Source organism: Macaca fascicularis, chromosome 15 (genome assembly GCF_037993035.2).
Source record: "Macaca fascicularis isolate 582-1 chromosome 15, T2T-MFA8v1.1".
In the NCBI taxonomy this organism is placed as follows: domain Eukaryota; kingdom Metazoa; phylum Chordata; class Mammalia; order Primates; family Cercopithecidae; genus Macaca; species Macaca fascicularis.
Window position 1 is genome coordinate 100,496,811 of NC_088389.1, and position 121,013 is coordinate 100,617,823.

The following is a 121,013-nucleotide window of genomic DNA, read 5'->3' on the forward strand; positions in this document are numbered from 1 at the left end:
GCAAAAAAGTTACAAAATGGTGTATATATTGTTATTACATAACAATAAAAAGATCATTAATACAAATATTAACAGTGATGTTAGTATTCTTTGTGACCTTCCTTCCTTCTTACCTTCTTTCCTTCGCTCCCTATTTTCTATTTTCTACATGATACAAAGATAAGATGAAAAAATCTTGAGAAGAAAAGGAAATTGTGTTATGGAATGATATATGCAAATTTATGGAATTGGAATTGGGAGCTCTATTATGGATGATGGGATGAATATTAGCAACTGTGATTAATATCAAATAGGAAATTGTCAATGCGGAGAGAGAGAGAAGTAGACATTCATAGTTAGCAAATAGTTGTTTTAGCTAATGTTCCCTCTGAAAATATTTGTTTATTTAGGTCTCATATTTTTGAAAATGAACATCTTGACTGTGTCAAAGTCCCACTTAAGAGTCAAATGTGACTGTGGTCCTTGTGCAGTGCAAATGAAGGAGAACAACATCCAGAAGGTGATGTCTTGGGGCTAAGCTAAGCCTATGATGTCGCTTGCCCTCCTTAGTGCAAGAGAACCTAGAAATAAGTGGTCTTAAGAAGGCATTCATACAGCCAACAGACACATGAAAAAATGCTCATCATCACTGGCCATCAGAGAAATGCAAATCAAAACCACAATGAGATACCATCTCACACCAGTTAGAATGGCGATCATTAAAAAGTCAGGAAACAACAGGTGCTGGAGAGGATGTGGAGAAATAGGAACGCTTTTACACTGTTGGTGGGATTGTAAACTAGTTCAACCATTATGGAAAACAGTATGGCGATTCCTCAAGGATCTAGAACTAGATGTACCATATGACCCAGCCATCCCATTACTGGGTATATACCCAAAGGATTATAAATTATGCTGCTATAAAGACACATGCACACGTATGTTTATTGCAGCACTATTCACAATAGCAAAGACTTGGAATCAACCCAAATGTCCATCAGTGACAGATTGGATTAAGAAAATGTGGCACATATACACCATGGAATACTATGCAGCCATAAAAAGGATGAGTTTGTGTCCTTTGTAGGGACATGGATGCAGCTGGAAACCATCATTCTTAGCAAACTATCACAAGAACAGAAAACCAAACACCGCATGTTCTCACTCATAGGTGGGAACTGAACAATGAGATCACTTGGACTCAGGAAGGGGAACATCACACACCGGGGCCTATCATGGGGAGGGGGGAGGGGGGAGGGATTGCATTGGGAGTTATACCTGATGTAAATGACGAGTTGATGGGTGCAGCACACCAACATGGCACAAGTATACATATGTAACAAACCTGCACGTTATGCACATGTACCCTACAACTTAAAGTATAATAATAATAAATAAACTTAAAAAAAAAAAAAAAAAAAGAAGGCTCCCCTTAGGGCACAGTTGATTGTTTCAGAGTCTTTTCTTCCATTAATTCCTCTGCCTGTAGAAGACGAAAGCTTGCGTTTGAAATTAGATGTGAGCCATATGGCATGTTTCAGAGGCCTGTGAGAGGCATCACCTTGCTCTGTGCCTTCCTGCCTCCTTGCCTTTTCTAATGCTGTTGTCTCTGCCTAGAATGCCCTTTCTCCCCTAAATGATACCTGGCCCCAGGTTAAGAAATACTACCATAAGCAGCCATCTACTTATAAATTCTACCCATGGACAGAAGACAAAAGTCTCTATATTCATCCCCAAAATATATAATCCCTACCTACCCGAACTGAAAAGTGAAAAGTGTATGACCATAGTATTGACCAATGTCAGTTGTAAGCTCAAAATGGTGGAAACACTGGACACATACTCCTTGGGTAGATCAAACAGGTTTTATTTATCTAAAGGATATAAAAGGAAATCAACACAGTTGTGATGTACATTATAAAGATCAACAACATCATTCAGGACAGATGAAAGTTTATTCTTCTAAAATCCTCACTGCAGGGTGCATAGTTACAGGTGACAAATCTGAGTAAAAGCCATAATCAGTCATTCTGGGGACTAAACGATCTTTCTCTTTACATCTATACTTACACCCAACCCTGGATTAGTTCTCTAAGTAGGCTAGTCTGAGTATGTGCTAGGGACCACCTCATTGGAGCCAGGAGCACCCATTAAACTTAGCTTTATACCATGGAAGTAACTGAAGACCAACCAAATGAGAACAAGCAAAAGTTATTTAGAACAAGCTTGCTGTAGCAAAGGAGTCAGCCACCATCAGTTGCATTTTGGCAGAGAACTCAAAGGCAGGCATAGGACTGCAAAAAACAGAAGACTTCAAGCATGCTTGGATTGGAGGGTTTTGGCATGGGGAAGCTGTAGACACGCTGGGGACAAAAATTACAAAACTGTCAGCTAATTATCAAGTTGATGATGGCAAACCCCAAAATTGGGGCTCAGCCAGGAGGGTTCTTGGTTTCACTCAGCAAGGATTTGAAAAGTAAGCTGACAGTGAAATAAAGCAAATGTATTAGAGCCACAGTGAACAGGAAAATGACTACTTCATAGACAGAGCAGGGCTACCCTATAGGCAGAGTGGCTCAGAGTAGCACTCATGGATTGGTGGCTAGTTATACCCACTCTTAATTATGTGCTAAAAAGGGATGGGTTATTCACAAACTGTCTGGAAAAGAAGTGAGGAGTTCCCAGAACCATATAAGGTAACTTCTAGGTCATTGCCACAACCTCATTTATAAACTGTCATGGTGCTAGTGGGAGTGTCTTATGCAAACACATTATAATTCCGGGTATGGGACAGCTGTAGGCATGCTGGGGACAAAAATTAGGGAAACTCAGTTAATCAAGTTGATGCAGGTGAACCCCCAAATTGGGACTCAGCCCAGGAGGGTTCTCGGTTTCACTGAGGAAAGAATTCAAAAGTGAGCTGATAGTGAAAGAAGGCAAATTTATTAGAGCAACAGTGAGTGTACTCTAGCTGGTTTTGGCCAATTTCTTTGCTGCATCCTGTTTTAATCAGCAGGGTGGTGACCGGTGCTCAGAAAACAAGTTGATCTGCTTATCTCCCACCTCATTTCCCCCTCAGAGATGATATACTCCTCCTTAATCTTTAGGGTTTGTTGAAGGGTGGAGTCCGTCTTCTAAGACTGCTTCCTGCTAATTTTACGAGTGTAGGCCCGGCCTAGCATTGGAATTGTAAAAAAATCTCTAGAGGCTGAGTGCAGTGGCTCATGCCTGTAATCCCAGCACTTTGGGAGGCCAAGGCAGGCAGATCACTTAATGCCAGGAGTTTGAGACCAGCCTGGTCAACATGGCGAAACCCTGTCTCTACTACAAGTACAAAAATTAGCTGGGCATGGTGGCATGTGCCTGTAATCCCAGCTACTCAGGAGGCTGAGGCAGGACAATCTCTTGAACCTGGGAAGCAGAGGTTGCAGTGAGCCAACATTGCACCATTGCACTCCTGGTATTGCCTGGGCGATAGAGCGAGACTCCGTCTCAAAAAAAAAGACACCCAAAAAATCTCTAGATGCCTGAATTAAGGGACCCAAAGGCAGGATTCCTTATTTTTTCAGTTAGAAGATGGGATGGGTTGGAAGTCTTCTGTCAACATCACACTCACATGGAATTGTTGTAATCTAGAAGACACAAACTTTACAAAGAGGTTAAATAAGCCAGGGCCAAAGATTAGTAATAAGATAGCTAGTAAAAGGCCTAGGAAATGTTAAAAAAAAACCCACATCACACTTGGTAAGTATCCTTTGACAGAGTCCCAGATATTTTGAGTGGTGGGGTTATTAAAGTTATTAAAATTATGTAACTAGGTAGCCTGTTGGTATATCTTTTGAATTTGCAATTCAACTAACCCTGAATTGTTAACATAAGAACAGGTGTGGTTTATTACTGCACATACTCCTCCTTGCCATGCTATTTATCTATGTGTTTGTGAAACAACAGCTTTAAGTCTTCTAGGGGTTCATAAGTATAGGTCATGGTGTCCTCCTCTTGTGTCTCCAGAGATTCATAAGAAACAGGTTTAGTCCTGGACAGGTGTACCCAGCTAGTGACTACCTTAAGTTTCACAACAGTGGGGCCCTTCCATTTTAGTGGTAATTGATCCTCAGGGGATCCTTCTTTCCAAGTTTTTAGTAAGACTAAGTCCTCTGGTGGAAGAGGGATGCTATTCTTTTCCTTTGTGGAAAATAACAATAGTTTATTTCCGTAATCTTGAAGGGCCTTTTGAAACTGACCTAAGTTGATAATATGGGTGAGTATTCTATGTGTCTCCTCATCAAACAGCAGGTCTGAAGTTAAAAAGGGCCTCCCATGCATCGTTTCAAATGAGCTAAGCTTTAATGTTCCCTTCGGAACCATTCTTATGTGCAAGAGAACTATAGGTAGGGGAGAAACCCAGGCCTCCAAGGTCTCCTGATGGAGCTTTGTTAATGTCCTTTTTGAAACAGGGTTGGCTTTTTCTACTTTATCTGAGGATTGAGGCCTCCACGAGCAGTGAAGATGATAGGTAATGCCTAAGACTGAGGAAGCCTAAGGCTGGGTCACCCTTGCTGTGAATGAAGGTTTGTTATTACTTTGCAAACTTTTTGATAATCCAAACCTTGGAATGACTGAAGTAAGGAATTGCACACTTCCAGGGCTTTTTTTGTCCTTGTAGAGAACATTTCTATCTCCCTGATGAATGTGTCTACAAGTGCTAGCAAATGGCATCTGGGTGAAATCTATTTGCAAGTCTTCCCCAGGTTATATTTCTTGGTGCTAACATAGGTTTGAGCAGGGGTTGGGGCATGGGGTGGCTTTCTGGGCTGTTACGAGCACAGAGTTCACAGGCCCTGGTGATCCTTTTTGCAGCCTGGAATAGTCCCTTCCCCAGGAATATTTGGGAAACCAATTTAAATAGAGAATCCCATCCCAAATGTGAGGAGCTGTGGAAAAGCTTAATTATTTTCTGTTGCTCAGCCTCAGGGAGACTTTGTTGCCTTATAGCAACCACCCAGAGGAATGCTCTTATAAGCCTTGCTGTTCTGCCCATTTAATTCCCTCAGGTGTATAATATGATACCACTGACATGGGTGGAGTATCAGGTATTAGTACAGTGGCCAGTAGCACCAATCTTCCTTTAGCGGTGGCCTTGGCTGCTCTGTCTGCCAGGACGTTTCCCTTAACAATAGAGGTGTCTCCCTTTGGTGTCTTCTGCAATGAATAACTGCCATTGGTTTTGGGATCTGGACAGCACCTAAAAGTTCCGAGATCTCAGAATGATGTTTAATGGGGGACTGCTTAGCTGTTGGTTATCTCTTTCTTTCCATATGACAGTGTGAGCATGAAATACCAGGAACCCATATTTAGAATCAGTAAATATACTGACTCTTAAGTCTTTTCTCAGCCAGAGACTCCTAAATTAGATTAATTCCACTTTTTGAGCAGAAATCTACGGAGGTTAAGCTTTGGCCTCAGCAACTTCTTGTTGGCTGACTACAGCACATTCTGAGTTTCTCATTCCTTCGTGAATAAAGCTACTCTCATCTGTAAACCATGCAATGTGGGGGTTAGGCAGGGGTTCATCTGTGAGGTCAAGCCTGCTAGAGTAGGTCTGTGCTACAGTTCCTACACAGGAGTGAATGAGTTGGGGATCTGTTTCTTGAGACGTGAGGTCTGGCAACAGGGTAGCAGGGTTTAAAACTTGACATACATTAAGGGTAACATCTGGGGTGTCAAGCAGAGGGCCTGATATTTAAGTAACTGGCCCCCTGTTAGCCATTGATGTCCTTTTGCCTCTAAGACCCCCTGTACTTGATGGGGTTCATGACATCTAATTGTCCCAATGTAAACTTACTGGCTTCTTCTACCAATACAGTGGTGGTGGCCACAGCTCACCAGCATCCTGGCCACCCAGCCACCACCTGGTCTAGCTGATTAGGGAAGTAAGCCACTAGTCCAAGATCACTCCTGAGCTTTTGAGTTAGAACACCAAAAGCTGTCCCTTGTTTTTCAGCCATATAGAAACTGAAAGGTTTTTTTTCTAAGTTTGGGAGTCCCGAAGCACGGGCTATTCTTAGTTTTTTTAAGTTTAGAAATGCCTGTTGGCAGGTTCCATCCCAATTTCAAAACTCATGGTCATTTCTTTCAGAGCGTCATAGAGCAGTTTTTTACTACGAGCTCAAAACCAGGAATATAAACCTGGCAGAATCCAGCCATTCCCAAGAAGGTTTTTAATTCTTTCTTAGACTGAGGGGGCTGGAGTGCCAGGATGTCTTTTTATTCCTGAGCTAGGGTCCTTGTCCTAGGAGGAAACCCATACCCTAAGTATCTGACCCTTTGGAAAGAAATTTGGGCTTTGTTTGGGGGCTACCTGATACTCTTATTTTCCCAAGAAATTAAGGACTTGAAGTATATTTTAATCAGAGTTTTCTCTAGTAGTGCTGGAAATTAATAGGTCATCCACATATTGTAGGAGGGATCCGTTATAACTGTAGTTTCCTCAATTCTTTTGCCAATGCATTTCCAAAGAGAAGGGGACTGTCTCTAAAATCTTAGAGAAAGATAGTCCAGGTAAACCGAGATGTAGCATGAGCATCTGGATCAGTCCATTCAAAAGCAAAAATACACTAGGAGTCTGAGTGTAAAGGCATACAAAAGAAAGCATCCTTTAAGTCTAATACTGTGAATCAATCAGCACCTTCAGGGATTTGGGCCAATATTGTGTAAGTATTAGGAACTAGTGGATGGAGTGGGACTATAGCCTCATTAACTGCCCTCAGTTCCTAAACAAATCTGTATTCCCCATTTGGTTTATTTACAGGCAGAATGGGGTGTTACATGGGGAATTACAGGGTTGTAATTGTCCATACTTCAGAAACTTTGATATGAAGGACTGTATACCCTGTTGTGCTTCGGGTCTCAAAGGATATTGTTTTTTGTGGATAATCAACATTGGGTTTTAAAGTAGTCTTGACTGGGGGCATATTAATAGTTCTACCAGAGCTAATACCATATTAATAGCTCTATGTCCCAAACAGAGGGGTCTACTTGAGAAGTAATTTGCAAAGGAAGGGAGGTCTTTTCTTTATCTCTATTAAGTCAAGCACTTAGAGCTAGAACTAGTGCCCGTTTCCAGCCTGTTACATTTTTATGAGGCTTTCCAAACTGAACTTGGCCTATAATTGGGAAAGTGAATCTCTTCACAGTAAAGAAATAGGGCACTCAGGCATAAGTAAGAACTGAGGGGACTGGAGTGCCAGGATGTCTTTTTATTTCTGAACTAAGGCTCTTTTTCCTGTAGGGAAATGCAAGGTCCCCCATGGTGCAACCAAAGAGGTAGTGAATCTCTTAACTTTTGGCTGGCCATCAATTTTCACTATGGTACATGAGCAGTAAGACAGTGTCACTGAGAAATGGGTTAGAGCTGAGAAGGCTGCTTCTGTATCCAATAAGAACTCAGTATTCTTACCTGCCACATCAAGGGTTACCGGTTACCCAAGGCTCCTCTGTGGAGATGGTAAGGTATCCTGTGGGAGCTGAGGGGAACCTCAGGCCCTGTCAGCCTCCGTTACCTTGGCCATTATGGGTTTGGGTGGCCCAGGCTCCCTTTGGAGCCCGGGGTAGTCTCTTTTCCAGTGTTCCTCTTGATTACAGAAGGCACGCTGATTCTGGCCCAAGGGCCGGCAAGTTGAGGGCTCTCATCTGGGCATTCCAGATGCTGATCTCATTACACTTACTCAGGATGGGTAACCTTCAGGTGGCAAGGGGCTTGAGGCAGCCACAGACAATTGTGCTTTTTGGCTATTTCTTTTGGTTTTCTCTGCCTCTTTGGCCCTGTCTCTATTGTAAACTCCAAAGACCACCTTTAAGAGTTGGCTCATAGGGGTTTGAGGTCCCATTTTTGCCTTTTTCAGCTTCCTCCTAATGTCAGGAGCAAGTTGAATAATAAAATACATACCCAGGAGACTGTGCCCTTCTCGGGAGTCTGGGTCTGCATTTGTATACTTCCTGAGGGCCTCAATCAAACAGCGCTAAAACAGAGTGGGATTTTTGTCCTTCCCCTGAGTTACTTATCTAACCTTGTCATGATTGATTGGCTTAACCACATACTTTTCTATACCTTCAATTAAACATGTTACCATGTGATTTATCATTTGAGGTCTTGGGAACCCCTCTGGTAATACCACTGAGGGTCCAGATCTGGAACTGGATCTCCCCTCACACAGTAAATGGCATGGCCTTAGTTATGAGCAGCCACTCCATCTACATATTCACAGATAGTACGCAGAACCCTTTGTTTCTCCTCTACAGTACTGCAGGTGGACAATAATATTTGCAACTCACATCAAGTTAAGTCAAAAGACATGGTCAACTTAATAAACTCTTCTACAAACTTCCCTGGATTCTCTGAAAACTCACCAAATTTCTCTTTGCATAAAGTCAAATCAGACTTAGAAAAAGGCACATATACTTGTCCCCACATCTCCACCTCTCGAAATGGACACAGGCTTGGTTTTAGGGGCTGATATGGGGACCTACTCTTGGTGGTATTGCTTGGACTTACTTCCTTGGGCAACAGTGGTTACAGGCTGGGCTTAGTTGGATAAGGAAGAGAGGTATTTGGTAACCTTGGATGGGAGCCACCTCAGAATTGGGGAACTGAGGAGGCTCGGCATTGGGGAGGAGGCATGGGCCTTCCGAGAGGAGTCACTGGGAGGAGATTATCTGGGATATCCGGTGTGGCTTCTTTGTGACTGGAAGTGAGATGAGCCACACAAATCCTACAGTTGTCCCTTAAGTCAGGATCCTGGTAAGGGGCCATAAAAGCTGGTACATAAAGAACCTCTCCCTACTTTCCTTCCTTTTTACAGAATAAGTCCAGTTATAAAATAGTATCATTTTAGGTCAAATTTGTTGATCTCCCAATTTGTATTGAACCCAAACGGTGTTGCAATAGAAAGAGTTTCTTTCACTTTGTGCTGTCTAATTGGAATTTGTTCCAATTGCCTAAAAGGCATCCTAGCAGCGAGTCCCTTGGGACACTTGGCGTCGTCCCCATGTTTAGCAAGGATCTGTACTAGATGCAGAAGTTTTTCTAAGTCTAGCGAGAGGTCACTTATTTTCCCTTTCAGGGAAAGGGAATGTAGTTAGCCAGCTCCCTTTTCCTCAAGAAAGGTCAGTAGGGGAATTGCCACCAATTCTTGCAAAGGGGGCATAAATACAGTTAGCAAGACATGACAAAAGTGAATTTAAGATACGACTGGGCAGTGGAGTGGTGACTGCTTCTACCAGTAAGTGGAATATAACAAAAGAGGTGTTTTAACAAGGAAGATATAGAAGGAGAGGGTAATGGAATTCTCATAGTCTGAATTCCACAAAAAGCAAAGAAAGTGTTGACTGAAATGGGCAGTATGACAAAGGAGAACAATGCTAAAAGTGTGCCTACTGCCAAAAAACCAGGAGCAATGGCCAACGAGGGTCCTTTCCCCAAATGCCAAAACCCTGGGGCATGCAAGGGTTGGCCAACAGTGAACCACAAAGGCCCAAGACCTAACATAACTGGGGTCACAGAACAGTGTGACTGTGGTGTTCCATAATCAGTACAACGGGAGAACCTCTCAAAACAAACAATTGCCCCCATAGCCCCAGCAAAGACCACAAATACCACAATGAAATTGGTGTAAAAGTAAAATGGCTGGCTGTTAGAGATGCAAAAAAAAAAAGATCTGAGAGAAAGAGCAAAAAAAAAAAAAAAAAAAAAAAAAAAAAAAAAAAAAAAAAAAGCATGCCAGTCATGCTCCCTTCTGGGCCACCTAAATGACAGGGGACAACAAATTATCAAGGCAGAGGTCCTGTTTCCACTTCCTCATTCACCCAGAAAGGTCGATATCAACAGGGAACAAAAGAGAGACTCAGCCACCCGTGGAAGCCAGTTGGTGCCTATCAGTTTTAATTTGGGTTATGGGTGAAGATTTCCCTCAGATTCCCTCAGCCTGTTAGTCACCAGGAAAGATAATGGCTCTGAAAAGACCCTTTCGCTACTGCTGCACAGCTCTATAGCATTAAAGCCCTATAGACTTACAGCTCCCACCTGTACTGAGTCCCTTTGTCTCATTTGTCTTGTTTGTGTTTGTTCCTTCATCCCTTCATGGTCACTAGGCTGATGCCGGTGTAGCCCCAAATTGAGGCTTAGCCTGGGAAGGTTCTTGGCTTTTCTCAGGAAGGAATTCAAGAGTGAGCCAACAGGGAAAGAAAGCAAATTTATTAGAGAAACAGTGTACACCTCAATGGCTGCTCCATAGACAGAGAAGGGCTACTCTATAGGTACAGTGGACCAGACTAGCACTTGTGAATTCCTGGCTGACTACATTTATACCCACTCTTAATTGTATGTTATTTACAAACTTTCTGGAAAAGGGGCGACAAGTTCCAAGAACCATATAAGGCAACTTGTGGGTCATTACCATGGCATCATTTGTAAACTGTCAAGGCACTGGCGGGTCTTATGTAAATGTATTATAGTTCCTAGTCCTGGTTGGTTTGGGTCAGTTTCTTTGCTACATCTTGTTTTATCAGCAGGGTCATGACTGTGCTTAGAGGACAAGTCCTGCTGATCTCCTACATCAAAGTCCTGGCCTTTTGGGGTTGACTGTTCTGGGAAGCATTGTCTGACTTTCAAGACTGTCAGTGGAGATAGTAGTCTGACTTTCTACAGGTCTGACTTACAGCAGGCTGGCTTCCTGGGCTGGTTGAGTTCCTGGGCAGGTTGTTACAGGTTGTGGGTCTGTTTTTATGTGTGGTCTGGTCATCTTTCATTTGTATATTCAATCTGTCAATACAACACAAAAAAAATGATTATGAGAGACAATACAATACAGTACAGTAAACCTAGGCATGAACAGTCCTCATTTATCACCTTTGGTCTCTCCAGACTACTGGATTCTGGTCCAAGTACACATACTCTTAAATTTAACACTACAGAGCCAGAATAGGGTCAGTTTCCCTGTAGCCTCTGAGACTCATGGTAAGAAAGCCTTAGGTCAGCTATACAGCTTATCCTGCAGTTCAAAAAGGAACATGGGCAAGAAATGAAAGGCAAACAGAAGTGACAACTGTTTTTTCTCCCAAACCACCTTCATGGCCATCATGTTTAATCTAGAAACCTTAATGAAACTACTGTGTGAATCTTTGAAACTGTTTTTTATTACTCTCAGATTTAGGTGATTTAGGACTGTATCGCTCAAATAAAACTATTTGTGGAGCCATAGTGATGAGGTGCACAACTTGCTGAACGGCTTGATGAGATAATATATTCTGACAGTCAAATTGTCCTTGGACAGGATGCCACATGTAGGTGCTTAGAAACTTTCTGGGAATTGTGGAGGTACTGCTACATTCAATGTGTGCGAGTTTAGATTAGAAAAAAGCAAAAGGCATTTGAAGGTAAATGAACTAATAGTTCTGCTTTGGGTTTTGTTTGAACAGGAAGAGAGATTGATTGTCAACTACCAAACTTATTTTTGTACATATATTAAAAAATGTAGTACTTTGATGGCTATCAACAAAGAATAGTAAGTAAAAATAATGAAACTTTGGCAGTGTTTTCTTACTATTAATTTAGAAGTATTTCTCTTTGCATTATCAGAGACTATATTGCTTATTTTTTTCTCTGAGCTGTCTGAGATGTTGTACAAATCCCATGTTTCAAATAATTTCCAATGAGATTGAGAAAAACTAATTTCAACTCAGTCTAATAGAATGAGCATTTGTTGATGTCATACCTTGTTCTCAGCACTGCCATCTTACATAATGTCAAAAGGTAACATTTCATTCCTGATCTTAATATAGAGAAGTACAGATCAAAGAAAGTGAAAAGCTTCATAGGAACTACTAGAAAAATAAAAATAGAATGTGTGCTTTTAAGAGTAATGAAAATATAATAGCAATTAAAGGCTTGTCTATAAACTACAGAGAAATAAAAGTAAGAAAACATTGAAAAACAAGAAAAAGATGTCATTAGACAAAAAATAAATTATCACAACCAAAAGAAATGGTTTGAACATTTTTCTATAAGCAAAGATTAATTATACTCTCTCTATAAATGAAACCCATCCTAATAATCCTAGATGGCTTAGTATAAAAAGATAAGCCAAGATGCACTAGGAAAAATCACCAATAATCAAAATGTTGATGTTGCAACATTAATATCAAACAAGGATAATTCAAGGTCAAAATAATTAAAATAGCACGAAGGATATAATTTTATCTTGATGAAAATAATACAAATATTATCTTTTGGCAAAGAGTGCAAGACATAGGCTCATTCATGCTGTTAGAGTATATACACTAGTCAATTCTTTTTTTTTTTTTTTTTTTTTTTTTGAGACGGAGTCTGGCTCTGTCTCCCAGGCTGGAGTGCAGTGCCATGATCTCGTCTCACTGCAAGCTCCGCCTCCCGGGTTTACGCCATTCTCCTGCCTCAGCCTCCGAAGTAGCTGGGACCACAGGCGCCCGCCACCACGCCAGGCTAATTTTTTTGTATTTTTAGTAGTGACGGGGTTTCACCATGTTAGCCAGGATGGTCTCGATCTCCTGACCTCGTGATCCGCCCGCCTTGGCCTCCCAAAGTGCTGGTATTACAGGCGTGAGCCACCGCACCCGGCCAGCACTAGTCAATTCTTGACAGCCCTCCTCTTCTGCTATGTCAATCACAAGGGGGCCATCTGATAATATTTACCTCTTTTCCTAATCCATTTTCTGCTCATTAGGGACAGTTTCTGTACCTCAAGATGTTACTCATCATCTTCAAAAACAATTTTTAAACCAACCCTACTTTCTGAAATATCATTTTGGTTTTCTATTGCTGCATTAAAAATAACCACAAATGAAATGGCTTAAAACAACACACATTTATTAGGTCACAATTCTATAGGACAGAAGTCTGGAAAGGCTTCATTGGGTTCTCTGCTTAGGGTCTCACAAGGCCAAAATGCAGCTTTTAGTTGGACTGGGCTTTTATCTGGAAGCTCTGGGGAGGAATCCACTTCTACGCTCATTTCAGTTGCTGACAGAATTTAGTTCCTTACAGCTGTAGACCTGAGGTCTTTGTTTTCCTGCCAGCCTTCAGCTGAAGTTTACTCTTTGGTTCTAGAGGCCACTCTCCTGTCCTTCACATGACCCTCCCATCTTCAAAGCTAGAAATGGCACTTTGAACCCTTCTGTGTTTCAAACCTCTCTAACTTTCCCTTCTGCCACCAGACAGAGAAAACTCTGCTTTCAAAGAGCTCATATGATTAGATTAGAATCAGTAGGATAATTTCTCTTTTAGTTAGCTCAAAATCATCTCGGTAGTACTCTTAATTACATTTGCAAAACCCTCTTTGTCATGTACTGTGACATAATCACAGCGGTGATGTAGTATGCAACATATTCCTATCCCTTGGTTTAGGGCAGGAAATCTTAGGGGGAGTGGTGTGGCTTTTACATCATTCTTAGGCTTCTCTCTATTTACTGCCACATGACTCCCAAAGGAACACAATTACTCAGTAGCCTTTACAAATGTTTTTGAGTCTCTTTTAATTTTACCAAAATCTGAATTTTTGTTTTCTCAATTTTCTACGGCTTCAGAGGATTTCCATGATGAGAGAAAGAAACTACCAAAATATTGAAAATTCTGACCATTTTTGATAGTGTCTTATTGCTTGATAAAATTATTTTATTATTCCAAGATTTGTTTCTTTAGAGTTTCCATTCAGATTTATCTCACGTTCTGCATCTAATAATTCATACATCTGAACTGGGGGAAGGAGGGGAACGTACCTCTGTTGTTATTGTTTTGCTCATCCTAGTTTATTTCCCTCTAAGTTTAGCAACATTTTCTTGTGAGCTCACGTTTGTTGAATTTAATCTGGGGGACTCCTGAGGGTCTAGATTGGGGGTACATGGCTTCAGAGAGGATTTGTATCTTCATAGACCCCTTCAAAATAAACCAGGAAAATTTCCCTTGTCCCCCATGCAGGGCGCACGATGGGGGCGTGGCTCACCTCTTTGGTTCCCTGCTGCTCAGACCTCTAGGGGAGCATGCAGAGGGGCAGGCTGTGGGGCTTCGACCCCATGGCAGTGTCTAGGGGTGAATGTTTACAGCAGAAGCCCCAGTGCGTGTGTGTTACAGGGTGCTCTTTCAGTTTAGCCCTCCGTAGGTGGCTTCTGTTTATCAGCTCAATTAGACCCTCTGCCTTATTGCAAGGACAGAGGGCTTTCTGCATCCCAGGATTCTTGCCTTGGTGTACCGGAAGAATCAGATCACACATGGGTTTGGAGAATGAGTGCAAGGTTTTATTGAGTGGAAGTTTTCAGCAGATAGATGGGGAGCCAGAAGGCCAGTGGAGTGGGAAGATGGTTTTCCCCTAGAGTTGGGCTGCTCAGAAGTGGATGACCTGCCATCTGTCAGTGCCTGTTAGTGTGCTCCTCTGCTCCTCTGCTCCTCTTGACATCCAACCACTTCTGTGTTCTTCTGCTGGTGTGTTCCTCTCAATGTCCAGTCACTTGTGTCTCTGCCCGCTAGGGTCTTGTGGTTTTTATATGCACAGGATGTGGTATGGCGGACCAGGGCGGTCTTGGAAAATGCAGCATTTGGGCATGAAAACAGAAATGCGTGTCCTCACCTAGGTCCGTAGGCATAGGCCCAGGGGTGGAGCCCTCACCAAGGACGGTGCCCTTCTCCTCCCAGCCCTCCCTTGCCCCCGTCCCGTATCAAAATGTCCCTGGCTTCAAGCTGGAGGACTTCGTATAAGTTTTCCAAGCTTGCCAGAAGTCCAGAGCTTAGTCTCCGGGTGGTGGGTCTGATCCTAGTATTAGCCTTGGAGAATACATTTATTTTAAGTAAGTCTTATTTATTTTGAATTTGTTCATTTTTCTGTGCTCTGATTTCAGTTTGTCTGTCTTCCCTTACCTTCCATTACCCCATTCCTCTCTTTATTCCTTTCCTCCATCTTTTCTTCCTTCCTTCTTGCTTAGTCAATGCTAGTAAAAGTACAGAATCAAGTACATGGAAGGCAGTAGCCCCATACTTTTCAGAAACACAAAAGTGTTTCTGATAAACACTTTTGAAGGGGATCTTAGCCAAAGTGATGCACATCCAGAGGTGCCTGTCATCATAAAGACGAAGAGCAGGTAGGTTTGCTTACTTGATCTGGAAAAAAAGAGAAAGCATGTGAACTCTTCTTCACATATCTAAAAGGACCTCACGAGAGAGAAATAAGACTTATCTTTAGCCTTCCAAAAGTAGAATAAACAGGTGGATCTACCAAGAAGGTTCATTTTAGCTCAATAAAAGATGGAACTTGTATAAATTGACATAGGCTGCCTTTGTGAGTGGAATGTGTCCTCCCTACACTCATATGGATGCGGAATACGTATCCTCAACCATTATACTTTGGCTAAGATGCTGTATCAAATAACCTTTACTCTCCCAGTGCTCAGATTCTAGGCTAGTTTCCCATGACTCTCTCTATATTTAGATGAAAAAAATAAGACATTGAAGCCATCTAGAAAAAGTATTTATCCCACATTCTGACTATAGTAAAAGAAAACTTTGTGTCAATATTGAAGAAACCTTTCAAATTTGTGAATCAGAGTAATCGTTAATATATTTTACTTCCAAAATAGTCATCCTTGTAATATGTCAAGAAAAAAGGCAATTAATTTTATGCAAAATACTGTCTTCATGCATATCCACACTGGGAGAAAATATGATGCATTTTTAAATAATAATAAGGTTCAGTCAGGAGTAAGAATTTAGTTCATTTTAAACTAAATAGAACAGACACTGGTAAATGAGATGAGATGGCATGGCATGAGCTACATAATAAAACTTAAAATATATTTCAGGGTCATTTCCTTTAATATTAAAACAAATTCTTGATACAATTGGATAAGGCATTTGAATATTCTTGCAGAGGACATTGAGATCTCAGTAATATTTTTCCTTAGAATTTTGTATGAAAATGAAATCATACTTGTTTTAAAATCATAGCTTTGGAGAAAACAAAGCATACAATCTTCCACTGTGGTATAAAAATGTCGGATTGAAATGTTTTAGAAATTCAGCTACCCTTTACCATCTTTAAATTCTAGAGAGACAATAGAATCCTGAGAAAGAAAGAATTGAGTCCTCTAGTCCTGTGAGGGACAATGGACACACCACAGGGGGGTGAAATTATCCAGAGAAGAAAAATCAATCTAGACACAAACAGGATTAGAGCAAAGAATGGCAGATTGTAGGTCAGGTGTTCTTCAGGACAAAAAGGAAATCTGATACCAAGTAACAAGGCCAAAGGACAAGACTCAAGCTATTCGACCATATTTTTTGAAAGCCTTGGGAAAGTTTAATTCTATCATTTTAGAGGCAATTAACAAGGTAAGAACTTTAGAAACATTCTGCTAATTGACCAGCGACCAATGCCTTAGGTGGTAAGTAATCACATACGCACAAGAGAAAAAAGTCATAGAGGTAATGGCTATGAGGAAATAATCTTATGTACAGACTTCTACACAGATCATATATATTGTGTGTGTGTGTGTGTGTTTCTGTATTTAAGTGTGGTTTCTGTAGTAGAATGAGAAATTCCTTGAAGTCCAAAGATAAGAATGTGGGACTGGCTTACTAGATGCAGTTCAGTTTACTCACCTTAGAAATAGAAATGACAATGTACAGTGGAGCCTTGAACAATGTGGGGTTAGGGGTGCCAGCCCTCTGTGCAGTCAAAAATCCATGTATAGCTTTTGATTCCCCCAAAATTTAACTGCTAATAACCTACTGTTGACTGGAAGCCTCACCAATAACATAAACAGTCACTTAACCCATATATTGTATGTCATATGTATTAGTCTCACAACAAAGTAAGCTAGAGAAAAGAAAATGTTATCAAGAAAATTATAAGGAAGAGAAAATACATTTACTATTTATTGAGTGGAAATGCATTGTCATAAGTCTTCATCTTCCTTGTCTTCACTTGAGTAGGCTGAGGAAGAGGAGGAAGAGGAGGGGTTGATCTTGCTATCTCAGGGTCAGCAGAGGTAGAAGAAGTGGAGGAGGTGGAAGGGGAGAGTCTGGCACACTCAGTGTAACTTACTGAAAAGAAATCCACGTATAAGTGGATCTGTGCAATTCAAACCCATGTTGTTCAAGGGTCAACTGTGTATCTGTGATGGGTAATTTTATGTGTCATCCTGACTGGGCTAAGGGGTACTCAGATACTCGGTAAAACATTGTTTCTGAGTGTGTTTGTGAGGGTGTTTCTGGAAGAAATTATCATTTACTCAGTAGAGTGAGTAAATATCTGCCCTTGCCATTGCAGACCAGCATCACCCAATCCAATGAACACCCAAATAGAACCAAGAGGCAGAGGAAAAGCAAATTCTCTCTCTCTGTCTTCCTGTGCCCTCAGATATCTGAGCTCCTGGTTTTCAGGCCTGTGAATTCCAAGACTTACACTGGCAACTCCCCGGATCCTCTGGCCTTTGGACTCATGCTGGGAGTTGCACCATTGGCTCCACTGGTTCTCAGGCCTTCAGACTTGAATTGAATTTTCCCACTGGCTTTCGGGAACTCCAGCTGCCAACAGCAGATGGTGGGACTTCTCGGCCTCCATAATTGTGTGAGTCAACTCCCATTTTAATCTCCCTTTATATATCTATATATGTCCTATTGGTTCTGGAGAACCTAATACAATGCATAGTTTTTGTGAGGGTCAAGTAAGAGAATACGGTAAGCCTTCACTCAACATTGTCACCAGGTTCTTGAATACTGTGACTTTAAGTGAAAAGGAGCTGTGATGAAACCAACTTTACCAAAAGTGAATCAATACAAATGAGTTACATTCTTATGGCATATTTCAGGTCACAAAAACATCACCAAACTTCTTAATAAAGACCATAAACACTGTAATATTAAACATTAATATAAAAATGAGCTAGATAAACATTTAAAAAAGATTAATACAAACAAGCAAGCAAGTATGATAATTATTTACCCGATTATTCCAGTTCATAGCTGTAGAAGGCCAGAGCGTATTTCAGCAGCTCAAGGCCAAGGCTGGAACCCATCTGAACTCACCTACAATGAGGCTGTGTTGATATGCCGATGAACCTAATCTGCACAGCTTTCAGATGTGGGAGGAAACCAGAGTACCCGGATAAAACGCACGCTGACATGGCAAGAACATGCAGACTCCACACAGATATGGCCCCAGCTGGCAAGCAATTGTTTTTCTCATCAACATTATGATGAGATGGCATTGAATGAAATGAAAATGATGTTACTCAAGGACCTGCTATGTATGTGAAAGTATTCTATCAGGTGATACATGGATGGGATGTCTTATTGTTACTATCTGCAGCGGGTATCTATTATTTTTGCCTGTCAGGCACACTTTCCCTTACTTTGGAAGTAGCAACCTATTTTTCCCTGTAGTCCAATTCCATACTTTCAGTCCAGATTGTTAAGAAAGAGTGGGCATCATCCTTCAAAGAGAACCTCATGACACAGACCCAGCTGGGGAAAGTACCACATTACCTCTGGGCCTGACTCTAGTGACATTTTCAGAGTAGATCGCACGAGCCAAGTCAGGTCAACGAGTGACCAAGACTTCTGCTGGAGCTTGAAGGAAGAGGAGTGCTTTATGTTGTGGGGAGTTAGGGAATAATGTAAGTCAATGGCCATCTTGGAGAGGGCTTGGTTGAGAATAAGCTAACCCAAAAAGTAAAGCAGAACCAGGAAATAGAGAAACAGCATTCCAAAGACATTATTAAGCCCTGGGATTCAGATATGCTTAAACCAGACACACCCCTGGAATTCCCAGTTATGTAAGTCCAAAAATTCCTCTTTTTGACCTAATTAGTTTAACTTTCTCTCATTTGTCATCAAGAGTATACTAGCTCAATTCTGGGCATAGTGGTTTGAGCCTACAGTGCCGGCTACTGGAAAGGCTGAGGCAGGAGGATCACTTGAGCCCAGGAGTTCAGGTGCAGCCTCGGCAACATAACAAGACTCCATCTCTTAAAAAAACAAAGCTGAGTCACTACTATTATAGAAACTTTAACTGGAAATTATCTTTTTACTTGGAAACTCTCTGGACCTCATTTATATTAAAGCAATTAGATGACTACTTAAAATTCAACCCTAAAAGCAGGTAAAATTTCACTTCCTTTTGTTCTTTTTTCTTTTTCAGACAAGGTCAATAAATTTTCCAGCTTTTTCCCTGAACCTTCCATTACCCCCAGATTGGTGACTAGGTGTCCTCATCCTAGAACAGCCTCTGTTGCATGCAGCAAACCGGAACTGTCTGCTCACACCTGACCCTCTGGGGAAAGCCTCTCGGTCAGTTCCTTACCAGCTTGCTCACCACATGGCTGGTGGCAGGGCTTGTCAGGGATATGGGCAAATTTCCATCACTCTCAGAGTAGAAAAGATCCCCTGCCCCACCCCCTGATTTTCTCTGAGCTTTTTCCCTGAGAGATGAGGTTCCTTCAACCAAACTAAAGACCACAAAGAACAAAGAAAGCCACAACCATACTGAATTTAATTTCAAGTACCACTCCTTTCATAAGAACTCTTAACTGGTAGCTAAATTGTCTCATTCTTGCTGCTAATAAACAATGAAGGTTGGCCAATATGGTGAAACCTCATCTGTACTGAAAACACAAAAAAATTAGCCAGGCGTGGTGGCACGCACCTGTAATCCCAGCTACTAGGGAGGCTGAGGCAGAAGAATCGCTGAAACCTGGGAGGTGGAGGTTGCAGGGAGTTGAGATCGCACCATTGCACTCCAGCCTGGGCAACAAGAGCCAAATTCCATCTCAACAACAACAGCAACCAACAACAACAACAATAACAACAATGAAGGTTTCAAAAAGCAAAGCAGCACTGGGGAGAAACTGATGAGAATATTTTATGAAAATGGATATTCAGTCTTGGAATAATTAACGATTTCCCACTTATAGGATATTTTCAAAGTCCCTCAGCTACCTTTATGCTAGAGTATGTCATTACTAATCTTGGGCATTAAAATTTATCATAATAATTGTGAATAACTCTGTCAAGGTATTTCACTTATTGGCTGGATTAGATATTAAAATGAAGGAAATGCTGAATTATAGTATACACTGAATATTTAATAAATTAATCCCCCATGCTGGCAGTAGGAGTTCCAGAAATAATGCCTGTTGCATGTCAGCACTTAATCAATGCTAGTTAGTGATAATGGCTTAAGGACAAGTAGATACCGAATTGATTCACAGTCCAAATTAGAAGCACAGAGGAATCATACTCAAGGTTAAAATCATTCTAAAAAAGACTTTTGGTAGTTACAGTTACAGGAAAGGAAAGAAGATTGAAGTTTTGCTCAAGTTGATTCCTTTGAGAGTTGTGAGACATAAACTTATTCATATAAATTTTGGCTTTGGTTTCTAGGTCTGATTATTTTTCTTTCATTTGATTTGTACCTGGGTTCTCAGTGATAGATTCTGACTCCAAAATGCATACTACTTCTCAAAGTTGTAAGAAGAGAGGAAGGAAACAGAGAGACGGAGAGGAGGAGGAGAGAGAGAAATAAGGGAAGAAAGAAGAAAAGGAGTAAGACATGGAAAAGTAAGGGATAAAGGGGAAAGTGGGAAAAAGCAAAAGAAGAAGGGAGAGGAAGAGGGGAAAGAAAATAGGGATGTGGGGAGCTGGAGATGGGGAGGTCTGGTTCCTCACCATCCCCAGTTTCTCCCAATCCCCCTTTTCTAAGCAAGAACCTCTTATTCATTTTGACATAGCAGGTGGACTCCAACTTTTTGTAAAGAATACTCAAAAGGGAAACCATAGATGTATATGTAGGTGAGTAACAGGAATTCCCTATTCCTGGAGTAGTTAAAAAAAAAAAAATACTATACAATCCTTGATTAGGACATCACTGCTGAGTTTTAAGTTTCTGAGTGCTATACAATTTAAACAGGAGTTTTTAACATATTTAAACTGGATTTGACATAGAGATAGTACAAATCAGTTTTCTTAAGCAATGTTAAATTCTTGTCTCTCAGCATAATTGAAAGACATTTGATAGACAGAAGTAAATTTAATGGGGGCGGGAGGGAAACATGCTACTGGAGCTACTGGAGACTTTAGGAGATCCTGAGTAGGGGCTTTTCCAGGAATTGAGCACAGATCAAGACAGGAAGGGAAAGGAGATGGCAAAGAGGTTTGCCCCCATAGACGTTTACATCTGGTTGGTTTACATCTGTTTTAGGTTTGCTGTCCTGTTCAGTCCTTGGCAATCTCTTCAGGAATCTGATAAAGCTAATAAGGAAATTTATTAGCATAAGCTCACTTCGTGAGTTGACCTGCCTACACTTATCTTACAGAAAAGTCCCAGTTCCTCCCCCACCTGAGCTCTAATTTTCTCACCATAAGGATATTACAGCACAAAGGGATTAATACAAATAGAAGGCATTGCTTTAAGCTCTGTACTTCAGTGGTTTGCTAAAGTTTGAAGAAAACAGGGACAACTCAAGTATGTTGAGGATCAGTGATTTAACATTTATAAAGTATAAAACTTATTTATAGTCTTGAAGAGAAATAATATAGGAAATGCAAAGTTATCGTTATCAGTGGTACCATATCCAAATTTCTTGCCTACATATTTCTGATCCTGGCTATTAAATTTCATATTAAACTAGAATAAAAAAGATATTCATTAAAAAGAGCTAGTAAACAAAGGTTGAAAACAGTAAATATAGAAAACGCCGCACAAAAAGCCCCACCACATTTTAGGATATGCTTACAAATGATAAAGACAAAGTCAGGATGTAGTAATACTAGCAGCAGAAGTTTAAATTTAAGTGAGGACTGAGCATCTATTAGGCACTGTGCTACCTGCTTTTAATGTATTTATTATATTATATAGTTCTATTAAGAAACCTCTGCGATAAGTGCTGTTCTATTCCTGTTTTATTGCTAAAGAATCAAGAAACCAAAATTCTACAGTATGTATTGGTGTATACAAAGAAAATGAAATGCCCGTAAACTCGAGGATATCACATAATTAATATCCTAAATCCTAGGACAAGGAAGTTGAAAAGTATTCAGTAGACACAGAAGACAATGAAGTTTATAAATTTGATACAAACAGAAAAGTGAGTATAACAAAAAACATAGTCACACACTCAAATAGGTGGTCAGCTTGGGTTAAGGAACTCTGAAATAACAAGCTATGTTTGTTTTGCATGTTTTCTTAACTTATTGCTTCTTGGTGTGCTGAAAAGCTTTTAAATCTCTGCGGCACTCATGCACTGTGGAAAGAGCTTGGCCTTGGGCAGCTTCCATCTTTGAGTGAAATTGTCTGCAGAGATCTGACATATTGGTTGCACATATGTTATGTTACCGCCACTCTAAACGTAAGTAAAATGAACACATGAACAGATGACAGCAATGATGATAATATTTTTGGAGCAACATCAATATGCTGTGCTTTGATTGGACAGAATTGAGCTTGACGGGGATCATATTTCCCCTTTTAAAGTTAACTTATATTTTTCTTTTCATTCTGCATAGAAGAAATGGGCTAAAATAGCAGTCAGCCCTCTCCTAGCACTTGGCTGGTGATGGTGGACTGTTTATTTGGTTTTAAGAAATATGTTTTAACTGTAGCTGTCAGTAAAATAGAGACCATAGCATACCACAGGCACCCACATTATGCACCACACACCACGGAAAACCACTTAGTAGCTATATGTAATCAAATTTGTGCCATCTGATACAGAAGAGTGCCTCATTATTTATGGAAGCACTATAACACATCTTTTATAAACCAAAGACTCTATTTGTAGTGTGAATGGTCTCTTACTCTGTTTTAAAGTTTGATTCTTTGTGTACATGTGGTCTTCTTCAAGTAAGACACTTTTGGAAAGTAAATCTAAGGTAATCAAACATAATGAACATTTATTCATTCATTCAACACTGAAGATATCTGTATTAAGGACTATGCTGGGTAAGTGATTGCAAGGATGAAGCCCTTTAATGCCCCTCAAGTACTCGACTAAGGCCAGGGAGGATAGAAGAATTCTGATGTGTTACATATTCTTTTCTTGGAAAGTCAAAAATGAAATAAAATGTCTTTTCTTCTGTAACACAGCTATCCAATAATTTCGAAAGGCAATCTTTTTGAAATCTCCTTCCCACATATAACACACAGCACAAAAATGTGATGAATTTCTGTTGTCACAAAATATCAAAAATTTCAATGAGGAGAACTTGACAAGTCCTGGGGATCTGAATGCCCAGAGTCCTAAACTGTACCTAGAGTCTTGCAGCATCATAACCTGAAGGAACTTGCGATTCTTGTGCCCACTCCACTCTACGGTCCCATTCCCTCTTTCGTTTTTCAGAGGAAGAAACTAGTGTTCAGAAAGGTCGAGAGAGGATCTGAAACTGGAGCTAGACTTTTTGATCCTCAAACTTTTTAGGTGATTTGCTGCATGAGTCTGCTCCTCCTCTTTCGCAGGTGAGAAAGCTGTATAGAATGACATAATTTGGGTTTCAGGGGATGCTCTCTTGTTCTCTTTTAGTCAAACTTATTATAAATAACTTGTAAGCAGAAGATGTGGTGGCAATGGATGATGGACGGTAGAAAGAACTTCTGTAAAGCCTGGGCGCGGTGACTCAGCCTGTAATCCCAGCAGTTTGAAAGACCGAGGCGGGCGGATCACTTGAGGTCAGAACTCGAGACCAGCATGGCCAACATGGTGAAAACCTGTCTCTACTAAAAATACAAAAAATTAGCCGGCCTGGTGGCGGGCCCCTGTAATCCCAGCTACAGGAGGCTGAGGCAGGAGAATCGCTTGAACCTGGGAGGCGGAGGTTGCAGTGAGCCGAGATCGCGCCACTGCACTCCAGCCTACCTGGGTGACAGAGTGAGACTCTGTCTCAAAAAAAAAAAAAAAAAGAACTTCTCTAAAAACAGCCCAAACAGACCCACTCGGGGCTCAGGGAATTTGCTCTTCCCTTGGTACTTAACTGACCCACCACTCCCCCATAACTGCGCCCAGCCACTCTTAAGATTTGGCGGGTGGACAGGCGAAACGGCAGATCCCAGGATGCAGTTCCGCCTTTTATCACCTATGTAGCCCGGTCGCTACCCTCGCTGCATTCTGGGAAACGTAGTTTCTTATCAGTAACGACAATGTCTAGGAAACGTTTGGCCGCCAGGTTGGATCCGCCCCTCCATTGGCCCCGCCCCAGGTTGCTTAGGAGATAAGAGACGCCAAATCTTGGTACTTCCGGTCTAGTAGGGCAGGACAGGTGCATAGAGAACTCCTCAGAGGTCTATACCTCGAGGGCTGCCATGGAAAGCCTTGACAGATTCTGTCAGGACTGGTGCGACAGCAAGCAACACTGGTTGGAGATCGGACCCCTGGACTTGGTGGAGCGCAAGGGCTCCCTGACCCTTCGCTCCCATCACAAGAAATATTCGAAGCCGGTGTTGGTGTATTCCTGGTGAGCGAGGTTCCCCTCCCAAGATCCCGGGTATTGGGGGAAGGAAAGAGAGGGGAAAGGCTAGAACAGGAAAGGAAAGGAGAGTCAGAGAGAGGGGACAGGAGTGGAGAAGAGAGAGGAAACAGAAAAAAGAATGAGAAAAATGGGGGAGAAAGGTAGAGAAAGAAGGAAATGAGAAGAAAGGTGAGGAAAAGGTGAGTGGGAAGGCGGAAAAGAGAGAGAAAAAAAGTGAAAGAAGTATTTTCAAAGGAGAGATGGGGAGAGTGGGAGAGAGGGTTGGAGCAGGCAGGAGGAAATAGAAAAGCCTTCCAGGGGCAGCTCCCAGCCACACACACACTGGACCATGCAGCAGCCAAATCCCCGGCCACCTGAGGTTTTAGCTCATTCGCACAGAGCGGGTGTTTATAAATAGGGGGTGAAAAGCGGGTGCTATCAGAGGCCTGGAAAGCACATTTCTGAAACAGGCACTTACTCATAAAAGGAATTCGAGGCTAGGGGCACAGCAGGAGGGAGATGCCTGTTTAGAGGACCAGCCTCGAGGGCTGCCATTTTCTGGGGGTAGGGCATACATTGAGTGATTTGAACGAGGCCCTTCATATTTTCTAGGCTACATACAAGGACTTTTCTGGCCAGAGACTGCAAACTGGCATCTCACACTGGTTAAGACCAAAAGACATTGCTTCGCATAATCTCTGTTTACTTTTTTATTTTTTTCATTTTAATTAGTTGGCCACATTTAAAACTAGGAGATTCACAATAAATCCAGGGTTATATATTTGAAAATTTAAAAGTCCTGGCCAGGGAGGATTTTATTTCTCTGGGAAACTATGAATGCACCAGAGCTGAGCACTGGCTACGCCTTAAGATGGGTGTTGTTCTGTCTTTAGGAACTTCCCTCATGTAAGTTCTTGCTTGGCCCCAAGAAGCATTTGGTTTACTTCTTGTGCTTTAGACCTTGACCTGGAAATTCACTTTCTCTTAAAGAGAAACTGGAAGAATAGTGGAAACTTTTAGGACTTTTCAAATTCTTTCCCTCAAATTAACTCCCTGCTTTCCAACAAGTTTACTTTTCTGCTTTTACTTCTCAACCCTGAAACTGTCTCTCTTCCTCCTTTGAACTTAGTGTGAGAGGTTATACAGATTTGGAATCCAAAGCTACACTGGGAAACAGAAAATCCTCTTTTAGCCTCATATGGGGCTTACCTCATAGCTCTCAAGCAAAACACTTAGCTCTTCTGTGATTCTGTTACCCCACAGAGATTTGAGTCATAATATAAATCACCACTAGAAGTTACTGTTAAAGAGAAAGACCTTTTGCAAAGGGACAGTGCTTCTGCTCTCTGCTGCACTACTATTACTTTGAAAATTCCATTTTGAAAGTTACAGATATCAATAGCAAAACCACAGAAGAACATAAATGAGAAGAAGGTGAGGAACCTGGTGAGGAGAAAAGGGTAGTGGAACACTGTAAGTCATTCCAGCCGCTGCTGAAAATATAGAGGGATATCATGCATTGGTTTTGGAAGGAAGGCTGGGGAACAGGAAGACTTAAATTCAACCCAACATAACATTTGTGTGTCATGCACTTTGCTGCATGTTGGGGACATAGAGATAGAGAAACGGATTCGATTAGATAATTGTTGTAAAGCATTTAGCATCATTCCTGGAAAATCATAAGTTGTCGATAATGTAGGGTAGCTGTATGAGTCCGTTTTCACACTGCTATAAAGAAAAACCTGAGACTGGGTGATTTATAAAGGAAAGAAGTTTAATTGACTTACAGTTCATCAGGTCTTGGGAAGCCTCAGGAAACTTACAGCCACAGTGGAAGGCAAAGGGAAAGCAAGCACCTTCTTCACAAGGCAGCAGGAGAGAGAAGGGTGAAGGAGGAACTTCCAAACACTGATAAAACCATCAAATCTTGTGAGAACTCACTCACTATCATGAGAACAGCATGGGGAAAATTTTCTCATGATCCAATCACCTCCCTCTCTTGACACATTGGGACTACAGGTCCCTCCCAATGTGGGGATTACAAATCAAGATGAGATTTGAGTGGGGACACAAGAGTCAAACCATATCAGTAGCTAACACTATTGATTTAGCATAGCATAATGGTTAAAACTTGGGCTCTAGGTTTGAAAACTAACTCTCTTGCTGTGTGTTGTGGCAAGTGACTTGACTGCTCTGGGCCTGTTTCTGCAACTGTAAAATGGGGATGACAGGGTTATTGTAACATTAAATGAGGTATGATATGTGAAACACGTTTTAACACATGGCCTGCCACATATTAAGCACAGTAGAAGTTAGTTTTATGTATTACGACATGGCCATTGACCTAAAGGAGCTCCAGACAGCAGTAAAGGAGAATAATATCAATAAATTCATTATCATCTGATTTTTGCAAAAAAGATGATTATAAGAAACAAAGGTAATGGTGCAGTGGGGAGGGTGGTTCCTGAGCAAGGTTTTCAACTAAGGATAGGGGACAAAAAAGAATAGGCAAGTGCAGTGGAATAGTAAAGAACAGCCCCTCAGGAAACAGAATTCTTTTTCAATAATGAACAAATACAGTTGATCCTTATTATTTCTGAATTCTGTGTTTGTAAATTCACCTACGTACTACAGTTTATTTGTAAGTCAAAATTAATACTTGATGCACTTTTGTGGTCATTTGTAGACATTCTCAGAGCAGCAAAAAAGACCAAAAACAATTGAGTTGCCCAACGTGCATGTTCCTACCTGAGGTCAAAGCAATGCTCTGCCTTTTTGTTTCAGCTCTCATACTGTAAACAAGTATCCTTTCCATGTTCTATTTAATGCGACTTTTTTTTTTTTTTTTTTTTTTTTTTTTTTTTTTTTTTTTGCATTTTGTGCTTTTTGTTAGCTATATGGTAAAACGGCCCCAAGCATCATGCTAAGCACAGGAAGACTGTAACACCCCTTACAGAGGAAATGCATGTATTAGAAAGCTTCATTCAGATTTAAATTATAGTGCAGTTCGTGTATACATATGTAACAAACCTGCATGTTGTGCACATGTACCCTAGAACTTAAAGTATAATAAAAAAAGAAACACAATAATTATACTTAATAGTAAAACATAAATGGCAAAATAATTATAATTTCTGAAGTTTCCTGTTGAGTATCTGTGATAGCTTTTATAATTATCCCTATTGAGATTTTAAGTTTTATAACTGTTACATTAGATTTTTAATGAAAACCTGTTTTATTTAACTCTGAGTTGTGACAATACATTTTATAGTCTATCTCCAAAAAAACATTATAGTGCAGTTGGCAGTGATTTCAATGTGAATGAATCAACAATACACGTTACGTAAGGTGTTTTTAAACTGAAACACGTATAATACAAGGTTATGTCTTGATTGACTGACAAAAATATTGTGACCAGAGGCTCACAGGAACCTAACCTTGTATTTCTGTATTTGCTAATTGAGTGTTCGAGGCAACTTTATAGAATATAAAGATAGCAAGAATTAACTGTGAAATGTGAGAAGCACTAGCATTTTCTGTGCTGACTGTATTGCTGGCATACTTGTTCTTCCACATCTAGCCAGTCACCAAGGTCTGTCCTACAAAGCTGAAAAAAATTCAGGTTGTGTAAAATTCTAAATTGAATGATGTCATTGACTTATTTTTATGCATTTTGGTCATAATTGTTAGCTTTCTATTGATTTGTTTTATGATTAAATTTTTATTAAATTTTAATAGCTTTTATTAGTGATTTCTTATTTAACTGATGAACACTTAATATCTATAAACACACCATTTGCATGGCTTCTCAACAGAGTATTCAATCAGTTAAGTGACTGTACACATATGTACAAAACAAAATCTGTATCTGGGAGAAATTCTGACTTTCCTCTGATTAAACAGTTCAAACATTTAGATTTTTTCCCTGTGTTTCTCTTTATCTGGCATGTGATACAGAGCTATTTGACCTCATTACTCATATTAAAAACAGTTGTGTATAATAGACGTGATAAAGTACTATATCCAGAATCCTTGTTAGGGGATACCTTTCATCTGTTACTGGGATGAAACATTACCAAAGAGCCACCTCTGCCTTGCAACTGAAGTGCTTGATAGAGTCATATCACCCTCATCACACCTTGATGCTTCTGAGTGAGAGATGCCTTTTCTAGGAATTATTTTACCCCACTAATTCCTGTAGCATTTATGGAGCCATATCATCAGGTGATTCCATTAGAACTGAACTAAGGGGAAATATTTTCTGTTAGGATATCTTCCCACTCATTGGAATGATGAAATACTAAGAATCACAACAATTTAGAATTACCCTTAACAAATTCTCTCATGTGAGGCTAATTCTTATATTCATTCATTCATATTTATCTTTTCCTTGGCCAAATTGACATCTGGGAACAAGTGATAATAATTTAAAGCAAAACAAATGCATTGGGATCTCCATGGAGACAGTTCTTGCTCTGGTCTCCATGGTGACATTTAGTTTTAAGGACTCAGGTTAATTTTATGTATTTGTGATTTTAATTACTTTTCTTCCCTGCCTAAGCCCCAAATTAAAGAGCCTGGGAGTTTCACTTCCTGTCCCCTATAGGAAGAAACCCGAAAGATAAACAGAAAAAAAGGGAAGAGAAATATGGTGATAATTGTGGGGTAGGGAATTTTGTAGTTTTAAATACTTTTACACAAAATCATTTGGGCTGGGGCAATAAATTAGAATTAAAGGGTGGAATCTTTCCATGAAGCTCTTCAGACTTTCCCCTACCCTACTGCACTGTTTGAACAGGAAGTTTATAGGTATTTAAGGTACTTCACGTTCACAGGGGCACCCAATTCCAAGACACCTGGATATCATGAGTGCACTTAAATAGAAAAGAGAGTGTCTGAATTTTCTAATTTGCTGTGTCATTCTTCTTGTATTTAATGAATGATTTTCTCAGGTACTAACCTGGAAGCATTTAGAGTTCCTCCTGTCACTGGAGACCAAGCTTGTGCTACACAGAGCTTTGCTAGCCAGCAATCCCATCTTTCTACATTTCCAAAACACATTCGAGAACTATGATAAAAAGCAAAGAAAAAAAATAAATAAGGCCCCTTGGTAACCACATGCTGCAGCCTGTCCTTTTGCTGAAATCCACAAGGGCTTCTTTTCTATCAAGCCTTCATTTTTCTGCCTTTAACATAGACTCAGGCCCTCAATCAGAAGCTTATTAACTCTTAATTTGTACACATTTTTAAGTTTGGTTCTGTGGTTTCCATGCAAACAACACAAAATTTGACGGGGGAGAGAAGAGGCTTTAAAGGGGCTTTTTTGGATCTATAGTTAGAAGGCGGAAAGAAGGGCAAGCCTCAGGACAAGGGATAAGAATGCAGTAGGTGCTCAATTAATGTTTCTCAAATAAATGAGCAAATGAGCAGGCAGAAAGAATAAAGACAGAAACCCAAAATGTACTGCACGCTGAGGCCCTATATTTATATTTTAATGAGGCTTTGAGGTAAAAGACCACAGTGTAGTACAAAATCCTCACTCAAACCAGGGCTGATTTTCACAGCCATGCTCTTGATGCAATAACATAACATGGAAGTATGTTTGGACACCTCTGTAGAAATGACCTTAGAAGGGTATAACATATACTTCTGTTAAAATAGTAAAGAATTTTTAAATGGGAGCTAAGTTTGGGCTGTTCCTCGTTGCAGTGTGTGTCATACCATCAAGAACTGATAGGTACTAATGAGGTTTTGAGTTAATGTGGGGACGAATGATATTTACACTTTAAAGAGATACTTTTATTTCTCAACTTATACTTTAAAAAATTCCAAATTATAATATCATGCAGGCATTTAAGATGATGTAACAGTAGGCTAAGAACATGGAAATATATTCACTCTAGCGGGTAGCAGAATTAGAAATATGCACACAACTCAGATGTATATATAAAATTTATTTTCTAAAACCAATCCTCAAACTTTTCAACTGTTGGTTACTAGAGAAAAATTCAAACATGCCAATTAAAGCTTATCTGTGTCTCTTTTAGTTTAACAGCTTGTTTTAGGTTAAAATAGTCTCGTTCAGAACAGTGCCCACTCCTTGAGTCCTTCCTCCTCCACCTTCTCCTTCCCCCAACACCATCTGTATGTGTACAAGGGGCTGAGGTTATGTGACGTTTGGGTGGGGGTGGAGGAGTGAGGCCTCCGGATCTATTGTAGGTCCTTGTCCTTGCTCGCCTCATCGTGGTCCAACTGCTGTGCATGCTGCTGCCGAATTTGTGGCTGATCCTGTTGGTTTGTTGAGAACTTGGTGTCTCTGCCTCCAGATTCAGTCCCACTTGATCTCTTGCAGGGGACTGCAGATACCTATCAGGCTCGTCCTCGCACAGCCCCTGACTTAGGCTGGTCACCCTGCAGCCACAGGTAGAGGTGGGGCATCTCTACCCTCAACATGGTGGCCTGCAGCTGGCCCAGTGACACTCAACTCAACTTCCCTCTCAATGCCCTGGAGAGAGGGCGAGAGGATGCCATGGTTTGCCCAGGATGGTTTACTCCCATTGGCTTGAGACTTACCAAAGCTCCTCTTTTAGTTTCTAAAGTGTTCTTCAGAAGATTAATGACAAAGTCATCCTCCCTGTGGTATGTTTGAGAGCTTCTGGTTCTTGTTGTTAACAGAAGCTTAAGGAATTTAGAAGTCCTTTTGTTTCTCAATAATGCCTGACTTTCAAGAAAACATCTCACTCAGAACTCAAAAATTTCATTTTGTCAGTCAGAAGTTAATCAATAATACTCCATTTTTTCTTCAGATTTCTGGTGAAACAGTCCTAATTCTTCCCAAAGCAAAAGTGGATATCTCTGATTTATTAGAGCAAAGGTTATTTTAAAGGGTGGCTCAGTAAAGAAAAGTACAAAGATTAATATTTGTAAAATTAATCTCTTTAAGTATAAAAAAGCAATATGTACTGGAATTCTCTCTTTGGTTAAAAATATGTGTCTAGACCGGGCACAGTAGCTCACGCTTGTAATCCCAAAACTTCGGGAAGCCAAGGTGAGAGGATTGCTTGAGCCAGGAGCTCGAGACCAGCCTGGGCAACATGGCAAAACCCAATCTCTACCGAAAAAACACCAAGAATTAGCCGGGTGTGGTGATACACCCCTGTGGTCTAAGCTACTTGGGAGGCTGAGGTGGGAGGATCGCTGGAGCCTGGGAGGCAGAGGTTGCAGTGAGCTGAGATTGAGCTACTGCACTCCAGCCTGGGTGACAGAGCTGGGTGACAGACCCTGTTTCCAAAAAATAAAATAAAATAAAATAAAATAAAATAAAATAGTCTATATTCACTGAAAAGAGAGTGAAAAAATATTCACCATGTAACATGATATTTATTACTGGATGGTGGATTTATGGGTTATTTTTCCTTTTCTTTTTTCTCTTTGCTACTTCTACATTTTCCATAACAAACATGTATTTTCATAATAAGAATAAAGTAAAATTACTTAAAATTTGTGATATCACTTTCTACAGCTTTTACCTGGATGCAAACATTTTCTAAAGGATCAGAATTTAGACACAATACTTCATTTCTTTCAGCATCTGAGTCACCCTCCATGGTTTATTATGAGCCTTTTAAAAATATCTTTTTAATTGCTAGTTTATGTTGGGTAAAAAGCATGATGTTATTCACATTCATGTGGTTTAACCACCCTTTCATTCTCGTCTGTGTTCTACAACGGTGGATCCTACGCCATCGTTATTTTTAATCTAGTCCTACATTCTCATTCCTCAACATATGCACATTACCTACAAATGTTTTTGGATATAGTAGTTTTTGGGGAAAGCACTATATTTTTTTATTTTTCAAGACGAAATCCAGGAGACTCTGCCTCCTTTTGCCCTGACTACATTTTTCTTTCAGTGCTATTTTCTTTTTTAAGAAATTCCAGTCAAATTCTTTTTCTGAAAATGGATAGTTATAGAATGATTGTGCCATGACCTTTGTGTGAAAGTTTGCTCAACTTAACTGGCATTTACAAAAATAAAATTGTTTTACATGCAAGATGAGCCCTGGTAAGGCAAAGTATACAGAAGAGGCATTTCACCACACAGGCAAACTTGGATTAGGAAAGATCCTTGCTGTACAGAAGTACCTCTGCCTCAAGCCAAACCCCTACCCTTATACCCAACTCATAACTGGGCTGTGGGAGCCATTAGAGTCCTCTCCTTATTGTAATGCTGCTGTAGTCTTTCCTCTCACAGATAGTCCGAAGTACTTTTTCACCAAGCTTGCTTTCATTTACCTTACCGACTATCTCTTTCTAGGTAAGCGTGTTGTGGTTGGGGGAGGAAGTTAGAAGAATGTGCAGCTTAGTGACATTTTGATAAGGGGAGGTTCACACTGAGAAGCCCAAACTTGGGGCTCAGGAGGTTTTGTGGCACTATAACTAGTATTGTTAGATACACTTCTCTGAGTTTCCCTGGGAACTCATCCCCATTGGCACCATTTTCTGTGGGTACTGGTCAGAACTCTTTTCGTTGCAAGTGACAGATGGTCAGCTTGCTCTAGCCTAAGAAAACAGAATGAATTAACTCAGGATATTCCTGGATGATTGATTACCAGGTGAGACAGGCAGGGGTAAGCTGGGCCTTAGGAACAACTGGAACGAAGGATGAAAATGCACCAGGTCTGTGTTTCCCTTCTCTCTTTGTGAATTTGCTTCATCTTGTTGTGGAAGAGTATGGGAAACATGGCTGCTGCAGTTCTGGAATGTATAACTTACATCTTCATCCCACAAAGAAAGATTGGCTTTAAGGTATTTTCAGTTCTGGCTCAACAAATTTCAGGCCATATGTCTTTCCCTGGGCCAAGTACCTGTTTGAAGTCATCTGGCTGGGCAAGGGCAAATGGAAATATGGTAGCTCTCCAAGAGCCACGAACAAGGAGGACGCACCCAGGAGAAGGAAAGAGTGCTGGGCTGCCAGTCCTAGAGAAAGTTACTGTGGTGGAGAAGGAATAGCAAATTCCAAACCCTCAGTTTTACAGCAAACGTCTAGAACATAACCCATTAATATATTGGGAGACTTCCTACAATTGATGCTATTTTGACTTTAAACTCTCCCTCCCCAGCCAACTTGTACCTACTCAATGCAATTTTTTAAAATTTATCTTAGATGTAATGGGCTGAAAACAGAAATCCTGTGTAGAGATTAGATGAAACATATCTTTGGAGTGCTTTACAAAAGTTATGAATACATTTAAATATTCTTATTTTATTTTTTTAAAGGCAGGGTCTCGCTTTGTCACCCAGGGTGGAGTGCAGTGGCTCAGTCATAGCTTGTGGTAACTTCAAACATCTGGGCTCAAGTGATTCTCCTGCCCCAGCCTTCCAAGCAGCTGGGACTATAGGCATGCACCACCATGCTTGACTAATTTTTAAAAACATTTTTTTTTCTTTGGTAGAGATGATAGTCTTCCTTTAATAGCCAGGCTGGTCTTGCACTCCTGGCCTCAAGCAATCCTCCCACCTTGGTCTCGCAAAGTGCTGGGATTACAGATATGTGCCATTGCACCCAGCCTTCTTACTGGTTTTGATAGACATTAATCTTTATTACTGTTTCCTTTATTTCACTTGAAATACAATTATGTTTTAATTGTTATTAGTCACACTATGTATTTTCTTTTTATATTTAACTAAGTTGTGATGCATTAACAAAGAGAATTAATTGGCAGAAATATTATAATATGTTTCTTTGGTAAGCTACTAAATATCCAATCAGATTGTTCCAGGTTCAATTAAATGGAAGAATTAACATAATACCATTTGTCTATTGCAAAGTAAATTTCATTGCAAATAATTTAGCCTCCTTTTATAGATAGTGATAGGAAAAACTATTTTGAAATTAAAATATAGGAATAAATAACTTGTCACAATTTTTTAAACATTTGGAAAAACTGAATTGCTCAGTAAGGATCCAGAAGCATTAAATAAGCTTTTTTTTTTTTTTAAAGCACTAAGCTTTTATTCACTATCTTCTTCCTAGATGAAGGACTCTTTTTTGAACGGCATTTATTAAAAGTGTATTTATGAATCCATTGCTCTGTTGCAGGCACTTTGCTGGGTTAAGAATTTGACCATGACTAAGACATCCCACCTGCCTTTAGGATGTTAGAGATTACTGTGGGACATGAGTGGGGAGGGCTACCCTAGCAATTACAATGTACTGTGATATGTGTTATGATTAGCAGTAAGCAGGTTGCTCAGGGAGCATCCAAGAGGAGCATTTAACGTAGGCCTGTTGGACAAGGGAAGCTTTCCAGAGGAGGTTCACCTAGTCCCTAGGATCCCCAAGGAGAACTAAGGTATAGTGCATTAGTTTCCAACCAAGGGCAGTACTACCCTTTCCCCAAGAGTCTTTGGAAATATGTGTGGGCATTTTTTGTTGTGTAATGACTGGTATCTTGTGATGCAGAATGTGTGATTGTAAGAATTGTGACTCTTAGTCCTGGAGGTGGCCATAGCATCTTAACAGCATTTATCCATCTATCTATATGAAGCCTAATTTACATATCCATAAACTATAATAACAGCCAGATGGGTGAGAACAGCAGAGCTAACATGTATCTACCATCAACACATTAAGGCTAGCTAGTTTGCATATGGCCATTTATAGCAAGGGTGTGAACAGCAACACTCATAATAGATCCAGTCACAGAAAGGGAATTCCCCACTCAGGATTGTATAAGAACCCCGAGCTTTCAGAGATCAGTGGCACCTGCTCTCCTTGTAGGGGATGCATGTCAATAGGCAACAATGGGCCACTGCAGGCAGTCTCTCAGAGGTTAAGATACTGTGACCTCCCACCCAGACCTCTAACAAATGATTAGTTGTTATGTCAATTATTAGAAAAATTTAGCCTGGAAAGACTGCATGGTTTTTTAATTTGAATTTTTCTTTTCGTGTAAAACAATTTTATAATAAACTTAAGTAATTTGGAACCACTACTGGTTGGTTTCCATGCATGTCAAAGTCAGTGTGGCAAATGTAATGTGTTAAGTCTTGCTCCTTGTCTCAGTCCTTGCCCATATAACTCTGACAAATGAGCAGGTCAAGGCATACCAAATGTCCTGCTGGACTTTCAGGCACAAATACCAATTTTTTTCCCTACTAGTACTGTTTTGGGGAATAACTCTCAGCTCTGTGATAATTGTCTCTATTTCTTCTTTGGAAATAGTCTATTTTGACTTCTTGCTTCTACTGAGAGCAGTGTTAGGAAATAGTTTTTCTTAGAAAGTCATGTAAGTCATCTAGCTTTCCATGTATATTTGCATAGAGTTATGGAAAGTAATCTTTAATGATTAAGGTGTTTTTCTTCTATTTTGATGGTTATATCCTATTTTTAACAATTTTATTAAGATGGAATTCACATGCCATACAAATCACCCTTTTAAAGTGTATTTAATTCATTGGCTTTTAGTATTCACCAAGTTGTGCATCCATCACCACAATCAATTTTAGAACATTTTGTTACCCCCAGCCAAAATAAATCCTACTCCCTTTATCCCTCACCCCAAACCTCTTCTAGCCCTCAGCCCTCAAGCCACAAGCAACCAATAATTGATTTTCTGCCTCTATGGATTTGCCTATTCTGGGCATTTCACATAAATGGAATTATACAACATATGGTCCTTGGTGACCTACATAATGTTTTCAAGGTTCATCTGTGTTGTAGTTTTTATCAATACTTCATTTCTTTTTATTTCTTAATAATGTGTCATTGTATGGATATTATATCCCTCTATTTTGTTTTCTTGGTTTGTTAGGAGCTTGTCTATTTTGTTTACTTACTGATTTTTTTCTTGGCCTCTCTTCTGTTTTCTAACTCACTTAATTGTGCTTTTATCTTGAATTATTCTGCTCTTCTTACTTCTTTTGTTTTGCTTGTTCTTTTATTATGCTTTTGCATTAGATGTTTCATTTATTTGCTTTCCTTCTTTCATGTTTAGTGATCTAAATACTTAAAGCTTTGGATTTTTCCCTGGGTACTGCTTTAGCTATATCCTATGGATTCTTATAAGTGGTGTTTTAATTTGTCTGCACTTTTGAGAAATTAAGCAATTTAATTTGCATTGATCTTTTGACTCAAGAGTTGTTTGATTAAGTGTTTAAAAATTTCCAGATCAAAGAAGGATATTTTTTAAAATGTTGTTAATTTCTAGTTTTATTGCATGGTGGTCAGGAGCTATGATTTATATTTTTTGAATATATTGAAATATTTTATCTTTATTTTTTAAAAGTCCCATGTGCACTGGAAGTTGTATTCTGTAGGCAAGTCATAAGTATTGCTTTCACTCTTCTTTCCACACGCAGTCTATGTTCACCCCTTTACCCAAATGTTTACCCAAGAAAAATGACCCAAATTCCATCTAGTCGTAGGTCAAAATCCAGGATCTGCTCATGTTATACCATAGTTTCTCTACCAAGACTAACTGGTTCTTCTTGGTTCAAAAACCTGTGGGAAAAAAAATCCAGATTTTTGTCCTCCCCACTTGATATACCCAATATACAGTTAGCTCTTGAACAACACGGGGGTCGGAGTGCTGGCCAGATGTGCAGTTGAAAATCTGCATATAACTTTCGACTCCCACAAAACTTAACTACTAATAGCCTACTGTTGACCGGAATCCTTACTGGCAGCATAAACAGTCAATTAACACATATTTTGTATGTTATAGGTATTATATACTGTATTCTCACAATAAAATAAGCTAGAGAAAATAAAACATTACTAAAAAGTCATAAGGAAGAGAAAATATATTTATGCATTTAGTGGAAATGGATCATTATAAAGTCATCACATTGACTAGGTTGTGTAGGCTGAGGAGGAGGAGAAAGAGGAGGAGTTGGTCTCTTGTCTCAGGTGGCAGATGAGGCAGCAAGGAAGAGGTGGAGGAAGTGGAAGGAGAGGCAGGAGAAGCCGTCACACCCAGTGTAACTTTCATTGAAAAAACCTATGTGTAAGTGGACCTGCATAGTTCAAACTATGTTGTTCAAGGGTCAACTGTGCAGTGCTGGGACAGAGACAGGATGAGTATAATAGGGACACCTACTCAGAAAGAAGAAGGATGGCAGTGACAGAGTTGTCATTTGTCTGCGGCAAGCAGACTTGTTAGAAAGCTCTACCCTGGTGTCAGGAATACTCTTTGATGAGACCCTGATTCGGCTCTCAGGGAGCAGTTTCTCTTTCCCGTTGTTCTCTGTGGTCTTGGCTCCGCCCTGGTGTGATCTTTGCTTTTCCATTATTCTATGCCTGCAGTGGATATTGGACTACCTGCATCTCCTGTGTTCAACTCAATTGATTCATTTTCTGTTTCCAGATGTTGGGGAACCAAAGGATATTTTAAATATTGAACAGTCAAAGGATTTACAAATGTAGACTCCTGGCTTATTTGGAAGTACAATTCTCAAAAACAGTACTTTTTTATTTATTTGAATTCAGTTTGTTCCAAATGCTAGTAATCTCACCCTCAACTCTTTCTATATAAACTAGATAGAGTTCTCAGACTTGCTGTATTTCTTTACCTTTTCTCTTTAGAACACCTTGAATTTCACTTTGAAACTGATGTAGTCACAGAAATCAGACACCTTGGAATTTTCTGTTTGGCCATTTCCTTAATTAGATATTTGCTCTGTTAAACAAAGTTTATAGGAGGCCATTGTTTTGAACCAGCTTCCTGCACTAGGCCCCAGTAGACCAGACCAAGCCGGAATGGAGTCACTTGTGCTAAGTGCCACATAATCAAAGTGAATTTTGAAACAGACCAGTTTTCGAAAAAACCAGGAGTCTGCAGTCTACCTTAGTCAGCCTAGTAAGGAAGTCCCCTTTGTTTTAACCTTATCAGGAAAGGAATTTTGAAGCAGCCAATCCATTTTTTGTTCTCTGTTTCTGCTTTCTTCAGCCCTTTTCTATCTATAAAGCCAACCTCCTCTGCTCAACTCATTCTGTTTTCCAGAATGAGGTGTTGCCAGATGCTAGAATCATGAATAAAAGCCAAGTCATTCTTTAAACTTGTTGTAATTTTATCTTTTGACAGCTCTAATGTATCTGAATTTACTGGGAGGGCCTAACAATAGGATGAACTTTGCTGCAAAGCAGAGCCTTAGTGGACCTTTGTCTCAAAAGAGTCTTTGTCAGTTTTCTCTCTTACTGTTTGGGATCTAAAAGTTGTTGGCTCTTTTAATATTTCAAGGCCCCAGATTTTTGGAATCTCTCATTTCTGTTTAATTTCTTCTTGAAGCCCAGTCAATTATTTCCTGAATTCATCTCATTCTCTTTTGTAAATACCTGGAAAACAACCAATAGCAATTCACACACAAAACTAACAGTTTTCCAATTTTTTTTTCAATCTCAGGAGGTATATGATTTGACTTCTCACTTTCTCTAGCTATAAAGTTTGGCCTTTCCAGTTTCCTATTTTATTCTGCCTGGCTTTTAGCCAATGCCATATATATTTTTTTATTTTTGTGATAGCAGCACCCATAGCCCACTTTTGATACTAATTTCTATGTGAGATTAGGCTAAGCTTAATCTATGATAACAAACAGCATCCCCCCACCCTCCAGCCCAGATTCCAGTGAGTATTACATGAAGGTTGATTTTCTGTTCATACAATGTCTGCTGTAGGTTTTTGGTGGAAGGTGGGCACTCTTCCACATAGACACTCCGAGAATCAGCTTGATTGAAGCTCTATCATCTGAAATGTCATTTCAGAAAGAAATGACATTTCAGAAAGTCATTTCAGGGAAAGAAAGAGTTGAATATTGTAGAAGAGCTTCCACTGTCGTAGCCCAGAAATGACACATATCATTTCTGTGTATATTCATTTTATTGGCCAGAACTAGTCAAATGGCCTTACTAACTGCAAATGCTGGGAATTTTCACCTCCTGCATTCCCAGGAAAGAAGGATAAAATATATTGGTGAGCACAATGTCTATCACATCTAGAAGACCTTCTTGTAAAACTCCCTTCCTAGGATGGGCTCTGGAGCTCCCTGTAGCCCTAACATTGTTGAACCTCTGGACCTAAAGCCATTACCCTTATATAACATTGGTAAACACCCTAAGGGAGTGGGTTTGGTGTTTTGAAGTTCTAATTACTCCTCTGGTTCTAGCTTTCACCCAAAAAATTGGTCTGAAAATTCTCCATTAATGTCAAACACATTAAAAGTATGTAATACTCTTATTTACATGCTGCTCTTTCTCTCTCTACACACACACACACACACACACATACACACACACACACATACACACATACACACACATATATATTTGTGAGACTGAGTCTCACTTCATTGCCCAGGCTGGAGTGCAGTGGTGCAATCTCAGTTCACTGCAACCTCTGCTTTCTGGATTCAAGCCTCCCTAGTAGCTGGGATTTACAGGCGTGCACCACTAGCCTGGCTAACTTTCTGTATTTTAGTAGAGACGGGTTTTTGCCATGTTGGCCAGGCTGGTCTCAAACTCCTGGCCTGAAGCAATCTACCTGCCTCTGTCTCCCAAAGTGCTGGGATTACAGGTGTGAGCTACTGCACCTGGTCAAAATATAATAATATTTAATCTAACATTTTCCATTGCTTCCGGAGGAAGAGTTTATCTGTGCAGCCATGGGAAATGTAACTTGGTTTGCACTCCAAGAGGCCCACCTCTGTGCAATCTTGTTGATCTCTTCTCAGCACTTCTTCTACTTGGCCTCAGCTGGACTCTGGCTGCTTTTAATGGCCCTTGTACATATTATAATCTGGGGATGATAACTTGTGATTTTGCTAAACATTTATTTGCTTTTAATTGTTTCACTTCCTTTGCTGTTTTTGAATGAATTCTAGGAGGAAAGGGAAAAATGTGTATTTCTGTAGTTATGTTCATTATGGAAGTCTGTTTGAATTCTAGATTTTATTCCTGCAGAAAAACTTATTTGTTTTCTAAAGTAAATGAAACAGATTGTCCTGAAACCAAAAGACTTTGTATTATCTACGCAATATGCACAGCTCATGGAATCACTAAGTGTGATTTAAAATAGATCTTAAGGTGACATAATGTAATCTTTTAATGTTATTCTGGAATAATTAATTCAAATTATTTAAGCCAGTAGATTAAGACTATTGGAATAGGAGCTTACACAGGTAATTGAGTGTTTCTTTGCTTTTTGTTTTGGAGGGAGGCAGGCTGATCTCCATGTCACTCCATGCCGGAAATCTGCAAGGTGTTTTCAGACTACAGTAATTACTAATGTACAGTGCCCCTTAAAAACTCCCCCTTTAGCCCTACTTTTCCACCACCCAGTGTCTTCAGCCAGTTATTCCAAGTTGTTTCTGGAGGAGAGGATCAAGGAAACTCAGAAGTGTCCTAGGATTTGAAGATAATTGAGATCCAGTTGTCTAAACATAGGGTGACAGAACGTACTTGCCCTCGTTTCACCATGATAGTCCGTTTTTTCACCACTCCTGGTGTACTTAGCATCTTATTTCCCTCTAAAAGTATCCCAGGTGGGATTATCAATTGTAGTGTTGCCCTATTTTATACATGTCCCTTCAGCTGTTTTCAAAGTCATGTGTTTGGCAGTTAATCAGACTGACCACATTTATTTAACATTTAAACTGTTATGCCAGACAAAGCCTTCAACTGTTGTATTCCTTTTGTTTCCTTCCAATATTCTCCATAGGGCCTCCTGTTTTGAAGATTTTCTATGAAGAAAATTTATAATAATGATAGGTCTTATTTACATGCCACTCAATATATGCTGAGTGAAGAAGATGACTTCACTTAACTGCCTCCATCAGATGGTTTCCTTTTGAGTGCAGTTAAGTTTCAAATTCTGTGGTTTCATGGTTATAGATGCACAGATCACATATAGCACGAGACACAAAGAAAAACAAAGTCTTTCTTTATAAGTCTGAAATGTCACAATTTTTCCTAAGAACATAAGATTTTCTTTATGATTCTGCAAATACATCTGGAAGTCTTCATTTGTCAGTTTGAGGGCTATGCCACCGACTAACACTGCCTTGGCATGTAAATCATTTGCCCATGAAATCTTCAAAGAGGATTGTCAAATGTCTCGTTGCAGTCTTTGATTCTATCAGTTTTATGTTTCTAATGTGTTAGGGAATATAGCTGACTCTCAATGGTAATTTTCTTTTAAAGTTCTAGATAGCAGATGATTATAAAAATCTAACAGAAAAGGTATCTTTCGCTTCTCATTTGGGCTAGATTTACATCAGAAAATACAATAGCTGACGGCATGGTTGTGAACTACATTAATAATTCTAAAATTTAAAATTAATATATTCTGCCATCTGGAGTCTTAACTAAACATTTTAAACATCTTTGAAATCTGCAAATAAAAGTGCGTCTCTTGTCAAGTTACCAGAAGCTAGAATTCAGCTCAGATTTTCATTGTTCTCATGTCAGATTATTGCTCAGATTCAAACCCCTTTGCAATCAGTGTTATGCATATGTATGTTGAAAGTTTTCTCATTCAGCAAGTAGTTTTATAATTCCTCTGGAGACAAGTTAGCATTGCAAAGGACTAGCATCTCTATATGCATAATTACTCCCTCTTTACATGTGCTTTTGCAGACTGAGCCAGGATGCTCTTCATTTTTATGGACACGTTTGAAAGTCTTTGCTTTCTGCATTTATATTAAGGTGACAGTAACAAAATGTAAGAACATTCATTTAATCAATCCATCAGTCACTCATTTAAGATTTAATGAGCATTTACAATGTGTCACACCAAGATCACAAAGATGAATAAAAAATAATTCCTGTGTCTAAGAAGCTTTCTGTCAAATGAGAAGGCTGATACGTGAATGGATAATTATAAAACAATGTGAAAGGTGAGGCGGTGACAAAGATGCTGGTTTCTTTGCAAGCTCCCACTTCCCTTGCCCCACATAAACATACAACCACAGAAACCTAAAGTGTAGCCTGTTTCCTTTCCTGTAAGAATAATCCTATGACCAAACCCCACCCTCTCCTCTGCTGATGGGGAGCTGGGCCCTCCGGCCTGGGGCAGCCTCTGGGAGCTGCGGGACCTTCCTGACCTGTAGCTCTGGACTCCAGTTTGTTCAGTCCTGCAACTCAATGTAGCAAGATTTTCAGATAGCTGAATCTACTCGGTTTGAAGGACTGTGAGGTTGTTTTTACTGATTGTTGATGTTACGGGCCTTCTTATGAAAGGTGATAGATGATTATTTTATTTTGAATGTTCTTGTCAAAACAAAAAGTTGGCAGCCTTATGTTGGCCCCATCCTTTTTGGGGGAAAGTTTGGCTGCTCCGTGAAGCACTTAGGTTTGGGAACCAATGAGAGTCTGGGGTGCAGCTGTTCTCTAGGGGGTTCTCAACCTTGGTACTATGGACATTTTGAGCAAGATACTTCTCTGTGGATGGGGGCTGTCCTGTGCATTGTGGCATGTTTAGCAGCATTGCTGTCCTTTACCCGCTAGACGCTGGTAGTGCTCTCCTCCTTAGAAGTAACACCCATCAATGTCTCCAGGCATTGCCAAATGTCTGCATTGTCTCTGGGGTGGGAGTGGAGGCCACAGATTGATCCCCTTCTCCAACCAGATTGAAAACCACTGGTCTAGAGCAATATTTTTCATGACCCGTTAATGCATTGTGAACTGAATTCAGTGGATTGATAATGACATTTAAAAAAATAAAATATAAGGAATAAAAAGTATCCAAATTCCTATGATGGTAAAGACTGTCAGATTTTGGCTTCAATTTTTTTTCTCCTTTTTTTTTTTTTTTTTAGACAGAGTCTCACTTTGTCACCCAGGCTACAGTGTAGTGGCGCGATCTTAGCTCACTGCAACCTCTGCTTCCTGGGTTCAAGTGATTCTCATGCCTCAGCCCTCCGAGTAGCTGGGATTACAGGCATGCACCATCGTGCCCAGCTAATTTTCTGTATTTTTGCTAGAGATGGGGTTTCACTGTGTTGGCCAGGCTGGTCTGAACTCCTGACCTCAAGTGATCCACCTGCCTTGGCCTCCCGAAGTGCTGGGATTACAGGCATGAGCCACCATGTCTGGACAAATTTTGATTTCAATTTTATGCATGGAAATGCATGTATGTATTCTGGATTAAGATATATCATTTTTTTGGCCATATGCAGTGGCTCATGCCTGTAATCCCAGCACTTTCGGAGGCCAAGGTGGGTGAATCACATGAGGCCTGGAGTTCGAGACCAGCCTGGCCAACATGGTGAAACCCTGTCTCTACTAAAAATACAGAAGATTAGCTGGGCATGGTGGTACTTGCCTGTAATCCCAGTTACTCAGAGGGCTGAGGCAGGAGAATCACTTGAACCCGGGAGACAGAGGTTGTAGTGAGCTGACATCATACCATTGCACTCCAGCCTGGGCAATAAAAGCAAAACTTCATATAAAAAAAAAAAAAAAAAGATGCATCATTTTTCTTACTGGGGACTGTAGTTGAAGAGTTTGAAAGTTACTACTCTAGAGGCATTCTAAATTCTATTTTAGTACATTTATTTATTTTTCTCATGCAGAATTTTTCATTGCAACAAATAAAAAATCATGGCAAGTCATTTGATGACTAAACAAATGCAGGTAGCAAGAAGAATGAAGCTAGAAGAAATATATATTATTGCACCGTGATTATTTTTATGTATGTATATATTATATTTTAATCACAGAAAGGTTATAAGGCTTGGTTTTGACGAAGTGCTTAAAAATACCCAACTAAAGCCTATTGTAGATATTATCATTACACTTAATAATATTTTACACTTATATGTCACCTTTCATTTGAGACTCTCAATCTGTTGATTCATTTAGTTCCTCAGCTTATGATTCTCAGTTCATCTCAGGAAATCCAAGGCACAGGCCACTGTTCCCCTAACGTAATAAAGTCAGAGAATTAATTCAGTCTCCTGTTTCCTTTAGAAAGCCTTAATCATTTTATATATGGTAAATATGTATTATAGAGTATATAGTAAAGGCATATCTTATATTTTATTTGGGTCTATATATTTTACTATGTTTCATACAGTGTATTTTATACATTTTATAATTTTTAAACATGTATATTTCTCTCTGCTAGGCTGGCAGCCTCTTGGGAGTAGGGGCAGATTTTGGGCTGTGAATCTCTCAGAGCCCCACAGGCTGTGGGCATAGCATCCGTGGGCAGCCAGCAGGCACGAGGAAATGCCAGTTACATTAGCTCAGTCCCCCAAAGAAACACCCTTATTATAGATTCATGGTTTTAATGTTAGGCTTTTGGCTGCTATCTAAGGTTGCTATATGAAAAAAGAACATATCTGCATCTTTTGTAAGAATTTAGTTATCATGAAAGCTAAAGTATATGGTAGGATCATTAGGGCCACATACTGACTTTCACAGACCATAAATATCTTTGCTTTCTTAGGCCCATTCTTCCATTAAAAAAAAAGTTTAAAATGATAGTTTGACTGATGGTGTGAAGACAGGTATAATCCAAGCTGTGAAGACAGGTATATATATATTTCTGATTTAAAAGTAGTTATTTTGTAGGCCTCTACTAGTATGGGTTCTGTGCCTTCTTCCGTGTCTAATAAAGAGGTGGGCCCTGGGGCAAATACGCTGAAATATTACTGGTATATTTCCCCTTCATTTGTGTGCTGCTGTAGGGACGTACTCCGGTTTTATTGCCTCAGGGAAGAATGGCCCAGCAGGTAACGAAAGAGCCAAATTATTGGATTTGGATTTCAAAAACTTGGGTCTCAGCATAAGCCCGATAGATTTGGGAGCATGAAGAGCCAAGCCACTCTGTTCCACAGCAAATGAAGAATTCATGGACACACAAAGGAGAAGGCCAGAGAAAAAGCTGAGAATGTTTGAATTTGTCTGGGATCCTGAATTTGAGTTAAGATTTTGGAAATCCTGGAGCCAGATGGGACCTGCAATAGTCTGTTCTCATGATGCTAATAAAGACATACACTAGACTGGGTAATTTAGAAAGGAAAGAGGTTTAATTGACTCATAGTTCAACATGACTGGGGAGGCCTCACAATCATGGTGGAAGGCAAATGATGAGCAAAGTCATGTCTTACATGGCAGCAGGCAAGAGAGAGCTTGTGTAGGGAAACTCTCCTTTATAAAACCATCAGATCTTGTCAGACTTGTTCACTATCATGAGAACAGCATGGGAAAGACCCGCCCTCATGATTCAATTACCTCCCACAGGTTGTCTCCCATGACACGTGGAAATTATGGGTGCTACAATTCAAGATGAGATTTGTGTGGGGACACAGCCAAACCATATCAGGACCTGTCATTGCCTCTCCCCATCACCCCCTATTCCCAGGGTAATGTTTTCAGAACTGTTGAAGATTGGGGCTCCCATGTGTCCCCAAGCCCAGAGTGCTGGAGAGGTGAAACACTATCTGTTTGGTGGGTCAGGCACATAACCCAGGGATGGTGCCTGGGTTTCCAGGAACCCAGGTGGAGAGAGACACTGGAAGATGTCTGGTGGGCTAGAGAGTGGCACCCTTACAGCAGAGCACCAGTCTACCTACAAGGCTGTGTGGCAAGGCCAGGAGGATGGGGACCTGCATGGATCTGTAAGAGAAGACCACAGGGGAAGGAGAGTATTTCTGCAGATGTAAGCAAGGAGAAAGGATGGCAACAAAGATGGATTCTTGGCATTGTGGCACCAGACAAACCCCTCAGAGCTGGAAGAAATCCAGGATTGACCAATATGCGGGTTTTTCCACTTGGTAAAATGAGAGCTTGGAAGAAAAATTAAGTTCAATTATGGTAAAACTAAGTTCCAGTGTATACCAGATTTTGGAGCCCAATTAGTATTCATTATACATAGATGTTTGTGATGCTTTACAGCATATGAAGAGTTTTCTGCTTTTTAAAAAATTTTAATTCATATTAAGATCTTAAAAGGTATTGTTATTATTTCTGTCCTCATGTTATATATGTGAAAATGGAAGCACAGAAAGGTTAAGTGACTTGCCCAAGGCCAAGCAGCTAGGACCTGGTTGAGCCTGTGTTGTCCAATATCCCCCCTGACGACTTAAGTGAAAGCTTCCTGTTAGGCTCTCATAAAATGCTGGTAGGTTACCAAAAAGCATTTAGTGTTTTGCACTTTGATGCTCAGATGTGAGGAGAGAAGAGCGTTCAGGTGTGGTGTTTTGCCTGCCACCCCACCCTGGGCTCCCTTGCTGCTGGGTTCTACTACAGAGCTCTGCTATCATGCTCAGAGGTGGGGAGGCAGGGGTGTTAATGGGAATGTAGTGCAGGGGCTGAGTCCCAGTCCAGTGGGAATGGGGAAGGGGGTCAGGTCCTAAAGGGCCTCATGACTTGGATGCCCTTTGGATTGGGTGCCCAATCTAGGTTAAGGGAAGTGATTCTGTTTCCCTAGGTTTTTACCCACACTTACCATGTTGTAGATTTTTCTTATTTTTGTGTCTCTCTATCTAGACTGCAAGCAACTGAAGGCAGGGGCTCCATCAGACTCACTCCCCACTGCATCCCCCACACCTACCAAAGTGCCTGGCATATAGTAGGAATTTTAAAACATTTGCGGAATAAACAAATAGCTGAATGATTGAATTATTGGGTACTTGAGTGTCCTCTAAAGAATTCTAGCCCTGTATCCCTTAAAGCAAGGTAGGTACTTTCTGAGGGGTGCTTAGTCTTAGCTTCCTGTATTTCACTCAAGAAAGTTCTATTAAAAATAGCTTATTCAGTTGCCAGCCACTTCTGCTTTTTCCTTCTCTAGCCCCAAATCCCCTTCTTCCTTCTTCCCCACTACTTCCCCTCCCCTCCCCCTTCCTCTCCCCTCCCCCTCCCCCTCCTTCTCCTTCTTCTCATACTCCTCCACCTTCTTCTTCCGTCTTCCTTCTTTCTTCTTCTTCTTTTTCTTTTTTGAGACAGGGTCTTATTCTTTGCCCAGGCTGGAGTGCAGTGGCACAATCATGGCTCAGTGCAGCCTTGACCTCCCTGAGGTGATCCTCCTAGCCCAGCCTCCCAAGTAGCTGGGACTACAGGCACATGCCACCAAGCCCAGCTGATTGTTGTATTTTTTTGTAGAGATGGGGTCTTGCCATGTTTCCCAGGCTGGTCTTGAACTTCTAGGCTCAAGAGATCTGCCTGCCTCCCAAAGTGCTGAGATTACAGGCATGTGTTACTGTGCCCTGTCTCTTATTATTTTTAATCACTCTTTTAATCAAGATGTTTGGTATATTTTTTCCTTCTTCCATCTACATTTTTAAGAACTGTTTTCTTCTACCTCATGTTTATCAGCTTCCTTTATTGCCTCTTTAGAAGCAGGAAGCACGGGTTATAAATCAATATGGGCAAATACTTTACTGTCTTGTTTTGAAAAAAATTGTAATTAAAATTCATGGTAGAAAGAATTTCTAAAGTGGAAGGTTGCCTTTCCAAGATATTACCATGTCTTATTTTAGAATTTACTGTTGGCAAACTAATCTACATTATTAAATAAGATTCAGTTCATTGGAATCACTGAGTAATTACTATTACTATGTTCGAGAAGTATTGTTTGGGTGATATTATTAGTTTTATTACTTATGCTAGGTTGCTTTTAGGAATTAGCCTCAGCATTACTTGAAAAGAGATGGAAAATACTTTATATGTCACAAATCTAATAAATTTATAGTTAAAATAATGCTGCAAATATAGAAAATTTTCATTGGATAGTTTTTAAAAATCTGAATGCAATATAGAATAAATAAACTTCATCTCTTAATGTACTCCTAATTTTTTCTTAAGGCACCGTGACAGAGAAGCTTTTCCCAAAGATTATGATATAGAGGGTCCTGAGAAAGTTAAAAAGCTGTGTCATTCAACATATCGGCGACTTGGAACCGATGAATCCCCAGTAAGTAATTGCTATTACTTTGTTTTAAGTCGGAAATCTTTGTCATAGTGAAACATGAAAAAGTTAAAGGAGGAGTGTTTTGTGCAGCACCATCCCTCGTTAACAGTGCTAGTTACTTAGATGACTTAGTCACTGTGTGCTGAAGCTACATTACCTGTAAAATGTGCCTATCTTATAAAATGATTGGGTGAATTAAATGAGATGGAGCAAGTTGAGTACGTGGCACGGTGCCTGGCACATAAAAGTGCCTAGGAAATTGTTCCTGTTGCTATAATGCTGTTGTCACTACAGTGACAATATCCTGTTAGATGTCTCCTTTCACCTCCATAATAACCCTGCGAAGTGGGTATTACCATCTCTAATTCACAGAGGAGAGGAAAGAGCCTGCTAAAGACTAAGCGACTTACTCAAAGTCACACAGCTAGGGAGTGGAAGAGGGAGAGTTTATACCTAGGTCTTTGGTTTCAAGTCTTTTGTATTTACCTTAAGCTGGTGGAGTTGTGAGTAACTAAAACGTGCTATTAACAGTCTCATAATGTTTGTGCAATCTAGTTACAAGCAGAATATTTATGGCATAAGTAATTCCTGTTTGAATTGAGGTGAGCAGGTTACTACTTGGCTACATAGGTGTCTGTCCAGTCAGCATAAGGCAAGAGCTCAACTCCTCGGAGACCCGCAAATTGGGTCCTACAATGTCAGGAACTTTGGGGCTAGCTGAAGACAATTTAGCCTTAGAGGATGGCCTTGGGCATGAAGAGCTGGTGATTTGATGAGGGTGGTTGTACAAGTGATGAAAAGATTGGGTTTGTGTCACATTCTGCCCCCTAAAGCTGGACTAGTTTTAGACCAGCATTTAAAATGAGGCAAGTGTAAAAAGATGCATAATTCTGCATTGGAAATTGTTCTAGAAGATTCTCCATTCTACAAGGTAATGAGGACAAATTAGCTTAGCATGGCAGCGCCATTTCCTCCTTTCCTCTTATAGTTGCAGTGGACAGAGAGTAATAAGGATCACCTGGAGAATGGGGATTTATTGTAAAGTGACAGTTGCCTGGATATGGAATGAGCAAACTTGCAGGAACTAACACAGCTCTAAAGCAAGGCATCCCCATCGCCACCCCAACCTCTCTGTGTCACATGCACACACAGAGTCTCTTTGGCATCTCCATTTCTCTCTGCTCAGGTTTACCTCTTGCTCCATAGCCCAGATCTCAGGGGAATCTGATGATTTCCTCAGTTTCCACCCAACCCTCTTCCCTTTGCATCAGGCTGCCTCATGGGTCATCAGCCAGCATGTGGATGGAGCTCTGCAGTGTGATGCCCAACTCAGTCAGCATCCACCTTGCTCCATTCCCCCACAAACCCAGCTTCACCTTGCTTTCTTCAGCATGGGGCTGTGGTCAGGACAAGAGTAAGTTGGGCAAGACAGGCATTGCTTGGCATGCACTTAGAGACTTTGGTCCTTAAAAAACATTTATTTTTGATTCCTATATAAAAAATGTTTTTAAAGAACTTTTGGTCCTTAAAAACATTCATTTTTGATTCCTATGTAAAAATGCTCTTGGTCTCTGGGTATTCCTATACCTCATATCACAAAGGATGTGAGATGAAGTGGGGTATGAGGTATAGGAGCCACAAACGTTCCTTCCCCAATATTACATGCATTACAGTGGTCAAGCCTCAGGTTTAATGAGAATGTGTAAATAAATAGTAGTATTTACTGTCTGTATGTCTTTTTGTTGATGGCCATTGAAACCCTGTCCTTCACCTGCCAGATCTGGAATGTGTATTCAATAGAAAGAAAATAGACTGAGGAATCACTATTTCTGATGGAACTGCTATTCTCTATCTTAATAGCAATTTACATTTTTCCCTATCGACTTCCTGTGTATAAAGCATTGGCTCATCAATCTTGTTTTTCATTCTTCACAACAAAGCTATAAAGCTGTCAAGAAATATATTATTATTCTAGTTCTAAACCTAGACTTGCAGATCTTAAATGACTCACCCAAGGTCCCAAGAGTAAAGAGAAGGAGGGGATACTGGCACTGAGCCCCCACACCTTCACATGCCAGGTATGAGGCTGGATGTAGCAAGAGGATGGGCAAGTCCATCTTCCTGTTGTCACACAGTTTTGATAAGGGCCTAAAGACACTCTTGATAGTTGGCAGGAACCACATGCCTTAAAGCAAGAATCCAGGCCATCTAGGCAGGACCTACTAAGAGACTAAATTAGATTAAACCAATATGAGTAGTTATGTCCTTGAAGACAAGGGACTGAAGAATTAAAAAAGGATTCATGTAGTTGTGGGTCCTGTGCCCCTCTTTCTCCAGTTGAGAGGAGTTTCAAGGGAACCACTCAGAGAGATTAATATGTATGTCCTGGAATTTAGAGGACATGGGGTCCAGGCACATGCTTAAAAACTTAAATGTTAGAAGTCATGCCTGATATGGCACAGCAGAAAGAGGGAGTACACTGCCCTTGGGGCAGGGACAGCAGTGGCCAAGAAGAGACTTGCCTAAGACTTTTATTAAACAAAAGGAAATAACTTGCTGTGGGAGGGAAGGGGCAGTCTGATTAAAATGAAATTCCTTTATGATTGCATCCTATTGATGCAATAGGATCAATTCAACAAGATGGTTCCATTAAAAACGTTTCATTTCATCCTCTGGACAGCTCTTCAGGCAGGTGTCATACGTGATCCACATTGGACAGATGAGGGGACTGAGAACAAGTGACGCTTAATCACTGGTGAAAAGTCAAACAACTAGAAAGTGTATTACAAATTAAAATCCATTGTTCTTCTCTGGCTTTAAACGCTAAGATCTTAGAGACTTTTCCAAACTGCCTCTTGGAGTACCAAACTTTTCCACGTCTAGTGTGCTGGCCTTTTTACCCCACTATACTGCACCTTCCTTGTAGAAAATAGACCTGATTATTTCTGCTCTGGCTTGGATATTGTATATCTCACTGCATATGTGTTGGGGCTTTGATTTCTTACATCTTAGCCATAACTTCTGTCCTATTTCCTGAATTATGTCCACACACATGCTGGCTAGCCCTATTCCCATCTGTTTCCCCTTCTGAATGCCTTCTTAACATTTTTGGGTTTTTTTGTAAGATTGCTGCTGAATGGCTGCTTTGTCCATCCACCGCATTTTCATTTAGCTGATTGAAGGTGTCCTTGTCCTTAAATGCTGCTGCAGGAGCTAATGTGAGCATCATTTATTTGTAGCAGAGTTTAAAATGGGACTTACTTTTGTCTACATTTTGGCTAAGGCTCTAAAAGTCTAAGAACAGAACAATAGCCTCATGTGCCAAAGTAAATAATTAGGTCACTTAAGCAAGATCCTCAAAGAAGATGGTGCTAATTGGCTGAAATGCAAGAAGCCTGAAGAGGAGTTTGTTAGTACAGAGAGAGTTTTGGAAAAAGTGTGCTCTAAGTCTCATCTCAAGGACCCTTGTGTGCCTCACGAAGTTAGACATAAGGCTCTGGTGACTGGTCAGAGGAAGCAGAGCAGAAAAGAGGGAGCCAGCTCCCCTAGAGGTGGAGCAAGGATGTGTGAATCCTCGGGCCCAGATGTGCCTCTTGTGGATCCAGTGTGGACCACGGGGAAGAAGAAAATGACATGGCGTCGTTTCAGAGCCTGTGAAAGAGCACCTCATAGTGGGTGCCCAATAAATATTTGTAGAAGGAAAAAAAGGAGAGATGGAGGGGCCTAGCTGGGTTTCCAGGAGCCGAGGCAAGACATTTAAGTCTAGCCAGAGGCATCTTCTATCATGGGACATGCCATTCAGTGTTCCCAGAGGTGATCCCAAAGTCTACCAGAACATCCCAAGAAAGTCATCTTTGAACATTCACCAGTGCCAGAGAGGGTCAAAGATAAACATGCCCAGGGGAAACCAAAGCAAGATTACATTCTGCCATTCCTGCATTTACCTCTCTGTCTTCCTCATCTCCACACATCCTTGGCATCAGTCCCCAAGGAGATAGAGGGAGGTGGGGAATAGGGAAGAAGTCCAAGTGGGATAATTGAGAAGAAGCCAACTGTGCCCCCTGCTCCCAATATAGTGGGCCAGGCCGAAGCAGCCCCAAGGTGGAGGAATGAGAATCTTTCCATGACGTGTGAACTTTTGACTATTATATGGGACTGGCATTTTACTTACCTCAGTGAAAATCCTCTTGGGACAAAAGTAGCCAGAGAAGTTTTGTATTATCTGAGAGTAACCAGAAACACCCTGGGACCTGTCTTATATTTAATCAAGGAGCGTGAGAAAGAACTAGTCCCTCCAAATGACTGCGGATGAGCAGTGATGGAGGAAAAGTAGATTTGTTTTCTGATTGTACCTACTTATAAGTCCCACTTGTTCAGTGAGCCAGTTTTACCCTTTTGTATGTAAAAGAGCAGTCCATTCTTATCATATCTCCCTATCCCCTTTCCTTACTTTAGTTTTCTTCATGATACTTACATCGCTGGACATATTTCAGACTTATTTAGTTGTTAATCATTTGTCACCTCTTGTTAGAATACAAGCTCTATGAAAGTGAGGACTTTGATCTGTTTTGTTCCCTGTTTTATCTCCAGTTCCGAGAACAGTGCCTAGAACATAGTGGATGCTCAATAAGTATTTATGGAAGAAAGGGAAGAAGCAAGAAAGGAAGTAAGGGAGAGAGGAAGGGATGAAGGAAGGAAACAAAGAAAGAAGGTAGGAAGAAAGAGGAGGAGGGAGAAAGGGAAAAGGATAAAAGGAAGAAGTTCTACATTCAACAAACATTTTTTGAGGCCCCATTACTTTGCCACGCATAATGCTAAGTGCTAGGGTAGGAAACATAATTCAAAAATTGGTCCTTGTATATAAGGAACTCATAGGTTCCTAGGGGAAATGGGAACACATAACCATGGTGGCAAAGGGTATGATGGATGCTAAGAACATCAGGATGCTGTGAGGTGCACCTGAACTGAAATGGGTTGGAGGAGGTTTGGGTATGGTTTCCTTTGAAGCTCTGGAGCTGAATCCTAAAGGAACCATCTCTTGGCAGAATCTGGAAACGTACCATTCAGGTTTCAATGGTGGGATAATTGATTTCCTACTTCAATGGTCCCTCAGGTTTCAGGAGGCCAACTAAGGCCATTGGGGAAATAGATTCACAAGAGAACAGTAATTCAAGCCACTGGGCTTGCCCTGATTGTCTTATTCTAAGCTTAGTGGGTAATAGCATTCTAAACTATGGTCTTTTACCTGGACTTTATTCAGGTGCTACATATCTCTACCAGGGTGAATTCCACGCAAACTAAAATCATCAAGAGTATGTCTACTATCGTTGCTTCAACTTGTAAAGCCTCTCACCCAAGGATCCTCACAACACTACCAAAGGCCCTATCACAATCACTTATGTTACCTTCCTAGCATGTGAGGCTGATACTAAAGTGAGAGCCACTGGGAGGACAAAGACCACTTCTGAGAAAGGGGTGCATGTTGAATCCCATAAATTTAGAAGGATTAAGTACAGAGCACATATGATGCTGTGTCATAAAAGCTGAGAATTTGTCAGACATAAATGAACAAAGAAATACATAAACAATTCATTAAACAGATTTTTCTTATACAGCTAGTGGCTCAATGCCAAGGCATTTTTGGAACTAACAGGACAACACTGTTGAGCAAATTAGGCTAATATTAACAGTATCACAGACAGTGTGGATTTAAAAATGGCAAATAAATGAATAGTACAAAAGTATATTAGCATTTGTTTTATGAATAGATTAAGACTAGCCAAATAAGCCTAAATATGAGCTGTTTTAGTGAATAAAAATTTCAAATTTGAAAACTAATGTTCCTAAAAGGGATACAAAGGATATAATTATACCAGATATGGGAAATTCAATTATTTACTTAATTGGTTCAAGTATTTTTTTCTTTGACATTGTAGGATAGTATTTTGACCAGTATAATCTTATAATCTTATAGATGCTTCTTGCATTCATATCTAAGCACCTGAAAGGGGTATACGGATCAAATGTTTATAAATGGAATAATTTTAAATGCCACTGCAGAGGAAAGGAAGATGTTTGGGGATAGTAGGCTGTTGAGCTAGGGTCTCCTCTTGCTCCCCATCTCCATAATCTTGGAGCTTGCGGTTGATGTCACAGGTTTCAGCATTCTCTCCTGGAACAACTTTGGATCAGCTTTTCCAATATCACCACAATCACATCTGGCTTTCCTGTGTTAGGAATTCTGTATCAATTTTGGCCCACTGAGTGTACTTCCCCAGTTTTCTGCTGCATCTCTGAGTCTATTTATTCTAGCAAGTATCTTCTCTGTCATTTCCAGACATTTGGGATGGGAATGAAAGCGGGCCACCCAGCATTTTGATCCCATCACTTGCATTTGCTGCTCCTTTTCTACATCAGTAATCATGCCCTAATTTAACTCTTACAGAAATTAGACTTTAATTTTTCATGTATATTAGTCTGCTTAAGCAGGTGTAACTGTTATGTTGAACAAATGAGACTTAAATTGGGCAATCATGTGCACGTACATACACACAGACCCGCACGCACAAACATGCAGAGACAAACACATCCATATTTTTTGCCTCCACTGCCTATTTACCCTGCTTTATGGAGTCAGTTCTTCCTTCATGCCTGGACAAAATCCTATGCAGCTTCCTTAGGTTTTACGGTCAATCTCAGATAATAAAAAGCCTATTGGTCACATTTCAATAATTAAAATATCTCATCAAAATGATGGATTTCATTTAGAGTTAAAGCTTTTCTCTTCCTCCAGCTATAGCCTGCTCTAGGCTGGTAAGCAGGCAGAGGGAAGTGGGTGTGAGGGGTAGGCTGCGTTGGATAATTTATTATTTCTCCACCTGCTCTGCTTTTCCTTTTGCCCAATTAGAAGAGTCTTTTGTGCTTATTTTACTAATATTAAATATTTAATTAAGACTATTTTGTGACAAGAAGTGGTTTTGTTATCTCAGAGTGATCAGGAAAAAATGAGACTTGTTATAAATTTATTTCTGCTAGAGACAGGAAAATGAGCATCCCCTAAGCCAGGTGTGGTGGTGCACGCTTGTAATCCTAGCTACTTGGGAGGCTGAGGCAGGAGGATTGCTTGAGCCCATGAGTTTGAGGCTGCAGTAAGCTATGAATGTGCCACTACACTTCAGCATGGATAACAGTGAGACCCTATTTCTAAAAAATAAAAATTAAAAAAAAGAAGAAGAAGAAGGAATAAGTTCACAAAAGCTTTCTTGAAGAGGTAGTTGTAGAAAACAATACAATTATTTTTCTGATTGCACCTTATGAGTCTCAGTTGTTCAAAATAATAGTGGTTACATTTTCAGAGGCCTCTCTTGGATCCTTTAGAATCTCTACATGGCACTGCTGAGTTAACCTAGATGTGAAACAGTGAGGATTTCCAAGGACAAAACTTCTGAGAAATAAGTATGGTCTTTGTGATTATTTTAAAAGATAATCAAACTTTTGTATTTTTTTTTTTTTTTTTTTTTTGGCAATGGTGCAGAAAAGCTACAGTTGGTAGGGGGAATGCTGCTTAACAGACTAAAATAAGACTGTTCCTTAGTTATGACTGAAGATCTAAGATAATAGATGCCAACTCCTCCTTTATTCTAAGTAAGTGAGATGCCAACCCACTCATGCCAAACATGCAAATTATTTGGGCGGTAACTGAGTTTTGAGCTTCTTGGTGTCTCATTCACCTTGATGATTTAAAAACAAACAAAAAAGGTTGAAATCGAAGAGATCTGGTCAAAAGAATTTAGAAGTTGGAGGAGTTGTCTGGAGAAAGAGTACATGCTGTGAATCCAACCCCTCTAATCTTCTAAGGGGTAGGGGTGGGAAGTGTATCCCCTTAATTTCTACCCTGAGAGTGGGGCCTCAATGATACCACCCAGGGAACTTGATGCACTGGGGTCTCACTCATGCTTGACAAAAGGCTACAGACAGGAGGGTTCCAGAAGCAGCCTGTGGCATCAGAGGGAAAAGCTTGATGTGAGAAGTACCTGAGCTTCTCATATGGTTTTGCTCTGTGTCCCCACCCAAATCTCATCTTGTAGCTCCTATAATTCCCACGTGTTGTGGGAGGGACCCAGTGGGAGATAATTGAATCATGGTGGCAGGTCTTTCCCATGCTGTTCTCGTGATAGTGCATAAGTCTCATGAGATCTAATGGTTTTAAAAACTGGAGTTCCCCTGCACAAGTGCGTGCACTCTCTCTCTTTGCCTGCTGCCATCCGTGTAAGATGTGACTTGCTCTTCATTGCCTTCTGCCATGATTGTGAGGCCTCCCCAGCCTAGTGGAGCTATAAATCCATTAAACCTCTTTCTTTTGTAAATTGCCCAGTCTTGGGTATGTCTTTATCAGCAGCATGAAAACGGACCAACACAGCTTCCTTCACTGTGGGTCAGAGGAATATACTTTCTGGGTACCTGTAAAGAACCCAGGAAAGAATTGTCAGTTGGGGATTATCTAAAATGAATCTTGCCAGAGGAACAGTCTGGTCAACCTGAAATATATAACCTGAGGAGAAGTCATAAGTGTTCTCCTCATTCTCTGTACCAGTCACCCAGGTTATGTATCTACTGAATTTTCTTCCCGTAAGTGCAGCACATATGGGAAGAGTTCATTCTAGAAGAATAGAAATTGGGATTTAAAAATAATTCATACTCAGGAAAACAGGGAATATGAATGACATTATGAAATGAGCTTCCTCTATACATTAGATATTTTCTATATTATCATTTGTCTCAAGCTAGATTTTATTATGTAAATTAAATGGAAATTTTAGTGATTATCCTACGAGTTTGTGCTGTGCTAATTTAGCTATCTCACATACCAAATTGCCAATCTCCAGTCTGTGATATACATATATACAAAGCCCAAAAGACTTTTAAACATATGGAAGTGCTTTTATGAAGTACCATCCTTATGTCAGGTTATGAACATTTCTGCACCAAAGTGATTTTTTCACATTGAGATGGTGTAGGATTAGGTTTGCCTACATGCAACAGACACTGCAAATCAACAGAGGCTGTTCATATAGGGTTGTATTATTTCATGTAAAGGGTCTGGAGGATAGCAGGACTGGTATGAAAGTTCTATGTATTGTCAGAGACCAATTCCTTCCAGTTTTCTGCTCTGTCATCCTTGGGTAGGACTCAAGATGGCTGCTGGAAACCAGTCATTATGTCCGCATTCCAGGCAGCAAGAAGGAAAAGAACAGAAAGACTTTTCCTGGAAGTTCTTTCCAGGAAACAACTATTTCCACTTATTCTCAATTGTCCAGAACTAGTCACCGATCATATCTAAGAGTAAAATAATCTGAAAAATGTGGTCTGCAACACCAGGCACCCAGCTAAAGTTTGGGGATTCTATTGATGATGAAGAAGGAATGTCTAATATTGGGACATAACATTTGCCACTGATACAGGAGACGAAAGTTAAGAGTTGTCTTTGGAGTCGGATGGCTTCTCTTTAATTCTTGGTTCTACCACTTACAGGGTTGTAACTTAAGTCAAGAGTCTCAAACTTTTCATGTCTTTATTTCCTTATGTGTAAAGTGAGAATTGTAGAGTTGTCACAAGCATTTAATGTGAAGACATTTAGAATGGTTTCTGGCCATGTGCTGTTATTACCATTATCCCCATGATTTACTATAACCTACTATGCTATAGCTAGTATAGCCTCTGGTGTTTGTTTGCAAATCTAGTCGTAGAACCTAGTATGATGCCTGGCACTTAATAGATGTGGATAGATGGATGAATGAATGAGGCAGACTGCATGAGTCTTAAATTGTGGAGCTTCTACTTTTTGGCTGATTTGCCTGGGCATTACTTAATCCCTTCCAGCCTTAGTTTTCCCTTTTTTTAAACAGAAATAAATTATACCAAGTGTTCTTCATTTGCACCTCCAGGTCCGCTCTCCACTCTTCTCACCCTGCTTTGTGCCAAGGAGACTGACCTCTAGGGTTCGCTGCAATGAGCTCCTTGCCTTCTGGCTTTCCACTGGGATGGGCCCGTAGGAGGCACTGGCAGGTGACCAGAGGTGGGAGGAGAGGGAGCTTGGACACTTATTCCTGTGATTTCCTCCCTGTAGGACCATGGTTTGGTAGTGGCTGGGTTTCTGTTCTGAAAGATACAACTATCAGGTGACCCTCACTTTATAGCTGTAGGTTGTTCTGAGTTACAGTAACTGTTCCACCCCCAAGGTTCTCCACTATTGCTATCCTCAGGGTGCTTCAATAGTGTTGATTTGCTTAATGGTTCCCACACGTTTATAAAGAGATCCTTCATTAAGTTCTCCTCAGTTCCCAATTTGATTGTTTTTCCCTTCTGAGACCATGACTGATATTAATACATAACACTCAGAGGGTTGCTTTGAGAACGTATTAAAATAATGCATTTAAAGTGCTTAGTACATTGTCTGGCAAAGAATAAGCACTCATTCTGCTCCACTAATGCTATGATTATCTGTTTCCTTTTACTCCTCTATTTTATGTTTGGCAATATCTTTGTTTCATATGATTTTCAAAGAGTTGGTTGATTTGCTGAAATATTTTACTGTTAAAAATCATCAGAGCATATCTAAGCTTAATTTTTAAACTTGATCTTAGCCAAAAGGCTGAGAAGCAATCTAAGCTTAATTTTTTGGTTTATCTTATCCCTTCAAACAAAGTGGTGGCTACTAATTTTTTCTCAAAAGATTTTTTTTTTGCTGTTAAAATAAATAAGACCCAATGTAGTGTCATCTACCATTGACTTTGGAGCCTGAACATCTAAGAAAAAGAGTAGTTGAGCTAAGGGTATATGGATCAAAGCTGGGAAATTTGGCTGGGAGGATAGTAATTCAGGAGGTTGAGGTCTTAGAGAGCAGTGCTCTGAGAAGCCAAGGATCTAGAGAGCCATGGAGTAGACCAGGGAACCAGCACCAGAGACTTAATCAAAATGATTTTGACTAGGCTGGACTCCCAGTTACAGCAAAGCCTTTTTACTAAAGCAAAATGGACCCAAAGCGTCAGACTATAGCCATGATACTCTTGCAGTTGAAGGCTCTGGTTTTCTAAAGAGTGGTCTCTCTTTAAAAACAAACAAACAAGCAAACAAACAAACAAACAAACAAGAAACAGAAAATCTAGTAGTAGTAATGTGTTCTGAGACTTCATGAATATCTTGGGGAATCTAGTCTTTCAGATAAAGTAATGGATTTTCTTGGTGATGAGTTCTGGTTCTTGGCTCTGAACCTCCAGCTTCATGATCTTCTAGAGTTTTGTATGGAGAAAACATTGAATCCCTGACATCCAATTTTGTTCCTAAGATCCCTGAGATGCTACCCTTGATGTTTCTGCAATTGGTTTGAGTACATCTTACAGTTGGCAGATTTTCCACATAGCAATATTGCTTAGTAATTAATTGAATTATGCTCTATGATAGAGAATGAATAATAATGATGATGATGATGATGATATCTGAAGTCCTTGTAATTTACAAAGGGATTGCTACAAACATTTTCCTTCTTAGGGTTTTTAAAATATACCAACCCTGAGAAGGATAAAGAAGGAAATAGAAAGTAGGTAGAGTTAGTATATTTAATTGAATGCAGTTCTTTCTGTTTCGTAGAAATACCAATTTGCTTTTTATTTCCCAATAGCATACAGTAATTGCTATTTTTACATATTTATGATGAAACAGTTGACAGCTATGAGCTATCACTTATTTTTAATGTCAACTAGAGTCAACAATTAAAATCAGAATGTACTTCAATGAACACATGTTTTAGTAACTGACCATTTTTAGTGAGAATTCATTTTTCTTATATGTGGCTTCTATGTTTCCAGAGGTGGGTATCAGAAACACATGAAAAGTTGTCACAAGTGTGTTTAAACACAGAATGGGCTGAAATGAAGAGCAAGGCCTTATTGAATGAGGAAACAGTGAGCTCTGGGATTATCGAAAGGTATTCTTAATGCTTTTCTTTACTTATAGAATATGGACATGCAGAAAGGACTTGTATAAGTAGCAAAAAAGTATAGTGACCCCAGTTCCACACTAAAGGAACACATCAAGCACATTTGTCTCAAGCTTCCATGCTTTCTGCTCATGCCGATCTCTCTCTGTCTGGGAGTTTCTTTTCCTCAATTTTTTACCAATCAGCTCTCTACTTATTCTGGGTCCAGCTAAAATGCTGTTTCCTCTTTATATGTGTGTTTTGTTTTGTTTTTTTTCTGGACCAGGGTTCTGACTATCCAGGTTTGAACCCCAGCTCTACAATGTACTGTAAAAGTTTTTTGGTGTTTATAACCCAGCTTGTTCACCTGTAAAATGAGAATTACAAAAGCATTTACTTTGTAGGGTTGTTATGAAATTTAGATGAAATAAAGTATGAAGTGTGCATAGAAGTGTTGCCTGACATGCAGTAAGAATTAGGTAAGCTGTCATTAATCAGAATTAATTGCTTTTCTATTTTTGTCCTCTGAGTATTTTATGTCCTACATGACAGTTGGACTTGCATTCTAGTTATTTATATGGAGGCATTTCCTCAGGAATAGAGAGTTCTTTGAGGATAGAAGCTCTTTCTTCGTCATAGCTGTCATCCTGCATCCTGGCACAGTGCCTCCCCATGGAAGTGTATGACACATAGCCTTTGTCTTATACTGTAATTGTTGAAAAAGGCAGTCAAAATAATGACAAAAATGCTAAAATTTCCATTGACTTGTTGAGATATTTTGTTTTATAAAGTTCATGAAAGTTGCAAACATGAAAACTCTTTAAAAAGTAATCACCATAAAAATCCAACCCTAAATTAGTTTTTGTTTTGTTTTTTTTTTGACATGGACCCTTGCTCTGCCGCCCAGGCTGGAGTGCAGTGGCATGATCTCGGCTCACTGCAACCTCCCGCCTCCCGGGTTCGAGCAATTCTCCTGCCTCAGCCTCCTGAGTAGCTAGGACTACAGGCGCATGCCGCCACGTCCGGCTAATTTTTTTTTTAATTTTTAGTAGAGACGGGGCTTCACCATATTGCCCAGGCTGGTCTTGAACTCCTGAGCTCAGGAAATCTGCCTGTCTCGGCCTCCCAAAGTGCTGGGATTACAGGCATGAGCCACTGCGCCCAGCCCCTAAATTAGTTTTACATGGGTTTGAAAGTTTACACATTACACTTTAATAAGTTTTCTAAAAAATGTTATCTTGTTTTAGGGTCACCGGATTGCCTGCCACAGGTTTTGGAGCTGTCTTTCCTAGACATCCACCAGATCGGAACAAAATGTTAGTAGTCCCTAAACTGCTACAATTGTACACAATGTTTCCTGATTCAGAAGGTTTGTTTGCAGAGGTGAAGGTATGAGAGGGTGAGCCAAGGTCAACAAAATGCCCTTTACATGACATCTTCAATTTGCCTTTAACCAAATATTTTCTCCATTCACATGCATAGCATTAATAACAATAATAATACAACAGTAAATCCTCACTATTTGCAGATTCTGTATTTGTAAATCTTTTTTCTCTGTAAAATTTACCTATTTGCATCTCCCAAGTCAATACTCGTGGTTCTGTCATGGTCATTTGTGGACATATGCAGAGTGGTAAAAAAGGGAAGGCACCAGATATGTACCATCCCAGCTGAGGTCGAACAGGGTGATGCCCTGCCTTCTTGTTTCAGCTCTCATTCTATAAACGTGTTCTTTCCACAGTCTATTCAGTGTCACATTTTTCAAACTCTTGTGCTTTTTGTTGGTGATCTCGTTTAAGACATCCCTCAAGCGTGGTGCTGAAGTGCTGCCATGTTCCTTAGAGCAAGAAGGCTGTGATGTGCCTTTCAGAGAAAACACATGTGTTAGACAAGCTTGATTCAGGCATGAGTTGCAGTGTTGTTGGTCATAAGTTCAAAGGTGATAAATCAAAAAATAAGATGTCTTTAAGCAGAAACAGACATTAAACAAAGTTTTATATTGATCGAGTGGTGAAAATGTGACCAGAGGCTTGCAGGAACCTAACCCTACATTTCCCCTAAGATCAGTGGTTCAATATTTGCTAATTCAGTGTTTCAGCAACTTCGTAGAACATTACTATGAACAAAGAGAACTGACTTTACAGCAAGAGACTATTTTTACTGATATAAAAGATAAGTCTGTTTTAGCAGGGAAGCATGAATTCTTACTAAAAAAGAAAAAAATCTTATCCACTCATCTTTCTAAATATAAACTTTCATTATGTACAGTAAGTGATGTGGAAATACATTTATAAGTATGACAAAATTCTAAGGATTGCATTGTGCATTATGGGGTTGTTATGAAGATTAAGCAAGTTAATAGACATCAAACAATTAGAGCAGTAATTGATGCATGCATACTAAATTCTTTGCTGGACATGGTGAACCTTTCAGTTTATAAACTCTTATCAGTTCAGAGAAATTTTCTTGATTTATTTTATTCTTGACCTACTGTGTTTTCTCTGTTCTCCCTTTTGGAAATCCTTTATTTGAATGTTGGATTTCTTTTCCTGATCCTAAAACTTTCCTGTCTTTTTTCAGCCTTTCTTTTTGGTCTTTACGATCTACTTTCCTCTCTGTTTCTTCAACTCTACCCTTGAAATATCTTTTTGTTTTCTGAATCCTTTTGTTTTTGTAGGATTTTTTTTTTTTTTTGGTTTCATGACTTCAGTATCTTCCCTTTTCTATCTGAAGATGTTAATGAAAGTTTTAATGATAGCTTAACATTTTTTTTTTCTTCCCCATGCATACTCTCTGTTTTCTCCAAGATGTCTTTTTTTCTGTTTTTTATTTGTTGGTATGGTATCCATCTTCCACGCTAGAGGCATTTTCCTTAGGCACCTGCTAATCAGTCCTCTGCTCATGATTAAGAGATGGGGCTCTGAGCCTGTGAGTGAGGCTTACTGCCTTGGAGATTCCCTGGAGGAATCTAGGTGGGTCATTATTTCAAAGAAACCCTAGTACCAGTAAAGTCATGCATTGTGTAATGTCAGGGATATGTTCCAAGAAATGTGTTGTTAGGTGATTTCATCGTTGTGTGAACATCATAGAGTGTACTTACACAAACCAAATGGTCTAGCCTACTACACACTGAGGCTAGATGGTAAAATCCATTGCTCCTAGACCATCAACCTGTACAGCATGTTACTGTACTGAACAGTATAGGCAATTATAACACAGTGTTAAGTATTTATGTATCTAAACATATCTAAACATAAAAAAAGGTGCAGTAAAAATACAGAATGAAAGATAAAAAATGGTACACCTGTATAGGGCACATGCCATGCATGTACCCTGCAAGACTGGAAGTTGCTCTGGGTGAGTCCATGAGTGAGCAGTGAGTCTATGAATGTGAAGGACCAGGACATTACTAAATACTACTGTAGACTTTATAAACACTATACTTAGGCTACACTAAATGTATAAAACAATTTTGTTTGTCTATTTTGCATTGTTGTAATGGAATACCTGAGACTGGGTAGTTTATAAAGAAAAGAGGTTTATTTGGCTCACAGTTCCACAGGCTGTATAAGCATGGCACCATCATCTGCTTGGCTTCTGGTGAGGCCTCAGGAAGCTTTTACTCATGGCAGAAGGTGAAGGGGAGGCAGGAATGTCACATGGCAACAGAGGGAGCAAGAGAGAGGGGAGGAGATGTCAGGGTCTTTTTAACTACCAGATCTCATGTGAACTCTCCTTACTGCAAGGAGGGCACCAACCCACTCATGAGGTATCTACCCTCATGACCCAGACACCTCTCATCCGACCCCCACCTCCAACACTGGGGATCACATTTCAGTATGAGATTTGGATAGGTCAAACGTCAGAAATACATCAACAATATTTGCCTTTCTTCAAAAAGACATTTACTTTAGCTTATTGCACCTTTTTTACTTTATAGCTTTTTTTTTTTTTAACTTTTGGACTCTTTTAGCAACACTTAGCTTAAAACGCAAACACATGTATAGCTGTATAAAATATTTTCTTTCTTTATATCCCTATTCTGTAAGCTTTTTATTATTAAACAATTTTTTTTTAACTTTTACAACTTTTTTCTTAAAAATGAAGACACAAACACACACCTTAGCCTAGGCTTACACAGGGTCCAGATCGTCAATATCACTGTGTCCACCTCCACATCTTGAGCTAATGATAAGCCTTCAGGGACAATACCATGCATGGAATTGTCATCTCTTGTGATAACAATGCCTTCTTCTGGAATACCTCCTGAAGGACCTGCCTGAGGCTGTTTTACAGTTCACATTTTTTTTAATAAATAGAAGAAATATACTCTAAAATAGTGATAAAAACCATAGTATAGTAAGTGCATAAACCAGTAATAGTTGTTTATTATTGTTATCAAGTATCATTATGTACTGTACATAATTGTATGTGCTCCACTTTTATATAGCTAACAGCATGTACGCTTGTTTACACTAGCATCTCCACAAATATGAGAGTAATGCATTGTGCTAGGATATTACAAAGGCAACAATGTCAATAGAAATTTTTCAGTTCCATTATTATCTTATGGAGTCTTCATAGTACCTACTGTCCAGCCTGTTGTTGACTGAAATAGCATTATTTGGCATGACTCTATTTTAGTCTCTCCTTTTGGGCTGGTCATATTCCCAGATAAGCCTCTTCAGTCTCCCTTCTGAAGGGTGAAGAGTGGGCTGGTGCCTGTGTTCTTAGAGTGAGCAAGACAATTGGACAGGGACATCAATATGAATACTGCATAATGTATGGTCACTGAATTGAATTGTGTTTTTGATTAAGGACTTTCTTACCCTACAGATGAATAAATTTCTAGCTTTCTGCTAAGGAAGGGGAGGGGCAGTTACCTGGCAGTGGGGGAAGAGCTTGGGAGCATCACCTGCTTTTCAGATAGCTCTCCCCACAGGCCTTTGCTGACTTAGGATTTATTCAGCTTTCTTCTAAGTCAGGAACCACTTGTCCATCTTCTCTTGAGTTTCCAAAATTTGTTTCTCTTGTCCTTTCTCCTATTCTCCATATTATGGGTTTAAAAAAAAAACACTTTCTTAAGTCTCTTTACTGTGGTTTTAGTGGAGCTTTTTGAGGAAGCAAGATTCGATGCTCATCTTAACCCTGATGTTATCAAGTCTCACCTGATTTGCCACCTCCTCCAGAGGACCTTCCCATACCTAATGCCACCCCACCCCCAATAACTTGGTTAGGTCCCTCACTGTGGGTGCCCAGAGCACTGTATGCTTCTTTTATGCAAACACTATTAATATTTGTTGCAATTGTTTGCATTCTTCTTGTTCTTGCTCAATTCAATGCTCTGAAGGGAAAGACTATCACAACTCTGTCCCCAGTGCCTAAAGAGAGCCTAACCTGCAGCAAATACACCACAATTATCTCCTGAGTTAATAGATTAATTATTTCCGACGGTGAACAGCAAATTATAATAGAAGGGGGTTTGGCTAATTCCTATTTTATTTGATTTAGGGGTTCAAGGCCTTTAGAGCCAAAAGTTGTTCTCAATTCTTTTTGGTAAATGCATTTGAAGACATAGTTTCTTTTAGAAAATCAGCCCTTATTAGTTTGAATTGCTAGAATTACTCATTTGTTTTATGTGATTCATGAGTATTAACAAGGAGATAAATACATGAACACCTTCAAACAGCCCCTACTAATTCCATATGTAATTCTTTCTTTCAGTTAATATACACTAATTATAGAATGTTTCATACAGTAGAATGCTGTGGTGTTTTAGAATCTGCTCTCTTGAATATTAAATAATCTTTTGCTTCTTGCCAACTCTACAGCTCTGCAAGTTAAATGTCAACTTTAAAAGGCAATGAATAAGAATGAGTTTGCTCAATGGACCAAAATACGCTTCAACTTATAAAAGAAAGACTGTAATCATAAGGTAAATTTAAGGTTTAGGTTACCTCTTAAGGGAGAAAAATTAGAATAAGGTATAGCTTTGTTATTAAGGAGACATTAGGTTGATGGACTTATCTTAATTTTTAGATAATGTCCATTATGCTGAAATGGCATTTGACTGACTCTCTTTCTCATAACTCAACCTATGTCCCACCTACTTTATTTTGGACCAGTGTGAAGAAGACATAACACCTTTCCCCCATCAGTGGGTAGCAAACATCTCAATGACACTAATTGAAAATCAGAACAGCTAGAATGTTTGACACCACCAGAACTTGTCACTCCTGACCTTAACTAAAGAAAAGAGCTCGGTGAATAATTCCTTCCACGTGCATCACAGATGGAGGAGATGGATGAAAAATAAATTTCAATATAGGGAACAGTTAGGATGACACTAAAGTGATTATCAGAGACTTAAACTTTAAAAATGAAATTTATAGACTTTTAGTCTGGATAGAGCTTATCTAGAACTAGAGCTATTGGTTTCCTTGAGAGCTGGTCTCAGTCCCATCAGTGAGTCTCCAAGGAACTGACAGTGGCCTGTGATGGGCAGAGTGAGAGTCAAGGAGGTTCAAAGACCTCTCAGACATCAACAATGCCTGTTTGGTCTCAAACTATTAATAATACAAATGCATGTGTAGGGAGTCTCTAACATGGATAACTTACGCGACATGGATAGAGACAGCAGAGGAATAGATACGTAACAAGAGGCACGTTTCCTTTATGGCATATAGGAAAAGTGGATGGGAACGTGAATATAGTAAGCAAGTCAATTTAAGAGTTTTTATTTGCCTTCCTACCTGATTCTTGGGCATTCTCAAGTAACTTTTACTTAATTTGAAAGTACACTTTACATCAGGTATAACTGATGAGTTGATGGATGCAGCACGCCAACATGGCACAAGTATACATATGTAACAAACCTGCACGTTATGCACATGTACCCTAGAACTTAAAGTATAATAATAAAAAAAAAAAAGAAAAGAAAAAAAAAAAAGAAAGTACACTTTACGAGGCATGGAAAACAAATTCACTAATTATCAAAAGGCCCCGTATATCTGATTATTTAATATAAAATCATTTTATGATTTGTTCACAGAACCAAATGATTGTAGCTAATTCATTCTAGGAAGTAAGGTTTTCCATGTACAAATATCTGGGCTGTGTCTACAACTATTAAACAAGCAGTCAGACACCAAACTAGCAAAACAAACAACAACCAGAACTGTATCAAGCAGATCCAATTTTGAAAGGGAGATGTAGTAATAGATATAATTTTGTGTTACGATCTTATTTCTCAGAAGTCCTCATTTAAATATACACATAGAGTTCCTTCTCTATTCCCACTGTTTCACTTCACTTCACTTTTTTTTTTTCTCTTTAAAAAAAAGAAAGGAAAAAAAAATATACACATATAAACATGTGTGGTCCCAGGATAATGGTCCACAGAAGAAGTCAGTTTTTTTTTTTTTTTGATAGGGAAAAATCAGTTCAGGTAGCGTATTTGCTGTGTGAGAATTAGGTCCATGGGGTCCTGAGTTTGAGGGCTCCTCAGGAGTACTGAGTTCCTAATGGAGGCTGGAGAAGCACCCAAGGTAGAACTCATACAAAGTCAGCCCTAACTACTGTACCTTGTTGTTTTCACCAAATTTGATTGCCTCCTGGTGGTAGTAATTAGTGCATATTGTTGAAATTTCATAATAAATGATTCCACAATTCATCCAAACATTTATGTAATCCACATAATGGGAGAAGAAAGAAATTAATAGTGTTTGGGATCACTGAGTAGCTTTTGGAAATTGCGTGTGGTCGTGGCCGGGCGGGGAGGGTGTTTGCTTTTTACAGAAAGAACATGGTATAGAAAAATAGGATAGAAAACCTGGGTTCTACTTCTGGGCCTGCAATAAACCTGCTACGTGACCGTGTGCTGCCTAATAGCCCTCTCTGGACTCCAGTTGTTTCCATTTGCAAAATGAGGGGATTGAACCAAATGATCTGTAAAGTCCTTTCCCACTCTAAAATTTTATGGCTCTAGGAGAAAGGCATCTATAGTTTCTATAGTTGCATAAATGGGCAAGTTAAATGAGGCCTAAAAGTAGTTCAGGCAGTTAAGTGTTCATTGTTGGGATAGAGCACTTATCCATATGTGTGTGGAGTGGTCACTTCACAGTAGCAGTAGCAAGCCTGGGCCATCGTTTAAATTCTTCCCTTTTATTCCTCGCTCTGAGACATTAGCATCTATAAAATCTTTGGCACTCTTCAGAGGAAAGGGACTACATATAAATAGTAAGAAGGATTTTTTCTTTTCTCAAAGTATAGTACAGGAAATTTATTTTTTTTTCTACTTATGCATTTGTGCTGTGGCTTGTCTCCTGGTAAAATATTACCGAGTTGTTGAACATTTTGCCAGATGAAAAAAGTTTAAAAAGTTACCCTATGGTGATGATGATATAGTATGATTTGTGTCCCCACCCAAATCTCATCTTGAATTATAATCCCCATAATCCCCACATGTCAAGGCAGAGACTGGGTGGAGACAACTGGATCATGCGGGCAGTTTCCTCCATGCTGTTCTCTTGATAGTGAGTGAGTTCTCACCAGATCTGATGGTTTCATAAGGGCCTTTTCCCCCTTCGCTGACTCTTCTCTCTTCTGCTGCCCTGTAAAGAGGTGCCTTCCACCATCATTGTAAGTTTCCTGAGGCCTCCCCAGCCATGTTGAACTGTAGTCAATTAAACCTCTTTTCTTTATAAATTACCCAATCTTGGACAGTTCTTTATAGCACTGAGAGAATGAACTAATACAGATGAGGAGGAGGGTAACAACAAAAATAAGCGAAGAGGAGAGTTGGGTGATGAAAGGCCATGAGGGTGAGATAGGCTTGAATTCAGTTATTGATTCTCCAACTTATTCATTGTAGGACCTTTCATTTTTGTCTGGCCAGCTTTCTTCTTTTGGACAACATCTTCTCACCTATTCAGTGTAATTTGACTAGGCCATATTATGGATGGCTGACTCTGTTCCCCATTTCTACCTCCCCACAAGCCTAAGTATTGGGCACAAGATCCAGACCAGGCTGTTCAGAGGATAGTTATTAGAGTTCTAGAGAAGATGCCCTCTTCTTCTTCAGTTGCAAGTTACAGAGGACATCCCGCTTCTGTGGGAGTATCTGTGTAAAAATAAAGTTAAACAGAGGTATGGGAAAAGACAGTTCTGATTATATTCTTCTTATATGAGCTGATATTTTCCTTTAATTTTAACCTATTAAGTTTGAGTTGGGTTTCTATAACTTATACTAATACTGATAAAAGCAAACAGTTACATGATGCTTATTATGTACCAGGCACTATTCTAAGTGGTTTATGTATGTTAACTCAGTGCTCCCTACAAAAACTCCATGAATTGGTTTCATCATTATCTGCATTCTGTGATGGGAAATACAGAAGCACAGAGAAGTAAATAACATGTCCAAACTCTCACAGCTGGCCAGGGATAATGGCCAGTATTTGAGCTGAGATAGTTTAATGCCAAAGCTCACAGCCTCTTCTGTGCTGCTTCTCTGATTAACAGGCCAACTAAGAGACCTCTGGCACACACTTAAGTTTCCTGAACATCACTTACCTCTGTAAACATGGAGAGAATAATTGCTATATTTAGGCAGGCCAGGCCTTGAGCACTGGATTAGTCAGTATGCTCCGAGAAACAAAGCCAATATGATATATATGAGGAGATTTATTATGTGCTTACATGGTTATGGAAGCCAAGAAGTCCTACCATCTGTCTTCTGTAAGCTGCAGGGCTGAGAAAGCCAGTGGCACAATTCACTTAGAGTCTGAAAGCTGGAGAGCCAGGGGAGATGATGGTGTAACTCCTGGTTCAACTCTGAAAGCCTGAGAACTAGTGGGACTGATGATGTAAATCCCAGAGTTCAAATGCCAGATAACTAGGAGCTCAGATGTCCAAGGTCAAGAGAAAATGGATATTCTAGCTCAAGAAGAGAGAAAATGAACCCTTCCTCTTTTTGTTCTGTTTAGGCTCTTCATGAATTGGATGACGTCTACCTACATTGGTGAGGGCAGATCTTCTTTACTCAGTCACTGATTCAAAAGCTACTCTATTTTCTATTAGCAAAATAGATGGACAGAAACAGACAGAAATAATGTCTTACCCACTATCTGGGCATTCTTTGGCCCAGTCATGTTGACACATAAAATTAGCCATGACAAGCACTAAGCTTATAAAGGAAATACTGGTGAAAAGTTATTTATCCATTTTGAAATTTCTCAAATCAAATGTTCCATTTCTTAAACTACCTGGGCTCCTGGTTCCTTAGACATGCCTAGGTCCTGGCTTGACATTTTTGCCCTGTGAGGCGGCAATGCTACCTGAGTGCATATCACCAACCTGAATTTCCTGGAATGGATGGCTTGGCTGGTACTGAGTGGTGATGGCTTACTAGTTGGCAAGTTTGCTGAATTAATTTCAGAGTCAACCTAAATGCAATTTTTCTTTGCGTCATCCTTGCATATAGGATATCTCTCCTTAGCTGATAAATGTTGAAGTCAAATGACCGAGGAGGTGGGATATTGGTGTTAGTATTTGGGGTTGTGACTCAGGTCCTGATGAGTTTGGTTTGGAATTTGGATTGTGTGCCTTGGCAAAGGATATTTTAACAGCAGGTAACAATAAACGATTCTATCACTATCCTTGCATTGTAATTCAAATAATTTGATAAGAAAATATATGTGAAAGCACATGATATAGTACCCGTTAGATCTGAAGTTTTGGCATCCCGATGGGCTGATGGCTGACTCAGACCATCCTTTGTTTCCTGTAGGTCTTTATTGAGTCTAACTTTATTACAGTAGCCATTCAAGTTATATCTGCCAAGTGGAAAGTCAGGTTTCTTTGTAGTTTTGAGTGTGCTCAGTGAGGCTCTAAAACTAGCATTATGAAGATAGGCTTATATGATTTATCTTGTGGTCACTAGTTTGCAGAGATGGCCACAGCACTTTGTTCCCTCCCTGAACATGCGTGCTGCTGCTCCCAGGAAGAGGCTGAGGTTATTTGCCTGCCCTCTGCACCCGGGCTGGCCTGGTGACTGGTTTTGATTAATAGAATGTGGCAGAAATGATATCCTGGATTTCTGAGTACGGACATTAAGAAAAATAGTAGTTTCTACTTTCTGATTCTCAGATCCTAGCTGAAATGCTGTGAGAAGCCCAAGACACATGGAGAAGCCACATGGAGGAGAATCAAGGCTTGTGTTTGACAGCTCCAGTAAAGCTCCCAGACAATAGACAAAACAAACTGGAGCCATGTGAAGGAACTGTCTTGGATCATCCAGCCCAATCAAACCTCTGGACAACTGTAGCTCTAACTAACATCACATGGAACAGATAAACCACCCGTCTGAGCTAATCATTCCACAGAATAATCAGAGATAATAAAACAGTTGTTATTTTAAGTTACTTTTAAGTCATAACAATAGGTAATTGAAACAACCTTCATATCTCTTAATACCATCTTATATGGTCATTTCTTCTGATATTAAGCCTATAGGTATAGTTTTTGCCATTTTTAATCTATCAGAGATGTAAGAAGTTCAAATTGTGGGGACTGATGAGCTAATAAAACAGTGTGCACAATAATCAACTCAAAATGGACTAAAGATTTTAGTGTAAGACCTGAAACCATAAATCTCCTAGAATAAAACAGAGGGAGAAACCTTCTTGACATTGGTCTTGGAAATGAAATGATTTTTTGGACAGACATCAAAGGTACAGGCAGCAAAAGCAAAGCAAACAAACAAAAACCAAAATGAGACTACATCAAACAAACAAACAAAAAGCTTCTTCACTGCAAAAGAAACAAAAATGAGGCTGGGCGTGGCGTCCTCAGCACTTTGGGAGGCCAAGGGCAGTGGATCACTTGAGGCCAAGAGTTTGAGATCAGCCTGGCCAACACGGTGAAACCCCATCTCCACTAAAAATACAAAAATTAGCTGGGCATGGTGGCATGTGCCTGTAATCCCAGCTACTCGGGAGGCTAAGGCAGGAGAATAACTTGAACCTGGGAGGCAGAAGTTGGAGTGAGCCAAGATCATGCCATTGCACTCCAGCCTTAGCGACAGAGTGAGTGAGACTCCGTCAAAAAAAAGAAAAAAAGAAAAGGAAACAAAAAATGAAAAGCCAACCTATGGATGAGGAGAAAATATTTGTAAGCATATATCTGAAAAGAGCTTCATATCCAAAATTTACAAGGAACTCATACAACTTATTAGTAAAAAAAAAAAAAAAAAAAAAAAATAGCCTGATAAAACGAGCAAAGGACTTAAATAGGCATTTTTCCAAAGAAGACACACATATGGCCAATAGGTATTTTACAAGGTGTTCAACATCACTAATTACCAGGCAAATATAAATCATAACCACAATGAGATATCACCTCATGCCTGTTGGGATGACTATTATCAAAAAGACAAAAGATAAGTGTGGGCAAGCATGAGGAGAAATTGGAAACCTTGAACACTGTTGGTGGGTGTGTAAAACAGTACAGCCATTATGGAAGAAAGTATAGAAGTTCCTTAAAAAGTAGAACTACAATATGATTTATCAGTCATGCTTCCGGGTACACATCCAGAGGAAATGAAACCAGTATCTTGTAAAGATATCTGTACCCCCATCTTCATTACAGCATTATTCATAATTGCCAAGATACAGACTCAACCTAAGTATCTTGATGGATATTATTTCACCTTAAAAAAATAAGGAAACCCTGCAATTTGTGACAACATGGATGAACCTAGAGGATATGATGCTAAGTGAATACAGACCCAGAAAGAAAAATACTGCATAATCTCACTTTTACATGGAATCTAAAATGTTGAATTTATAGAAGCTGAGAGTAGAATGGTGGTTGCCAGGACCTGAGGGGTGGGAGAAATAGAGAGATGTTGGTCCAAGGGTGCAAAGCTTCAGTCATGCAAGATGAATAAGTGCTAGAGATCTAATGTACAGCATGAGGATTATAGTTGACAATCATGTGTCATATACTTGAAATTTGCTAAGAAAGTGGATCTGAAGTGTTCTCATTGCAAAGAAAGGTAACTATGTGAGGAGATGGATATGTTAATTAACTTGACTGTAGTAAAAACAGTTTAATATGTAAATATGTATCAAAACATTATATCATGCACTTTATACATGTACAGTCTTGATTTAAAATAATTTAAAAAGCCCAAAGTGAGTGGCAAAAACTTTTTAAACATCAGGGCTGTGGAATTTATATTTAAACCTGACATTTCCTTTAATCCCATGTGTATTAATAAAGAGCCAGTATAACTAGTATTACTCTTCATAATATTTAAAGTTTATGTAGTTGTCATAGAAAATCATTAGTTATAATTACTTAAAATGAAGACTTCAGTGGATGTCTGTGAATAGTAGTGTACTATGCATCTTTGAGCTACAGAGGTGGTTTCACAGGAATGAGAGTTTTCCAGAATTTCAGAAATCTTTGCTGCTATCTGTATTTAATTTGATTCTGTATTTGACAGTTACAGAGTTAAATTATTACCCAAACATTTAAATCTTATATTGTTCTTTCAAATGGCATTTAAAAAGTATTAGGCCTGAGGAAATTACATTTGTCCCACATATCTGAGTTAATTCTTTCAATATAACCATTTAATGAGTGCATACTATTTACTAAGAAGAGTTAGGCGCTGGGAATATAGAAAAAGACATCAGCTCATTTGTCCAATGTATGAGACGGAAAAACAACCAATTAATACTTATGTATCAGCCAAGGAATATGCTTGGCTGAAAGTAACAGGAAACCTAACTAATAGCAGCTTGAATAATTAAGACATTTATTTGGTCACCTGGCATGAAATATAAAGGCAAGGAGTCCAAAACTGGTATGGCACTTCAACAATGTCATCAAGAATTTGGATCTTTTTGTCTTTCTTCTTTATAAGTCTTATTAAGTAGCTTTTGTCCTTGCAATCTCAAGATGGTTGCTATGCCTCCAATCCCCATTCTGTTCCAGAAAGAAAGAAGTGAAAAAATAAAGAGGTAAAGGGAAACCCTCCCCAGGATCTTCATCCTACATCTATTTCACGAACTGTGGCTTGGCCACCCATGGCTACATGATTGTTTTCAGCTTCTAAGTAGAGAAAGACAAGGGAGAAGGGAATTTGGAATAAGTGTTGATTGGGCCAGACTACTTGCCACAACACACTGGGGGTGAACATGATGCAAGGGAGCACTGCATCAGATTTGGGAGGTCAGGAAAGGCTTCTAGGTAGAAGCAACACCTGAGCTGAGTCACAAAGTCTGAGTTGGAGTCAGCCAGATCAACAGGAGAGAAGGGCACCCTAGGCAGAGGATGAAGGATGTACAAAAAAGGCAGGGAGGCTGGGTGTGGTGGCTCACACTTGTAATCCCAGCACTTTGGGAGGCTGAGGCAGCAGGATCACCTGAGGCCAGGAGTTCAAGACCAGCCTGGCCAACAGGGTGAAACCCCGTCTCTACTAAAAATACAAAAGTTAGCCAGCAAGGTGGCATGCACCTGTAATCCCAGCTACTCAGGAGGCTGAGGCATGAGAATCGCTTGAACCAGGGAGGTAGAGGTTGCAGTGAGCTGAGATTGCCAACACTGCATTCCAGCCTGGGAGACAGAGTGAGACTCCGTCTCAAATAAAAATAAAATAATAATAATAATAAAAAGCAGGGAGGAGCAGGACCTACGGGAGTCATGCTTGGCTCATAGAGCAAGAATTTGCAGTGATGACAGGTAAAGTTGGAGAGAAATGCTGGGGCTAAGAAAGCAGGACCTGAAAGCCATGCTGAGCTCGGACTTTATCATGTAGGTGGTATTAAAGGTTTTTGAGCATAGAGTGGGAATAATCAGATTTGTATTTAGAAAACAGAGAACAGATTGGTAGGCAACTGAGATTGCAGTCTCGAACGTACCAAGGCAAGACGTAAAAAAAGCCTGACCTTAAGCAATGGTGGTATGGAGGCGGAGAAGGGTGCAGATTTTAGATCTATCTAAAAAAAAAAAAAGAAAAAAGAAAAAAGAAAAAAGAGGCATTGACATCTACTTGAGAATTGATTAATTATGGGGGTAAAGCAGACTTGAGATTGATTCCTAGGCTTCTGGCTTAGGCAACTGGAGGGTGGTGGGGCCATTCACTGAGGCAGTGAAGTCAGGAGGAAGAGCAAGTATCAGATAGCATGTGGATATTTGAGATTGGGGCACAAGAGAGATTACTGATCCAGTCCCAACTGCTAATATAGGTATCCTAGCTGATTCCTTTGCCTCATCTTTTCCTTTCAATCTGTTCTCCAACCTGCAGCTTGAATAATCCGTTTAAAACGTAACCCTCCCACTGTTTAATATCATTACAGTATAGTTTTCTCTTCTACCTTAATGAGCATTTACTATGTGTATGGCACTGAGATAAGGGCTTTACATGCCATATCTAGGGATCTTAGCAAATGCTGGGCTTGGATCAGGATTAAAATCAGATTCAAATTGTCCTCCATTTCATCTTTCCTCTCCACCTCTTACCCACTAGCTTCTTAGAGGTTGATCTCTAAAAAGTAGGCCTGGGGCCTGGGCACATGGCTCATACCTGTGGTCCCAGCATGTTGAGAGGTTGAGGTGGGAGGATCAGTTGAGCCTAGAAGTTCAAGTCTGCAGTGAGTTTGAATCACCTGTTCTGTGAAAGAACTGTATATACAAAGCGACCTCCAAATGCTGAAGGAATAAGAAAGAGGCAGACAAATCCAGGTCATAGGTTTTGGGTAGTTTAAGGGAACTTAAAAGCAGGGAGACTTACAGAAGAATGGTCTTGGGAGGCCACAATACAGGTAGATCTCCACATCGCAAATCCCCAGACCCAGGGCTTAAATCTTAGGGAAAGTATCATTGCTCTGGAAGGAATGTGTAGGTGGCTATGGATGTCAAAGCCTATGATTTCCAGAACAACAAGGGTCGTTTTGGAGGAAACTTACAATGAGTACGTCTTCCTACAGAAAGAGTAATACATCAGTCAGACATTTGGGAGGCATTCTTGAACTTGGGGTTAGTTAGAAGTTACATGGTGGATTGGCATTTAAAATAAAGTCACTCTTCTCTCCTTGTGGCCACTGCACTCCAGCTAGGGTGATGGAGTGAGACCTTGTCTCAAAAATAAAGAAATAAAATTTTAAAAATAGGCCTGGAATTCAGCAGCTGTGGATTTGTTCTGTGGCTAATTCAGCAGGTAGAAGTAGGAGGAAATGACAGGGATGTCTGTATCAGCTCAATATAAGTTTTTTTTTTTTTTGAATGATGGTTGCTTTTAAGAATGAGACAGAGATTTCCAGAGTGGTTGTAAGTTGCAGTCTCACCTGCACAATGCACCCCTCACCTTAACACAGGGTCAGGTAGACTCCATGACTGGCTGTGGCTACGTTTGTCTTAAGTAATGAATACTGCTTCTACTGCTGCCAGTGATAAGATTAACTCCAAATTAATTCCCTGCTTCTTTAAGTCACATACTCACATTCAGACTCCTAGATGGGACCTGTCTGATTTGGTGAATACATGTCACATGCCCTTGTTCTGGCTGCCAGGAAGCTGGGTGATAAAATATCTGCCACCCATCTAGACAAAACAGAAAAGAAACAGAAACAGTTGATCTTTAAGGTTCCTTTGAGCTTAAGAAGCTGTGATTCTGTGGGCTTGGGTACATCATCTTGTCATCGAGTCGCACATGTTACCACTGGTGTTAGGGCAGCTGTCGATGTTTTAACTCATACCATGAATTTTATGATAACTCCAATATCAGACACCGTTTCCTTTCTTATCTTACAAAACATCTTTCGTTATACTCTACCTTACAAAGTATATCATAACTACAACCGTTAAAGACAAAAGAGGGCAAGCGTAGCAAATTGTGTGTGGTGCAGGGTGAAAGCCGGCCACCTAACTTCCCGGCATCCTTACAGTGTGGCATATCCTAGTGAATTTACTGGTTTCTGGTCTTCAGTTTTACATTTCCGGAAAGCCTGTTTTTATCAGTACTTCAGAATTTATCTGACACATGGAGATCAACTCGTGCTCATTAAATTCACGAGAAACATCAGAATTCTAATTAGTTAATTTATGAGAAATAGAAATTTCAAGCACACCAGAAGGTCATGTCAGCCTAATAAAAGGCATTCTCTCTCTGTGAAAAACCATAGGGGAAGCCAAACAATAATCAGAATGTTGTTCACTCTTTAAAATCAGAGCAAGGGGAGTTGGTTACATGATTACAATGATTAATGGCCTTAGACTTCGGTGGCCTGATTGTAATAGGATTCTTTTGGTGGTAAGGAACAAAAACACAATTAAAATTTTCTTGGGCAAGAAGGACAGTTTATTAAAATAATACTGGAGTGCCTCATGGAACTTTGGGAAAGTCCTTTGAAGAACCTGGCTTCAGAGATTACTGGAATCGGGACTAGAAAAAACTTGGGATTCTCTTCCTGTTGGCTTTATTCCCTCCCTCTGAGGATCAACTTCTTCCACTGGCTGGAGGATGTTACATCCCTCAGTTACTGTCATGGGAGAGTGAGTGGCCCTTTTCCATTGGTTACTATTAAGAAAAGGAAATCCCAAAGAGGGCCCTGACCTAACAGCCACGAGTAGGGACGGGAGCGGTAAAGCAGAGCCACCTGGCACACACTTGTTTCTGCTGGTTCCAGATAATGACTTAAAGTCACTGTTGGCTGTCAGTAAGTCCGGTTTGGTGGATTGACATTGATGTAGTCCAGCTCTGCTTCCAGAACCAGGGGGATCTGTTTGTGAACCAGGATACCTCTTCCCCAAGACAATGCCTAGAAATAATGCCTCCCTTGTCTTTCTGACCTCTTGCTTCCTGGAGTTTCTCTGAAAGGCATTTCTCTTTTAATGAACCTGTTCTTTCTGCTACAGCTAATATCTAGAGGAAGATCCATGTTGATTTCCCATATTTTTATTCTCAAAAGACCTCCTTATTTCAAATTTGGGGAGCACGTAATGTACTCTCTATCACTTGAAGATTGATTGTTGTCCTGTTCTTCGGATTTTTTTTTAAGGGGGCAAGGGAGGGAGGAGGCAATCACAAAGAGTTGGTGAGTAATTGGCTGAAAGTCATCATTCAATATTATAAAAGTTTCCATTTTGTTCCGCAATCCCTTTCTAGAAAGATAACTGAATGTTTTGATCTTTCACCTGTATTTACTATGCATACTCATTGTAGTTAATCTATATCTCTTTATATTCTAATTTTATTTTAATGATTTAGTTATTCAATGAATGTTTCTCATTGCCTACTTTGTATCAGACTCTGCGCTGGGAGGTGATAATAAGGAGAGGGAGAAGGGCTCAATTAGGAGGGACAGGTTTCTGTCTGCTTTACATGAGTAGAGAGATACCCAGATACTGACCTGCAGGATAGTTCAGCCCAAAGCAACTCTCCAGTGTTCTACTGGGGTTCCTGATAAGCATATCATTTGAGTCATAACTTTGAGTGAGAAGAGGGTAGGGAAGCAAGTTCACTGTTATCTATTAACACAAACATATTTTAAGATTATGGAATATTTTCATTTTCTAAAATACTCTTCAAACACCCATCTACTCATTACCCAGTTGTAATGTAAGTTTTTAAAGAAATGGTTTATCATGATTTATATAGCCATTCAATATATCCGTTTTCTTGCAGGACATTAGCTTCCAAATTTTCACTATTACAAATAAGGCCACAGTAACTATCATTATACACGCCTCCTTGAATATATATGTAAGAGTTTCTTTATACCCCATAAATATTACAATTATAAATCATCAATTCACAGTAACATTTTTTTAAAAAGAGTTTTCTTTATATTCAGAATTGCTGGGTAATAAGACATATGCACCTTCAATTTTGCAAGATATTGCCACTAGTTTTGTTTGTACATATTTATTGTTTCATATTCTCATAAATAGGGATTTTTAATTTTTATCAATCTAATAGATATTACATGGCATTTCATTGTTGTTTTACTTTGCATTTCACTAATTACTAAATTTGATTTGCAAGAGTTTTAAAGGCTGGGCACAGTGGCTTATGCCTGTAATCCCAGAACTTTGGGAGACCAAGGCAAGTGGATCTCTTGAGGCCAGGAGTTCAAGACCAGCCTGGCCAACATGACAAAACCCCATCTCTACTAAACATACAAAAATTACCCAGGCTTGGTGGTGCGTGCCTGTAGTTCCAGCTACTTGGGAGGTTAAGGCAGGAGAATTGCTTGAACCTGGGAGGAGGAGGTTGCAATGAGCCATGATTGTGCCACTGCACTCCAGTCTGGGGATGACACAGTGAGATTTTGTCTAAAAAGAAAAAAAAGGGTTTTAAAAAATTAATTGTGTTATTAATCCTCTTTTGATTAGATTTATGTTATTAATCCTCTTTTGGTTAGATTTATTTCATTTTATTTTACTGTTTTTTTGAGATGGAGTCTTGCACTGTCTCCCAGGCTGGAGTGTGATGGCGCGGTCTCGGCTCACTGCAACCTCCACCTCCTGGGTTCAAGTGATTCCCCCGCCTCAGCCTCCTGAGTAGCTGAGACTACAGGCACCCGCCACCACGCCTGGCTAATTTTTGTATTTTTAGTAGAGACGGGGTTTCACCATGTTGGCCAGGCTGGTCTCAAACTCCTGACCTCAAGTGATCCACCTGCCTTGGCCTCCCAAAGTGTTGGGGTTACAGGCGTGAGCTACTGCACCCGGCCTTTTGGTTAGATTCATAATAAGTATGTTCTTCTAGTCTTTGACTTTTCTGAAAACTTTGTTTATAGTATCTTTTGATGAACAGAAGTTTTAAATTACAATTTAGTCAAGACCTATATATGAAATGTCAAACTCTAAAATTTTAGAAATTACATATATATTCACATACAGAAATGTATATGTAACATACATGTAATATAGATGCATATATGTAATATTTTTATAAGACTAAAGGTTATTATGTGACTCACTCTTTCCCTACTAATTTGTAAGGTCATTTCTGTCATACACCAAATTCCTACATTTAAGCAGATCTGCTTCCAGGCTTTCTTTACATTTTCTCAATTGGTCTATTTTTATATTGACTCTTTGGCACTTCATGGAGTCATATGACTATTAGGATTTGTTTGTCAAGTTCTACAAAACACCTTATTGGTGTTTAGATTGGAAGTGCTTTAAATTTTCTGGATGGAATAATTGCTATCATTATATCCACCATTCCACACATACATAAATTATTTTACGTTTTTCAACAACATTTTGTATTTTCCCCATAAGTCATATATATCTTCTGTTATATGTATTCTTATAGGAAACTTAGATATTTTGTTGCCAAGTATAAATGGGATTTTCCTACTTTGATTATGCTTTCTAATTTCTTGTTGCAGGTATATGGCTATGCTATTTTTGTATATTGATCTTTTATCCGACAACCTTGCTGAAACTTGCCTATTGTTATAATTTGTAGATTCTCTAGCATTTTGTAAAATGTAAACAACTTTGTCATCCATGGAGGATGACGATTTTGTTTTTTTTATTCCGATTATGCTATTTGCTGATGTTGATTTTGCTGGTTTTTCTTGTTTTACTGGGTTTTCTAGGCTCTCTAGTACATTATTGAATAGAAGTGCTAATGGAGGACTTCTGTGACTAGGAATATTTCAGGGGAGAATTTTCATGAGCTTAGTTTTTATTCTTATTTTTTGTGTTCTTCTCTTAGTAATGTTGCCTTGTTCTGTTCATTTAAAGTATGATGGATTTTCCTGGACTAGCAGCAATCATAGATCATTCTATCCCAGAGGAATGAAAACTTTCGGCAGTTTGCTCAATATCTTAGTTCAAGAGTGCCCTCTTCAGTTCTAACAGTGAAGTGAGGCTTGTTTAATTAATGACACGTTTCCAGGGTGGTAAAATGTAGGAGGGAGTGATGTTTACTGATATCGTGATACTCTCTTATAGCCCTAGGATCCTTATTTTCTTGTGTTTTATTTCTTATTTTTCTTTACCTTCTAGTTGCCCCCTTCCTCTCCAGAAGCAGTGTCTTCCCAAGACTATAACTGTGGTCCTGGATACTTCCTTGAAAAGTCATGCTTCAGATCTTCTGGTCTCAGACCTGTTCTCATGATTTCCTCATCAGAAAAGGGCATTCTCTTTCTGTGGGTGCTGTCCTCTGTGTTCCACCTCTGCTAGAGACTTGCCACCTCTCCTGTCTTCCATGTAATCCCTGCCTGATTCTGTTTCAGCGTGGGCTCTGATTTGACTCTACTGATTCTGGACTGTTCTACCTACACGTAAATTGAAGTTTGTGGTATTCCCTATCCTTCACTATGCTCTACCTGTGGGCAATTGTGTAGTTTTATTTGCTTTACTGTTGACCCGTATAGTTTTGGAGGATGTATGTAGATATGTGGATTTAAGGAACCAAAGGGTTGAGAAATGTGTGTTGCAACCTTCCTGCATAACTGGATTTGCCATTTTATTTCTGTGATTCTGGTCTTTTCTTGCCTTACATATTTGTATTAGGCTGTTTTTGCATTGAAATAAAGAAATCCCTGAGACTGGGTAATTTATAAAGAAAAGAGGTTTAACTGGCTCACAGTTCTACAGGCTTTACAGGAAACATGGTGCTGGCATCTGCTTAGCTTCTAGGGAGTCCTCAGGGAGCTTTTACTCATGGCAGAAGGTGAAGGGGGAGCAGGCACGTCACATGGCGGAAGCAGGAGCAAGCAAGAGAGTTGGGGGGCAGGAGCTACACACTTTTATATGACCAGATAGTGTGAGAACTCACTCACTATTATGAAGATGGTACCAGGCCACAAAGGATCTTCCTCCATGACCCAGCCACCTCCCACCAGGCCTCACCTCCAGTATTGGGAATTACAATTCAACATGAGATTTGGGCAGGGACAAATATCCAAACAGTGTCAATATTCTATATGTTGTTAGGTTTGTTGACATAAGATTGTTATATACTTTCTTGATGACTTGCTGTTTTAATCAGTAGATAATGATCTTTATAACTAGTAATTTTTGCTCAAAGTCTCTTACATAGGGTATTAATTTAAGAATTCAATTTCCTTTGGTTAATATTTGCTGTTGTTGACCAAAAGACCACCAGGATGGCTAAATAGTAGAAAGGAGAGCTTTATTGGAGATATTGGTTTGGAAGCTGGGAAGAGAAAGTCTCCAGCATGGACAAGGGGAAGCACAGGTTGGGTTTTATGCCTCACAGGGCCTGAATCATGCATATTCAGGAGACGAGGGAAAAGCTATACATATTTATGAGGGAGCTGTGTGCGTATGTAATGGATAAATATGTATATGACATACATCCTATGTTCACTTTGGGACTGGGTTTTAACATTAAAATGAGGTGGAATTTGGCTCTTCCTATCAAAAGGTGAGCTTTAGGACACAAAGACAGTTTATGCACAGCCTCAATCAGTTGGCAGGAACTGGTTAAAGGTCTGCAATCACTTATCAGAGAAGAAAGTTTGTAAGGCCAGTCCTCTATCCAGTTAGAGTCACAGTGGTTTGGATTGTAAGTCAGAATTAGGACAATTGGCCTGACATCTCCTATTGTTAGGATATTTAGTGAGAATTTAGAAATTTGCAATGCCAAACTGTCCCTGAATCCCCAAACCATAGGTAACTTTTTGTTTTTTTTTAACCTTAGGTTCTGTCTTAGTTGATAAAGGGGTGTCTAGTTTGGTCTCTCAGATCGCACTGTGTATACTTTTATATATTTTTGTTTTGGTTTTTTATTATTTTATGTTTAATCTTTGTGGGTACATAGTAGCTGTATGTATTTATAGAATACATGAGATATTTTGGTATAGGCATGCAATGCATAATAGTAACATCGTGAAAAACTGGATATCCATCCTCTCAAGCATTTATCCTTTGTGTTACAAACAATCCAGTTATACTCTTTTAGTTATTTTAAAATGTACAATTAAATTATTATTGACTATAGTCCCCACATTGTGCTATTAAATACTAAGTCTTACTCATTCTATTATTTTTTGTACCCATTCACCATCCCCACCTCCCCAGTGTACCACCCCCTCCCTGCCCCGACTACCCTTCCCATCCTCTGGTAACCATCATTCTACTCCCTATGTCCATGAGTTCAGTTGTTTTGGTTTGTAGATCCCACAAATACGTGAGAATATGTGATATTTGTCTTTTTGTGCCTGGCTTATTTCACTTAACATAGTGATCTCCTGTTCTATCAATGTTGTTGCAAAAGACAAAATCTCATTCTTTTTAATGGCTGAATAGTACTTCATTGTCTAGAAGTACCACGTTTTCTCTATCCATTCACCTGTTGATGAATTCTTAGGTTGCTTCCAAATCTTGGTTATTGTGAACAGTGCTGCAACAAACTTGGGAGTGCAGATATTTCTTTGATACACTGATTTCCTTTCTTTTGCATATATACCCAGCAGTGGGATTGCTGAATCATATGATAGCTCAATTGTTAGCTTTTTGAGGCACCTCTAAACTGTTCTCCATAGTGGTTGTACTAATTTACATTCTTACAACAATATATAAGGATTCCCTTTTCTCCACATCCTTGCCAGCATTTGTTATTGCCTGTCTTGTGGATATAAGCCATTTTAACTGGCATGAAATAATATCTCATTGTAGTTTTGATTTGCATTTCTCTAATGATCAATGATGTTGAGTACCTTTTCATATGCCTGTTTGCCACGTGTATGTCTTCTTTTGAGAAATGTCTATTTGAATCATTGGCCCATTTTTTGATGGGATTATTAGATTTTTTTCCTATAGAGTTGTTTGAGCTCTTTATATATTCTTGTTACTAATCCCTTGTCAGAATTTTCTCCAATTCTGTGGGTGATCCCTTCACTTTGTTGATTGTATCCTTTGCCATGTAGAAGCTTTTTAACTTGATATGATACCATTTGTCTGCTTTTGCTTTCATTACCTGTGCTTGTGGAGTATTGCTCAAGAAATCTTTGCCCAGATCAATGTCCTGGAGATCTTTCCCAATGTTTTCTTGTAGTAGTTTAATAGTTTGAGGTAATCAATTTAAGTCTTTAATCCATTTTGATTTGATTTCTGTATATGATGAGAGATAGGGGTCTAGTTTCATTTTCTGCATATGGAAATCCAGTTTCCCCAGCACCATTTGTTAAAGAGACTGTCTTTTCTCCAGCGTATGTTATTGGCACCTTTCTTAAAAATGAATTCACTGTAGGTGTGTGGATTTGTTTCTGGGTTCTGTATTCTGTTCCATTGGTCTATGTGTCTGTTTTTATGCCAGTACCATGCTGTTTTGGTTACTATAGCTCTGTAGCATAATTTGAAGTCAAATAATGTGACTCTTCCAGTTTTGTTTTTTTGGCTCAGGATAGCTGTGGCTATTCTGTGTCTTTTGTTATTCCATATAAATTTTAGAATTGTTTCTTCTATTTCTGTAAAAGATGTCATTGGTATTTTGATAGGGGTTGCATTTAATCTGTAGATTGCTCTGGGTAATATGGACATTTTAACAATATTGAGTTTTCCAAGCCATGAACATAAAATATTTTTCCATTTTATGGTGTTCTCTTCAATTTCTCTCATCTATGTTTTATAGTTTTTGTTGTAGAGATCTTTCACTTCTTTTGTTAATTCCTAGGTATCTAATTTTATTTGTGACTATTGTAAATAGGATTAAGTTTTTTTGAAATTTTTTTTTTTAGATTGTTCACTGTTAACAAATAGAAATGTCACTGATTTTTTTTTTTTTTCTTTTTTGAGACAGTCTTTCTTTGTCGCCCAGGCTGGAGTGCAACAGTGTGATCATGGCTCACTGCAACCTCTGCCTCCCAAGTTCAAGCAATTCTCCTGCCTCAGCTACCTGAATAGCTGGGATTACAGGTGTGTGCCACCACACCTGGCTAATTTTTGTATTTTTGTAGAGGCTGGGTTTCACCATGTTGCCCAGGTTGGTCTTGAACTCCTGGTCTCGAGTGATCCACCCACCTGGCCTCCTAAAATGCTGGGGGCTTGAGCCACCACGCTCAATCTGCCACTGATTTTTGTATGTTAATTTTGTATCCTGCAACTTTACTGAATTTATCAGTTCTAAATTTACTGAATTTGTTTATCAGTATACTTTTTTGGTGGTCTTTAGGATTTTCTAAATATAAGATCATGTCATGTACAAACAAGGATAATTTGACTTCTCCCTTTCCAATTTGGATGCCCTTTATTTCTTTTTCTTGTCTAATTGCTCTAGCTAATATTTCCAGTACTATGTTGAATAACAGTGGTGAAAGTGGGCATCCTTGTTGTATTTCAGATTTTAGAGGAAAGGCTTTCGGTTTTTCCCCATTCAATATGACACTAGCTGTGGGTCTGTCATATATAGCTTTCATTAGTTGAAGTATATTCTTTCTTTAATCAATTTTTTGAGGATGTTTGTCATAAAGGGATGTTGAACTTTTATCAAATACTTTTTCCATATCAATTGAAATGACTGTATGATTTTTATCCTTCATTCTGTTGATATGATGTATCACACTGATAGATTTGTATATGTTGAACCATCCTTGTATCTCTGGGATAAATCCCACTTGATCATGATGAATGATTTTTTTTAACATGTTGAATTTGGTTTGCTAGTATTTTATCAAGTATTTTTGCATCAATATTCATTAGAGATACTGGCCTATAGTTTTCTTTTTTTGATATGTCTTTGTCTGGTTTTGGAATCAGGGTAATACTGGCCTCTTAGAATGACTTTGGAAGTATTCCCTCTGCCTCTATTTTTCAGAATAGTTTGAGTAGGATTGGTATTAGTTCTTTAAATGTTTGGTAGAATTCAGCAGTGAAGCCCTCATGTCCTGGGCTTTTCCTTACTGGGAGAATTTTTTATCTTTGATCTCATTACTTGTTATTGGTGTAAGAGTTAAAGAGGAAAGAAACACAAAAAGTGGCTCAACAGTCAAAGACAGGTTTATTTTGGAGAATAAAGCTGAGAGGGGCTTCTGGACGATTTCAGTTAGGAGCATTCCTCTCTTACAGACTAAGAGTATTTAAAGGTTCAGAGCTAGAAAACTTATTGTAGGCTTGGAATATTTCTGTGTTGGGAAGAAGTTTATTGCAGGGTTGGAATGAATGTCTCTGGTCGGAGGGGAGGTTATCTTGGGGCTGACATCTCTCTAGTTGGGGAGGGGTTTATCTTAAGGTTGGAATGTTTCTGGTTGGAGATGTCATTTGTGGTTTATGATCATGCTGACCTTAGCCATTAGGCTGATGCCCTTTGGATTTAGGCAGTTTTTGATCAAAGTGAACTTTAAAATGGCGGTGTTTGTCTCAGATGGCGATGCTCCTGCTCTGTCAACTAGTCTGTTCAGGTTTTGGATTTCTTCATGGTTCAGTCTTGGTAGGTTGTGTCTAGGAATTTACCCATTTCTTCTAGGTTTTCTAATTTATTGGCATATAGTTTCCTGTAGTAGCCACTAATGATCCTTTGAATTTCTGCCCTATCAGTTGTAATGTCTCCTTTTTCATCTCTGATTTTCTTTATTTGGGTCTTCTCTCTTTTTTTCTTAGTCTGGCTAAAGGTTTGTCAATTTTGTTTATCTTTTAAAAAACAATTTTAAAAAATCATTCTTTTGTATTTTTTTCTTCATTTCAAATTCATTTATTTCTACTCTTATTATTTCATTTCTTCTATTAATTTTGGATTCAGTTTGCTCTTGCTTTTCTAGTTCTCTAAGATGCATCAATAGGTTATTTATTTGAGGTTTTTCTTCTTTTTTGATATAGGCACTTAGCTATAAATTTCTCTCTTAGTACTGCTTTCACTGTATCCCTTAAGTTTTGGTATGTTGTATTTTCATTGTCATTTGTTTTATGAAATTTTTCAATTTCCTTCTTAATTTTTTCATTAAACCACTGGTCACTGAGAAGTATATTTTTTAATTTCCATGCATTGGTATATATTTTTATATACTTTTACTTTCAAGCTTCTTTGAAAGTAATTTTATTTTATGTATAAAAGCAAGTAGTTGGTAATTAAAAACTGTTTTTGTTTTAGAGACAGGGTCTCTCTCTGTCACCTGGGCTGGTACTGCTATAGCTCACGGCAGCCTCAAACTCCTGGCCTTAAGGGATGCTCCTGCCTCAGCTTCCTGAGTAGCTGAGAGTACAGGTGCAAGCTACTAAGCCAGTCAGCATAGGAGTTTTGACCTGCTCCCTTTTTGACCTGGGCTGGTTCACCCCTCCTTAGGCAATCTGGTGGTCCTGCTCCTGGGAGGTCACCATACTGATGTTGAACTTAGTGTGGACACCCCATAGGCATACAGCACTATAGCTCAGAACCCCTGGGCTCAATTGACCCTCCTGCCTCAGCCTCCTGAGTAGCTGGGACCATAGACACATGTCACCGAACATGACAAGTAAGAGTTTTTTTTAAAAAAAAATAGTTTGATGTTCAATTTAAGTCTGAGAAAATATTTTCACTGATAGGTTTAACCTCTTTATTTTTATTATAAGTGCTAAGATATTTAATTTTATTTTTATGATTTTAATTTGTTTTATGAGCAGAAATAATGTCTCCTGTTCCTTTTATTCTCCTTTCCTGACTCCTATTAGATTTGTCTTTTAAAAAAAACCATTTGATGGTTTGAAAGTTACATTTCTAATTTGTGTTGTTTTAATTATTAGTACTCAAACTCTAGCGTACATCAGAATCACCTAAAGGGTTTGCTAAGATATGTATTGCTGGGTCCCACCCCTAGAGTTTCTAATTTAGTTGTTTTGTGGTGGGACCCAAGTATTCGCATTTCTATTCCCAGGTGCTGCTGCTACTACTCGGGAAATCACACCCTGAGAACCCGGCAAGAATTGGTGGTTACCACCCGGGTATCCAATAGCCCGTCTAAGTTGAACTTGTTATTTTGGGATTCTTGTTGGGTTCTGTGACTTTCTCACCAGCTCAGCCATGCATTAAAATGTCTTAAAATTTCCTTTTACCCTGGTTTTTCAGTATGCAATACTCAGAGGAGTTTTTTTGGCCATCCAGTCCCATAATATTGCCAGGAATGGTGGTGGGGTTTTAATTTCTCATAGGAGAATAATTTTTCTCCCACCGTGAACTCAAGCAGAGAGAAACTTTCTTGCAAGTTTCTCTGGACTGCTAGCTGAGGTTTCTCTGGTTTATTTTATATGGAGGTATAGCCTTTACAGATTCTTGGTTATCGTTGGAGTTTAGTTCTCTGCCTCCTGTGAATCTAAGGCCAAGTCTCTTACTCTAGATGTGTAGTTCAAACGCCACATCAGTTTATGGTTTCCCATTGTAGTGACTATCCTCTTCAGCTCTAGCACCCTTTCCCTTTCGGGCTTGGCTATACTTGTAGACCTTGGGCAATAAGCATGGATGTATTTCATCCAGCATTTCTGTGTGTTTAATGGGGTGCAGGTTGGGGATGCTATGTAATCTCAGTCTATCTGGCTGTCCTCCATTATTCTTCAGCAGTCACCTGGCAAAGAATGTGGGTCAAAAAGCTCATAGAGGCAGGAATTTGGTGATAAAGAGAATCCTTATAATGCAGAACTCCTGAGCTCAGGGACTTGAGCCTGGGTTGCCACAAATATCACTAGTACAGGAGAGTAGTAGGTGGTGCTAAATTGGAGGTATAGTAGTCTCCCCTTATTCATAGTTTTGTTTTCCACAGTTTCAGTTACATGAGGTCAACTGCAGTCTGAAAATATTAAACAGAAAATTTCAGAAATGAACAATTTGTAAGTTTTAAATTGCATGTGGCTCTGAGTAGTGCCACAAAATCTTGTGCCATCTGGCTTCATCCAGTTCAGGACATGAATCCTCCCTTTGTCCAGTGTCTCCACACTGTCTGCTGTCCCTGGCTGTTAGTCACTTAGTAGCCTTCTTCATTATTAGTTTGTCATGGTATTGCAGTGCTTGTGTTCAAGTAACCCTTATTTTACTTAATGATGGCTCTAGAGTGCAAGAGTGGTGGTGCAGGCATTCAGATATGCTAAAGAGAAGCTGTCAAGTGCTTCCTTTAAGCACTTTAGGTGCTTAAAGATGAAAGTTCTCAACTTAAGGAGAGCAAAAAAAAAATCGTATGCTGAGGTATCTAAGACCTATGGTAAGAACAAATCTTCTATCCTTGCAATTATAAAGAAGAAAAGAAAAATTCATGCTAGTTTTGCTATTGTACCTCAGACTGCAAAAGCGAAGGCCATAATGTTTGATAAGTCCTTAGCTAAGATAAAAAAAGGCACTACATTTCTGGGTAGAAAACGTGAACGGAAATGTGTTCTAACTGACAGCAATTGGATTCAGTACTATCGGAGGCTTCAGACATGCACTTAGGGGTCTTGGAACATATTCCCTAAGAATAAGGGAGACTGCTGAAATTGAAGTTGGGGGTACCCTGCTGGTGGTGGGTAATACTATATACAGAGGCTGGGGCAGTTGAGGGATTTTAAATTTTGATTAGGGCCAATCCTTCCTGAAATGTTTTTATTTCATGTAAAATGTATATCAATAACAATTTAAAATATTTTTCTTTTTGAAGTGATTCTTTCCTCAAACATTGACTTATCCCTCTTAGGTGTGCACTGACAACGTACTCAGAAGATTATGTTCCACCATATGATTATCAGCCACATGTGAGTACAAGAGCCATAGTCTTCTACCTATTTGTGTACTTGAAGTGATTCTTTGCACCTAGTATAGTCAAACTTGGGAAGGAAGGAGAATATTTTACATTTATTTTGAGATGTTAGCTGTTTATTGGAGTCATGAGAATGTTTTATGGTTATGATTTATTTTTGGATGTTTATAGATTTCAGGGAAAAATACTGCAGTATCTAAAATATATTAGACACTTTCTTCCTCATCTTGTTTACTTGTCCCCTCCCTGAATTCAATTTATCTGGAGTAAGAACCCACTTTCTATTCATTTGTATTGCATCAACACATAAAAGTAAGTGGCTTAATATAGCTCTGGGAAATATGTATGTTAATTTAAGAATGTCCAGTTTATAACTTGAATGTATTTGTACTTTACAAATTATGCAACAGAAACAAAACAAGGCTGCTTCCAATTAGCCTTGTTCTGGAAGTCTTAACCGGGGCAGTAGACATGAGATAGAAATAAGATATTTAACTATTGATGAAGAAGAGAAAAACATCTTATTTTCCAATAGTGTAATTATCTATTGAGGAGAATCAAGATATTAAACTGAGAAGTAATTAGAATAAATAAGACAATAGCTTTCCTTCACATCAGCACTAACCAGTTAATAAATTATAAAAGAAAAAAGCATACAAATTATTATTAGCGACACAAATTCAAAATTCTTTAATGAGGAAAGTTTCACCAAGATCAATAAAAGATAACGTGGCAGTTTATCTCCAAAGATGGCAGAGCTTCCTGTTGGCACAAGCCACTCCCCATTTAGGGTAAGGATTCCTCCATCTCGAGTTGAGGTGATCAGTAGAACATGGCAAAAGTGACTGTGCCAGTTATGAGCTTAGCTTTAAGATTGCCTCCACCTTTTAAGCCCTGAGCCACCAGAGAAGAAATCCAGGCTACTCTATTGGAGGGAGAGGCCGTGGGAGGAACACTGGCAAGCTTGACTTACGAGTGAGGAAGCCATCATGGATAATCAGTTTAGCAGAGCCTGGACTCCAGCTTTGGCTTCCATCTGACTGCAACCCATGAGGAATCACAAGAAGAAACTGAAGCCATTATCTGTTTGTTTTAAAATATGAACCAAAACATGACTGAGGCAGATATCTCAAATAAAAAGGAATAGCTACCATTTTAGGGAACTGGAAAACTAAACTAATTATAAACTAAATTTATAAGTTTAATATAATAAAATCCCAATGGATTTTGTTTTCTTTGTGAATTTTAAGATTCCAGGAATTATTTGAAAGAACAAACAGATGAGAATAATCAGAAATGTTTTGAAAAGATAGCAAAACCGATTTAGGGAAGTAAGGGATTTAGGACGCCACCTTCATTATATTGCTACATTCTGATTTTTTTTTCTTATTAAAAAAATAATATTTAAGACATAGAAACAACAAATGTGGTAGTTTATGGTTTAATATGCTTTATATATATAACTCAAATATATTGGCAGGAGAAATGTAAATGACCCTAGAGAAATGAGCAAAGGAAATATATGGGCTGTTTACAAAGTAGGAAATATAATCAACTAACTAGTAAATATAGGGAACATGCTCCATTTACAAACAATAAACAATATGAATTAAGACAAAAAGATTTTTCTTTTTGAGAATAAAATTGGCAATATTTTTAAAACATACTGTTTGAGGCTGGGCGTGGTGGCTCAGGCCCGTAATCCAGCACTTTGGGAGGCCAAGGCAGGTGGATCGCTTGAGGTCAGGCATTTGCAACCAGCCTGGCCAATGTGATGAAACCTTGTCTCTACTAAAAAAATACAAACATTAGCCACATGTGGTGGTACGTTGTCTGTAATTCCAGCTACTTGGGAGGCTGAGGCAAGAGAATCTCTTGAACCCGGGAGGCGGAGGTTGCAGTGAGCAGAGATTGTGCCACTGCATTCCAGCCTGGGTGATGGAGTGAGACTCGGTCTCAAAAAGGAAAAAACAAACCAAAAAAACACTGTTTGACCTAATAATTCTTTTTCTAGGAAACTTCCCCAAAGAAAAGTAATTCGAACTAGCAATGAAATTCATATGCAAATATATTCATCACTGAATTATTTATGATGACAAAACTTGGAAAGTACCTAAATATTTAGTATTACTGAAACTACCTTTGCAAAAGTTACAGTAAGAAGGGAAATGTGACTTAATTGAGTCCATCTTGCTTCTACCAGGCTGAGCTGCTTTTGCTCCTTCTTATGTGGAGGCCATAATCGTTCTTTTTCTGAACTGATATCCTTGTTCGTAAATGGAAACCATATTTGTAAATACTAACAAAAGGTCACAAGGTTAGACTTACGGTGAGGGCTTGAACTTTGCTAAAGAATAGGCATGGTTAAATAATTACCTGGCATTGCTTAACTTGCTTCTTTATACATTGCTTACTGCTCCAGAGCCGTGTAACAGGGGTCACAAGATTTATAACTTCCCCAACTACTCACAGATAACTTCATTATTGTGAAACCTAAAGAACAGGTCTTTGAGATATTTTTCAGATTTAGCTTTTCAGCAGACAGAGAAATGTTGCCTGGTCCTGAGATCCTCTCCTGGTAACTGACTCAGCTATGCAAAGACAGTTTAGACACTCCTGTGATTTCATTCTCAGCCTATCTTTTCAGTTCCCCAGGTCCCAGCCCACCAAATTATTCTTAAAATATCTAGCCTCTGAATTATTGGGAAGGTAGATTTGAGAAATTTCCCCTGTCCTTCTGCTTGGCTGGTCCTTGATAATTAAACTCCTTTGCTGCAACACCTGCTGTTCTCAATGTATTATTTTTTGAGGGCCAGCAGGCAAGAAGAATCCATTGAGCTGTAACATTAGGAGTAGTATTAATCAAGTATGTTATAAGCATATGATGAGTTATTGTGCAGCCTTTATAATCTCCATAGATAGTTCTTAGTGTCTTGATAAATCTTCATTTAAGGGTAAAAAAAATTAAGTTACAAAGTTGCATGTATATTTTATCCAAACTACATACAAATATGGAGAACATTTTAAAAACTGGGGAAACTGCCAAAATGCTAGCACAGTTGGCCAATGAATGTTGAGATTCTAGGTGACTTTCTTCATCTTTACACTTTTTAGAATTTTCCAATGTAACAAGTGTGATTGTTTATCATCAGAAAAACCACAAGGAAAGAAACATATTATTTTAAAATGCATTTCAGGTCCATTTTCTTATTTACATGGGATTTGGCTATATCTTTAAATAAAAGACATCTAATTAAAAACTCACAAATTTCAAAGGACTAAATATTATAAATATAAATAATGTGGGATGTATTCTCAGGGCACAAAAATCATTAACCATTGCATTATATATTTATGCTTTTAATTTTTTCAGCATTATTTTTAATATTTCTCATGTTATTTGTTTCCACATTAACAGCACAGCATACCATGACAGTTGTTTGCCTTTATTTGCAATTTTGTTCATTTACTTCTAATGTGTTTTCCAAAGTAATTGATTTTGAGGCATGTTTTTAGCACTGCTTCTGACACCCACATTTAATGAATGCTTGCATGACAATGTTGTTGGATACAAATAACTTTTAATTATAATAGTGGATGGTTAAATAACAGAGAATAGTTATTGAACTCTAACAGATGTTGTCATGCACATAAACAAGTGTATAATTCACACATACTGAAAAAGGAGGGAATATTTTCCTGCTAGAGACTTCACCATGTGGCCTTGCCATGAACACAGTCACCATTCATTCGGTCTACTACTTCCGCTTTATGAAAGTTTTGAAGAAATCTGAAAATATTTGGATTTATATTACCTCAAATGTTGTGCATAAATTGAGACTTGATTAATTTTTATATTATGGTCCCTTGCATTTGCTTAATCCACATTTGTATAAAGTGGGACAGCACTATAGAAAGTTAAGGGAATGCAGGTTATCATTCCATAGCTCTAAGCATTGGTAAGGAAATACAGAGGATTAGGAAGCCATGAAGTCATTTCCAAGGAGGGAAATGGAAGAAAATTGCAAGCTGTTTCTTTTGAACTTCTCCTCTTAAACTAGATGTTTATTACAGTTCATCTCAATTTCAATTAAAGATACGTTCTCTTGAAAGCTCCTCCATCATCTCCCAAAGAACCAGAACAGAGGAAACGTTGGAAAGAAGGCACATTAGAGAACTGGTTCAAAGTTGGCTGTTAGAAACTGAGAAAGTTTTTAACAGGGAATTGTTTAACAATACGTGGACAAGGCATCCACATATTGTTTCATGGTAAAGAAGAAACTATATCCCTTTAACAGCAGTTATTCCCCGATATGGCAGGATTGCCTGTCCTACTACTGGGACTCTACGCACTGGTATGGATGTGGCATTGCTAAAATATTGAGATTTCTGTGCTGCTTGGAAATGAACTGTGGCCTCGAGTCCCCCAGGACCCTGATGTCTTAGCCTCTGGACTTCTGGTTGCATTACGACTTTCCTGGGCCCCAAGCCCTTTTGCCTTCATGGGCTCCTTCTTCCATTAAAACAAACAAACAAACAAACAAACATAGTTTACAACTGAGTTGATATAAAGACAAAAATAATCCGAGTAAAATAATTCTCCTTTTTGGGGGGGATTTAAAGCTTATTAAAGAAATATCTAAACTACCTATTGGATACTATGCTTATTACCTGGGTGACAAAATAATCTGTACACCAAACCTCCATGACATGAAATTTACCTAAATAAACAAACCTACACATATGCCTCTGAACCTAAAACAAAAGTTTTTTAAAAAGAAATATCTTTTTAGGCTATATTTCTCATTTTCATTTCATAAAAAATACCCATCTTTTCTCCCCTCTTTTACGCAGTTTGAATCCTTGCCTATTTTTGACTGTGTTACTGTATTTTATGGCCATGTGATGTGACCACGTTATTCTTAACCCTCCTGAAATTATTTCTAACATACCAATGACTATTGTTATCACACAGTGTTCTTTTTTTTCCTCCCCCACTGGGAATTACTCTTGGACTTCTATGCCCTATTTTAAGACACATTTTCTGTATAATAGCTGTCATCAGTTTCTTTGCTCTGAGGTGTTTATGGATATTATATTATCAGCATCATTTCCGGGCTTAGCTTTGAGTTTCTACAAAGTTTTTTTTTTTTCAAAATGGCATCTGCATTTTTTTATTGTGATAGAATATGCACAACATAAAATATACGTGACATAAAATTTATTATTTTAATCTTTTTAGCATATAATTCAATGGCATTAAGTAATTCCTGTTGTTATATTCATTTTTAGAGATTCAGATTTTAAAATAAATTAAAATATGTTCATGGGCCCCTAAAAGCATTGTGAGCCCTAGGCACTGTGCTTTCTGCATCTGGCGGCTAAGTTGTTTCAGCCTGGACTTCCTAGAAGCCAGATCAGTACCTGACTGACTGGGGGCCTCTAGAACTTACTCAGTTGGCTTGGCTGAGAAATACTTACCATCCCAGATAAAGATGCATCTTCACTAAAAATCAAGAGTTGGTCATGGAGGAATTACCATTAGGAGCCCTTTATTGTTTAATTAGGATTTTTTACCTCAAAGATACTCCCCAAAGAGGAATTGCCTTCAGTTTTCTATTTCCTAATGATGTGGACAGGAGGTAGGGAAATACTGGGTAGAAGAGGGAAGTCCCCAGTGAGGGTCACATCCTCAAGCCTGGACCTATGGCCCAAAGTGAGAATACGCATTTCTGTTTTCCTGCCTGAATGTTGCCTTTTCCAAAGCCACTCTGGCCTGCCCCATTCCCCATCCTGTACGTATAAAAATCCTAGGCCTCACCAGCAGAGCAGCAGAGGAGAGAAAAGAAGCAGTTGGACATTGGAGAGAAGCAGCTTGATTTCAGAGGGACAGTTTGTTGGGAGGACCTCAAAGAAGAGTTCAGCCAGGGACAGCCAAACTCTAGGGGAAGATTATCTTCCCAATCCATCCCCTTTCCAGCTCTCCATCCCACTGAGAGCCACTTCCACTGCTCAATAAAATGCTCCACATTCACCATCTTCAATTTGTTCGTGTGATCTGATTCTTCCTGGACACCATCTTCAATTTGTTTGTGTGATCTGATTCTTCCTGGACACTGAACAAGAGCTCAGGATACAGAGGGCTGTCACACAGAGCTGTTAAACACTTAGCCATCCGTGGATGGCAAAGCTAAGACAGTACACTTTAACACACACCCTCAGGGGCACTGTGGGTCGTTGGCAACCCCTAGGCGCTTCCATGGGCTCACACAGATTTCTGCTCCTGCTGGTTTCCCAGAAGCACTCATCCTAGCCTCTGCACTCACTTACCTGTGTGCTCCCCTACCTGCAAGGATTTGAGAGCTGTGGGCTAAGTAAGCAAGCCACCCCCTCATGAGTCCCACGAAAGGGTCAAGGGAGCTATCCCATTTTACTAGGAAGGGTTGCCCACCAGGTGCCTTATAAACAAGACAAGAGAAAGAATGGCTTGCTGAAAGACAGAAAGAGCTGGGACAGAAAGAGAATCCAGAACAGGGTGAGGATTCTATAGAAAGCCTCACTTGTCTGAATTACATTAGCTTTCAAATCCCAGTTATTTTAAGGCCCTCTCTTTGTATCTTTACTTCGTTCCATGTCCCTATTGTCTTCCCCATTTTCATTTCAGCATAGACAGTCTCTTTCTTTTTCTTTCTCCTCCTCCTCTCCGTTCTCCTCTTTTTCTTCTGTTATTTTAAAAAATAGTATCATGGAAAATTATTCAAGTTAATCTGGCTACATAGAAAAATCAAGTATAAAAGCCTTGTATTCTAAAGTATGGTTTTTCCAAACTTGTACCTGGAAAATTAAGGCTGAAATTTAACTAAGTTCCAGGCTTAAAATATATCTTTAGTACTTTCATTTTAGTGCAATGTTATTTGTACTTCATCTGACTATATCCACGATTTAATTTTCTTTGTCTTGTTAATTTTCTGACTCAATATTGACTAACAAATGAATAATTGCCATTTGCTTATTTATCTTATCATGTACTATTGACTGAAATGAAATAAATGAGAGTTTTAGAATCCTCCGAAAATGAGGTAGTGGTAGGGGGTAGAATTGGAGAAGAGGGAAGGGTCTTATAATCCATGCCAGAGTGTTCCATAATGCTGCTTCTAGTTAACCATGGAAACAGGCTTCTTTGACTTGGGTTCAGAAGGATATGGTTGCCTTTCTAACCTAAATATCTTGCCTGAAAGATCTCAACATATGTCATACATATGTGTGTTGACCTTATATTTATACTTGAAGGATTGGTTTTATATAGTTTTATAAACAAACAGTTCTGGTTCTGGGCCTTATGTCATTCTGCCAGGTCTAAGAACCACATTTCCTAGGCCCAGCTTCAACCTTAGGATCTGCTGGTTGTTGCTCATATAACTCCATAGAACTTCCATAGATTCCCGAGTTGACTGGGATACAATAGAATTTGCCTTATTGAATAAAATATACAGTTGCTGGTAGATGAGTAGAAGAAAGGAAGGAATGAAGCAAGGAAGCCAGGAAACAAGGAAAGGAGGGAGGACAAAAGAAATAAAGGGAGGAAGAGAGGAATGAAGTAACACTTATTGTCTACCATGTTCCAGACACTGGCTTAGTATTAGCTAACTTACATGTATTAGCTCACTTAGTCCTCACAATTGCCCCAGAATATCAACCTATTAGAATTATATATTGAGGAATCTATGCCCCACAGAGGTTAAGTATGAGTAATAACACACCGTGTAAGTGTTCAAAGTGAACTCGGGTCTGATTCCAAGTGCCGTATTTGTAGCTGCTTTGCAAAACACGACTCAAAATTTATATATGCCAACCTTTTTAGGCCTTGGTCTCCTTACTTTAAGACTAGGGTTAGATGACCAGGAATGGTGGATCACACCTGTATTCCCAGTACTTTGGGAGGCTGAGGTAGGTGGATCATTTGAGCTCAGGAGTTCCAGGCCAGCCTGGCCAATATGGTGAAACCCCATCTCTACTAAATATACAAAAGATTAGCCGGGTATGGTGGCAGTGAGCCTAGATTGCACCACTGCATTCCAACCTGGGTGACAGAGTGAAACTCTGCCTCAAAAAAAAAAAAGACTAGGGTTAGACAGTATGATGGTTAATTTTCTGTGTTAACTAGGTTATTTGCCCTGTTGTTTAGTCAAATACTTGTCTAGATGTTGTCCTGGAGGTCTTTTGTAAATGTGATTAACATTTACAATCAGTTAACTTTTAGTAAAGATTATTCCAAATAATGTAAGTGGGCCTCATGGAATCAGTTTATAGCCTTAAGTGCAAAACACTAAGGTTTTCTGAGAAAAAGGAATTCAGTCTCAAGATTGTAACATAGAAATCTTGCCAGAGTTACTTGCCTCCACAATCATGTGAGCCAATTCCTTAAAATCAATCTCTCTCTCTCTCTCTCTCTCTCTCTGTGTGTGTGTGTGTGTGTGTGTGTGTGTGTGTATTCTATTGATTCTGTTTTTCTGGAGATCCTTGACTGATACAGACACAGTGATCTTTCCAAACTCTCTGGCTCTCAAATTCTATTATTTGATTTGATTTGATTCTATCTCAATGATCTTATCCCATTGAAATAGTCATTGATTTATGACCAAGTATCCTTTTGGTAGACATTTATTTCAAACTTGGTTGAAAATTAAGTGTTAATTATACTTAACTATAAATTAATTAAGTATTTTAACTTCCTGCTCATCTTGTGTATCACCAACAGTAGAGACACTGTGGGGTCTTAATTCTCAGTTCTTTTAGTAGAGAGATACCCTATTTCTCCAGAAACTTAACTTTTGCCTTATATTGCCTTCTGAAGTTATTTATTAATTTTTTTGAGACAGAGTCTTGCTCTGTCACCCAGGCTGGAGTGCAGTGGCATGATCTCAGCTCACTGCAACCTCTACCTCCCAGGCTCAAGTGATCCTCTTGCCTCAGCCTCTGAAAGTGCTGGGATTACAGGCATGAGCTGCTGCGCCTGGCCTGGTCTAACATTTATTTCTAAGTTAGGCCATAAAGCTAAGTTCTGCTTCAGAGAACCTGGAATTATGAGATCTTTTATTTTCTTCTTTTTGATTATCTTCAATTTCTACAGTGAACATATATGACTTTTGTTCATATATGTATGGAGAAATAAAGTTTTAAAGATTGAGAAGCCTAGGCCTCAAATTGATATATAGCCCATTAATTTATTCCATTATAAAACAGTGGCAGAGGTAAATGTCCTCACATAATATAGACAGAAGAATAAGAAAAATCAAATTTGTGTTTTATATGATTGAAGTGATAGAACCAATCAATTTTGTGCATTAGAAAGAAACAAATATATCAATAACTAATGGTTAATTGTGTATCGCTTAGTTTTTGATGCTGGCCATAACTAAAATTTATGTGATATTAATCTTTAAAAGTCAATTTATTTGTGAAGTGTTCATTTACATAGATCTTCATTTTTTTTTTTTGTAGTGATACCTTACTATGTTGACTGGATTCATTAGTGGTAAAGAAATTTGTATTTCTATCCACAGCCTAAATTTCTTTGTACTTTCTATGACTATTTCCCTGTAGCTAAGAGTCTCATGCTCTATTAATACTTGTTTGTTACAAATGCTTCTCTCTCCTGAAACTGTATCAAATAAATGGTAGTAAATATTTCTTAAATACATAAGAATATATCCCACTAGTTACATATTTATTTAGCTACATTTACCAATTATTCTTATGTTCGTGATACAATCATTGGAGGAAAAAATATCCAATAGAAATAAAATTTGGTCAGGTGTGGTGACTCACACCTGTCATCCCAATGCTTTGGGAGGCTTGAGATGGGAAAATGGTTTGAGGCCAAGAGTTCAAACCTGCAATGAGCTATCATCGCATCACTGCACTCCAGGTTGGACAAAGGGAGACTCTGTCTCTGAAAAAAAATTTTGAAAAAATAAGAGAAATAAAATGTTTGAAATTTAGTGAAGGAAATGAATGAGGGAATCTGCCTGAGATACCCATCCCCCATTGGTCCCCAGGGTAGATGAGGTAGGTGTGACTGTAGGGTAATTCTTTTTTTCCTCCCACCATTCTGCACGTGTGCTTACAAGACAACCTATTAGAGAAAGGCAGGTCTTCAGTCAAGTGCGTGTAATTGGCAAAGACTTTTACACATGATGTATGCTGGAAATAATGAAACAAAATATCACAACAATTTACTTTTATATCTATTTTCATTCCATCCAATGTGACATTCACATAAATAAGCTTACTAACTCAAATATCATTTTAAGGGTAAATGGAATACTCAAAATGAGCATCCTTATAGGCATACTAGAGAAGAATGGTGTTTGCTGTACCAGTGCCAGGTGGCTAATAGCTATCTTTAATGGCGGACGCAAGGTTAGTTTGCACTGACTAATTTGGCCAGGAAACATAACTCATTATGCATTTTTATGAACGATCTGGATGAAGGAATTGAGACTATGCTTCCAAATTATCTTGTAATATTATATTAGGCAGAGTTACTATGTTCCAGAAGGCAGTCCTAAAACTGAAAATGACCTTGAAAAATAAACTATCAGAAACGAAAGGTCCTAAAGAAAAAGGATGAAATCCTATATGAATGAGTAGAACCAAGGAATAACCTACCAGAAGATTGGAAAAAATTGGCTAAGGACTGGCTGTACAGTTGACTAAGAAGTAGCAGTATCATTTTATTCCGAAAAAAGGTGCAGGAGATAATGGTGTTTAGAGTAAGGATAGAGCACACAAGGGACAATGGGGGTGGAGGTGGAGTGGATACCGGGACAGCCCATCGTTTAAGATAAATTAGGCCGGGCGTGGTGGCTCACGCCTGTAATCCCAACACTTCGGGAGGCTGAGGCGGGTGGACCACCTGAAGTCAGGAGTTCAAGACCAGCCTCAACAGGGAGAAACCCCATCTCTACTAAAAATACAAAATTAGCCAGGCGTGGTGGTGCATGCCTGTAATCCCAGCTACTCGGGAGACTGAGGCAGGAGAATTGCTTGAACCTGGGAGGCAGACGTTGCGGTGAGCCAAGATCGTGCCATTGCACTCCAGCCTGGGCAACAAGAACTCTGTCTCAAAAACAAAGAAAAAAAAATGATCCATTAATGCATTTTACTGATGTAAGTGGTAAAACCATGAGGGAAGGTGGGTTGGGGGAACCACTCACTAAGAGGACCCTCCTTTAACATCCTAACCTGCCTTGCCATGATCTGTGAAAGAAAAAAGAGAAGGAAGAGAACAAGAAGAAAAGAAAGAAGACTGCTTTCTTAACCAATTTTCTGAAGGCCAGTTTTCCCCTATGGTGATTCTTTTGCTGCAACTCCGGTGCTTCCTGTTTTAGCAGGACCTGTTTTGCCTACAGCATTCCTTTCGCTGATGCTCTTTCTTTTCCTCCTTCTACCAGCATGTTTTATGGGACTCCCTCAACCCTTCACTGAAAATGCACCTTCAAGGGTGGCTAGAGGTTAATTGATATTGTTGTGTTTTGTCAGGTGCTACTCTGGGTTAGGCTTCTTTGGAGCTTAGCAATTGCTGGTTACCACCACATTCTTCAGCCTCCCTCCCTCTTCAGAGCCTATGACATTGCAACACTCTCTCCTTATCTCTCCTTCTCTGTCCTTCATGGCTTCTTTACGGACCCAATCATGGGCATCCAATCATTTGGGCCCCAGATCCCTGCACCTCTCATTTTACGCAATCTCAGCGAATTCATCCATTGCCATGTCTCTGTACCAGTCATCATTGGGTGGGGGTTGGGGGGTAACTTTTAATTGTTGTATAATTTTCAAACTTACAGGAAAGTTTCAAAAATTGCACAAGGAGCTTCCATATATTCTTTGCAGAGTTGATAGCTGTTTACCATATGAAGGTAGGCTGGAGACATCGTGCCCTTTTGCTACTAAACAGTTCAATGTGCATCTCCTAAAAATAAGGACGAGTAGCTGTGGTACAGTTTTCAATTTCAGGAAAATTGATACAGTGCCATTATATAACCCACAGTCCATGTTAAATATCATCCATGGTCCCGATAATGTTCTTTATGGCTATTTTTTCCCTGCCAGTGATCACTGCTGTGCATAGGGCACTGACTTCTCTCCAGGCCATCTGTCCCACAGCACTACCTTCCAAAGAAACATTTTTTACTGATGTCATCTTAAATTAAAAATGTCTAAAATATGACTCATCATTTCCCCCTAAAACAAATCATCCCCACCCCCATGTCTTTCTAATTCTTTTCAGTGTTATTACAACTCTCCCAGCCTTCCAGGCTTGAAGCTATGAATCATTTTTGGTTCTTTATTCCCAGTTAGTTGTGTAAATCCTTTACGTTCTTCCTGTGAAATGACTCTTTCATTCTCATTCTGCATCAGCCTTTGTGCACTAATGCCCACCCATTCCACACATTAGACAAATTCTTCTAGTTACCCTCATCTACCTGAAGAACTCAGAAAAAGCTTGCAATGCTTGTCCTTCCTTAAGTAAACTCTGTCACAACTCTGTGTGTGTAGCACCGAATAGTGACCTAGCCAACAGCAACATATAGTAATTCACAAATCTATTTCAATACACACTTTCTTCCCATTCCCACTAAATAAATGTTGAAGAGAGATTTACTAATTATGTTAGGGTGTGGAAAACATAACTGTCTGTAACTCACATATGCAGAGGAAATTTATCTAACTGATAATTGACCTTCTTCTGGAGCCCACCACCAGTGGGAAAACATAAACTCTTCAATCCATTTAATGCTTAGTCTGATTCCATAATTTAAATAGTTCTGCTTTCTATAGAAAGTGTTTAATCCCTCCTGAAGAAAACGCTCACCTTCTCAGAGATCCTCTCTCTCCCATCCTGTGTGTGCAGAGAAGAGCTAACACAGCAGAACTGAGACTACTATCCTTTCAAAGCCTACTTAGAATGTTGGCCCTTGATTGGCATCTAGAAACTTGGCTTTCAGGGTAAGAATGACCCATTGTGGCTAAAATGTCTGTGCAAAAATATGGTTTATGCTGAACACCTGTTTCCTTCTGGGAATCTGAAATTTTGGGACATGCTAGGCAGAGGCTGCCTACATGACCCAGCTCCCAGTAAAAACTTTGGGCACTGAGTCTGCAATTAGCTTTCCCAGCAGACAGCATGGCACAACTCACTGTTGGGGGATTTACACTCATCCTGTGTGACTCCACTGGGAGAGGACTCTTGGAAATTTGCACCTGGCTTCCTGTGGATGTCAGCCCATAGCCTTTGCTGATTTTGCTTTGTGTCATTTTTATGTAATAAATCATAACCATGAGTGCAACTATACAGGTGGTCCCTGACTTACAATCGTTCAACTTACACTTTTTTGACTTTATGATGCGTTTATTGGTATTAAATGCATTTCACCTTATGATTTTTTTTACTTAGATGGGTTTATTAAGATATAACTGCATTGCAAGTTTAGGAGTGTCTGTATATAGGTGTGTGTGCATATACACACACAACTGTGAGTACTCCTAGATCATCATACCTGAGGTGGTCTTGGGGACCCCAATACACCATACTCTTTTCTCCCTGAAAAGAGGAGAAAAATATATTTTCCAAAATTGGTCACAACATGTGCTCCTCTCCCACATGCTCTTACAATGTGATTTTGACACTCCTCCAACTGAGAAGCAGAGTCTAAATTACCCCCTCAGAGAGAATTGTGGTGAACTGTGACTATGGTGGCATGAATGCTATGTGACTTTCAAGGCTAGGTGATAAAGAGCAATACACCTTCCTCTTGTTTCACTTTGTGGGATGCTCATTCTCAGGAGCCAGTCACTGTGCTGTGAGGAAGCCAGGCAGAGGACCCATGCAGCTGTTCCAACCAATAGCCCCAGCCAAGGTCCCAGCAGCCAGCCAGCATTGGTGACCAAAAGGAATGAGATGTGTACAACCTCTACCCTCAACTCACTTCCAACTTTCATGTCTTCTATGAATCTGTCTTCTTTCTATGAATCAGCTGAGACCCTGAACATTGCAGAGCAGAGGGCTGCCTTTGCCATATCCTGTCCAAATTCCTGACCCAAAGAATCTGGAGGCATAGTGAAATGGCTATTGTTTTACACTAGTATGAACAGAGAGGGTTGTTTGCAGCAACAAGAATGCAGCTTTCCCTACAATGGCATCCAGATACATGGAGAGAAGGATGTGACTTAGCGTCCTGATGCCAGAAGGGAGGAGTAGGGTTTTACATGTGGTATTTTCTGCCTGTTCTGTTCTCTGAGGTGATATCCCTAGTCTACCTGGTTGCTCTTTTCTTTGCTGGCATTAGTGGCCAAACTTTATGGACATTGTAACTGGCAGTCTTTTTCTCTCTATCCCTGGGCTTGGTTGGGATGACTCAGCCTCATTTCCATTCCCATAGACACTGTACACCCCACAGACACCTTCTGTGACTCTTACGCAGCCCCAGCTCCAGTGGTCGGCTCTGTAGCCCCTGTTAGTATCCTCCTCTGCAGACTTGCAGCTACCTTAGGATCTCATCCATGCCACAGGAAAACAAAAGTGGCTCAGGATTGATGAATCTTAGTGGTTCCCTCTACCTGACCATGCTAGTGAAAGGAAAGGGCCATCTGAGAGTTGATCTATTTCAAGAGTTTCCAACAGAAATGGGGACAAGGAAGCTCCTGTGTGTTTTTTGCCATCATTCTCATTTGTCTAGTGTACCATTCACTATTCAGGTCAAAGGGACTTTGCCTGATTAAAGCCCAGGGATGGGAAAATTGGGACATAATGTAGGCTCGTTCTGCTCTCCTTTCCCCTTTGTTTTTTAATTCTCACAATTCCCTAGATAGGTTCTTCCTTATCTTCCTTCTCTTCATTTCAGCTCTTCTCTAAGCTTTCATAGCAAAGGATATTTTCTCTACCCATTTGGAGAACTCTATAATCTCCCAGGTTTGATCATTGACATTCTAAAGTCCTCAAAACTGTGAGTTGGATTACAAGGATATTGTCTTGCTGAAAAATCCTACTAGGTATGTTAGAAGCTGGTAAGATTTTGCTCTTTGGTTGGTGTTTTTCTGAAACAAAGTACGAATAAGTGGTTATATACATGGAAAGAGGAAAACACATGAATAATTTTCCACTTATTACCCCCTTTATTGGCTTGAGTGGTATACCAAACAGCTTTATTGTCCAGGGTTCCCATGATATCAGTTTTGCCTTGGTTGTGAGCTGCAATCAATATTAAGGTTTTTTGAGGTTGTTCTTGGTGTACCTTTTTTTTTCTATTCTGTTCCATGCTTTTCGTATTAAACTTTGAAAAACATACTTGCTCTGCTTTCTTAGAATAATTATACCCTCTAGGTTTCTAGCAAGTTGTTCTAATTTTTGAATGCCTGCCTTGTTTTCCTATTTCATGTTTGCATGTTTCTGATTCCTAGTTGTATGTTTTGTCACAAATTTCCTGTTTTCCTTCACTCCTACTTTTCATATATGCCCTGCTCCCTTGGTTTTGACCCATTTATTTGCTCTGATTCCAAATACCTCGGTGTTCCAATATTGTAGATTATTCAGGTGTATGTTAGGATGCTTTTAATAAGATGTACAAAATCCAGCTCAAACTGGGTCAGACTATAAAAGCAACTTACTGGCTTCCATGTTCTAAAAAGTCAGACTTCAGGAAAGGATTGATATAGTAATGCTATTGTGTTTCTTACTGACTATCAGATGTGAGTTTTATGGTGTTGGTTTCATGCTAGATTGGTTGTAGGAGAGCTGCAAACAGCACCCTGGGATAGATGCTTCTTCATTTATGTCCAATTGTGGAAGAGAACTTCTTTCACATAAACCATTGAACAGAAGTCTTGGGCTTTAATCTATTTGGACCAATTTAAGTCACATGACTAAAACTGAACCTATCACTGTCATTGAGAATGAGATGCCACTGTTCTGATTGTCTTTAGCCAATTAGATTCTGCTGCTAGACCCGGGACTGGGATCAATCCTACTCAAAGCGCATCCCTGCTACACCCTGGGAAATGGGAGAAGTGGACTCAGGGGCGAGTTGGAGCCAGCTCTTAACGGTTGGCATGAGCTAACTATGCTCACCTCTTCTTCGGTGTTCACTGACCTCACTCTGGTAACTTGAAGTTAGCCTTAGTGGGAGTATTTATGCCACAGAAATTGGCAAATATTACAATTTTAATTTTTTAGAGCTGGTTTACCAACACAGCACTGAGAATAAGAGGAACCCAATGTAACTAACATGGATTAACAGGCAACAGTCTCTTAACTAGTTTTTCTAATGTCAGAATTCCTACTTCCAATGCATTCTTTTTTTTTTTTTCTTTTGAGACAGGGTCTTGCTCTGTTGCCCAGGCTGGAGAGGAGTGGCACGATCATGGCTCACTGCAGTCTCAGCTTCCTAGGCCTAAGTGATCCTCACACCTCAGCATTCCGAGTAGTTGGGACTACAAGAACATGTCATTATGCCCAGCTAATTTTATATTTTATAGAGACATGGTCTCACTGTGTTGCCCAGGCTGGTCTCAAACCCCTGGCCTCAAGTGATCCTCACACCTTGGCCTTCCAAAGTGTTGGGATTACAGGAGTGAGCCACTGTGCCTGGTCCATTCTTTTTTTAATAACAGCTTCACTGAAATATAATTTCACGTACTATAACACTCACCCTTTTAAAGTGTATAATTCAGTGATTTTTTAGTATATTTATGGCATTGTACAATCATCACCACAATCAATTTCACATTTTTGTACCGCAGGAAACTCAATACTTATTAACAGTCACTCCCCATTCCTTCCCATCATGCCATTCCCTGGCAATCACCAGTCTACTTTTCTGTCTCTGTGAATTTGCTTGCTCTACACCCTTAATACAAGAGATTGTACAATATGTGGTTTTGCTTCTTAGCATAATGTTTTCTTTCAATTCTGTAGCATGTATCAGTATTTTATTCCTTTTGTTGACAAATAATATTTCACTGTATGTCTAGACTACGTTTGTTTATTCATGTAATTGATGACATTTGAATGATTGAGATCCAATTCTAATCACAGTTCCAGAATCCAGTTTTTTCCTCCTCTAGTCTTTAGTTCTTCTGCTACCAGAATCACTTTCCTAGAACAGCACATTTCATCTTGTCACTCACCTCATAAAAATCCTTCTCTCTGCCTATGAAATACTAAAGGAGCACATAGATACTGTATTTGAAGTTCTCTTCAGTTTGACTGCAGCAGGGATGAGAATGAGAAGATCTCACCTGCCTTCGAGGGGACATTTTGGGCCAGTGATGCTCAAATCTCATTTAAAAGACCTCTATTTGACCTACCCACCAAGCAACCAACCATAACACCTGAAGAAATAGCCCGAATGACAAAAGCAAAAGCCCAAACTACATAGAACAGTGACACAGATATTATATAGCTCTACAATTTTATAGTTTATATTTATTTTCATCTCTTAATTGATAAAGGTTTTGTTAGGGTTCTGGAGGGATAATGAGTTTTATAGTCAGATAGATCTAATTTGTAGTCCTGGCTCAGTCATTTATTCTGACTTTCTTTAAATTCTCTCCTGAAATTTTAAGCAAATCATCATTTCTGTGTGTAAAGTTGGTGTAATAATTCATACCTTAGAGCCCAGTTACGGATTAAAAAATACAAACACTCAAATACTTGTGCCTAACCCATAAAAGGCACTCAATAAATACATGGACACTATTAAGGTTGAACATATGATTACATTTTTCAATTATTTTTGACAAAACCAATCTAAGATTATAACTATTTTGGTGTTCTTTCATTGTTTTATAGCTTTGGTGATTTAATTTCAATAATGTCCTAGTGCTTTAAAATTAGAGCCAATTTAAAGCAGAAATTAGATAATCAGTTAAAAGGCTTTATGTTCCATGCCTGCCATCACCCTTGGTGTAATCGGAAAGAATCAATATTTCCTTTGGGAAATACTCAATGATAATATCTTGTTTTATTACAATGAAGCTTTTCTGAAGTGGCCTAAGTATAAACATCTTAAACACTACACTGGGATATGTTGAGGTAAATTCTTACCGGAATGTATCAGAGCTTGGCATTTATCATTGCCATGGGAAATAAGACTTGGTAACAATTATTAAAGATATAACCCAAGATATTATTCTTGGCAATGGTTATAACATATTTTTTGAAAGGTGTTGAATTGTATTAAATTATAATTGTTTTGGTCTTATATATATGATCATAAAACTTAAATTGTTCTTTATACTGTGTATTTGTGGTGTAGAAAAATTTTACATGTGTAGTGACTTTTTAGTTTTATAAACAACCATGAACTATGTTCTTTTTTGGGATTTGAAGTAATTATGAATGCAATAGCCATTTTTAAAATTGAAACATTTGCTATTTGAGAGAACAAATTAATCAATGGTTAAAAATTAACCTTTGATCATAAGAATAATATATAAAAGATAAACTTTTGAAGATTACTTCTTTTCACATATTTCGGTTATTAAATACTATTTCTCTTTTTTTCCCCCCATAGGCTTATCCCTGTCGAGATGATTATTCCATAGTCCACAGAAAATGCCGTTCTCAGTTCACGGATCTAAATGGTTCTAAAAGATTTGGCATCAACACTTGGCATGATGAGAGTGGGATTTATGCTAATTCAGATGTAAAATGGAAACTCTATCCCTTGACTGGTGGTCCTATCACGCCCATTTAAAAATAACGTATAGAATCAGCATCTCTGACTAATGAAAAATGGATGTAGCAGTTGCTGATTTTCTATCTTAATAAATGCAATGGAAGTATTAGTGTAGTAGATTCCTTTAAGCACAAAGTCTTATTTTCTGGACCAGTGTTTATATCCTTATTTTCATAAGCTACTCTGGTATTTTCCAAATTTCAGTGTGTTTCTTGCTGAGAGTACACTACACATTTCTAGATGGTATTTAGTGAAACATTATTTTATGGATTATGTATTTCTTTTAATAATTATTAGAAAAAACACATAATGGCCGGGCGCGGTGGCTCAAGCCTGTAATCCCAGCACTTTGGGAGGCCGAGACGGGCAGATCACAAGGTTAGGAGATCGAGACCATCCTGGCTAACCCGGTGAAACCCTGTTTCTACTAAAAAATACAAAAAACTAGCCTGGCGAGGTGGCGGGCGCCTATAGTCCCAGCTACTCGGGAGGCTGAGGCAGGAGAATGGCGTGAACCCGAAAGGCGAAGCTTGCAGTGAGCTGAGATCCGGCCACTGCACTCCAGTTTGGGCGACAGAGCGAGACTCCATCTCAAAAATAAATAAATAAATAAAAAATAAAAAACACATAAAACTAGCACAATCAAGCTTATGATTGCTTAGGGTATGGCTAATTATAAAAAAAGTAGGCCAACTTAAATTCCACTGAAGACAAAATTTTAAGTGAATAAATATATAGGTTGACATAAAACTTAAATGGTCAAAGTTTAGGCAACACTGGCCCTATAATAATGTTGAGTATGTATGTGATATTTTTTGAGGGGGAAATCAGTACCTATAAATTTTTATTTATCTGTGGTAGCTAGTAGTTTCATTGTGGATTATTTGTTTTGCATGACATTTTTCCATATTCAAGTTAAAACCTTTAGAATATATGGATAGCAGAGGTGCAGATAGAATCTTTGTGAAACTCTAGGGGTTTGATGGGAAATCTAGTCATCTAGTGTTAGATTTGGAAGAAATCTTAGCCATTGTTTTGACTTACCCTCACATTGGTCCATGGATGTTTAAGTAACAGAGCAAACAGAGGTCCATGGATATTTAAGTAGGCTGCTGTATTAGTCAACTGGGTCTACCGTAACAAAATATCATAGACTGGGTGGCTTAAACGACAAAGAAGATAGTAGTCTGCAAGCCAGGAAGAGAGCCCTCACCAGAAACAAAACCCTGCCAGAACCTTGATCTTGGACTTTTCACCCTCCAAAACCATGCAAAAATAAATTTCTGTAAAATAGCAAGGTGAGTCAAAACAATTGCTAAGACTGTTACCTTCTTGCCCTGTTCTTGCATGGTGGGAGGGGGATGGGGGTGGCAGACCTCTTTCACTTCCTCTTCTTGTAAGGCTACGGTTTTATTTGATTAGACCCCAACTCTTATATCCTCATTTAACCTGAATTACCTCCTAAAGACCCTATCTTCAGATAGCCACATTGGGAGTAAGGGCTTTGACATATAAATTTGGGGAGAACAGAATTCAGTTCACTGCTGTTGCCCAGGGTTATAGGAGTAGCAGATTCTGATGCATCTTTGAGATGCATTTGAAAACTTTTATTTCTTGTGAGACTGTATTTAATTATTTGGTCAACTTGGGCTTCATTTACTTATTTTTCTTTAAAAAATAAATTCATGAACTAGCATTTCTTGATAAATGCTAATTGAACACTGCCTCTAATGCTGGATTCATAAGATATGAAAAAGACTATCAGCTTTTTTATGGGAGAAATGATAATTAATATAGAAAATGTGATATACCAGGTAAGCATGTGCCAGAAGAATTTTACTATAATTTCCCACTGCTTTACAATATGTGTCCATATGCACACAAATATGTATATTATATATGCATAATTATGTATATTACATATACATTAAGTATAATATAGTCTATATAAATGTTAATTCATATGTAGTACTTATTCTAGTAGATATCTACCTAGGATTACCTTTCCTTCCACATACTATACATCCAAGTTTAATCATTCCTAACACTAACATATCTGGGGTAAAGAGCTATTTGAAGTATGCATATCTGGATGTCAAGCCATTCATCATTTAATAATTTCTTTTTGTGGAGAAGAAGTTTTAATGGCCACATCATTACCTTTGAACACTGCCTAGTGCCTAGAACATAAAATAAGATTCACTTACTTTAGCAGAAATGTTATACTGTCACGATGACTAACATGACATTTTGTATAAACGACTGGGTCTGCTATCAGGGATCACCTTAGAAATCAGTTTGGGTTTGGGTTAGAAGGAGAATGAAATAAGAGATATTGTATTTAAACTAGCCAAGGAAAATGATGCACTGAAATAAAGGTTACTGCAGGAGTTTTCCCCATGAACATAGAGATGGGGACTGGGTCAAGGACTTTGCTTTATAAATATAGAATAGAGAAACCTCAGCTCAACTGGTTTATGTTAGGAATGCATTTGAGATGAGGTAAGAAGTGAGGGTACCAGGCCCAACCCCTAGGATATGACACTGGCAGATCAAGACAAGAGGCAGGGCCAAGCCAGCTCAGTGGTTTGTTTATAAAGGAAAGTCACTCCATGGACACCAGTGCTCCAGAGGTACAGAAAAATTCTGGATTTGTGAAAACGCTAAGAAAAAATGGTGAAGTCTTTTTGTGGGACATAGAATGTAGGTGGCAGGCTGGGAGAGGCCATGGAAGTGCCTGGCACAGCCACTGCCAAGAACAGAACAGCGGGAAAATTCTTTCTTAAAGATGTACGGATCAGAAGCTAACTTTATTTCAGAGAGAGCAGCAGGGAAGTTTGCAGATAGCTGAAAGCTCACTCCAAATAGCAGAGAACAAGCACGAGGCAGCCATTGTAAACCAAAGCGGAAAATCCAAACAAAACCTAACACAGTAAATTGTTGTTCCAAATATTAAGACCATAACTTTAAAAAAAAGTTTAACAGCTTCATTGGGATATGATTCACATACTATACAATTCACTCCATTAAAGCATATAATTCAATGGTTCTTAGTATATTCACAGAATTCTGCTATTACCACCACAATCAATTTTAGAACATTTTTATCACTCCTGAAAGAAACCCATATCCATTGGCGGTCATTCCGCATTCCCTCCCAACTCCCACAGTCCTAAGCAACCAAGAAACTACTTTCTGCCTCTGCAGATTTACCTAGTTTAGATTTTTTTCTGTAAGTAGAATCTTATAATATGTGGTCTTTTGTGACTGGTTTCTTTCACTTTCTATAGGGTTTTCAAGGTTCATCCATATTGTAACATGTATCAGCACTTCATTCCTTTTTGGATGAATAATATTCCATTGTCTAGATATACCACAATTTATCCATTCATTAGTTGATGGACATTTGGGCTTTTTCCACCTATGAACATTCATGTATGAGTTTTTGCATGCATCTCTCTTGGACGTTGTGATGGTTAATACTGAGTGTCAACTTGATTGGATTGAAGGATGCAAAGTATTGTTCCTGGGTGTGTCTGTGAGGGTGTTGCCAAAGGAGATTAACATTCGAGTCAGTGGTCTGGGAGAGCCATACTCACCCTCAATCTGGGTGGGCACCATCTCATCAGCTATCATCACAGCCAGGATAAAAGGCAGAGGAATGTGGAAAGACTAGGCTGGCTTAGTCTTCTGATCTACATCTTTCTCCCATACTGGATGTTTCCTGTCCTCAAATATCAGATTCCAAGTCCTTCAGCTTTGGGATTCTTGGACCTTTGATCACAGACTGAAGGCTGCACTGTTGGCTTCCCTATTTTTGAGGGTTTGGGATTCAGACTGACTTCCTTGCTCCTCAGCTTGCAGACCGCCTATTATGGGACTTCACCTTGTCACCTTGTGATTGTGTGAGTCAATTCTCCTAATAAACTCCCTTTTATATATACATCTATCGTACATTTATCCTATTAGTTCTATCAGTCCAGGGAACCCTGACTAATACAGACGTAGAAGTAGAATTGCTGTGTCATATGGTAACTCTATGTTTAACCTTTTCAGGAACTACCAAACTATTTTCTAAAGTAGCTGCACCATTTTACATTTCTACCAGCAATGTATGAAGGTTACAATTTTTCCATATCCTTGCCAATTTTATTATTTTTCATTGTTTCGATTGAAACCAGTTTGTCAAATGGCAGTTTCACAAAACATGAGTTCTTGAAGAGTAGAGACTGTATCTGCTCATCTGGGGGTTACCAATGTCTAATACACAGTGAGCACTCAGAAATGCTGAAGGGTTGGTATCAATATGTTTGTCATAATCATATATTAATATGAGTGAATGCTTGGGTAATTGATAAAAATTCAATCTGTATGATCGGGATGACCTTGTTTAAAAATATTCTGATATTTAGCACATTTGTCCTACTAAGGGCTTCAATGGTAATCTTGTGAAATTGGAGGAGTTGGCAAAATTGGCCTAAGAAAGTGTTATGTTCTGTATGGAAAACCTGAGTTTGCCAGCGTATCCATAGAACTGACTAAAATCCTCCTTAAAGTAATGATTGCTGGCCAACCAGAGCACCTATCAGAACAAACCCTGCATATTCGAATACTAAAGACCCTGAGAAATTCTGTAGAACAGAAAGCAGTTAAACTCTATTTAATCCAGCATTTCCCAGGCTTATTTCATCAAAGAATCATTTCTTCTTGCAGGAGATATCTATAAATATATCCCAAAATATTAGTATTTCATGGAAAACATTAGAGAAAACATTAAGCAATTTCTAAATAAGGATGAAAGACAAAATAAGTATTTGTTGAGTGGCTACTAAGTACCGCATACATAGGTGAAGTAGATTTTATAAAATCCCAGTTCTACTGATAAGAAAAAAAATTCTAAATACCTCTTTCAGTAAACAGATTTAGACAGAACCCCAACTTCATGATGATGAAATACAGTATAAATTTATCTTAACAGTTATTGTGATTGGCATGTACATATTCTATACTCTCTTCCTTATCTTTCTAACAAAGAGGAATGGCTAACTCCCTCTACTTTAAATTCTCAGAGCTACTTATGTTACATTTTCCTGTAAGGCTTTCATTAAGTACCAATAGAACTTACGGTCTATAGTTTCACCTATCATTTTAATGTAGACAGAATTGAGTATTTGTAGGTTATAATTATTTTATTCTATAGGGTAAGAGTAGGCTAAAGTCTTTATAAGAGACCTTTTACCATAATAATTAATGTGTTGGATTCACATAGGTGCCTAATAAGTGTTCATTTATGAGAATATAAGATTCTATGCAACAGGTTCTTAATCTCAAGAACTATTAGGAAAAATTTGCGTTTTTATGTAATGTAACAGAAATGTAATTAAACTTAAGTCTATAGAAGTAGGTGGAATCACTAAGTAGGAAAACAAATAAAATGGGATCACGTGAAGCAAAGTTAGAGAGATTTGGAAGAGGAGAAATTTACATTGTAATTGGAAAATGAGGAGAGATAAAGAATGAATTAAAGTGAAAGTATTTTTCAATATTGTATTCTTTGGATGCATTTGATTAACATTTTTATTAAAAATTTATTCAAACTCCCAATAGATTTAATTCAGGCAGTATATTGACAAGATAGTTGATATGACACTGATCATTAACAAGGTGACTAGGCTGTTTTTATGAAACCCAAGAATTGATCACAGAAAAGCCCTTAGTCATGACTTAAAAGAAAAACTGCACAGCATATATAGTGGCTTTTTAAAATTTCAAGTACCTCAAAGAAATATTTCTAAAAACCCAAGCAAATATTGAAATCTGAAACATTTTTTCTATTGAAGCCAACTGAAGAAAATAACATGGGGAAACCAAAAAGTAAAAAGTGTTTCTTTTCAAGGTGCCTCTTTCTATACATCATTTAAAGTCCAGCAGAGTGTACATAAAGTTCTTTTACAAAGCAGGAAGGTAGAAAATGAAGCTGTTGGCATTTCTGGTTTTTATTGAATAACTGCAAGAAAGTGGCTGTGAAGGAAGAGAAAAAAACTCAAGGAAATGGGTAGGTGAAAAACACAATAAGACAATCAAATAAAGAAAATGAAGTGAGTGTGGAGGCAGATTTAATGCCTCGCACTTCAGATAAATCAGGTGGAGAAACTTAGAAGATAGCCAAACAGATGGCATATTAAAGAATCCTGGGTTTCTCTGAAGATGGGCTTACCTTAATTGAAGTCCTAGGATAGGGGGAGGAGTTTTTCTGAGTAGAGAACAAGCAGATTGTCTCCCCTCTCAATGATGAGTGAGCGAGTTCTCACGAGATCTGGTTGTTTAAGAGTGTGCAGCATCTCCCCACCCCTTCTGCCTCCTGCTCCAGTCATGTGAGGTGCCAGCTCGCCTTTCGCCCTCTGCTATGATTTTAAGTTTCCTGAGGCCTCCCCAGAAGCCAGGCAGATGCCACCAAGCTTCCAGTGCAGCCTGCAGAACTGTGAGCTAATTAAACTTCTTTTCTTTGTAAATTACCCAGTCTTAGGCATCTCTTAAGAGCAATTCAAGAACTAATACCTAGGGAAAACTGGGTGAGGGGTATATGGAAATTCTGTACTATCTTCACAACTGTTCAGGAAATCTTAAACCATTCTAAAATTGAAAGCTTATTTAAACATTAAAAAATGTTTGTGATAAATGCTGGTACCTGAAGATTTGCCTGAGAAATTGTTACAGAGATGTGATATCTGATATTGATAGCCCAACCTTGTGATGTGAAACTTGTTTTTCCATAAATTAATCTACTTGCATGAAATATCTTGTTTTTTACATGGTGGATATACTTCTATATAAATTCAGTAACATTAACAGTTCTAAAAAAAATCTGGTAGGAAACAAAAGTCAAGTGGTAGTTGGAGTCCACAGGTGCAAAGAATACTATGTGATTTCATTTATTAAAAGTTCAAAGCAGGGCACAGTGGCTCACACCTGTAATCCCAGCACTTTGGGAGGCTGAGGTAGGCAGATCACGAGGTCAGGAGTTTAAGACCATCCTGGCCAACATCGTGAAACCCCATCTCTACTAAAAATACAAAAAAAATTAGCCGGGCGTGGTGGCAGGCGCCTGTAATCCCAGCTATTCGGGAAGCTGAGGCAGGAGAATCGCTTGAACCTGGGGGGCGGAGGTTGCAGTGAGCTGAGATCTTGCCATTGCATTCCAGCCTGGGCGACAGAGTGAAACTCCATCTCAAAAAAAAAAAAGTTCAAAGCATATGATTAAGGTGAAACTAATCTAGAATGTTAGAGTTTGAAATGATGATTATCTTTGGAAGGTATGACTGGGAGAGCCACTAGGGCTGCTTCAGCGAGATACTGCTCTTTTCCTTGGACTAGGTGGTAGTTACCACTCTATGTTCATTTTGTAAAAATTTATTGGACTGTAAGCTCATGATTTGTTCACTTTTCCATATGTGTATTATACTTTGAAAAGATAGTTTATTAAAGAAAACAAATGTGCTTTTTGTCTGGGCGCGGTGGCTCACACCTATAATCCCAGCACTTTGGGAGGACGAGGCAGGCAGATCATGAGGTCAGGAGATCGAGACCATCCTGGCTAACATGGTGAAACCCTCTCTCTACTAAAACTACAAAAAAAAAAAAAAAAAAAAGCTGGGCGTGGTGGCGGGTGCCTGAAGTCTCAGGTACTAGGGAGGCTGAGGCAGAAGAATGGTGTGAACACAGGAGGCAGAGCTTGCAGTGAGCCGAGATTGTGCCACTGCACTCCAGCCTGGGCGACAGAGTGAGACTGCCTCAACAACAACAAAAAAAGAAAACAAATGTGCTTTTCGACATTTATTTAAATATGGTCTGCAAATGGGTTTTGGATAGTAAACACTTTTCACAGTTGAGGACCTCGCAGTGCTGTGTTGCTATTAGAAAAGTATGTTGTCCGTTTATTTATTCCCTCATTCCACAAGTATTTATTAAACACCCAGGACTGGCACCAGGAAAGGATTGGCCTGTCTCTAAAACAACAGATTATACGGGAAACAGACCGACAAACCGAAAACTGTAATATGGTATATTGTTACAATGCATATGTGTGCAGATGCAGGGGGATTCTAGAAATGTGCTTCAGTTTCTTGGGGAAAATCAGAGAAGTATTCTCAGTAAAGAAAGACACTGGAGTTAATACATGAAAAACAAAGAGTACATATTAGGCAAAAAGGAAGTGGGTGTGGGTACAGGGGGACAAGAAGGGATGAGGAGGGAATTGCAGACAGAGGTCATGGCTAGAGAAAGGTTGCAGAGGCAGGGTACATTTTGGAAAGTTCCTGAAGTTTGGGAGAGTGGCAGGGAGTAGGGGGAGCTGAGGTCATAGATGAAGGCAAGAGCCAGATTGTGAAAGGCTGCGAAGAAAGACAGAAAGACTTATCCAGGAGGTGATGAGCTTTAAGAAGTTGAGTAACATGACAGAACTATGATTAGAAAGATAACTCAAAGGTGGTGTAGAGGAATACTTGAAGGAAAGAGGGCTGGAAGTAGGAAGAACAGCAAGGACGCTACCATAAGAGCGTGAGAGAGATGGCGGCAGCATAGACAGAGCAGCAGGCAGATGTTTGAGCCTAAGACTGGGCAGGTCTCAGTGACTAATTAGATGGGGAGGGGCCCGGTGGGTGCCTGTGATGACATCAATGGTACCATGAATAATGATAAAGAACACTGAAGGAAAACTGGGGATGGGAAGGAAGAAGGGTTCCGTTTGGAATATGTTAACTTCGGAACATCCAGGTGGGGACATCTAGCAGGTAGTTGGACATAATGGGAATGAAGCCCAGTAGGATGATTTGGAGCTATGAGAGTTCTCTTGGTAGATACATAGGGAGGTCTGAGTTTACTAATGAGGAATAAGTGTAGTGAGAAGATCATTGTGGACAAGGCTGTGTAGAATAAAGTGCTGAAGAGTTGGAGCTGTCAGAGGGTAGCTCAAGTGCTTCACTATCCATGGGTCCAACTCCATAAGAAGGAAAGCCTGGTCAACTCTGGGTATGTAGAGTGGCCAAGGGACTGTAGGTCCTAGTGAGGTGGAATTACGAGATTCAGAGAAGTGAGGAAGTGAGAAAACCAAGAGGATGTGAGCTTGTGATGAGACAGCATGTAAACCAAGTTTAAGATTTTAGGCTGGGCCAGTTCTGACTTATAAATAGAATGGGGCATATACATTCCATCAGGACATGAGCATTCTGCTTTCGTATCCCCAGTAGGTAGGATAGAGTATGACATGTGGTAGATGCTCAATAAATAGTTGATCAGTGAATGAATACATGAATGATGTATTATTGAAGTAGACTGAATTGAAAGTTAATAAAATGGATGAGGTCAAGGAAGTCTTTGAAAATTCTTAGAAAACTTCAATAGGTGACTTTGATTTGTGTTTAGGAATACATATTTCACATCTTCCCTTGTGGAAAGCAAATTAATAGGAGATTGCTATTGCATGAGATATGATCATATTCAGAAAACATTTTTCACTACTTCCTGCCTTAGAGAAAATGAATTTACATAATATGTAAATATATTACATTCTAATTAACAACATTCTATTTTGAGGATTTTACCAGACTACCACTTGAAAATGTTTGATGTGAGATTATGTAATATCACCTATGATGTAGTCTAGCTAAAAGTTTAACTTGAATACCTTAAGCTGTTAGTTCTTCTAGTTTATAGGAAATACTAAGGATATAACAGTAAACTAAAAGGTACCACAAGGAAACAGCCAGACAGATTGAGAAGATGGGACATTTTGTAGGACAATTGGCCAGTTTATTTAACAAGTCAGTGAGGTTTAGAAGGACAAAAAGGAATTCTGCTAGATTAGAAGAGGAAGCCTGGATCACATTGTTGTTTGGCAAAGCAATTGTAAAAGAATTCTGTGACTATTGAAGTTGTTAGACTATGGACTAGGTATGAGCAAAATGAAAATTTATTGATGTGGAAAGATGTAGATCTTCAGTGAGTAAAGCAGAATGTAAAACATTATGTGCAATAGAATTTTGACAAAAATATCATTTTTGCTTATAAACGTATAAAGACCTGAAAGGATGTGTAATAAGCTTTTAAAGGGCTACTGTCTGGTTTGTGGGAACATGATATTTTAATTTTCTTATTCTTGTTTATCTGCATTTTCTAGCTTCTGCAATGCCTTTATATTTCTTTGAAATATTAAAAGGTTTTTTTGTTTAAAAAAATTAAAATGAAAAACTGGAAATGACGTTTAGAAAGAATACATTTATTCTAAACACTACAAGAGAATGAAATAACTTCCTGGTTTAGTTTGCTATGGCTACTATAACAAAGTGCCACAAACCAAGCGACTTAAACAACAGAAATTTGTCTCACAGTTCTGGAGGCCAGAAGTTTGAGATCCAGCTGTCAGCAGGTTTTTTTGCTGATGGTGTGAGGAAGACTCTGTTGACTCTGTTCCATGCCTCTCTTGAGCTTTTGGTGGTGTGTGGCATCACCCTGATCTCTGCCTTCCTCTTCACATGGCATTCTCCCTGTGCATGTGTCCACGCCCAAATTCCCCCTTGTTGGAAGGACACAAGTCACATTGGATTAGGGATCCTCCCCACTTCGTATGAACTTGTCTTTACCTAGTTACATCTCCAAGACCCTATTTCCAAATAAGGTCACATTTCAAGGCATTGGGGGTTAGGACTTCAACATATGACTTTTAGAGGGGACATAGGGGACAGAATTCAACTCATAAGAGTTCCCAAGAGATGAGTCCTCATTATTTAAAAGTGTATAAACTTCCCTATACAAGGGAGTGAAGCCTACAGTCCATAAGCTGTTTTCTCTCTCTCATAATCAACACGAAATGCTTTTTTTTTTTTTTTTTTTTTTTTTTTTTTTTAAAGACAGAGATCTTGCTCATTGCCCAGGCTGGATTGCAGGGGTATGATATTGGCTCACTGTAACCTCTGCCTCCTGGGCTCAAGTGATCCTCCCACCTAAACCTCCCTAGTAGCTGGGACCACAGGCATGCACCACCATGCCCGGCTAATTTTTGTATTTTAGTGGAGATGGGTTTCACAATGTTTGCCAAGCTGGTCTCGAACTCCTGGCCTCAGGTGATTTGCCTGCCTCGGCCTCCCAAAGTGCTGGGATTACAGGCGTGGCCACCTCGCCCAGGCATAATTTTGTACTTTTCGTAGAGATGGGGTTCCGCCATCTTGCCTAGGTTGGTCTCAATCAAAATGCTATTCTTAATGGACTTTTCTCTTGACCTGTAAGCAGTGCACAATGAAGACCTAATAAAAATATCCCCACTTTAAGAAATAACTAAGCTGTAGTAACACCTTCAGAGGTCTGTATGTTTTATTTGAATTTGAACTCAGATACCCATAGGCTAAAAATTTTAATAAAACTGCTACCACTTCTGATGAAATGAATAGAGAAGGATAAAGAAAAATATCTCTTACTGAGAAAAAGCTTTTGGAGAATTAGTGTTGGTCTCATAAAGAGTTTTTACTTATGTAAGACCCAGAAATAAGGATTCCGTATCAAAATACAAGTTTTCTCTTTCTAGATCCGGCAGACAGTGCCATGGAATAAACTGTGGTTCGGCTAATGTTTAAATCTGGCTCCCTCTACTGGAGGATATGAGTTTTTCTCCTTTCTTTTTAAGTGGAGGTCCAAAAAGCATACACTGCACAGGATTGGGGTTCACAGCTCAGGGGTTTCCAGTCTTCACTACATATATATAGACATTGCCTCATTGACCGGCTTGTGGTTTGTAATAAGGAAAAATGTATAAATCTCACTGTTGATAAGTCAGCCACCACATCCCTGCTACCTTCTACTTCAGAGATAAGGCTTAACTCAGATCTTAAGACAAATAAGAACATGACCTTGACATTCAATCTTCCCCATGTTGGGACATAGACTGCTGATCTGAATTTTAGGCTTTCAGAGCCAGAAGAAATCCCTAGAGATCCTACAATCCAATTCTTCATTTTCCTGGTGAGAAAATAAAGGTGCAGAGAGAGGAAGTGATTTCCCCAAATTATGCAATTATGAGATCTTCAATGTGAATATAATCACAAATGGCACATGATGTACTTCTGTAACATTTTGTAGCATTTAGGGCTTCAACTCGAGTTAATAAATATTTCTTGATTGCCTACTGTGTGTCAGACACTAAGAGACATACAAAGA

General features: G+C 39.2%; 1 protein-coding gene across 2 annotated transcripts; it reads left to right on the forward strand.

Moving 5' to 3' along the window:
- The first annotated feature begins 24,278 nt into the window (after positions 1-24,278).
- Positions 24,279-108,920, forward strand: CFAP95 (cilia and flagella associated protein 95). Of its 2 annotated transcripts, XM_005581893.5 has the most exons (6): positions 24,279-24,502; positions 48,303-48,411; positions 60,273-60,391; positions 61,630-61,698; positions 90,007-90,064; positions 108,645-108,920. In XM_005581893.5, the coding sequence occupies exons 1-6, from the start codon at positions 24,351-24,353 to the stop codon at positions 108,825-108,827; spliced, it is 690 nt and encodes a 229-aa protein (XP_005581950.1). In that variant the 5' UTR covers positions 24,279-24,350; the 3' UTR covers positions 108,828-108,920. The 2 variants fall into 2 exon arrangements, with proteins under 2 accessions (XP_005581950.1, XP_015292749.1); XM_015437263.4 differs by lacking the exon at positions 90,007-90,064.
- Positions 108,921-121,013: the final 12,093 nt, after the last annotated feature.

Coding starts and splice junctions, on each gene's coding strand:
- CFAP95 (XM_005581893.5), top strand. CDS start 24,351: ATGGAAAGCCTTGACAGATTCTGTCAGGACTGGTGCGACAGCAAGCAA. Junction 60,392..61,629: donor AGCTCTGGGATTATCGAAAG/GTATTCTTAATG, acceptor ATCTTGTTTTAG/GGTCACCGGATTGCCTGCCA. Junction 90,065..108,644: donor CATATGATTATCAGCCACAT/GTGAGTACAAGA, acceptor TTCCCCCCATAG/GCTTATCCCTGTCGAGATGA.